Source organism: Sciurus vulgaris, assembly GCF_902686455.1.
Source record: "Sciurus vulgaris genome assembly, chromosome: 6".
Taxonomy (NCBI): domain Eukaryota; kingdom Metazoa; phylum Chordata; class Mammalia; order Rodentia; family Sciuridae; genus Sciurus; species Sciurus vulgaris.
In genome coordinates, this window is record NC_136466.1 from 121,233,028 (window position 1) to 121,377,206 (window position 144,179).

Below are 144,179 nucleotides of genomic sequence, written 5' to 3' on the forward strand. Positions count from 1 at the left end.
GCCAATCAAAACTGTCAGACTCGGTGGCGCGGTGCCTTCTGGGACCCGTCGCTCCCAAGTCGAGGCTTTCTTCCAGCTGCTGACTACAATTTCCGGCGGCCCCTGGGCTCCACGCTCTGCTCCCTTCTGGGGGAGGAGCCCAGGGCGTACGGGGGCGGAGCGCGGGCCTTGCCCCTCCCGCACGTCGTGCGGGCTGGTGACTGGCAGCGGCTCTCACGTGGCGCGGGAACGCCAGCTATCTGGCTTTGGTACTCGTTGATTTGGTGGGCCTGGAGGCTTGCTTTCTACAGAGATGCCGAAGGTCAAGTCGCGGGCCAGCGGCCGCCGCCGCGAACGACAAGAACAGCTCCGAGAGCTAAAGAGTGCCGGAGGTGTGGACAGCGGGGAGGAAACTGGGTTCCGGTTCGGTCTTCCGGCGGGACCAACCCTGGCGCGGAACGAGGCCCAGACCCGGGCAAACGGCGGGTCGCCACCTGTGCTCCCGCTAGCGCGGAGGTCAGAGGCTCCTGGAGTGCGAGCCGAGAGCCCAGCGCGTCGCCTCAGTCAAGGGCCGCGGGGGGGATGGACTTAAAGCAGTATGTCAGTCCTGGCTGGGGGTGGGACGTTCGGTGTCCTCCTTGGAACAGAAATCTAACCCCCAACCCATCCTGCTTTCTTCTCTAGGACGGCCTGATAGCTAATCTTGGTTGGGAAATTAAGGCTTTTCGTGTTTTTTACAGGACTCATGTTCAACAAGGGGATTGGGCAGCACATTTTGAAAAATCCTCTCATTGTTAACAGCATTATTGAAAAGGTGGGTGTGGTAGAGGAAAGGGAGAGACTTGTTTGTTGTATTCTTAATTTTATTCTTACCATCCTTAAGTGGAGAGAGGATATAAAATACATGCCTGGCAAATATTTGTTGAAAGAATTTTTAAAAATGGTCTAGGATTCACAGACTGGGTCGGAATTGAGAAATATTGTTTCAACTATGCCATGATTCTTGGTCAGGTTCATCATACACAGCCCATTCCCATTTTAACTTGTTGATAACAGAGTTGGTAACAGGAGGCTATCATTTCCAAAAGTAGAAAGCAGAAAGACAATATGGAAAGAACTGCTATTCCTGCTTTTCTGACTCCTAAAGATTAGAAGTATTCCTGTGATTAGGAGCGGTCTTAGCTTTTCATTTGCACCTAATGTATTAATTTTGTGAACCACACTTATAAAGAAATCTCATAAAAATTAAGTCAGAGTAAGATCTCTTAATACTTACAAAGATATTCAAGTGTAAGCCATCTATTCAGATGTACTAAAGGAGCTAAAGTGGTTGTGCTTGCTTTTAGGCCGCCTTAAGACCAACTGATGTGGTGCTGGAAGTTGGACCTGGAACTGGCAACATGACTGTAAAGTTGTTAGAAAAGGCAAAAAAGGTAAAAATGGAATTTAATATTTTGGTATCACAAATGACTGTAGCAAGCTCAGCTGGTATACAAACGTCAATCTATCTTAATTGCTGTTCTTTTAATAGTGCTTGATCCCTTACTAGGAATTTTATCTTATAAAGTATGAGATATATTAGGAGCACTGACATACTAGCTGGGCATGGTGGTACACTCCCATAATCCCAGCAATTTAGGGAGACTGAGGCACTAGGACCACAAGTTCAAGGGCAGCCTAAGCAAATTAGTGAGACCCTATCTCAAAATAAAGGGCTGGGGGAAGTGGTTCAGTGGTTAAGTGCCCTGTGGGATGCCATTCTTATTTAGCAGAATTAGACTAGGTTGAGCCATTAACACGGAGACTTGTCTTCTAGGAACTGTCTGGAAGCAAGTGGCACTGCGTGGGAGTGGTTCCCTGTCTCCTTCTGGAATTATCCCTTAGGAGGATCCACTAACTCCACCCTATCTTGTCTATCATAGGAGAAGCTCCTCCTAGTCCTTGCCCCCTTTACCTGTGTGTCTATAAATAAAAGACAGTTGAGCTACTCCAGGGTTGAATGTTGTAAAGAGGCCAGATCTGGTATGGCCAGACCCATCACACCCCCCCGCCTCATAAAAAGAGTATTGACTCTCGTGTGTTTATTGAGTAGATAAGTTTTTTGGGTAATAGATAGAAAAATCGCCAACATCCTTCTCTGGCAGTCAACTCTTTCCTCCTCCATGCTGGACATGGCAGAGAGGATCTGACAGTGCCCCTTAACCACTTAAAAAAAAAGGAAAAAAAAAGAAAACTGACACACTAAGTATTTTGACAGGGAATTTAATATAGGGAACTGATTATGGTTGTTAGAGAACTAAAAGAACAAAATGGGAACGCTAAACCCAAAAATAATTACAAAGAGCAGTTAACCATGTTTAGGCCTAGAGAAACAAAGCAAAGAAATTGGAATTATTGGAGAAGACCTGCAAAGCTAAAGTTCAGGCTGCTGAGATTGAGGTATCACCTGGTCAGTCCTAGTCCATCTTTGTGTTTTGACTGATCCACCTTCCAGTTAAATGGAATCATTGTTGGGTCCTCAGTGGAAGCAAGCAACACATTTTAAAGGCCTTATCTAAAGAGAGTTTGATGAGGGGCTGGAGTTGTGGCCAGCGGTAGAGTGCTTGCCTAACGTGTGATATACTGGGTTTGATTCTCAGCATCACGTATAAACAAATAAAAACTAAAAGTCCATCAACAACTAAAAAAATAGTTAATAAAAAAATAGAGTTTGATGAAAAGACTCTTTAGAGATGTATGGGAATGGGGTTCAAGGAATCAATAAGCATTAATGCCACATCAGGAAGCAGTTACCATCAAAAGGCCGGTTAAAGGTGAGAGTCCAAGGAGAGTGTGATTTATTGAAGAGAGGTCACAGCAGAATATAGCTCCTACTGAAACTTCTGCAAGGCATGGAATAGGCATTAGGAAATAAATACCCAATCTCTCCATTATAGGTGACCCATATTGGTGCTTTTATTTATTTATTTTTCGGTGCTGGGGACAAAACCCAGAATCTCTGCGTACTAGGTAAATGCTCCACCACTGCGCCACACTCCAGCTGCTGCCTTTCACTGCTAATCCCAATTAGAAGCCAAAGGGTAAGAAAGCTGGACAGCATTATTTATGTGGCACAGCAAAGGCAGAGAATGGATCTGGGAACCAGAGATAAGCAGCACATGTTCTAAGCTGTAGACATGGTCTTGTTGGAAGTCAATGAAACCTTAGCAGATATTGCAGTAAAATCTCAAATAGAGATTTGTGTGCTATCCATTTTCACTTGAAAGAAGTTATTTATGCCACATGTTCTGGATCTCAGTAGATGAAAGTAATAAAATACTAGTAGTTTTGTAAGCTCTGATCTAAAAACACTAAATACACATATTGTATATTTTTATCAACTGCTTAGTTACAAAGCATAGAGACAGAGCCAACAGAACAATTCTGTTGATTACTTTGGGAGAACTCTCACATAATCTTACCTACTTTTCTGGGCGGTGCTTTTTGTTTGTTGTTTGAAGTGGTAGAATGTAATTGAAAGAATGTGGTTAGAAATTGGAAGAAAGTTAAAATCATATAAGAGTTACTGGTTGGATAATAAGATACTTCATAATGAACCTAATGAAAATTTTTTGTTAATTTAGGTAATTGCCTGTGAACTTGACCCAAGGCTAGTAGCAGAACTTCACAAAAGAGTTCAGGGCACGTGAGTATACACAGTAGAATTAAAGTGCATTTCAGTCTCATGAAACAACATTCGTCTAAATTTATTTTCATATTATTAGACCTCTGGCCAGCAAACTTCAAGTTATGGTGGGCGATGTGTTAAAAACGGACTTGCCATTCTTTGATACTTGTGTGGCAAATTTGCCGTATCAGGTATGTCCTCAAGTTGTCAGAAACATCTTACTAAGTGTTTCTCTTGAGTGTCTTTCCTGAGACTAACTAGTAATTCTCTTACAGATCTCTTCTCCTTTTGTCTTCAAGCTACTGCTGCACCGACCTTTTTTCAGGTTTGTGATAAAAAACCAGAGTTACTGCCAAATTTTAGAAAGATGGACAGTTTAGGCCAGGAACACAAGACAGTTAAAAATAAAAGTCCAGTAAATTGAAAAACTACTGGAGAATTTTTATAGAAAATATTGATTTATATGGAGGCCTTTCTCTTTTTCAGTTGCCCAGAATTATTTGTTAGAGGGTGGCAGGGAGTGGAATGCCTTTCTCTATTTTCTAATCCTCTGCCATTAACCAAGAGCATACTATTTTATTACATTTTGTCTTGATAATTGCAGTGGCTTCCTAACTGGTTTCTAGTAGAGTCAATCCAGTGGCTTTCGAATTGCAAGTCAAATACCCCCTAATGGTTATAAAATAAATTCAATGAGACATGACCATCTTCCTTTCTTTTTAACATGGAATAGAATATATCAGAAGGCCTTGTATATGGTCCAGGTGATATAGTTTCATGAAACTTTGGTTTGAGGTATATAAACAGATATACATACAGATACTTTTGCCAAGGCAAATATATTTCTTAGTGTGACTCACTGACAAAAAATTAGAAGTCAAAGTGCAGCTTTGAAAATGATTTTCTTAGCCTCCCAAAGTTTCCCTGTTGCTTGAAGAAAAATCCACATTGTTTAAATTGTTAAAACTAGGGGAACACAATGTCACAACCTGCCTTTCCAGCCTCAACTCTTTCTTAAAAGAGTGTTAGTTGCCACACAAATATAATTCTGCTAAGTCAGTTTTGTGTATTTATGTGTAATACTGAGAATTGAACCCTGGGTGCTTTACTACTGAACTATATACCCAGGCCTTATTATTTTTTAAGACAGGGTCTCAATAAGTTGCCAAGGCTCGCCTGAACTTGAGATCCCCCTGCTTTAGCCTCCTGAGTAGATCGGATTACAAGCATGCATCACTGTGCCCAACAACAGTCAGTTTTGTTTATTATTTTTGTATAAAGGATTATGGACTGGTACAGGCCTCGAATACCTGCTCACCTGATGATTGAGGGCAAGCCATCTTCCTTGAGGTTAGGGGTATAACCCTTATAAAACATAACGAAGCCAGTAGTCTTCATTTTGTGGTAACAAAACTAAGGCTGAAAGTTTTCTACCTTCTAACCAGCTGAACTGATCATCATTAACTACTGATACTGCTTTGCTATTTCCTTGCCCCCAAAATTCATTGTAGTCAGAGTACATTTATAGTTGAAAGTGATGATTTCCTTATTCCTTTGTTTTCTTTTCAGATGTGCTATACTTATGTTTCAAAGAGAATTTGCTCTCCGACTGGTTGCAAAACCCGGGGATAAATTATACTGCAGACTATCAATTAATACACAGCTATTAGCACGTGTGGACCATCTAATGAAAGTAAGTATATTTTATTACTGAAATAGGCTAGTGTAACTCATCTTTGAGCATCTAGCTGTACTTTCTATGAGGATAGCATTTTTGATTACTAACTAAAAGTTGCTTTTGAGAGGACTAAATGTTTTATGATTAACAGGTTGGAAAGAATAACTTCAGACCACCACCCAAGGTGGAATCCAGTGTTGTAAGGATAGAACCCAAGAATCCACCACCACCTATCAATTTTCAGGTGAGGTTGAAATTCTCAGTCATTCACTAAACAAAAGAACTCCAACTTGGAAATGTATGTCTATAGTAGCAGAAAAAATACTAACGTAAATGGACAGGAAAATGTGAATTATGACAATTTTGTGATGATGGAGTACATAGTATAAGTTGATAGGAAGAAAACAAACATGGAATGTTTGTAAAAGACAAAACAGATACAGTAAAATTACATTTCACTCTTAGCTTTGAAAATCTTGTCTATTTGAGTAACTTATAAACAAGGTAAAATGAAAATAGTTTTGAGTAATATGGGCAACAGTCTGTAATGAAAATTCTTTTTTTATGATTTAAAAAAAATTTAGACCACTTGATGTCAAATCTTACTAGTCACATTAGAGAATATAATTGTCTAATGAACTCATTGTAAATGGTTTGTCCATAACTCCTTTAAGGTTTGGATGCATTGCACAGTCTGTATCCTAAATCATGTCTGCTTCAAATCTCATTTTTTTTGGTAATGGGGAGCTAACCTAGGGGTGCTTTACCACTGAAGTACATCCCTAATCCTTTTTATTTTTATTTTTTTTAATTTGAGATGAGGTGTCACTAAATTGATGACGGTCTGTGTTGCTGAGGCTGATCTCAAATTTGTGACCCTCCTTCCTCAGACTCCCGAGTTGCTGGGATTGCAGGTGTGTGCCACTGAACCTAGCTGAATCTTATTTTTGAATGCAGTACAATTCTTTGTTCAAGTATGGATTTCGTGTATGCACAATATTGGGGATTGAACCAAGGGTTGCTCTACCATTGAGCTATATCCTCACCCCTTTATATTTTTTGATTCAGGGTCTTGCTAAGTTGCCGAGGCTAGCCTTGAATTTGCAATCCTCCTCCTTCAGAGTCCCTAGTCCTTGTGGAGCCAGGTGTGGTGATGTATGCTTGTAATCCTAGCAACTCAGGAAGTTGAAGTGTGAGGATCACAAGTCCAAGACCAACCTAGTCACGTGTAGGACTGTTACATTTTTTTTCCTCAATTAAAAAATAAAATATATTCAACGAAGTGCACAAAAATGCAAAAATCAAGCATACATCTTTCTTTAGCATACCATTTTCATCACTCAAGGTTTCTTCCAGTTTTATATGTCAAAAAAACACCACCCTAGCAGGCAGTGGCAAGGAATTTGGTGTTTTAAATATCCATTTTCTGTTTCAGGAATGGGATGGCCTAGTAAGGATCACGTTTGTAAGGAAAAACAAGACACTGTCTGCTGCATTTAAGTAAGTATATTAACTGATTTCTAATATATGAAGGGCCATTGCTCCAGACACCAACCTAGACTCTGATAATTTTCCTGAACAGTCAGCCGGAAACATAGATTATTCACATCCAGACACTTTTAAGTATGTATTCTTTAGGAGGCAGAAGACTATCATGAAAATTCCTAGAGTTGGGAGTCAGATCAGGGTTATGGCAAAATGGGGGGAAAAAATCTGACCACCTATCTGCCTAGCTTTTTTTTTTTTTTCTTTGCTGGAAAAATGTAACAAGCTGGGTACAATGACTCTTGTGTAATCCCAGTTACTCGGGAGGCTGAGGCCATATTATAAGTTGGAGATCAGTCTGGGCAAAGCAAGACCTTGTCTCAAGATTTGAAAGAATAAAAAAGGGTTGGGGATATAGCTTAGTGGTAGAGCGACCCTTGGGAGTCCATTCCAATACGAAAGAGAAAAGGTGGTAAAGGTGGTAATGATGGACCCCTTTGACACTTCAGGAGGATTTGTGCTATTTTATTAATTCAGAAAAATGGAATACAACTTGAGGCCTAAAGGTAAAAGAGAAGCGGGAGTCAGCTTTATAGGGTTTAGAGATTTAAAAATGCATTGTACAGCCGGGCACAGTGGTGGATGCCTGTAATCTCAGCAAGGTGCAAGGCTGAGGCAGAAGGCTCACAAGTTTGAGGCCAGCCTCAACAACTTAGCAGACCCTGTCTCAAAATGAAAAATAAAAAGGGCCGGGGATGTGGCTCAGTGATAAAGCACCTCTGGGTACAATCTTTAGTTCCCAGAACAAGCAAACAAAAAAATAACCCCACATTGTGTAGAATTTGATTGTATCTTGTCCATTTAAAAAAAAAATTAAGAGATGTTTATCAGGCCTCTAGTTTTTAAATATAGTTAATATCTGCATCATAAAAATTTAAATATTCAATATATTTTCAAAATTCCTTAATTTCAGCAAATAGAACATAGATTTAATCTTACCTGAACAGAAATTATGTATAAAACCTGATTTGGAAGTAATATTGATACCACATCTTTATACTATAGATCAAGTGCAGTACAACAGCTGTTAGAAAAAAACTACCGAATTCACTGTTCAGTCCATAATATTGTAAGTAGAAATTGTTTCTATTTGTTTTAAAGTATCCTACTTTTTGAACATTATGAGATTTATTTTGTACATACTGGTGATCCTTAGAAAACAATATATGATGTATGACCACTTTAATTTTCACTTGAATTCTGACTGGTCAGTACTGCTTTGTATTTTATGGAATAGATCAATTACTCTACCCTGTCCTTTGTAACTACTAACATTTGTTTTTAACTATGATAAGAATTACATATTGTGGCCCATGCCTGTAATCCCAAAAACTCTGGAGGCTGAGGCAGAAGGATTACAAGTTCAAAGCCAGCCTCAGCAATTTAGTGAGGCCCTAGGCAACTCAGTAAGACCTCTAAATAAAATACAAAAGAAAGACTGGGGTGTGGGGCTGAGGCTCAGTGGTAGAGCACTTGCCTTGTCCCTCTGAGGCACTAGGTTCGATCCTTAGCACTACATAAAAGTAAACAAGTGAAACAAGGGCATTCTGACCCAACCCAACTACAAAAACAAATTTAAAAAATAAAAAAATAGGGCTGGGATGTGCTTCAGTGGTTAAGCATCCCTGGGTTCAATACTGGGTACCAAAAAAATAAAAAAAATTAAAATGGGGATGTGACTCAGTGGTAAAGCACCTCTGGTTTCAATCCCCTGTACCAAAAAAAAAAAAAAAATCAGATTTAGCCCAGTTATAATTTTCTCAATGCTGTAGATGTGTAACTTGCTTATCTTAAAATAATTATGTACAAATTATTTACAATTTATTATCCTCTGAATTGTGGTCATTTGGTGCTCATATAGCAATCACATTTATTTTTGGTACTGGGGCTTAAACCCAGGGGTACTAGACAACTGAAACCATATCCTTGCCCTTTTTATATTTTGAGACAGAGATTTGCTAAACTATTTAGGGCCTCACTTAATTTCTGAGGCTGGCCTCGAAACTGCAATTCTCCCCAGCCCCTAGGTGTGCAATTACAAATTTACTGTTTTCTTTGTAGCTATTTTTAATATCCAGAAATTGAAATAATTACAGTATAGGCTATAAAGCAGAATTTTTTGTTGTGAACCCCATACCTCTTAACATGTTCACAAGTTCCCTTAAAACAAGAGTCAGGGCTGCCCTCTTCACCTGGAGGTAGCCCCCATCCCTTTTTCCTGATATAAAGTGTGCAGTGTGTCACATGCATATTCATGTATGAAGATATGATGTTTGCTTTTAGGTCTTTCAGTTTAATTAAAGCCGACAGATAAAGGAATCTTAGTTATTATGGCTCAGATCCTCTGTGGTTTAATGCACCATAATGTCTCCATTCTCTCTCTATTATGGGTATATCATTAAACATCAGCTTACATAAATTATTAAACTGGATTAAGAACAATCTTTTGAGTAGATGATGTGAATCAAGCATGAAACATTTAATATTCTAAATTATCAGAGAGGTCATCTCACAAAAATTAGCTGGTTAGGTGAAATTGTGGCAAGAAAATGTGAGAATTTTGAAAGGAGTAACAGCTGCTTTAAATATAATTTCTAGCTTTATTTATGGAATCTGAAATTATTAACTGTTTCACAATTTTAAAGATGAGAAGGGCAGTATACATGATACCCATTCAAGGTATTCTGTGTCAGGTAGTAAAAACAATCAGCTGCTTAATTAGAGATCCATGTCTTATCCTGTCAGGCTTTCCAAGCTATCATAAACAGATGTATTAAAGGAGACTGTTTTAAGACTTACTGAATGAGGAGGAAAAAAAAAGAACCAAGGGAACTTCATTAAAGATATGTTGTTCATTTATTCTGAATCTTATTTTAATAGATAATACCAGAAGATTTCAGCATAGCAGATAAAATACAGCAAATCCTAACCAGCACAGGTTTTAGTGACAAACGGGCCCGTTCCATGGACATAGATGACTTTATCAGGTAATTACAGTTTTATTTGCCTGTGTTTACATTTTACTGTGGTACCTTCAGAGTAGAGATTTAAAGGCTTTTAAGTGGTATAAGGTGCTACCTGGGAGAGTTATTGCATAGCACTTCCATGGTATGGAATAGTATTTGGTGTAAGAAAATGGAGGCTAGTTAGCTACAGCAGAATGAACTGTTTTGTTTTGTTTTAATGAACAGTAGTAAAGAACAGTCCCAGCCAGAAGATTGCCTCTATGTTAATATGTGTTGTAGTGTGTGTGTGTTCTTCCCTCCTGCCCCACTCCCCAACTCTCATGCATGGTCTGTCTTAACAGGTTGTCCCTTCAAAGCCCATAATGTAGAGAAGAATCATAACACATGTAACTGGATCTTTACTGGGAATAGCTATCATTAAGTAGATCTTACCAAACATGAAATATCTATTATAAACTGGTTATCCTTTTAGTATTATTTTTTTTTAAGTTGTCAATGGAACATTAATTTTTACTTATTTATATGTGATGCTGAGAATCAAACCCAGTGCCTCACACATGCTAGCCAAGTGCTCTATCACTGAGCTACAACCCCAGCCCTAGTATTAGTTGTCTTATAGCCTGAAGGAAGTTTATACATCTTGAGTAAGAGTGTCAAAATTACTCAGGCAATTAGGACTGAAATTTGCTTTTCTTTGAACTAAAGCAAGTAAGTCCCATGAAAATAAGGCTTCAGTTAATTACCTAGGTAAAATAACCTGTCCTCATTGTTTTTACTCATTAACACTAGTAATTTTTAGAAGTTCTTGGCTATTTAGCCAGTTCACTTTTAAAGCATCAAGGCTTTAGAGGATGAATAAAAAAAATTGTTATAAATCATTGTTTCAACTTCTTAGGCCTGAGAGAACCAAAAAAAAAAAAAAAAAAAAAAATCTAAAATGATTTGTCAGGTTTAATATAATTTAAGGCAAGGATGCTATTAACAAAAAAGAGGTACCAACATACGTGGTTTTAACCAAGTTATAACTTATAAATTCTGTTGGAGAATAAGGGTTTTTTAATAATGTTTGGAGTTGAATGGGTGCGTTAAGTAGGCTGACATCTGCATGTTATTATTAGAGTTGTGGTACAAACCTGTACACTATTACAGTGTCACAAATTAGCTTTTTAATATTGCATTTTGTTTTTTTAGATTGCTACATGGATTCAATGCAGAAGGTATCCATTTTTCCTAGCTATTTGGAAAAAAATTTTGTCACAATCAAGAAAAAATGGATTACATATTTCTAATATTTGAGAAAATAAATTCTGCTTTTCCTCCACGGGAACATTATTTGCTTGACTATTTCTGATTTAATATTAATCTGTACTGTTTGTTATTTTGTATTTTTAGGGTGGTCAGTTTTAAGTACCCAGAGATTTTTGGTTTGTTTTGAATATATTACATATGGCAGGGTTCAATCTGTACACAGTAATCTTCCAAGTTCAAGAGCCGCAGATACGCACAACTTTAAACTTATTTCTAACAGTTTGTTGTACAAAGATGTTTCTTTTCTACTTACTGTGTTATATACTGTAAGGCCCTCTTTAGGCCATCAGCTCTGTCCCTCAAGTAAAGTTAAAGTGTGCTCAACTAGTCACATATTCCCTATACCATTTCTTACTCATGTGCAATAAAATAGTTGTTTCTTAAAGTGTTATTTTGCTTCTTTCTTTTCCCTGTTTACTCTACACAGTTTCTTCTATTGTTGCCTACCTCTTCAGCTACCCTGTTGCAGCATAGGCTACCTGATGGTTCTGGGTAAGACTCAGTCTGTTGCTATCATACAGTGCCAGGATGTTCTGAGTATGACTCCTTACCTATAAAATGAGGAAGATAAGCTAGAATGAAATTAACTATAAAATTATATGATTTTTCTTGGAGAAATAATCACAGAATTAATAAAATTTCAGAATTTTGTAAATCAAAAATAGGTCTTAAAATATCAACTGTCAACTCCATAAAAACCAGTCTTTTCCCCACAACTACAGGTTCCTGGCATAAATGAAACTATGTAATGAAAAATTTCTGTACTTTTTCATATACCTGGTTGTTTATGTTTAAACTATGTAAAAATTATCCAATTGAGAATTCCAATAGTCATATACAAGTTTTATTAGCTATTCAATTCAAATCAATATAGTATTAAATATATTCTAATGAATTAAGAAAATTAGTAAAAATAATTGATATTTAGCTTTCTGTATAACTACAACTTAATAGGAGTGTTTCCAATTAACTTGCAAAGGTACACTAGAATAAAAGATAAATTGTTTACCTAAACAGATTTTTCTGAAGTCTGGCTTAAAAGTCATATTGTAAATGTTACTAGTTAAAATAATATATATTAACAGCAATATCAGCTTTCAAGTCTGAGAAAATACTAAAACATGTTTAATTCAAAACAAAAAAAAAATGAAGTTACTTAGCTGTACAAGCCAATTTTACTAAACATTAAAATCTTAAGCATGGATTTTTTTTTAATCTCACAAACTATTTACTTTGCAAAGTTCACTTTTGTCCTAACTTTGTCCTTATAAGATTTAATTCACCTTTCTTCTTAGGTTGTTTCCCCCTCTAACCCTATGAACTGTTTAGTTTTAGTCTCTTTTCTGGCCTTCAGTTTCCACTATCTGAAGATGAAGGATTGTATTATTGCTACCTCCCAAGTTCTTTGCTGGTACTAAATTTTTGAAATACCTTGACTACCACTGAGATTGAAACTATCATAGTATAAGGCAGCAGAATCATCTATAAAAAGACCCTCCAAAGAATGGTACCCATGCAATGCAAATAATATCAAAGCTAATCTGTTTTGCTTACAGTGCTCAAGCTTACGTCTTTATTGCCCTTTGTAGATTGGTCAGCCTCAAAAACTGCTTTTTATACAGCCCCTGCAAGTCAACAGTTCTCCATTCTTCCTCTTTGAAATAAACAGAAATAGAATACATCTTAACCAATGCAAGAAAACCTGAGTCCCTTCCAAAACAAAGGTCATTGTATTGAAGTAAATTATCTCTAAACTCATACCATAGATTTAATTTATTAATAAGCATATTGTGAAAAATCTACATTTGTTTTAGAGTTCACGTTTACAGAGCTTTTCATGGTATTAGGATTTCTCACAGCTACCCTCACAGTATCATCAACAGTGAAATAGAGAATCTGGCTCATGATTCTTATCATAGCTTCCCTTTGGCTCATGGGTGAGCTAGTGGTTCCCTAGAGTAAATCAAAATAAGATATCCTTGGGAAATTTTCTGTTATTCATCTACTCTTGGACTCTATCCTGGGAACACAGGGAAAACTCCTAGAGAGAAATCTTTGACAAATTATTTACATGGAAAAAAAGGCCAGTTTTCTTAGAGTAGCAATCTGCAAAAATAAGTGCTGCCATTTAAAGAGTAGCATACCTTACCACCAATCTATTGGTGAGAATTTTATTATTCCTACCAAATAATGGTAAACGTCACATATTAAGTATGGGATGGAACTTCAGTTAGATCTGCCTTTTAAGGCAATGTCAACTCTCTCAGCTTAATTCTTTTTCAAGGGAGTTACGTACTGTCTACACTTGGCTTAAACTAACTACTATTATGGACTACTTTCAATGTACATATAACTGTTCATGCATCAGAAGCCAATTTCCTTTAACAGTACATTTAAAGGCATATTTTGGGGTGCTAATAAACACTTCAACTTAAGAAATGATATTGGTAGTGATCAAATTGCACTATTACTCTTGTTAATACCACACTGGCACACACACTGCATATATATGTATCATCCTAAGATAAAACTCTTCTCAGAATTTCATTACTTTTTATTATACACCAACTAGTTTATATTTTAGTTTTTTTTTTTTTTTTACAAAGAAAATGCTAAGAAAATTAAAATCACATGTTATGGTTTTAAAATCATAATTCCAGATTTCTTTACATATAGGATGGAATGGTCCAGCAGCTATGTCCACTGTCACAGACTTTAGTTCCGTTCAATGATATGGCACATCCTGCAAAATTAACTAGTCACACACAAAAAATGTCTCAAAACACAGTAGAAATGTACACACAATAAAGGTAATTTACAATGACAAATAAGGAATGTAATTTATCATGGCTGTGCTTCAGAAATTTAGGGTCAATAGCCTTTATCAAGGCACAGAGCAGGAAAAGGTGAGCACAGCTCTCTAGAAGTAGGCAAGGTATGTACAATCACTGATGAGGTATGCATGCACGCAAAGGATTTAAAACTGCTCAATCTCGCTATGAAAATTGAACTGAGTTAACAGGAAATGCTGTGGCTTCTCCCTACTATTCACCTCTGGATCAAGTTCACAATCTTACTTCATCATATAGAAAATAAATTGGCAAGGATCTCCAAAAGTAAATCACTATTTGGGTAAAAGAAACAAAATGCTTCACTAATTCCAACTCTTCCTTGTGCCTCCTGGATTAGAAGCATTTTGTACACTTTTGAGTTTCACAAAATTGAAATGTCATTCAGGTGAAGGACAAGACATTTTCCACAGACACTTAAAATTTCAAACTTTCAAATGGCCCTTACAGCTGAACCATTTTATGTTACAGTAAGTAGTGAGGGTTCTGGGGATCCTTTAGCAGCGAATACCAATTTAAAGGGCACGGGGTCTCTTGGGGTTAATTTGCTTGCTGGCTTGTTCTTCTTCTTGTAGAGCTGCTCGAAAAGATTTCACTTTATCTTGGAAAAAGAAAAGAACAAAGGAATAAGTACTGCATTACATGCAATAATAGCATACAACTATATGGGTCCTATCAAGATTAGCTCTTATTTCATAACATTAATTCAGTATTTTCCCTTCTGTTCCCTCAGAACAAAATATAATGCTCAACTATTTTTTTTTAAGTTGATGATGGGCATTTATTTATTTAGATGTGGAGATGAGAATTGAACCCAGTGCCTCAAATGTGCCAGGCAAGTGCCCTACCACTGACTAGAACCCCAGCCCTCAACTGTTTTATTACAAATTCCTGGAGGTGAGTTTGTATCTATAAGTACTGCTTCTCTGTACAACACAATTTAAAATAACCTGCTTTTAAAAATTTCATACCCAATTTGCTGCTGAAAACTAGGAATTTCAATCTGATTTCATGTTGAACTCTACATACACACAACAAATGCCCATTCATACATAAGCAAGAGCCAGTCTAGCACAATCACAAGTAATATTTGAAATTATACAGATAAGCTATTTTAAAAGTCAAAAAGATATGTCATATACAGAAATTACATACTTCCCTTCATGAGGAAGGTAAAAAAGGATAGTTATCCTATACCTTTCCCTTTCTTTAAAAAGAAGTTTCTCAAAAAAGAAACAAGATGGCACAGAAAGATAGACAGGCAGTTATTGAACACATCTAATATAAGACTAATTCTGACAAGCACTAGCCTACCAAACTAAGTATCTGAAAAGGATATTTAACTTGCAAGTTTGTTAAAATGTATATTTCCTTAATAATCATAAGATGTCTTTATTGTCTCAAAGGACTGAAAAAAATGAGTAGAGAACTTGAAATGACATGACACTTTGTTTTATTTAGAAAAAAAGAGACTGGTTGGTTAGTCTTTATACCTCTGGAAAGAGGGTATAAAATGGTGCCCATAACTTACACTTCAATATTGTCCTATTGCAATATGAAATTCTGCAACTAGTGTATGTACCCCAATACCAAGCAGATTTCATACCAAACACTAAAATGGAAAAAGTATTACCCCGCAGCTCAGTTAAAATGTCTATTTTTTGCTCAAGTATCGCTTCAAGTTGTGTAGCATATGAATCTACATCATAATCTACTTCTTCAGTCATCTCTAGGAGAGCCTTTTCATCTTCTAACCATCGAATTGATTCCTAAAAATAATAAATTACAATTTTAATAATCCTTTTCAAAAACAGATACCAATTTAGAAATTTTCTTAATTAAAAACATGCTTAATAGATAAGATCTCTATTCACAGACAGTAAAATTACAAAATATTTTCTTCAAACACAAACACAAACACAAACATGATTGGTTAAATAAAATGACTTCATTCCTCAACTTTTATTCTACCTTGAATGGATTTTAGAGAAAGAATGGACACATTAACATCAGTGACCAAAGTAAATTTTAAAACCTCAACAGGTATTCCTCAAAGAAAGAAAGAATAGGCATAATAAAGCTACTGAACAATTTGACGATGGCTATGGCAGGCCTATAACTTTTAAGTCATCTGGAATTAACATTCAGTTGGACCCTGTTAGGTTTGTTCCCTCTGAAACTCATGTTGGAGTTTAAACCACGTAGTGACATTATTAAGGGGGTAAACTATGGTATTTAGAGGCAGGGCCTGTGGGAGGTGGTGAGGATTAAGCCATCAAGGTGGAGCTGTTATGGTTGAATATCGGTGGCTTTAAAAGGGAGAGAGACCAGAACATACTACAAGTGAATATACCCCGGGTCTCATATGATGCCCTGTGCTACTTTTAGGCCATCAACAGATGCAGACCCCTCAACCATGGACCAAAACTGAGCCTTTTTATAACTTACCCAGTCCATGATAGTATAATAATAGCAACAGAAAATGGATTCCAGGTTGGGCCAAAATATAACCCTGGTTCTTCAAAATCATTTAAAAATCTTGTTCAAAATCATGAGAAGCAATGGACAGCCAATTTAGAAAAGTCAAAAAAGGTACTCAATACTAGCTACTTACTATTCATAAATGCTTCTAGGAACACAATAATTTCTGACTATGTGAAACCCATGAGTTTTACTTTCTAGCAGTGTCAGAATTCATACAGATTATAAATGAGTTCAGATGGTTCTAAATTGGAATTTTTTGGACATAAAAATAGGTGTTTTCTATATCAACCAAAAATAAATAAATCAGCAAAAGGAAGAGTACTAGTGTAGCATGAGAACAAGAAAAGAAGGGGAGAGGAAATGGGGGAACAGGACTGAAATCAAATTCCATACACATGTGATTTTGTCAAAGTGAACCCAACTGCTATGTATACGTTCTTATAAAAGGCATTAATTTTTAGGATGTGTACAATCTCAATTCTGCAAATATCAATTCACTTTAATGGCTAATTACAATTAGACTATATCACCAGAATTTTTAAATTGCTATAGATATTTCATGTACAGGTATTTATAGAAAATATGAGTTAGAAAACACTAATATGCTATAATTCTTTTCTTTTCCTTCATCATACATTTAATTTTTATTTAACAAAACACCATTTTCAGAAATGACAGCTGATAGTATGGAAGTACTAATATATGGAATTATAAATAAAATTGGAAAGTCAGAACACGTTTTAAAACAACAAATGTGAGACTTCACCTACAAAAAAAGCAGAGAAAGATGGTCTTCATATAATACCTTGTTCCAAAGGGCAGATAACAATTTTCTTAAATGACTAGTGTCTGTTCTTACACCTATAGAGACTTTTTTTTTTGGTACCAGGGATTGAATCTAGGGGCACTCAACCACTGAGCCACATTCCCAGCCCTTATTATTTTATATTTTGAGACAGGGTCTTGCTAAGTTGCTTAGGGCCTACTAATTGCTAAGGCTTGCTTTGAACTTGCAATCCTCCTACCCAGCCTCCCAAGCAGCTGAGATTACAGGTATGCACCATCACACGTGGGTAGTAAGATTATTATAATAAGAGCTTGACTAGAAACCTAATGGTTTTAATAAATTTACATCCTAACTTGAAATCAAGTGTTCTCTTTCATTTTTGAACCTTTCATCCAGGTGTTTGAATGACCTGGAACTCAGGAATTTTATAAAGAGTTCCTCAACATATGAAAAGAAGAGTTACTGTTCACCTTTTTCTCGGGAAATAAAAGTACTACAAGAAGTGGGAGAAGAGTAAGAAAAGCAAGTCATCAGTATACTTCATAATGATGTCCAAATGATATCTTTACTTCCTCATAAATACCATCACCCAGGATATTTTCCAGTTAAAAACTGAAAGCCAGGCCAGGCGTACTGGCACATGCCTATAATCCCAGTGGCCTGGGAGGCTGAGGCAGGAGGATCAGGAGTTCAAAGCTAGCCTCAGCTAAGTCAAGGAGCTAAGCAACTCAGATTCTGTCTCTAAATAAAATACAAAAGAGGGCTATGGCTCAGTGGTTGAGTACCCCTGAGTTCAATCCCCAGTACCCCCACAAAAAAGGGGAGAAGACAGGCTTGGTGGTGCACACTTGTCCTGGTTACTCAGGAAGTGAGGCAGGATGACCATTGGAGCCCAGGAGTTCAAAGACAGCCTGAGCAACATGGCAAGATCCTGTCTTAAAAATACAAAAATGAGCAGGGTATGGTGGCAAATGCCTGTAATCCCAGTGACTTAGGAGGCTGAAGCAGGAATACTGCAAGTTCAGTATCAGCCTCAGCAACTAGGCAAGGCCCTGTTTCAAAAATAAATTCCCAAGGACCTCCAAAAAAAAAAAAAAAAAAATCCCTATTCAACAACTGGGAGAGAAGGATCATACAATATAAAGTACTTTAAGACTGAATGCAGTGAAACCCGTCACAGACAATTTTGTCTAAGCATCATTTCCATCTCCTAAAAGTACAAACTTCCTTTTCTGCAAATTTTTTTTAAAAATTTGTTTTTTAATTTTTAAGGCAGGGTCTCACTATGTTGCCTACATGCCCAGGCTACATCGAATTTATGATATTCCTACCTCAGCCTACCAAATAGCTGGAACTACAAGCACATGCCACTGTGCCCAGCTTCCATAACCTTTAAAGAGTTTTTCTTACTGCTCCCAAAAGAAAGAAATACTAAAAGAAGTTGAACTCTTCCCCACAAATGGACAATTAACAAAAAGAAAGGGCAAGAAGGGTGGTTAAAAGGAAAGATCTTTTCCCCATGGTGCAGATGAACTTTAGAATCACTGTTCATTATATTAATAAAAAAAAAAAAAAAAAAAAAATACTACGATAGGGAAAAAATTGCCATGCCTTACCAATATAGATGTTATTTTTTCTTAAGGAATGTTATATTCCAAGAATGATGAAAGCTAATATAGCTCAATAGATACTTTGATGAAGAAAGATCCTTTCTTTACCTGGAACACTGCCCTGTGATCTTCTACAACCTGTTCTTCCATTTCTACCATTTGTGAGACAGCTTCATGGAAAGTAAACAATTGTGGAGAAACTTCTTCTTCCTTAAAATAAAGTTTAAAAATTATGACATAAAGGTTATATTTTTAAATGATATTTTTTGTGGTTTTCTTTTTTTTCCTTCTTTTTTTGATGCTAAGTACCTACCAAAGACCTTAACATGCTAAGCACACACTCTACTGCCCAACCCCTAAAAGTAGTTTTTTAATGTCTCTTTACAAAATAACATTTAGAATTTGAGGAAGCTTGAATGATGACAATTACTAAAATATACATAAAATAAAAAGTCACAATTTCTTTCTGTGGGTCAAAATAATATACATAACTCTCAATAAGGCAACTCAAACTTTATCATGAGTAGGGAATAATTTTCCCTGATGCCAGGGTTTACTATAAAATTACCCTAAAAAACACTCTTTTGGAACAGTCAGCTTTTCAAATATAAATCTTTTGCAGATTGTAAATATGTTCAAATATTACTTTACTATTTTCTTTTCTTTCATGCATTAATTCATATACAGACAGTTCCTGACTTAAAGGATGGTTCAGGTTATGATTTTAAGACTTATTAATGGCATAAAAGTAATAAGCACCCAGAAATCATATTGTAAATTCTGAATTTTGATCTTTTCTATAATATGTAGTGCTTTCTTGTGATGCTGATAGCAAGCCACAGGTCCCAGTCAGTTATGATATTATGAGGTTAAACAACTGATACTCTACAGTGTACTGTGTTGCCATGATTTCACCAGGTTAGGTGTGGTAAATGTGTTTTCAACTTGTGATATCAGACATACTGTTAAGTCAAGGACCACCTGTACATGTAGGTCTTTAGTTTCTTTTCTTAAAAGAGATGAGTCAGGCATTGTGGCATATGCTTGTAATCCCAGCTACTCAATGCTGAGGCAAAAATATGACTAGATTGAGGTCAGCCTGGACATCGTAGGGAGACTTTGTTTGAAAAGAAAAAAAAAAAGGGCTGGAGATAAAACTCACTAGTAGAGATCTTGTCTAGCATGGACAAGGCCCTGTTTTTTTTTTTTTTTTTTTTTGCAGTGCTGGGGATTGAACCCAGGGCCTTGTGCTTGCAAGGCAAGCACTCTACCAACTGAGCTACATCCCCAACCCACAAGGCCCTGTTTTCAATCCCCTGTAGCAAAGGGAGAAGAGGGACTGGAAAAACATCATCTTTGGATAATGTAAAGATAATGTCTTTCATCATGTTGACTATCAAATTAGTCTTCTGAAGGACTCAACTCTTAGAAAAAAATTAATTTTCTAATTTTACTGTATAATTGGCTTACCAGTTGTTACAGAAAATTTTTTCCTTTCTTTCTTTTTTTGGGATGAGATAGGATCTTACCATGCTACTCAGACTATCCTCAAATTCCAAAACTCAAATGATCCTCCTGCCTCAGCCTCCTAAGTACCAGGCCTATAGGCATGTATCACCATTCCTGGCAGTTATTACAGAAATTTGAATTGATAGTACACGGTTTTACGTCATCAACAGTAACTATACAAACACATGCACAATATATGCAGTATGCCAGTCTTACATCAATTCAAAATTTATCTGGCTAAGGGTTTTTTCTGAAGCTGCTTTCCCAAGAAACCTTTACTTATTTTTTTCTGAATACTTCCTCCTCAAGCCCAGAATATACTTTCTTTCCTTGGCTTCAAGATACTATGAAAACTATTATTACACATAACCTATGCCACACACTTTTATCTATATAATTTTGTTCTACTTCTGGAATTTTAATGTATTTAATTATACATGCACCTATATTAGTTTTATCTCTAGGCCATGTCTTAGATGCTATCCCATTTTAATTTACCTTGTTAACTTGTTAATACTAAGACGTAGTATTGCAAGAAGAATATGTACACGTGCATTAATAACTAAGGACTAATACTGAACCATCTCAAGGTAAGTTCCCCAGTACTGGCAAAGTTCAAAGAAATGTCCTCCCTGATAGATGGAGGCTATAAAAACTCATGTCATACTTGAAACTCCTGGATTAATTCTTGTCACCTAGCCTACCTGTCCAAATTAAAGTCTGGAAAGACTCAATAGATTAAAGTATAAAAGGCAAACACATGAGAAGTATGCCTAGATTACTCTGGCTATCAGAATTTTTGTGAGATACCATAGCTAGGTACAATGTAGGAACTGCTTTGAGGGCTCTAAGAACAAGTAGTTTATTTCAAAACGCAGGTAGACAAGGAATACAGTGAGGCCAGGATTTTATTTTTAGCTTCTTTCATGTTTCAAAGTTTAGAACTCTTAGTTTAAAACTAGTTTTCTCAACCTTCAAACTACTGAAATTTTTGAGGGGTAGAGTGAGAGCGGCTGGCTATCCTGTCCATTCCATGATGTTTAAAAGCTTCATGGTGGGCTGGGGAGATAGCTCAGTTGGTAGAGTGCTTGCCTGTTCAATCCCCAGCACCGCCAAAAAAAAAAACCAAAAAAACAAAAAAAACAACCCTTCATGGCTTCTACCCACTAGATGCTAATGATATCACTTCAGCTACGACAACCAAAATATCTTTATACATTTTGTCTTGGGGCGTGGGGCCAAATCACCTCTGCTTGAGGACAGCTGCTTCCAGACTTGGTTTGTAACAGAGGGATGTGGAACATGACAACATGAAGTAATATGGAATGAGATAACCGAAAGTAGTATGTCCATCTATTACTCTAGAATATTTTGGACTTAACATCTGTTAGAAAGTATTACAACATAACTAACTACTAGTTTTCTTGTTTTCAAAGAATACTGTACTAAGTGGCAATAAGCTTAATTGACATAAATTGGACTCTGGTGTAAGAAAGATCTAGGTTTCAATTCTGGCCTCCTCACTTATGATCTTGGTCAAGCTGCTTAAACCTCTTAGGAGATCAACTATAAAGTAGGAATAATTACAGCACTTACCACATTGAGTTGTGAAGATTAAATCAGATAACAAGTACAATGTTTAGCAAATGCATATCATGTATGTAGTAAGCAATTAGTAAATGTTACCTTTTAACATTATGAGAAAATGCCATGATAGGATTTTAGTGGAAAAAAGAATGACACAAAACCATGTAAAATATACATTTTAAAATGAAATTAAAAACTAGATAAATAACTTGCATTTCACATGCAGAAAGTAATCCTATCAATATGTTAAAAACAATTATGTGGAAGTATGTTATTATTTGTGCTTTCTTATTTTTTTATGCCCTTCTATCCTTATACAGTGAGCATGCATTTTATTATTTTTTTTGAGTAAATAGAACATTAAAAAAGAGTACAGGGGTATGGTACCCAGGGTCTTGTGCATGCTAGGCAAGCACTCTACCACTGAGCTACATCCCGTACCCTTTTTGGATTTTATTTCAAGATAGTTTTTTTGCCCAGGCTGGCCTTGACTTTTGATCATCCCACTTCAATCTCTCAAGTATCTAGAATTACAGATATGTGTAATTCCCAGTTAGAAAAACAAAATTTTATATTATGAGGCATCATTAAACATTTCAAACATAGAAAAGCAGCCAGGTTAATGGATGATGGCATTTTGCCATGTTTGATTTTTCAAAAAGGTAATGGCTATGTGTCCATAGTTCCTTTATTTTGTTTTTAAGTTTTATTAAAAAGGTACTTATTGTATGGAAAATTCTTAAACTTGTTTCTATCCTATGTTACTAAAAACTTAATACTGGTATAAAATATGGGGTGGGGGGGGAACCGTTTAGCTCAGGGGTCTGGCAAAACAGATAATAGATGTTTTAGATTTGTGAACCATACAGTTACTGCTGCTGTTAAGAAAGCACCCAAGGCAATCCATAAATGAACAAGTACTGCTCTGTTCCAATAACACTTTATTTGTAAAATCAGATGTTTCACTTGCAGGGTAGTTTACTGACCCCTGATGTAGACAAAATTCTATTACTGAAATGAATGAAGATTAGATCAATTACAACGATATTATCTCACTCACATTTTGTTCACAAAGAAGTTTTAGATCATCTCTCTGAGGGGAACTTCCCACACCCCACTGCGTCTCTATGTCATCGATCTGGTTTGGTGGATGGTGCATTACTGGACGGACATCACCAGCTGCAGTTGGATCAACAGTCAATTCTTTCACCCTATAGAGAAAAGGTATCTAATATTAACAAAGACTCATGAATAGGAGCAAGAAAATACCAACCTCTTCAATATAAAGGCAATTCAATTAACACACTAAGATTGATGGTGTCACCTTTATAGGTCAAATTTATATGAAATCTCTGGAAATTCTGAGAGGATGTTTGGTTGTTTTGGTTGTTCAATTCTAGTAGTTTACATAAGCAACTTTTACAATTACTTCAAGTATAAATGCACAGTATTTTAAAGAAATAAATGTGTTGCAATTACATTATATGAGCAGAAAAATGTTTTGAAAGGCATTAAGTTTCACAAATAGGTCATTACTGATAATAGAAAATTTGATACACTGCAGATTTCTGGTAGTTGAAATGCTTGAATTAAAATAGTTAAATATGAAATAATTTTATTTCCAATGTATAAAGATTATCAGATTTGTATCATTTTTAAAAATGTTTGCTTCTCATACTTAAATTTGCACATCTGGGAAAGGGTATATCTTCTAATAGGAACCTGTCATTTCCTTGCAGACAAGGAAATTTATAAGATCACAAAGAATACAGGTAAATTCTTCCTTTGTAATTAAGACAATCTATCTTTTAAGGGTAAATATGCAAAAGTGACATCATCCTTGAAAAAATGAGGGCAAATAGGAAGCCTGAATTCTAAACCAACATTTCAAAGCAAATAAATTCAACAGGACATAAAAATGCAGATCATGCAGTACAACCAGCACCTGCCAAACGAAATGAAAATGAAAAATAATATGGTTCAGGACAAAAGAAGCAAATGAAATGTTTATATATAGAAAAATTAAAAAAAAAACTATTAAAAATAAACATCTTATGTATAGAATGAAGTAGACCTGGTAATTGAAGGAGAAAAGTCGTCATACTCATAAGAAGGAGAGAGATCAGGGCGACTGCCACTACCCTGTGAGAAGGGAATGTCTGATGGACTAATTCCAAACTCCTTTACTCTGCAGCACCAAAACAGCAATAAATTAAAAGAAAATGCTCTTGTAAACACAGCAATGTACATTTCAAGTTTTCATTTCAGTTTTATTTAGAAAAGATTATCAACATTGCTCTAACAATGTGTTTAGAGTATCAATGTTAACTTTTTGAACTTCTTAGTCCTACTGATCCCTTACTCAAAAGACCTAACTAAAATTCTCCCTTTACTTTTCTAATAATACTTGACATTTATCTACACACCACCAAATTTTTTTTTTTTTTTTTTTTTTTTTTTTTTTTTTTTTTTTTTTTAGGGGGGAGGGCTACTAGGGATTGAACCCAGGGCCTTGTGCATGCTAGGCAAGTGCTCTACCTCTGAGCTACATCCCCAGCTCCAGGACACTACCTAAATCCTAAAATATCCTTTATTTAAACTACATGATCACTCATTCTTATGTTGTTAGTAGCATGAATATTTTGTTTATTAGTATTAATAAGTTCCTACTGCTTTTGTAGACTTTCTCAAAAAGGACACAAGAGTTAAAATTAAGTCCTAATGCCTAAAGTCATTTATCGTCACAAAATAACTTCTGCTTCTACATCTAGAATGGTATTAGCTATGAAACATTATTCATTTAACTGAAAAAACTGTTTTGTGGTTCTTGATTCAGATGAAGAATCCTAATGGAATTTAAGTTGTTTTTGCTAATGTTTGGATTCCACCCCAAGATATCTCCTTATGTATGTGCAAATATTCCAAAATTCAAAAAATTCCAAAATCTGATATACTATTGATCTCAAAACTGTTCAGGTAAGGGGTATTCAACCTATATAGCACCTTCATATTAGGGGGAATCCTTGGCAGTCTAACATTTTAAAACATAAAGGATTTTTGTTTTAATTCTATAACATGGCAAGAACCTACCACACTAAGGTGCTCCCCACCTCTCCATGAACAATTTTTCAATAAGCAGCATTTAAAATTAATGATAAAAATCCTATATGCTAAAAAAATTAATTATAAAAAATTATTTCATTGCACAGTAAGTTTACAGCTAGGAGTTAATTCAAACTATAAAAGGCATTAAATTTTGAAATAAAGTTCTATTAATATTTTTAAAGTAGCTACTGTATTTTAATACCTTTTTACAAGAGATTAATAGGTTTATAATTTCCAATGTTTATTACTACCATTTAGAATTTCTTTAACTGAAACAAAACATAAAAGAACAAAATGCATGATCCAGACACAGATTCTATGTCACTCAAGGACATACTCATAGGTAGTAATATATATGTATGTATGTATGTATTTGTTTTTAATTTATTTGTCAGTACTGGGAATTGAACCCAGTCGGTTTTTATTTTTGATACAGGATCTTACTAAATTGCTGAGGCTGGCTTTGTAATTATAATCCTGTTGCCTTGGCTGAGTCTCTGAGATTATAGGCCTTTGCCATCCCTCATGGCTTAAAATTATTTTTAAAAGAAGAAAAGCCAGGCAGTGAGCTATGCCTATGATCCCAGTGACTGGGGAGACTGAGATAAGAGGATTGCAATTTGAGACCAGCCTTGTAAACTAAGTGAGGCCTCTCCAAAATAAAAAGGGCTGGGAATGTAGCTCAATGGTACAGCATTCCTGGGTTCAATCTCTAGTACCAAAAATAAATAAATAAATAAAACTAAAGAGAGAAAAAGGCAAAGAAAGAAAGAAAAAAAAAAAAAAAGTTGGGCATAATAGAGGATCTTAAGTATGAGCCCAGTTAAGGGTAACCTACAAAGATCCAATCGCCAAAAACAGGTAAAAAGAAATATGAGAAAATTATTCCAAGAAGTCTGGACAATGATTATCTATGGTGAGAAATCAATAAGTTCAGCAAGTTACTTAAGAGTTTTTGTAATCAGAAGGAATGAATACATGGAGAATGTTTTAAGGGGTTGGTGATATTCTAATTCCTAATATAATGCCAAAATTTTCATCTTACAAGTATTCATTATTTTATTCATTAATGTTTTAGGTAGTTTTTATGCACATGTATTTCATATTTTAAGAAAAGATTGAAAATAAAATTTCCATTATGAGTAAAACAAACAAGACATATTTTAGTCAAGCAAAATTAAGACAATCTTCACATTAGAAAGAGTTCATAAAGAGGAATTTTATCTCTACATTAAAATCATAAATGTAACGGTGGTGACAGAAATTTAAAACTATGTAATCAGTCATTTTAAAAAAGAGCAACGGGGGATCCACAGAATAAATATGCCTATTCATGTCTCAGCAGCATTTCATGACTCCAAGAAATAAACTGCTTTAACAGACTATGATGCATTTGTCCTTCTGTAATGACTCAGTTGTTTATTAAAGTTGGACACATTACTGACACAAATAATAAAATATAAATCATACAAAACACCACAAAGACTATCACTTGTTACTCAAACTATATATTCCTTATATATAACATGTACTATCATCAGGAATAATTTTCAGCCTATGGTAAAATAAAGAAATAAAGACTGTTCCTGTAGCTTTCACTTACTTTGCAGTCTCAAGAAGAAAAACTTGCATGATTTAAGTGTAGTAAAATATGAAATATAACTTTTTGAAATGGAAAAACAATCATGTTGTAGTACAGAAAGGTCAATTTTACTAAAGATATCAGCTGCTTCTCTAACTACACAACACCTTTCTACTCATTTTTAGAACTTGAAAAACTGAATCTAAATATTATCACCTTGAAGAATAAATGGCCAGGCAAAAAGTGGCACACATCTGCAGTTTCGGCAATGTGGGGGACTGAGGCAGTAGGATCACAAATTCAAAGCCAGCCTCAGCAATTTTGTGAGGCCGTAAGCAACTTGTCTTAAAATAAAAAACAAAACGGGATGGGGATGTAGAATTCAATGGTAAAGTGCCCCAGCTTAAATCCTCAGTACCAAAAAAATACAAAACAAGAATAAATCTCTAAACATTTTTTTTAAGAACAATGTATTATAATCTGCCCTACAATAAGATCATATTCACACTTCTCTATTTTAGAATTAGAATTCAAATTTCAGAGTACAGAACCATCTCATACCTATTTGCGTATCTTAATGTATTAAGAGTATTTTCACAGGATGCCATTCCTGGAGATATTGTGGCAATCTACGCAGGGGGGAAAAAGGCAAAGATAAAATGTCAAAAATAATCAAGACAATTATTCTGAAAAATAGCTCATTTACATCTAATCTTAAATGGTTATTTAAAAATGTGCTTGCTATCTTATACCCATAATCACATAATAATTATAAAGTACAGTTAAAATATAAACAATTCTCTGAAGGCACTAGGAAATAATCAAAATCCAGCAGAAAATGAAGGTAAACAAAAGAAACAATACTAAGTGACTGCTCCCTCCCATTTTTTGTAATAGCATTTTGCCACAGGATAAGCCCTGCTGCTGTCACATAGGATAACCAAAACCTAACAAAGTATTCATTCATGATATACATGAGATAACTCAGATGATAGAATTAATACAGTACATTCTATCAGACTGGCAGGGACACATCTTAAATATCAACTATATCTAGGATTCAAATGATTGCAACTAATGTATATTAAAATTTTCCATAGATATTGTAGAGTTATTCCTTCAGGATAAAATGAAACAACAAAAATAAACTTACCATGCAGGTACGAGAGTTTTCACCTATGAATGAATCTCTTAACACCTGAGTGAGTTTACTTGCTCGGAAAGGAGTATGAGGTTTATTTCTACCTAAGGCTCTGATGCACTCCTGAAAATTAAGAAAGCAAGTCTCACAAATTAGACTTTCTTATAAAAAGTGATCTTAAGTAACATATTTTATGATAAGCCATATTTAAGGTCTGATGAGCTCTGAAAATTCTAACAGTTTCACAGTACTGCAAAAATGCTCCCATGAATGCTAACTCAAGAAAAAGACCAAAAACAAACAAACAAAAAAAGCCACAAAACTTACTTTATTGTAATTTCAAAAAATACTTTTGGAAACAATGACTAGTGTTTAAATGTGACAGGAAATAGGAAAACTATAAAATGTTAAAATTTTAAAGTGGCATTATGTAAGAAAAAAATACGGAAACACTTTACTGTAAATCTTTCCAACCTCTGCTTTTCTAGTGAAGGAAAAGATATAATTCTGGTCAGACTTTCTGAAAACCATTACAAATTTTTTTCTGAGAAACTTATTTCTTAACTCAAGTCTATGGTTCCTTGCCCTTCTCAAGAAAAAATATAAGAGGTGAAGGCCTTTTAGAATTTATCTAGGCAGCCTCAGAATTGAATTGGTGTGCCAACTCACATACCCTTTTATCCCACCTAAAAACAATGAATCATGTGTATAAGGAAAAAATTCTAAATACAATAAAATCTATAACTGCAAGCATAACAACCAAAATTTGAAAACATGTTTTTATTGGAAAAAGTAAGTACTATTATTTGGCAACTCAGTAAACAAAGTTAAAAAGTAATGGGCTTTTCATAATTAAATGTATTTAACTTACCTTGAGTGCTAAAAGGCTTTTATTAATTTCAGCACCTTCAAGCCTAGTTTGTCTGTCTGCACTGGAAGTATCAGCTCCTCTTTCATTTCCAGCCAAATCAATGAGAGAAAACTTGCCGTGTAGTTTTCCTTTCCTTCGAAGAATAATCTGAAACACTGCATGGCTCCGAGATGAATGTGCATTTGCCGAAGTTTGACCAGACGTTCTATCGTGTGATTAAAGACATGTTGACACATTAAAATTTCAATTTACATGTTAACATGACATTTTCATTTTAAAAAAGCAGCAACAATCTATTTAGCCAGATTTTATAATTTAAATACAGAAATGATACTGTTAAAAATTAAATGTCACCAAATTGATACAACTTTACCCAGTTTTTCTTAATTATAGTATGGTATTAATTTCATAGATAGCACTTAAGTCTCCATGTAACAAAAGTTTTTAAGAACAATGATTTTTACTTCAAACATGCAACGGATAACCTCCCTACTTTGTGTTTATGCGATAGATAGCTAAAACTGAAGTTTCCCTTTCTTAATGTATTTACCTGCAACTGTTGCCTATATCAATGAGTTTCAGTACATCTTCAACACATTTGACCTCCCGTTCCTGTAATCCCACCACTTGAACCTGCTGTTTTCCATCTTCTAGAACTCGTAATTTTGTTTTCCTATTTAGCAAGTCAAATACCTATGAAAAATCATATCCATTTTAGAAAACTAGCTTTAAAATAAAAAGAAGCAGTACTACAACAACAAATCGCTCAGAGAGGAAAATAATAACTATTATTAGAAAATATTGCTTAACATATTGAGAGATTCAAAAGACATTTTAAAAACCTCAAGACAAATTCTAACATATTCCAAATACATATAAAGTTTGTGATGGTAGTTCCAAAGCAACATAAATGTGCTCAATGACACTGAATGGCAAATTAAATTGGTTATAACGTATTTTCAATTTTAAAACATAAAAATTTTTTTAAAAAGTTCCTACATACCTTTCCACTATAAATTTCAAAAAAGGTTGCATATACTTGAAGTTCTAGCTTCTTATAGTTTGGCTTCTTTAGCATTAAAAAGACATCTCGAGCTATCAAGAATTTCATGAACAGAAAATTGTTAAGACACAATTTAAATGTTCTATTTGTAGAGGAATCAGTTAATCTTTACCTAGGATGATAGCATCAATACTAAAAATGAAAACTAAACCAAATATTAATTTGATAAAAAAATACTGTAACAGAAGTGACTCTCCACATTCTATAAGAGAATGCTACTACTTACAAATAACATAAAATTATATATAGTTGGTCAAAAAAAGTCATTCTTATAACTGTACCAAACAGAAGATTTTTCTAATTCAATCATTCAACAATTTACACCAATCTCCTACAATGTGCCAGATTACAACAAAAATATAATCAGTATTTTTGTAACCAATTGTTTAAATCTTATGGCAGTTTTCAATCTGACAACCTATTGGCATAATGTACATTAAGCATAGCATTAGAGTTGCTGGACCGTATTTTAAAGCTTTCTTTAAAAACCACCTGAATAACATCCAAGTATTACAAATTACACACAAAAAGGGCACTTACCTGCTAATGCATAAATTCCTTTAGAACAATCTTGGTTCTTTCCTGAAAAGTCACCACCCATAGTCTATTTTGAAAAGGAAATAAATAATAATAGATATTATTCAGGAATAAATCTTAAGAATTTGGACTATAGAATTAAGTTATAAGGAAAAGAAATGTAGTACTGCACTGGGATTAAATTTTAACAAATTACTTACATGAGTTTTTCCACTTCCAGTCTGCCCATAAGCAAAGCATGTAGCCATTCCCCTTTCAAATATAGTTTCTACTAGTGGTCTAGCAGTAAACCTTAAAAATAAAAAGCATCAGTTAAGAGTGTGTCACAAATACTTAAGCAAATAATTAAAAATAGTACTAAACAATATAAAGCATATGGCAAGATTTTAAACAACTCTCTTAAAAATTTTTAAAAACCATGTCAGAATTCCTCAAAGCTTATTTATTTATTTATTTATTTTGTACCAGGGATTGAACTCAGAGGCACTTAACCACTGAGCCACATCCTCAACCCTTTTTTGCATTTTACTTAGAGACAGGGTCTCACTGAGTTGCTTAGGGCCTCACTAATTTGCTCAGGCTGACTTTGAATTGCGATCCTCCTGCCTCAGCCTTCCAAGTCACTGGGATTACAAGCATGCACCACTGTGCCCAGTTTCAAAGCTTTTAATGTATAATATCAAGCAATAATTCCAAAATAAACAATGGTGGCAGTAATAAAGCACATATAATGAAAATAAAAAATAATCAGTTACAAGTTTAACACAAACAATATAAAGAGTGATGGTCTTAATAGAGAAGGGCTAATAGGAGAAAAAAAATGCAAAAACATTATCTTTAGACCTTCTAAGGTAGGTAGAAAAACAATGATTACCTTTAATCTGGGCAAGTAATTTATTCAGGGGGTAAAGAAATATAAAAAACTTATAGGACACTGAGTTCTGAGCTAACAGTTTTGAATCAGGACAATAATATCTAAATACATGCCTCAGATTGTTTCTCAAACATATTGCTAAAATCCACTGTTAAGAGTTAAATAAAAAGGTAGGGAAGCTGGAGATGTAACTCAGTTGGAAGCATCACCTAGCATGTGTGAGATCCTATGTTTGATCCCTAGCACCACACACACACAAAAAAATAACAAATATAAAACAATACAATGGTGAAGGATAAATACTTCCTCACTGAACAGAATTCTAAAAAGCATGTCAGAAAATAAATCTACAAGTGAAACACTTTGTATAGCTCTGCTAAAACTTTTCAAGACAAAATTGGAAAGGTACAAAATAAAAGGGAAAAGTTCTGTTCAAAGAGAACTAGAAATGAATCTGAAGAGTGATCAGACCAAAAACAAAACAAACAAAAATTCCTCAATCCATAAAAGCACGAGAGGGAGGATAAGTACTGATAATGTCAAGAAGCATAAATACAATGTGAAATACAGAATGTTTACGAAGTCTATCATACACAGAAACATGTTTATAATAATTGCTTGAAAACTATTATAAAAGACAAACAGCTTGGGTTGGGGTTGTGACTCAGTGGTAGGCCCTTGCCTAGCATGTGTGAAGCACTGGGTTCAATCCTCAGCACCACATAAAAATAAATGAAAATAAAGGTATTGCATCCATCTACAACTAAAAAAATTAATTAATAAAAAAATTTTTTTAAGTCCAACAGGCTTAAATTTTATGAGGTAGAGGTAGGAAAGGAAATGAGGAAAGAATTATACTTGCAGAAAGCTAAAAAACAATTTGCTATTACAATTCCATTTTTAAACATATTCTTCCCAATATATCTAGCATTAACATGTTCTTTAACCTTCTTCATTTTAGAACTGAACTCCCAGTTTTCTGGCTTAAGATCAATGAAACTGGTCTTAACCATATTTCATATGTAGTGACACTTTCAATTCTAAAGATTCCCATTAACTCTGCTTTCTAAGTGCCAAGAAAAGATGGTGAATTCAAGCAACTGCAAAGCAATTCTATATAGAATAGCGAGAGTGCTAAAACTGATGTTACAGTTATCTACCGGTTTCAAAACTGATAAAGGTCTACATTTAAATGAGGGACATTCGTGTATATAACTTTGAATTGTTTATAAGTTGAACACACAAACTCATATTAAAACCATATCCCCCCAAAAAAACTACCCACAAGTTTTAAGATGATAATATTAAGCAAATGTTGAGTAGTAGATTTACAGAATGTTTTTACCCTAAGTGGCAATATGTGCTAAATAAAGACTTAAATTCTGATTACTGTATAACAACAGGTATTTCAAATTTATTTCCTACTGCAGGGATTAAAATGTAAAAATTAAAGGTTCTCTTCATACTACATTTCATTCTTAAAGATTATATTAATGTCTTCCAGAAATTTCTTCTGTGTGTATGTGGGGGGTGGGGGGGGGGATAATACAGTAAGTTTATTAGCAGTTGGCAAGGAAAAATATATTTGGGCGAAAGCATTAAAGAGAACAAGCATTAGTACCCGTAAAGTTTATTACATATTCTTTTTTTACACTCAGAATGAAAAAACACATTACAGTTCTATAGTTTCAGGGTGGTGGTGAACACACGTACCGCATAGGAACAAGATTCTGATTCAAAACAAATTTACCTACCTGTAAACCATTTCATTAGGAGCTGAGTCATCAAAGGCATAATCAAAACGAAATGTTTGGTTTTCTAGGTACCTTGTTAAATCTACTTTTTGTTTGGGTTCATGTACCATCACAACATCTTTACTGGGGATTGTGATTACATCAAGATCTTTCATCTGAGTTTCTAGAAGATGAAAATCAATGCCCATTAATTTTAATAGCATTTAAATTAACATACCTAAGTAGCAAGATTTTTGTGGCAGAAAGGGGGCCATACTGAACACAGGGGCACTCTACCATTGAGTTCCATCCTTTTTATTGTATTTTGAGACAGTCTCACTATATTGCCCAGGCTGGCCTCACACTTGTGATCCTTCTGAGTCAAACCTCCTGAGTCCCTGGCACTGCAACCAGCTTAAGTAGTAAGAATTTAGATAAAAGAGTAAAATTTGTAAAAATTTTAAAAATATTCCATAAAATGCCATTCAGTAACTCAATAATTCAAGACTAGTTCAACAACAGATTAAAAGAATCAAGATATCTGTGAAGCAAGAACCAGAAATGGTTTTGGGTTTTTTTTTTTGTACCTGGGATTGAATCCAAAGGTTCAATCCTCAATTCTCGTTATTATTTTATTTTTTAAGACAGGATCTTATTAAGTTGCCTAGGGCCTCACTAAGTTGCTGAGGCTGGCCTCCTGTCTTAGCCTACTTTGTTGAATGGATTATAGGCATGCACCACGGCACCATTTACAGAGAGGTGACAAACCAATAGGTGTAGTCATACAAATCTGCATAATAGTTAACATACAAATGAAATGATTTACATTTAACTCTTCTAAACCAATTTGATTTGCACTATTATTGAACTACATTACAAATAAGACAAATTCAACTTTTATAGAGTTCATTAAGCACCATACCTTTTTTATTGAGTGGTCGTTTTCTTACACAAACACATATTCTATGTTCATCAATCTAGAAATAAAAAATGTTTTGTTTCAGTGATTATCAGTGGTATATAAAATGACGGAAAGTGAAACAATGTAATTTCCTCCAGTAGTTTTATAAATTTATAAGTAGCATAAGAGTAAAAAACAAATTAGCTTTGCATAAATTTTAATAGTTGTCAGGCACAATTATTTCTAAACTTCTGATTGTAATGGAAACTTGCTATTGTCTTTTTTGGTAAATCATTACTTTAATAATTTTGTACTATTCTTAGCATTAAGTTCATGTTGAGAAGGTGCCTTATTCACTTCAAGATGAATTGTATACAACTAAAGTAAAATTTTTATTCTATCAAGTGGCATATTTTCAGGTTGATTACAAGGGAAGATGTCTGCAAAGATTATTATAGGAAAAATGGATTCTCAAAAGAGAGCAAAATAATTTGAACAATTTCATAAATATGACAACTATTATGCACAAATATTTTTTCATAAAACTCATTACATGCCTTCTTTAAATAATAATTAACACAAAGCAGGGATTGAAAGCCAGTAACATTTACTATCATCAGGCCCATTTAGAAAATTGGTCAATTTGCCTGTTCTAAAACATGAGCTCAAGATGCAGGAGGTAAAACACATGAAGGAGTAGCAAGGACTAAAACATATGGGATACAAATGCTGTGAACAATCTGATTAAATCCTATATAATACATAAGCCTAACACAAATGTATTTTTTGTAAGCAACACATTCTATATATGCTAGGTCAGATGGATTATTTTTCATATTACTCATAAAATTATTTTCTGTGCAACAAATTCTCACTCCCCAACAGGAAAGGAGTAGTAAGACTACAGAAATTTTTTTGGGGGGTACTAGGGACTGAACTCAGGGGTACTTTACCACTGAGCCACATCCCCAGCCCTATTTTGTATTTTATTTAGAGACAGGGTCTCATTGAGTTGCTTAGCACCTCACCATTGCTGAGGCTGGCTTTGAACTCGCAATCCTCCTGTCTCAGCCTCCTGAGCTGCTGGGATTAAGGTGTGCGCCACCACGCCCGGCTACAGGATTTTTGGTCCACTACAGCCCCTCAACAACCATCATTTACTATTAAAGTCAGAATAATGTTTATTTAAAATAACAAATAATAAAATGGAATGATGGTGGACTCTACAGTCCAAGCCAAAGAGAAAATAAGCTTGTAAGTGAAACCAACATACAAGTGATGGTCAGAAGGAAACTGATTCTTCTTATGTCACTACCTCAACTATTGCTCTGCCTTCCAAAGACAGGCTTCTCTTTGAAAAAGGACATATCTATGGGCAGCACCACTAGTACTTAAAATTATGGGAGATGAACAGAAAAGTAGATTTTTTAAATTTTCTTCTTAAAATATGAGAATATGAGCCCCCATAAGGAAAAACCATTTAGCTAAATATAATATGAACTTAGCAGTTATCAATACACTTTTTTTATTGATAGCACAAACAGTCCCACAACAATAGTTTAAAACAAAAGAATCTTACAGGATCGGCTGTTGTTAATGGTCTATAATCCAAACTTCCTCTAAAGTCTCTGATCATACACATAATTTCATAATTTGGATTTGTAGCATCAACATCCTATCAGAAGACAAATAATTTGCCATTTATTATAATAATGCTGTATTTGTTAAATATATGTTACATGGTTTAAAAATTTCAATTAAGAGTATCATTTGTCATAACTAAGACCAAACTTAAACCACAAATGTGATCTATGATAGTTTCAGAGTTCAGGTTTATTACATTCCGATCACTTCCATAGTAAAAATACAATTCTATTAGTAAGCATACATCCTTTTAACTCCAAAGAATCCTCCTTAAAATCACTTTTAGCTATATGCCAAAAATCATGTTATATACTTAATCCTACAAATTGGAGAAAAAAAATAGCACTCAATAAAAAAACAATGACAAAGACTTTAAAGTTGAAATACTAGAAAAATTCATACTTAGATTCAAATTCTTCTTCTAAAAGATTCAAATTCTAAGTGATTCATCTAGTATTTCAGCAAAGTGGAATATGAATTCATTTAGATTCATGTCCTATATTTGTTGACTCTAAGAATAATTTTTTAAAAACTCTAAGACATTATAAAATAGCTGAAAAGCAACAGGACATAAACTTAAAAAGAATCAAAAGCTAAGATAATTTTTTTTAAACAAATCATCAAATGCTACCCATGATTTACCTTTTTGCTTCAAAATGGCAAAAGTTCAGACTTTTACAAACAGCAAGTCTACAGCCACTCTTCACCATGAATAATAAATGACTGAATATTCTAAGTCAGATTTTTTTTTTCACATATCATATTCAGATTTGCTTTGAATGTAAATTTTGGAACTGTTATTGAAACCCACTTTCATTTAACCTTCTAGGAAAATAATACCAACTATGTCAACTGCGAAAAAGAATGTGAAGTTAAAAATTAAACGAACAGAGAAATACAAACGTATTATGAAGTATACAAAGAAAACACCAGGTGGCATCTCTGCTAAGTATCAGTAACTATCTGTTTTGCATATTTATTTCAAAATTCAACTAGATATTCTCAGGTAATTTTCAGGCATAAGGCGATTTATTCAAGTTGAATATTGTACTGGGTTCTCAATTTTACAACACAATATATGAACTGACAATCTAATACCATTTGAAAATACTACTAAATAAACAACCTGGTGTTTTTACTGTAGGAAACAAATTCTTAAGACTACAATAGATATAAACAAACACAATAGAAGAGTTACAGGTTTAACAACAAAATTTCTAACACAAAGACCTATAATGGGATAAAAGACCAGTTTCCTCCATTGCTATTAAAAAGTTTTAGTACTGTTTGAAGGACAAAAAGGACACAAGTAGAGACTCATTCTCAATACTTACTATAAATTGAAACACCAAGTTTAACCCATTTCACTATGCCATAGAGAACTTAACCATGGAAAATCAATAATGAAATTTATAGTACAATCATGTACCTTCCTTGGTTATTTTTTCAAATGTATTTGTAGATTTTCTTAAAATCAAAAGACCATTAGTTGTCAATGTAACATACACATTAGAATTCAGCAGAATAAAAATCTGTTATGGCAATTTATTATCACAAAAGCTTGTATTATTCCTTAATATCAGTTTAAGGAACATTCTAAATATTTAAAATGAACAACTCTATTATTTTTTCACAAGTCAATCACTTTCACTGATATAGTTTAATCTTTGGCTGGAAACAAAATATGTTTCTGTTACAAACCTGGGCTCTTTTTTCTCTAAGTTCTTGCTGTTGCAATCTCCTTTTTTCTCGTTTTTCTTGTAGTTTTTCCACTTCTTTCACACAATTAGATTTTCTACGTGCTGAAAGAAAAAGATGAGCTGCAGAAGTATAGTTTTCTTTTTAGAATACTGTACTTACAGAAAATTATGAATAATCTCATCACATAGAAAAAATATACATAATGACAAGGCATGCAATGCCAATAACACCTATGAGAGTTTTAATTATGAGCTGCTTTAACAAAGCTAGGAACAGGACAAAATACAAAACAGAGTCAAGAAAAATGACTCAAACATATTGATACATGTCATCTCTTGGTTAAAAATCACAGATCTTTCAATTGGAAGTACTGAAAAGCATAAGACTTTCTCCTTCAAGGCCTTGACACGTTATCATTCAGCCAGAATTGTATATTCAAAGCAACTGAAGAAACTGTTATAATCTCACTTATAAAATTTTTTTCTACAAAATATACATTTAAAAATCCCATTAACAGACTAAAGTTGTAAAAGAAAAAATTCAATTTCTAGAGTTGTAAAATGAAATCTGCAATTAAGCTTATAAATAGACTTTACCATTTGGGAACTTTTAAGAATGACCAAGAGAGAAAACATGTATGCCAAAAATGACTGATCCTTGATACTGATTTACATACAAGGAGGTCCAAATTCCTTTTTTGCAGCTTGAACTGGAGATATATCTGAAACACTACCATTCTGTTGTGCAGAGGAAGACTGTTCAGGAAGTTGACTAGGCCGTGCACGTGCAGAACCAACCACTATAAGTAAAAGAAATTTTAAATTCAGAACAAAAAATTATTAAAAGCTAACTTTAGTAAAATAAACACACAAAACAAACAAACAAACAAAAACCCTGATTCTTAAATGTTGTATTTAGCAAATTATTTAAGTTTTCTACTTATGGGTATAAACAATATAAAACAATGACTTATGTTCAATAAACTGACACTGCTAAAAAAAAAAATTTCAAATTAATAATGTGCAGAGCAGCTTCCACCAATGTAATTTTAGTTATAAAATTCAATCTGAATAATTTACATAAAAACCAAAGGCAAATTTGATTTTTTAATAATTGTTTTGAAAGTATGTGCAAACCTCTCCATGTCAACATTTCAGACTACAAAGGAACTTCCCTTAAATATGTGTACAAAATATAAATTTTAAACGTTTTATTGAATTAAAAAGTAAAAAGGAACACTAAATTAAGTACAAGTAGCACATTTTACAAAGAAATATAAATTTTCACAAAACTCAAAGGATCATGTTTAAAAAAAGGACTTTCCCCTCTACCTCTCTTCTGATACTCTCTCTTCTGATACTCTGGCCCATGCTATCCCAGTATGCACATATACAGTAACTATCACAAATAGTCATTCAAAACTGCTGAACAGTAGAAATGAAATTAATTATGCTTTTCATTTCCTGTCTGAGAGCATATGAAAGACTTAAATTTAACTACAATTTATGCCTGCTTAGATTTTTCTTCCACTAACTCCCATGCTAACTATTATACTTTGTAGAAACCTCTTAGCCAGTAATTAACATAAACATTTTAATCATCAAAATCAGCTGACTCCTTCCCCATTCCTTCTTTCTAATAATGTTCTCCTCAATTTTGCAAAATTATTATTTTTTGATATATTTTTAGATATCAATGGACCTTTATTTTATTTATGTATTTATATGCGGTGCTGAGAATCCAATCCACTGCCTCATGCTAGTGCATGCTAGGCAAGCACTCTACCACTGAGCTATAACTCCAGCCCAAATTTGTAAAATTATTGAAATGACTACAAAATCATATATTTCATGGGGTTTTTATTCATTACATCCTTTAAATCTTATTAAAAATATTACTGACATTATTATATTAGGAAATTGGAAAGAACCAACTTTAAAATTAGACATGTATATGTGTGAGACCCTAGGTTCAATCCCAGCACCAAGAAGAAAGGGGGGTGGGAGACAAAAACAAACCCTATGCAAACTTTAAATGAATAATATCAAGGTAATATTTGCTTTTTATTTACCTTGTCAAGTCCTTACTAAATGGTCAATAGGCAGGATTAAGAGACAAAATTTTACTTTACCTCTATTATCTCTTGGAGGAGGGTCATTCTTAATAGATGCCACAGTTCGTCGATTCTATAAAAAAAGATGTTCATTGTATTTTCTCTTCACTTCTCAGATATAGATTAAGATCTCAGCTTCTTTTAACAGAATCAAACTATGCAAACAGTAATGTAAAACTAAATGGAGAAAAACTATAATGAATTCTTATGATTATCAATATTCAAGTTCCCATATATGAAATATTCCCTTCCATCAACACTCCCAAATTATTAGGGAATTAACATGAGCAAGGCACTGCTCTTAGGACTTTATATATGTATTAATTCACTTGATTTTACACAACCCTATAAAGTCATTATTATTGCTCTTCCCATCTTATAGACATGGAAACTGAGGTAGAGAGGTTAGGTAACATTGTTATAATGTTATCTTGCCAAAACTATGTGGAGGTTGAGTATCCCTTATCCTAAAACTTGAGACAGAAGTGTTTCAAATTTCTTCACATTTCTGAATATCTACTTCTACATAAAGAAATACCTTGGTGAGGGGAACCAAGTCTATACATCAAATTCATTTATATTTCATATACACTTTATATACAATACACATAGATCAAAGTAATTTCATACAATATTTTTGGTAGAAATGCATGTTGACTGTGACTCATCACATAAGATCAGGTATGAAATTTTCCACTTGTGGTGTCATGTTTCCCATGAACTTTCAGATATTTAAGTATTTTGGATTCTGGGAATCAGTAAGTTCAATTTTGGGTATCAGGGACAATTAATAAAACACTAGCTTTAGACAGCTTAGAGCCCCTTGTTAAAATTAAATACTGAAATACTATGAAATATGTTTGTTGATTACCCTTAAAAGGTTTACTTACAAGTTTTGATAACTTCAATACTACATAGATTAAGGGAAAAAAACTTTTGATTCTATTATTTATTGAAGACTTCCTTTAATTTCAAAAAGTATCAAATAATACAACTGTACTCAATCCTGGCTGCATATTCAGATGAGATGGATACTATTTGAAGGACAGCAATGCTAGTTAGGACCTCCTTTAAATAAAACTGAATCTCTGAGAGTAGGGCCCAGAAACTATCTTTAAAAATTTTCCAGATGACGCTAATGGTAAACAAAGGTTGCTAATGATATACCAAGAAAGATCCCTCCAAGATTTAAGTTGAATATGAAAAACAGTTCATTTAGAAGTGGAAACTAATGACCTCTATACAGTGACTTTCAATAAGCTTAAGCTATGACTTATGTTTCATATGCAAAGTTTACAAAGCAGAATGCTTTGTTGCTATTATTGTCTCTACCATACTATACTTGGATGTTTATGTATGTCCTCTCTAAAATATTGAGTTCCTATAGGCTGAAAGCCATGTCACATTTATCTTTGTATTCTGTCCAGTCTAGTACCTGCACAATATAGATAAAGTAATGTGCTTTTAGCTTTTATAAACTGCTAGGAAGATAAACTGCTAGGAAGGATACATCATGGTTTTAAAGTTTATCTTCACAGATAATACACAAGAAGTTTAAGTTATGCTCCTATCATTTCTCATCTTTATTATTTTTGATTCATTGTATACAAATGGAGTAAAACTTTCATTTCTCTGGTTGTATATGAAGTAGAGTCACACCGTTTGTGTAATCATACATGTACAAAGGGTAATGATGTTTGTCTCATTCTATTATCTTTCCTTCCCCCTGCCCCTCCCAATCCCTCATTTCCTTCTACATAATCCACCTTCTTCCATTCTTCCTTTACACACTCCCCCGTTATGTATGATCATCCACTTATCAGAGAAATCAATTGGCCTTTGGTTTTTTGGGATTGGTTTATTTCACTTAGCATGATATTCTCCAACTCCATCCATTTACCTGCAAATGTCATTTTATTCTTCTTTATGGCTGAATAATATTCCATTGTGTATATACACCACAGTTTCTTTATCCATTCATCTATTAAAGGGCACTAAGTTTGGTTCTACAATCTAGCTGAGCTACTATGAACACTGATGTAGATGTGTCACTATAGTATGCTGAGTTTAAGTCCCTTGGGTATAGGCCAAGGACTGGGATAGCTGAGTCAAATGGTGGTTCCATTCCAAGTTTTCTAAGGAATCTCCACACTGCTTTCCAGAGAGTCTGTACCAATTTGCAACCCATCCCCAATGTATGAGTATACCTTTTTCCTCACATCCTTGCCAATACCTATTGTTGCTTGAAACCTTGATAATAGTCATTCTGATTGGGGTGAGAGGGTACTTTTGATTTGCATTTCTCTTATTACTAGAGATGTTGAACATTTTTTCATATATCTGTTGATTGCTTGTAGCTCTTCTGTGAAGTATCTGATCATTTCCTTAGGCCATTTATTGACTGGGCTATTTGTATTATTGGTGTAAAGTTTTTTGAGTTCTTTATAAATTCTGGAGATCAGTGCTCTATATGAAGTGTGTGTGGCAAAGATTTTCTCCCACTCTGTAGGCTCTCTCTTTGCATTGTTGACTGTTTCTTTTGCTAAGAAAAAGTTTTTTAGTTTGAATCTATCCCATTTATTGATTCCTGCTTTTATTTCTTGTGCTTTGGGAATCATGTTAAGGAAGTTTGATCCTAAGTCGACAAGATTTGAATCTACTTTTTCTTCTATTTGGTGCAGGGTCTCTGGTCTAATTCCTAGATCCTTGAACCATTTTGAGTTGAGTTTTGTGCACTGTGAGAGATAGGGGTTTAATTTCATTTTGCTGCATATGGACTTCCAGTTTTCCCAGCACCATTTGTTGAACAGGCTATCTTTTCTCCATTGTATGTTTTTCGCACCTTTGTCTAGTATTTATATATGTTTGTCTCTGTGTCCTCTATTCTGTACCATTGGTCTACCTGTCTACTTTGGTGCCAGTGCCATACCATTTTTGTTATTATTGCTCTGTAGTATAGCTAAAGGTCTGGCATTGTGATACCTCCTTCTATGCTCTTCCTGCTAAGGATTGCTTTTGCTATTCTGGATCTCTTATTCTTCCAAATCAATTTCATGATTGCTTTCTGTATTTCTATGCGGTACATCATTGGGATTTTATTTGGAATTGCATTGAATTTGTACAGCACTTTTGGTAGTATGGCCATTTTGACAATATTAATTCTGCCTATCCAAGAACATGGGAGATCTTTACATCTTCTAAATTTTCTTTAATTTCTTTCTTTAGTGTTCTGTAGTTTTTACTGTAGAAGTCTTTCACCTCTTTTGTTAGATTGATTCCCAAGTATTTTTTTTTAAACTACTGTGAATGGGGTTATCTTCCTTTAATATAAGTAGCAGAATCAACTTCATAAGACTATTAGGGTAGGTATTCATTACTCATAATAAAGTTATTTTTGTCAAAGTCATATGTGTTTATTCATTCAACAAACACAAAAGGTTTTGACTTCTATGTTCTTTGAAGCTATTAGTCTCAGAAAAAATCCTAATTAGGCAAGGAATTTCTTTGCACTTATCTAATGATTATCAGAACTGTGAATTAGACAAATCCAATCCATGAAAGTCTATGTTTTCCATGGATGTGGACGATGGAAGGAACTTTTTTAAAACATATTCACAGTCTACCAACTGCAGACCTGAAGACACACACACATATACATATACTCCCTGTTATAAATTTTCATCACTAACCTTTACGATTTTGTTTACTTTGGCTGAAGATGTTGAAGGTGGAGGTATTTCTGGACTGGGTTCAATTTCTTCATCAGGTACAAGGTCGGGGTTAAGTGAAAAGATGCTTTCCAGATCAATCTGTTTAAAAAACACACACGTTATAAGAAGGTATTTTGACAATTAACCTTTTCTTTTTCAAATGATTTATACACAGTAAACAAATTATTTCAACATGAGTAGCATTGCTTTGCAAACTAGATTGTTTAGAATAATTCATGTTTTAAGTATCTCAAAAAAAACATTTTATTTAAATATTCAATTATATTTTCATAATTTATTTAATATGTACTGATGGCCACTTAGGTTATGTGTAAGTTTTTAACACCATCACCCACATGACCATGTACTCACCACAGCCCCAGCCCTTATTATTTTTGAGACAGGGTCTAAGTTGCTTAGGGTCTTGGCTAAGTTGCTGAGGCTGGCCTCTAACGTGGTTCTCCTGCTTCAGCCTCCAGAGTCTCTGCATATATACTATTGATTATGTGAACTGCTACTAGCATAGTGACCAACAAAACAACATAATTAACTTACAGCAACTTTGAAATTTTGTGAGCTGGGTTACAATAATAAATTTTTATCTAATAATTAACAGGACATGTGCAATCATATAAGATATGTAAGAAAAACCTAGTTTTCTTTGAGTGAAAAAATTTAATCATTTGACAGTTTTTATGAAATGACAAAGAATACATGTGCTATATAAAAATAATATATTTTTGTTTTATTTTACATTCAGGATTTTTTTTAATTTTTTTGGTGGTATTGGACATTAACCCAGGGGCGGTTTACCACTGAGTTACACCCCCAGTCCTTGTGATCCTCCTGCCTCAGCTTCTGGAGTTGCTGGGATTATAGGTATGTGCTACCATACCCAGCTACATTAAGAATCTTGATAGCAGGACTAGAAATAAAATTTAACCCAGTGATCATACCTCTTTCCCTTTCGTATCTCCATTTTCTATCCATTCAACAGTTACACTTTCATTATCTTCGTTTAAAGATGTTACCATTGCTTGGTGTATTCGGCCTAAGCAGGAAAAAAATGTACACTTTTAAAGCAACGAATAATGGTATTCCTAAATGTTGTCATATTATAATGTGCAATTTTACACACACTATTCTGTCTTTCTTACAAGGGAGTTCCACAGACTCTCAGGATTAGGGAAGGGTTTTGTCCACAAGGTCATAAAATCATCTGTTACTTGCTAAATGCAGAACTAGGGATACTGAATGAGAACAAACACTTTATTTTCAGTATATCTGCTAAAGAGTTATGTAGTGACACTGAAGGCCTAGGATTTCATACTGTTAAACAGCTTTAATCATGAGAAAGTTTCCTTACTACGTGTCAAAAATAACTAGGACACAGAAATGCAAAAGTCAATTTTTAATACTATTAAAAAATATTTTCACTTAAAAAACACATCGTACACTGTGCAACACTGTATATGCAATTTCACTGTGATGAAATTTTTAAATAGAGAAAGGGAATTTGAGTCAAAAAAGGCTGGGAAATACTAATCTAAAATGTCCTCTTCTACACGTTGCCTCTCTAAATCTATCCTCCTTACTTTTCCTACAGTCTTTCCATATATAGAAACAGGATATTATAAATGCACTCAATTTGTTTTCCCCAACTTAACAGTTTGAGCATCTTACCTATTAATAAGTACAGAAAAATAAATCCTTGGGGTCTCTAGAATTTACCTTAAAATAATTTGTATCTCTTTAAATATCTAAAAACAAATAAGACATCATTGTATTATATTAAGGAATATGATATCTTAAAAGATAATGTTGGCATTGTAAAAACATGATTAAGTAGTATGTATGACATTTCTGTCAATCACTACCTTTTTCTATATGTTTATATAAAAATATGCAGAATAAATAATCTTGTAATAATTCAAATATTAAGGATGTAACCACAATTAATACACTGATGCTACTTTTCAAGTACAATTGAGTGGTTATCTCTTCATGATTATATATGTATAAACAGACCTATTAATTCAAACATCTGCCTAGTATTATATAAAACAAATGAATTAGAATTTAACTTTAAGATTAATAATGCTTAGCACTTAAGATATAGAGGAATGGGTCTTATTGTTGGAATGTAAATGAAGGTGATTTGGAAATGTTTAACTTAGTAAGGAAAGTTAAATTCCCTATCTTTTTCTTGTAGTACTATAATTTCTCCCAACCTGTTTCCAAATATTCTGTCCTTCAATCTGTTCTCCACACATCAAACAAAACATTCTTGGTTAAAAACTAATTCATATTATATTATTCCTTTGCTCAGAACCTTCTAATAGTTCCCCAACTCAGAGTAAAAAAATCAATGGCTTTTTTTTTTTTTTTTTTTTTTTTTTTTGCGGTGCTGGGGATCAAACCCAGAGCCTTGTGCTTACAAGGCAAGCACTCTACTGACTGAGCTATCTCCCCAGCCCATCAATGGCTTTTTCATGATCTATACAAAAGCCCTACATAACCTAATACCTCATAAGTTGTGACCCCATTCATCTCCTTAGAGTAATTCTGGGGCAGGGGGACCCATCTTGGGTGAAAGACTTAAAAGTGAAAAGCAAGAGAGTAAATGGTGCCACATACTGAGGTAAATGGACATTACAAGAAGAAAGTATTAGAGATAGAGGGAGATGATAAACCACAAAATTATTGGGAGGAATCAAAAGGAAGACACTTAAAAAGAAATCAAATAATTCTTATTACAATTTGATTTGGAGAGAAGAAATTAGGTAAATAACCAAAAGTGGTTATGTGTCAGTTATAGCCCCTGAGAACTGAGACAAGAGCACAAGAGGAAGAAGAAAAAAGATTAGGCACAGAAAACTTTCAGACCATGATGCAGATCTGAAACCTATGAAAGCAAAGGTAAGAAGCAGCAAGACTGAGTAGAAAAATCCTCAGACCTAGATGTAGATCCATCAAAGTCTTGGGAGCCTTGCAGCAAAGACTGCCCACTATGAGTCCTGTACAGGACTTAAATCAACATGCCAAATTACCCATACCAAGCTCTGTTGCTGGCGAGAGACTTCCAAGACTTCAATCCAAAAGATAAGGATCCTGAAGCTACTAACAAGTGCATGCTAGCAGTTACTTATTCTCTCCAGAACTAAAGGAAAAGTTCTTTAGAACTTTGAGATACGTCCATGCAGTGCATCTACACAGTTGCAAAAAGATATGAGTCGGAAAGAAAATGAGTTTAACTGATAGTAAAAATTAAAAGTGGACCCAGAGAGCCCTAAGAAGCCATGCAGAGGAAAACCTCATCACTATCACAATCTAGGAGGAGCTACCATTGCTCTATCAAGCCCTGCATCACCATCTCCACTGTATGAATAGTGGGGCTGAGACTCAGTAGGTAACATCATTAGCAGGAACAATATTACTGCAACAAAAGTATCAGGAAAAATGAAAAGGATTTAATAGAAGACATTAATACGGTTTCATCACAGAAAGGAAGTTCCTGAGTCCAAGGAAGATGTGTTTGAATACCAGACTACTCTAAAGCAGGAATGGAGAGGTTATAGTGGAGGTTTTTGAAGAAAAAAGTATGCAGATGGGCCTGTGTGCAATTAGCAAGAGAATTATCACAATACTGAGAATGGAGTAAAATGTGCACATTCTGAAAAGCAAGACTAATAATATCTTTCCTACTGTTGAGCATCTACTACAGTATTCCAACCTTCAAAAGAAGGAATAATTTGGTGTATTAATAACTACAGGGTAAAAAAGCAGATTATTAGAGCATAATATGTATTAAGACTATATGTCATAATTTCAGATACTTTAACCTCCAAAGACAACATAGCATGATTGAAAACAAGAGGATAAAGAAAATCAAGGAGAAGCACCCAGCATTCACTGTTTCCTTGATATGAGAACATCTATCACTTCAACTGTCAAAGCAGACACCCAGAAAGTTAACAAAGTCAAAAAGAATTTGATTTACCAGTTATGACTCAACTCTGCAGACTATGCAGGACAGAAGAAAGAACATGTTGCCTCATCCAATTTACTTATCCAATAAGAACAAATAAATACAAAATTCCACTAATAAGAAATGAATAAAATGGCTGGAACCAAATGGAGTCTTAGGTGTTGCTTTTTGACAGGTGATCAGATAACTATAAATATCAGAACTACTCGTATAACATGGGACTTTAATTTTCACCAAATGTCTCTAAAAAAAATGTTGTTTAAAAATAACTCAACTGGGCTGGGGTTGTAGTTCAATGCCTAGCATATGTGAGGCACTGGGTTCGATCCCCAGAACCACATAAGTAAATAAAGGTATTGTGTCCATCTGCAACTAAAAATATTTTTAAAAACCCCCAACTTTTCTCAATACAACTAAAGGTTTTAAATTGTTTTATAGATGGTTTTCAGTTGAGATACACAGGTATCTTTTTTAAAAAAAATATTTTTAGTTGTAGATGGACATAACACCTTTATTTTATTTATTTATATGTGGTGCTGAGGATTGCACCCAGTGCCTCACACCTACTAGGCAAGCCTCTACCACTGGGCTACAACCCCAAACTACAAGTATCTTTTTAATTGTAATAAAAATGTATAATTTATTTTTTAAAGTCAAAAGCTAGAACCTGTTAGCAAAAATATTAAATAATAAAGAAGATTTTAAGGTATTTTACAGGAAAATATCACAATGTAGTAACAATATGTAAGCGAAACAGGAAAGTATGGAGGCAGGATGACTGGGAAAATGATAGGACCATAGGTATTATGAGATATCCGAAGTCTCAACTGTTAATAGTAGTAACATTCCAGTGTTAGTGAGACTTACTAGGGATATAGAACTATAAGCTCAGAAACAAATCAGGATTGGAAACATCTTTCCCTAGGACCTAGGACAATCTTCCTATGTGGACTTCCCAATACTGTACCTTTCTCTGATCCATTTGAGAAAATTCCTGTATCTTCCCTCTCTATTTTATTATGAATTTTATCATATGCTCCCACAATAAAAAATACAGTAGAGCAAACATCTGTGCTTCCAACACCACTCAGGTTAAGAAACAATAGTTTTGTTGTTCCTGCCCTGCCTGGTCTTTTGAGATGGGGTCTTGCTATCTTGCCCAGGCTGGCCTGGAACCCTTGGACTCAAAGCACTCCTCCTGCCTCAGTCTCCTGAGTAACTGGGACTATAGGTGCATGCCATGGTGCCCAAAGGAAAACCTCATGTTTCCTTCTCCCTAACTGAATCTCCCTCTCTTCTTTTTCCCCTGACATTTGAGATTAAATCATAATCTGGCATTACTTTTTTTTAAATTTTAATGTTTTACCACTTATAACACACACAAAAATCTAAACACTTAAAACTATGTCTAAACAGTATCTAAATGGATTAACAGTCTTTTAAGACTTACTTCTTTTGCTCAACACTATTTTCTGAGACTCACATTGTATATGTAGTATGTATGGTAAGCTCTTTTGCACTGCAATAGCATATTTCATTGCACAAATATGCCAAGGCTTGCTTCTCAGACGATTTGACTAAGTACTCCCAGCATCCCAGCTGTGGCTCAATGTCCCTCAGTGCAACTTGGGCCACTACTCTGGAGGACACAGGCCATGAGCCTTGAAGGTATCTATATATGGTGCTAATTCTACAGATATACAGAATGCAAGCACTATAATGGCAGCCTCCACCTAGATTTCAAGGGATGTATCAAACTGCCTGAGAACCCAGCTAGAGTCATGCCACAAGGAAAGAGGTACCGAAGAGTCTCCTAAAGTTGTTGGAGTGGGACGGCTGCCAGGACCCCAGGTCAGTAGAGCAACCAGCAGAATGCAACACCTGGGAAAGCTGCAGGTACCAGCACACAACTCCAATCTGAGAGAGCAGTCATGTGAGTTGAGCCCAGCAAATTCAGGAAGACAGGGACTTCTGAGGCCTTGAGGTCCAACCCTCACCCCAGTATGTCCAGGAAGAAGTATATGGAGTAAAAGATTATTTTGAAGCTTCAATCTTTAATGTCAACCCTGCTGGTTTTAAACTTGCTGGAGGCAGGTTACTCCTTTTCTTCTTCTCTATAAATCTCCCTCTGGAATGAGAATTTTTACTCTATAACTGTTTCATCATTCTGTTTTGGTCATAGGTAACTTGTCTTGATTTTACATGTACAGGGCTAGAAGAAGTGATTTTGAGACCACTGAAATTGAATGACTGTATTTTATATGTGAGAAGGACCATTGTTTTGAGAGGCCAGGATTGAATGCTATGAGGGAATATGGTTTTAGCCACTGAAACTCATGTTGAGGCTTAATTCCTCAAAGCAGAGCATTCGGAGGTAGGGGCCTAGTGGGAGGGTCAGGTCATGGAGGTGGGACCCTCATGGAATAGATTAATGCCAGCTTTTGGGAGGAAGTTCTCACTCTCCCAGGAGTTACCACTAGAGTGGTAATTATGAAGCAATAGTTCAGTTTCCTTAGCCTTCTTGCATCTACGTGCCCTTGATTTTCTACCATGCATATTGAAGCAGCATGAGGACCTTACCAGAAGTTGTCCAATGTTGGCCTTTTAGCCTCCAAAAATAGAAATATAAGAAAAATAAACCTCTTTTCTGTATAAGTTATCCAGACTTAGTTATTCTGATATACCAGTAGACAACAGACTAAGACAAAGTTTTAATCATATGCACGGAAAACTATTTTTTGACCTGGTGTGTTTCTCCTAAATGTTCAGTCTCTCATGCCTATTGAGCCCCTTGTTTTGCCTAGTGCTGAATGAATCCCAAAATATTATTTAAAAAAAAAAGTTGCAAGAAACAATAGAATGGGAAAAAGGCAATTATAATGGAAAAAAAAGATTTTAATTGCGTATACATCTAATTTGATCTTATTTTTTGCTAGTTGAGCAAACATAACAGCAATTTACTTATATGTACATGAATGACAGTATCAGTTTGGGTTCATGACTAATGCACTCCTATTTTTTCCCCATTTAAAATGAACACAAATAGGAGCCCAATCAGCATCTTTACTTACCTAATTTTTAGAAACAGCTTATTGACCTCAATGGGACATGCCTGTGTATTGTTTAAAAACAGGAACTAACAGGTTTCTGCTGAGAACCAGTAAGATTTTCAAATATATTAAATCACTATAATTCTCAGAAGAAAAAAAAAATCTCCAGGTCTAAGTTCAAACACTTGACTGTTTTAAAAAAACAAAAATGTCATTTCATACAGTTCAACCTAATGCAAAAAGTAAACTTCACCCCTGAGTTAAATGTACAGGTAATTTATAAAAACATCATCTGCTAAATCAAAGAATATATAATAAATTTTTTTTTTTTAAATCACAGACCTTTTTCAAAGTCATTTTAAATTTCATTTATTTTTGAAAATATCTTTATATATGATTTAAGTCTCAGCTTCTTGTTATGGTGAAATTGAAGGAAAAATTCAGATCTCAGCTTTTAAACATGGTAGCAAATATTAAGACAAATAATTTTTTAAAATAAGAAAACTGCTATAGTTGGGCAACTCCTGTAATCCCAGAGGCATGGCAAGGGAGGCTGAGACAAAAGGATCGTGAGTTCAAAGCCAGTCTCAGCAAAAACAAGGTGCTAAGCAACTCAGTGAGATCCTGTCTCTACATAAAATACAAAACAGGGCTAGGGATATGGCTCAGTGGTCCAGTGCCCTGAGTTCAATCTCTGCACAACAAACAAAAAAACTACTATAACTGATCAGAAGAAAATATACTCAAATTCAAGCCACCTCTGTCCCAGTTAACAAAAGTAAAATACATGGATTCCATATTTCAAGACTTTCTAATCTTTAAAGTTAAGATAGTTACTTAAATTGATATCACTGCCATTTAATTTCCCATAAGAATTAATATATGTATTGAGCTGTCATAAACAAGTATTACACATTGACAATTGCCTTTTGGTCTCTGAAAACAGGATCCTATTATATGTTTCCTAGTTCACAGCTGAATTCACAGCAGCTGTGAGGCTAAGAAATGCCAGCAACCAATTAGGCTGGCATAAACCTTGTCTAGCATATAAAGTGTAATTTGGTTGCAAATGTAGGAGACAAGAGCCAAAATAAACCAGCCAAGAATACTAATAAAATTCAGTGCAAGTATTTAAAAACCAGAATACGCAATACCTAACAAATGTACACATTTTATTAAAAGATTACTATTAGAACATTACAACAAATATGAAAAAAATCAATTATTTTCAGATCCAAGATGCTTTTAGACTGCAGCTGTTTCTTACATACCTAGAATCACAAACTCAATGTTTTGTTTTCTTTTTTTCTTATTAGCCTAATCAGAAAGTTGGGGTAGGTTTACATGAGTATACATAAGACAAATCTTCCCCAAAAGTGAACATTTTTACCTTTCTCTTAAGATATTTCTAAAAATTTTCTTTGTTCTCACTTTAAAAATATTAAAATCTTCATAAAAAATTTCAAAACCTATATGTAATGCCTAACAAAACTAAATGATTACTAAAAGTAAAACCTGAATTCCAAAGTTGTTTATCATGATTCATAAGCCCTATAACATTGTTAAAATCTAATGGTTTTGCTTAAAGTATGACAGCTTTTAAAATATGACAAAAACCAAAGATTTATCATTCTTAAATACAACATAAAAAATTTACACATACTCTGGAAAAAAAACAGTCACTGGTGACTTGTGTATATACAGTCAAATAATGAAAATGAACACAAAAATCTAGCGTATATGCCAATAAATTTAAATTAGGTTATCTCATGTATCTATTCTTGATTAAAGTCTTTAATAATCCCTTCTCAGTTTTCAATCACAATACTACTCCATAAATTGAAAGGATTTTGGTATGGACTTTTAAAAAATAAACTAAAGTCTATTATCTTTCTCTCAAGCAGGGAATAAGAAGGAAAACATCCATAAATATATATTCTCAGATCAAAGAAGTAAATTTTATTATTTTATAAAAATTCACAGTAAAATTTTATAATTCACACTTTCAGACCTGGTGCCAGAGGGTGAATAAAATACACATGCCTACTCAAAGTATTTGGAAAACAGATATCTGAAAGAAGTACTTTCTTTCAAGTCAGTCCCTACCAGAACAGAATCCTGATAAACTATCTTAGAACACACTGACCTCAAAACTTTTGCCACTTTATATCACATAACTGATTAGAAACTATCTTAATAGGTTTCTCATTTTTCTTAATTATTACATAAAATATTAACTTCAATTAATTGTATATTTAGTTTTAAGAACCAAGAGCAGTGTAGACTGCAAAATCAAAAATTTAAGTGCTTCTTTCCAAGAAGTGTCATAGCAAAATGTTATGTTAATAAGGCTTTTTTGATATGAGGAGGTCTGTTTCAAGATTGTCTTTTAAAGCAGATATAATTCCTTTCAAGTTATTAAAATGATTCTAAAGAAACATGAGAATAACCTACCTCAAATTTTACAATAAATGATCTAATATAACTGTAAAATGGGGGAACACTCATTGTCAAATAGTGTTTTAAAACAGAAGAACTAAATATAGTAAACGTGCTACAAAAAGCATTATTTTAAAAATGGAGGGCTGGGGAGATAGCTCAGTTGGTAGAATTCTTGCCTCGCAAACACAAGGCCCTGGGTTCAATCCCCAGAATCACAAAAAAAAAAAAAAAAAAAAAAAAAAAAAAAGGAAGACACTGCTAACTACAGAAACATTCATATGTTTTATCTTGGCTTTGCCAAATACCTTAAAGTCATTTATAATTTATTTATATTCTAACAGCAAATATTGATCTTTTCCTAGATGCTACTTATCAGTAAAAGAGGAAAATGAAGGACTTTGATGATTTGTCAGAGATGTTAAACAGCAGAAATGGGTAGCAAATCTAGCAGAACCAAACTCTCAAACTGAAATTCAGGTTTTGCTACCTAATCTATGAAGTGATGAAAAGAATCCTTAATGAGGACTATGTAAGCATTACACCTTCTTCAACAGTTTTGGTGGAACAAGGAGCTATTAGAGGAGACCATAAATGCTTCAGCTGACACTGGGAACAGTGCTGTTGCTGTTTAGTAAACCCCTAGGGAGTGGGACTTCGTCAAACATAGAGACTTTTCTGTTTTGGTTTCTCACACTTATGATATTATTGTTTATAACTATATTAAAAAGCCCTAGCATTTCCTTTCTTAGGATTTAAACACAAAAGATGAAATTTTGTAACTAGGAGGAAGAAAGGGGAATGATGCAGCTTAGATTTTTATGAAGAAAATACAACTTTAAAAATGGAACAAACTTTACTCATACTACATACACACTGAATTTTCAGATTTGAACATCAGTCCAGTGTTTTGTAAAGGGATATAAAAATTTAATACTTCTCGGGCTGGAGTTGTGGCTCAGAGATAGAGCACTTGCCTCGCATGTGTGAGGCACTGGGTTTGATTCTCAACGCCACATATAAATAAATAAAAATAAAGGTTCATCAACAATAAAAGAAAAAATTTTTTTTAAAAATTTAATACTTCTCAGTTCCTCTGGGGTGAGAGGAAAATTTCAGATTTGTTTGGGTTTTTGATTGCTGAACCATGCTACACTCTTAACAATTTGGATAGAATTATCATTTAGCCCACACTGCAGCTCTTTTGAAAAGTTCCATTCTGAACTGGCATAAGGCAATAAGAAAAACATCACAAAGGGGTTATGTTACCATTTAAAAATATAAAATCATTATGGTTTCACAATACTATTTTGTACATTTGGAGTTCAGACAGGAGAGGATCAAAAAATTGTCCAAAATCACTTGTAAAGAGAAATAAAAACAAATTCTAAAGCCATTGTGCTATGGTTTATGATTCTAGTTGAAATAATGAAAACCTAAAATCACAGCACTAAAAACCCACTTCATGAAATTTATTAACTAAAGTTTATTAAATAAATCTCAATACATGTAAATTCAATTAAAAGGATATTCTTCATACTCAATTCCCTTGGGTGATAGAATAGCAGAGTTTTATAGTTGTGGTGCTAAAACAAGTCTTTGCTTATGGTCCAATGTTTTGCAGAACTGTCTTTCACAGAAGTTCTGCTGGATATACTATGCAATGTTATCTAATTGCTCCCTGGCTTAAATTCTTACTCAAAAGGGAATTCCACACCAGTACAGCTGTGCTATTCTATGAACTTTCCATAGCTACAAGTAGATACTGTAGTCTCTTATATTTAAATGTACTCTAACAATAGATAGGGATCTTATGGGAAATTTTAGTCAGTGTAAATTTACTACTTTTTCCAGTACTTTGTCATCACAATTCCTGCTACCCTCCAGCAATGGAATCCTATGATGCCGTAACTTTTGAGCGAAGGTAATTTCTAATCCCAGTGCTGGCCAATTTGAATTAGGACAATTGGTGAGCACTCCGTTAATTTTTTTTTTTTTTTTTTTTTTTTTTTTTTTTTGGGGGTGCTGGGGATCGAACCCAGGGCCTTGTGCTTGCAAGGCAAGCACCCTACCAACTGAGCTATCTCCCCAGCCCCAAGTTTTTTTTTTTTTTTTAATCACTAGAGTAAAATATGGAATTATCAAATTCAGTATGGTCAGAGCAAAGGTACAAAGGAGAATGGAGTCACAGAAGCTCAGTGTGCAGACAAAGGCTAAAATCACAATATAAGTTTTGATCTGCACATATCAAGTCTGAGGTATCTTAAGCTTGTGAACTGTCAACACACAGATCACACATTATTAACAGGGTGATAATGCCCCAAATGGGGTGTTCTTCAGGGGCAGAAGTCTAAGATATTACAATGGTTTATGGCCCACCAAAGGGCCATAGCAAGTAACAGGGTGGGAAAAAAAAAAGTCATAAAGAGCTTTTGGGTGGAGCAATTATGAAAACAGGTTTGCAAAAACACTGATGTAGATGGTATTTGAGGCAATGAAAGTGGATATGAGCACCAAGAAGAGCGCAGGCAGAAGTCCTGGTTTTCAATGTATAAAGAGGTCAGACAGTTCATGAGACAAGCAAAAGAGATCCAGCAATTGCCAGAAAGAAGAACCAGGAGGATAGTCCTAGAAACCAAATGAAGAAGGGATATGAAAGAAAAGAATGTGAATTAACTGCCAAATCCTGCTAATAAATCAAACAAAATAATAGTAATGCCTAAAAGTGAAAGTGGAGTCAAGAGGTATTGCTTTGTTGTTGTTTTTGAAGAGGAGAAATAACTTTCCAATATGTTGACAGAAATGATTCAGTAGAGGGGGGAAAAAACTGATTATGCAGAAAAAACAGACCAATTACAATGGTGACTTCGGGCAGGTAAATGAGGACAGGATCCAGCACACAAGTAGAAGAAATGGGCCTAAAATAGAAACAGCATATCCATAGTAATAAGTAATAAGGAATGTGGAGATATAGGCATAGATGCTGGTAGTTCAGTAGATGTAGTAGGCTTTTTTTTCTGGTTTCTCTATTTCACAGTGGTGAAAAAACAGCACACAGAATAGTCATCTACTAAACCTGAGTGAGTCAAAATATTTCTCCAAGGAATGAAGGATGTTGTGATGTCTATGGGGTTTCTACCTAGAGAAATCAGATATATGTTGTCTTTATTAATAAATATAAGGAATGCAGAAAATATGGAAATACTGATATAATGGCAATGGACTCCATTTTTGGTAACTACAATACTGGCAGGAAATCCATGTGATAACATCCAAAAGGCAGATCGGAACCTCAAAAGAAAGATTAGGTCTGCAGAAGCTTTTATAAAACAATTTTTATTTTTTAAAAACTCAAACTATTATGAAAAATAAAAAATTGCACAACATATGATATACCACCCCTATTCAGCTTCACTAATTTTCAACAAATGACTACTGCCACTCTTCCCATCACTCCGACTGGGTTATTTTGAAACAAATCCCAGATATTATGTCCATTCATCCATATTTACTTCAATATATACAAAATGTTTAGGGTTTTTAAGACTTTTCTTTTTAAAACCCCATTTCTAATGCATTTATTTTTCCCTCTTTTCCACAAATGGTGTTTTTTCTTTTTAGTAAATTAAAACATCACTGACTTGTTCTAAAATAACATTAAAAATCATACAAAACTAAAACATTCATTCACCACAGTTAGAGTTTCCATTTCACAAACACCTTATGATTGGTTTGGGGGTGTACTTATTATGGTCTCTAAAACCTGATACATTGTACCCAAAACAGGAAGGAGGCAACCTTCCCCCACCTTTAACTCTGTTAATAAAAACAGATGACTTCAAGACCAGGATTTAAGTGGAGTCCAAGGTTTCATTCACCCTGCACCAATATTTGTACTTGCTAACAAATGCAAAACTAATTGGTTTTCTATGTTAAAAGATCAAGAATGAACATTAAGATCAAGGAAGAAGATGTGTAAACAGCTTAGGTAATATAGTTTACAAAGAGGGACTATAGAAAGACATAAAAGTAGGTCTCGACTTGGATTATATGGTTTCTAGATGTAACAAAAGCACAGACTAAAGAAAATACACATGCCCATGCACGCCCCCCCACACACACACAAATGGTTAATGAACACATGCCAAGATGCTAAACATCTGTAGTCAATAGGGAAATGAAAATCAAAACCACAATGAAATGCCACTTCATACTTAGTAGTATGGCTACAGTTAATTAAGAGACAAACTGGGGGTGTAGATCAGTGGTAGAATGTGTGTTTAGCATTTGAGACCCTGGGTTCGATCTCTATTATGCCGAAAAAAAAAATTTGGGGGTGAGGGATGTGGAGAAGCTAGAACCCTCAAATAGTATTGACTATTAGTGCGGATATACACTGGTATAGCTACTTCTTTGGAAAACATTATGGCAGGTCTTCAATTATATATCCCAACAGAAGATATGGCCACATAAACATCTGTATGTGACTGCAATTCATGATAGCCAAAAAATCTTGAAACAATTCAAATGTCCATAAATTGATGAATGGGTGAGATGGAATATTATTCAGTCATAAAAAGTAAAACATTGAAACATGCTACAACACAGATAAATTTTAGGAATGAATTATACTAGGTGAAAGAAGCTAACAAGGCTACACATAGTATGGTTTTGGTTTTTTGTTTACTTGGGGGTTCTGCTGGTCTTCTGCAGTGCTAGGTATTGAGTTCAGGATCTACAGTATGGTAAGCAAGCTCTCTTATCACTGAGCTACACTCCAAGTCCTATTTTGTTTATATGTGATGTCCAGATCAGGCAAATTTACAAGAAAGGAAAGTTGATTAGTGATGCCTGAGGCTGGAGTTGAGAATACAGAGTTTTATCTGGGGTGATGAAAACATCTAAAATTGGACAGTGGTAATAGTCATAAAACTGCATGAATACACTAAAAAAAAAGTCACTGAATTGTACATTTGAAACAGCATAAAGTTGCTCAAGTTTTTTATATGTATTTTATATTTTAGTTGTAGTTGGACCCAATACCTTTATTTTATTTATTTATTTATTTTTATGTGGTGTTGAAGATTGAACCCAGTGCCTTGCATATGCTAGGTGAGTGATCTCCACAGCGGGGCCACAAACCCAGGCTGCTTGAGTTTATTAGTTCAAAAATTATACTGCTTATTTTTCAAAAATTTTAATTGAAAAAATCACTTTTTTCTTATAACCAGGCACAGTGTATGATGTTTGTTTTTCTATATTGGCTATCACAGTAAACTGTGAGTTTTAAAAAAACCTAAAACTTGTATGTTTTCCATTATATAGTTGTGCTTCACGAACTTTTTTACAAAACCTGGTGTTATCTCTTATATACCAGTTAAATTTATAAAAACATACAGACATAGTCTGTACTCCATAATCCAAGCTAGTAAATCTCAAAAACGCATATCACTATGTGGACAAGGATAGGAAGACACAAGTTTTTCAGAGATGGGAAGGTAAATTCATACTCTTTGGAAGGCAAATAGGCAAGCTACATCAAAAAACTACACAATTCTGTAACCCAGCAATTCTCCCTCTTGAACGCTATCCTACACATATAATCATATATGTATGTATAAAATGACAATAGCAAGATCATTCAATGCAGTACTGGTTGTACAGAAACTACAAATCAGGCAAATGCAATAAGACTGGTTAATTAAATTTTGGTACAGTTAGTACTAAAATAAAATGCACCTATGAGAAAGAATGAGGCTATTATTTAAGTGCTCAAAAGTTGTCCGAGGGCTGGGGCTGTAGCTCAGTGGTAGAGCACTTGGCTCAACCATGCGAGGCACTGGGTTCAATCCTCAGTACTACCACATAAAAAATAATAAGATATTGTGTCTATCTACAACTAAAAAATATTTAAAAAGAAAAAGGTTGTCCAAGATATCATTAAATGAAAATAAAATTAAGAGCCACATATATACACCATCTATAATGAAAAGATGTATATTTACACCTATGTACGCTACATGCAGATATACATATGCAAACATACATTTACTTGAACATGAAAACAAAAGCTCTTACTAATAAATGAGAAGTTACAGTACTGTCTGCTTCTTAAAAGGAGAAGGGGGGGGGGGGGGGGGGGGGGGTAGGACACAGAATAAAGACTTTCCCGTAAGTATATATGCCCTTTTTGAACTTTCTTGTTAAACCCAAGACTATACTGCTACTCACACAGGTAATTAAGTTTAAAAAGAAAACTTAATGTGTACATTAAGAGTAGTGATACACACCTTGTCGTACTCTAGATGTCTGGAGGATGAAAAACACAAATTAATTCTTTAGAATGTCAAAAACTTCATGAATAGATTAGAGAAAATGCAGTACCATTAGTTCATTTAATCACTGTTTAGCAAAGAGCTAACTTATGAAGTGCGTAGAAGCCCTGTGCTCGGCAATGTGCATATAGCAGAAGCTGAGTCTGACCAGACACATTCACACAGATTATACAATCTCAGATAATACAATCTCATATATATTTTGAGAAAATAGCAGACTCAAGATCATGTAGAGCAGGAAACTCATTATAGACTAGAGAAACTAAGGAAGGATGAAATGTTTAACGAAGGCAAAAAGAAACCACATTTAGCTGGGTTAGCTGGAAGTAGTGGAGTGTTCTAAGAAAGTTCAGTATGTCTGGAGTAGTGTGCCTCAAATAAGTGGTGAGAATGAGACTGGAAAGAAGTCAGATTGTTCAGGATTACTCAGAAACAGTAATTAACCAAAGATGAAAAGTTAAATTAAGAGAACTTCATGACAGGATATGAGATTGAGAGAGTACCAACAATCAAGGAAAACACCTAGTTTCTAAGTTACAATAGGATAGATGAAAGTGATTAGAAATGCTTAAGTAGACCTGAAGACATTTTGGAAAGAATGAATTTAAGGCGTTCAAGAGACACTGAAATGGAGATATTCAGTAATTTATTAGATATACAAACAGTACACATCTGCAGCTACCCTAAGCCAAAAAGAAGCATAAAACTGTGACAAGTACTTCAGGGTTAGGACCAAGCCCTGAGGCATACCAACACTTAGGGAATGGAGAAAGACCCACCTATAAAGATTAGAAAGAAAAGGTTGGAGGAAAAGGAAGAAGACAAATTCTTCTTAACTTTTTATTAGGTGATGCCTCTTAATAGAAACCCCAAAGAGATATAAGATTAAAAGTAATGTATCACTCTTAATAAAACTGAAACTCAAACAGTATGTAAAGAAAATATCTAGGGCCATGTTACAGTCAACTCTCAATATCAACTATAATTGAAAAAAAAAATGTAAAGACACAGCCAATACATTTCAAACAAGTTTATAAAAATAAAGATCAACAAATCTGGACAGGTCCCCAAATCAATTTATTATATCAGCAGATGTTTAACCAGTTGCCATAACCTAACATTTTCCTTACAATATCACTGCTCACCTACTAAGAAGCATCCTTTCACATGACAGCATTTCTTCCTGTCTAAACTTAGTCTAGTGAAGACTAGAATTTATTTTCCAATGAAATTATAAAGCCACACAGCACTTTTTGAGAGCAATAGCTGTTTAATATTTTTTTCTATCTGCCATAGTAAACTTTTTAGGGAAAAGCCTTTTTTCCTTCAAAGACCTCAGATGAAGGGACATGTTAACAGTCATCTAGCAAATACTAGTTGGATTAATTAAAACACCTGAAAGCAAACTATACCCCAGAGAGGAAACTGAAAGCATTACATACTTAATGATATGACTTCCAATGCCTGGAACAGCTATAATATACAAAAGAACTGTAAAAGGAATTAGAGTGTAGAGGACTTTGGAGACAATCTATGTTTCAAACTCACAGTTGCTATTTACTTGGTGTATGGCTTTGGAAAAGTCAATATCCTTACTGTAACAGTTAAAAGTTTTGACCAGTATTTCATCAAGGAGCTATCTGTGGTTAAATTCCCTCACTAATTAGGACCTCTAATTTGTCCTTCTTTCCTAAAAACATTACAGATAAATCATTATATCCACATCTCTTTAGTAGTCCGTGGCAAATTATAGGATTAACACTACTACCAAAACAAACAGAAAACTGGGTTCAATCCCCAGAACCATTAAAAAAAAAAGTTTAATGTTTGTATCCTAATTCACTTCTCATGGCATGAAACAATTAGATTTCATGTGCAAATCTTATAGCAGAAAATCCCTACTGTTTAACTAGAATGGGTAAGTTCCTATTTAAATTCAGCCTTAGTTGATACTTCCATACAGCACTGCTTGGACATTAATCAGAGCATGTGAACTATAAACTCATTAAATCCATGGGCTGAATAAAGAAACGAGCTAAGGTTACCAAGCACATCTGAATCCTTCTCATTGCATTACAGCTCATTTAAAAATTATTATTGTTGGCACACCCTAAATCTCTTATGTGGTCCAAAGGCTACACATGTCAAAAATGAAGAACAAATATTTAATTGCATAGTTGATCTTAACTCTTAAAATATTATAAATTCTTGCAGACACCCTTCCATTTTTTTTAAGTTCACAGCAAAAATGAGTGGCATATACAGATATTTCCCATATTATCTCCTTCCATAGAAATACACACAACCTTCCTTACTGTCAATATCCCACACTAGGTACTTCTGTTACAAATGATGAACCTACATTGACACATCATCATAACCCATGAACCTTAGCTTAAATTGGGGTTCATTCTTGGTGTTGTACCTTCTACGAGTTTTGGCAAGGTTTAATGACACATTGTCATTACAGTATCATACCAATTAATTCCACTGCCTCAAAATCCTCTTTGCTCTGTCTACTCATCCCTTGAGTATACTTTTTTATATATATCTTTATTTATTTTTATGTGACACTAAGGATCGAACTGAGTGCCTCATACATGCAAGGCAAGAGATTTATCACTGACCTACAATCCCAGTCCATTGTCTATCCCTTTTTAAGTCCTAAATTGCAAGTAGCAGTTATGAGACTATAAACACTGAAATAATTGGCTTTCGGAATCTTGAGAATGCAAAAGGGAAGGTAGGTTCGGGAGGAGAAAAAGAAAAAAAACGGGTAAAAAATAAGAGCAGGAAAAAGTTGAGAGCAGCCACTCTTTTGGAGGGAGTGGGGTTGCTGGGGATTAACACAATGCCTACAGCATACTAGCAGGCACTCCACCATTGAGTTACACATCTAGCCCCCAGCTTCAAGAATCAAAATACTTCATCCCCTAAAATAGCTGAAGCCAAATTCTTTAAGTACTATTTTTCCTTTCCATTACATTCCAGAAATTCTCAATCTTAAGGCGAAACAGTTATAACACAAGTAAATTCTTGCTGCGAGTAAACATTTACTGGAACTGCCCTATACCTTAAAGGCACACTTACTTTCCAGATATTAGAGGCAAAAAGAGCCTGAGTTGGATAGTCTTGAAATTACATTGTACACAGGCTCTATGGTCCTCTACACTGTATTCATGAATAGGATTAGCTTGATTAAACAGAACCAAATAGATTTTACAACCTACACTTAGACTCTACCAATGTGAAATCCATTCCTTTCCAACTCATCTGTTCTTTGCCACCACATAACATCAATTTCTTTTGCAGTGTGTTCTGCACTCAGCTGTTCCTAATTATTTGTTCACTCTCCCAGACTGATGCAATCTTCGCCATGCTAGCTCTCATATTCAGTACTACTTTCCCTCTAATCTACCACTAATCACTAGCTAACTCCTATTACCACTCTTAAGAGATTAAGTCCTACAGTAGTTTCCAAGTGTCCTAGAAATTAATTCCAAGATTCTTACCTTACCTTTGTTTACAAGTCTTTAATAAATACCCCAGAGATTACCCTGTACCTTCCTATCTTCTTCATCTTTCACCTCCCCACCTGTTTTAAAGGCCCTTTACCTAACAGCCCTGTTTCTAGCTCAAGAACTTCTACCTCATTGTGTGCCAAAAACAGAATGTCTCCTTCCCCGCAAGACAATCAATCTATTGGTCATCTTCCTCCCACTATTTAAACTTCATTCTTCATAAAGTCTTGTCAGGTTACTTCCTTTAGGAAATACTACTTTTCCTAAAATAATGGATTACAATACTGACTGAAGACTGGAATCAATATGTGTGAGGCTGTTTCTCTTCTATAAAATAGGAAAGATAATGTCTAGCTTCTTTTAAAAAGTAAAATTAATGTATTTAGCAAAATAACTGGCTTTTAAGGGGCACAAATGTTAAATCTCTTCAGTTATCAAGACTAAGAACTGGACTTTTAAACAAATCAAGTAGCAGTGTGGAAAATAAAAGCTGAGTGAGGCTAAGTAGGTAACTGTTGGCTAAGAATTATGATCAAAAGGGAAATTCTGAGTGCATTTAGGAAAATTCACCATATATATGTCCTCTCTTGAATCTGTCTTTCCTTTAAAAATTTTTACACAGGTGAAAAGTGGTTAAAAGACATAACAAAACCAATAAAAACATGAAGGAAAAGTCTTTAAGAGTAATTAAAATAGCTTGGGAGACACCAGATTCTTATAGTCCTTTGGTCATAAGATGCAAGGTGATTATTCCCAAATTACACATAAATACCAGTAGTGTGTAGGGTAGTTATATCTGTTTTTATGTTCCACATCCTTGGTCTCTGTGTCTATAATCATTTCTAACCCAGAATACCTAGAAAGAAACCTGCTCAGGGGAATGGTCTGCCAGAAACTTACAAGAGTAAACTTTGTTCCTTTTGATATCAATGCAGAGGTTAAAGTTATAACTCAAATGGATATTAGAAGCTGGCACAGTGGCACACCTATAATCCTATAATCCTAACTGCTTAGAATGCTGAGGCAGGAGGATCATGAGTTCAAAGCCAGCCTCAGCAACTTAGCAAGGCTCTAAGCAACTCAGTGAAACCCTGTCTCTAAATAAAAATACAAAAAAGGGCTGGGGATGTGGCTCAGTGGTTAAGTGCCTCTGAGTTCAATCCCTGGTACAAAAAAAAAAAAATTAAAAAAGGATATTAGAGGGTATAAAATAGGCTGATGGTGACAAATAATGCTAATTTCATCTGACTGACAGAAGTTATCAGAACTATACATTAAGAAGAATTCTGAGGTCAAATATGAGTTCTCAAGAAAGCCCAGCATGAAGAAGATGACCTATAACTTACAAGTCTGACTAAAGAGCCTAAACCTAAGAAGGGAAGTGGTAATGATGTACCCATAGAATGGCTTACTTCTATCAATACTAATCAAATTATGTTTAGATCATTTATTCCTTTGTGAGAGCAGAAACTATTTTTGCCTTATTCTTTTTTGGTATCACCAACATCTCTCAGAATGTCTGATATGTAGGCATTAAGCTGTTAATAAAAGTGTATTTAATGAAACCTTCAAAAAAAAAAAAAAAAAACAAATATGAGACCACATTACTTTGATATGCCATAATCATTTAAGGTCTACACTCCAAAACACCCACACCTAGTAAATAGCCTTCTACTGGGAGTTTTATTATACTGCATAAAGAGAAAAACAGGTAGCACCAAAAATGAGAAAGGCCTAAGGCAAGATCATATTTGGAAGCAGGCCTTTTAAAAAGAATGCCTACTTACTCATTTTTCTATGGGAAGATGGCAAAATGTTAACAGTTAACCAACAATGAGATGATTCCCCATTTCCTTTTATGTTGTTTTCATTAGATGAGATCCTAATACCCATGAACATCAATTTATTTAGCATTCTAGATTAATTACATGGCACAGCAACTATATGTAATCAAGCATAAAACATTTAGTATGGTGAAATTCTAAGGACTATTTTCACTTATGCATTATAAAGATTGAGTAACCCTCATTTGAAATGCTTGGGATCAAAAATGTTTCAGATTTTGGAACATGTGCAAATACATGAGGAGATATACTGGAGATAAGATTCAAGTCTAAAAATGAAATTCATTTGTTTCATATACATTTAATATACAGAGCCTGCAGGCCAATTTATACAATATTTTTTATGTGCCTGAATTTTAACTGTGATACAAGACCAGGTGTGGAATTTCCACTTGTTGCACTGCATTATGGTAGGTACTCAAAAAGTTTCAAATTTCAAAGCATTTTAGATTTAAAAAGTTTCAGATTAGAGATGCTAAACCTATCATACAAATATTACTTTAATTAAAAAAGCTGATGTATGATGGAAGGACAACCAAACCTGTATTTGCTCCCCAAGTAAAACAGAGGAATAAAATTTAGTTTTATTCAGGGTTTTCAGCTAAGAATGATGATCTATTTTTAAGCTTGATAATGGTGATTTCAAAATAAACAAATTACCTTAAATATTATTTTAGGTTACAGAGGTTACAAAATCAAAAGCAGGTACCTGAAACTAAGAATTGTTTGCAAAAGATTAATGTTAATGACACATGTACTTGTGACTAGAAAGGGTCTGAATCCCCCATTGTTCTGAATCTTCCACACTCACAACCTTTCTCTATAGAAGCAGATACATGCTTAGCTGGTTCTTTGCTCTTTTCACTTTTCTTTCCTTTAATTATCACAAAGAACAAATTGATATGTAGCCTTTCCCTACAAATCTGTCATAAGAACCAAGTGGCTAGACAATGAATTCTGGTTTTCTGTGGCACTTTTAACAAGCAACAAGTCACTGCCTATTGAAAAAGGTTTTAAAACCGTAAGACTGCTAAATCTTGACCTTTATAGTTAATAAAATGTCAGAATTGAATATGATTTCACCGATTTGGTAAATTTAAGCTGTTATAAATTGGTAGTTGTCTAAGCTTGTTTGGTAATTGTGGAAAAAATTCACTACAGGGGCTTATGTATCTCAAAAAGAAAATTAACATTTTAGTATATTACTTCAGACCATCATCAGCAAACATTCACCAGTCCTGGAAAGAGCTACAAGTGAAAAGATTTAGGCTTTGGCCCAGGCTACATCCCTAAGGAGGCATGTGAGCAAACAATACAACCTCATATTCTACACCTGTAAACAATAAATGTACTACCTTCCTACCCTGCTTACTTCACAGGGTTCCTGTGTGGATACAACAGATCACATATTTGGAAGCACCTGGAAAACTATGCCCAACAAATATGTACCTGGAACCATTTTCACCCTCTTCATCAAGCAAAAGGGAATTATTACTCCACAAATTTCCCTATCCTATTCTACCCCCATATCGGCCACATAACTAAAAAAAAAACAAGTGTACTGCTATGTGGTCCATTTTTTATTACCTGAATTCAGAGTCTATTCTTCAGAAGCCTATAAAATGACATGTCAAGATGAGCTGACAGAATAATAAATGTGGAAAAGCACATCGAGAATTAGTCCATTTAATATTTCCCCTAAAGATCTCTTGCCCTAAACTATAAAATTCCCAATGGGTCCTTTGATATCTTCAATTTCCTCTGGATTTCGGATGCTTTAATTAAGATACTTTTTCAACATTTCATTGAGACAAAAAATATTTTTCTCCCTCAATTTTGGGTTTTGGTGACATTCGAGTAACTACACTATCTCAGAGACCATTACAGTGGTCCCTGGTACCTTTTCCATTGAGTGAGAAGCAATTTCCCACTTTTAATAAGGCTGTATATGGTTCCAAAATAACAGAATTCTTCCTTTACTGTCATAGTTCAATAACCTGCCTTCTATACTATGCAAGATAGGTTACCGACTGCCACTGACAAGTTGTATGAATCTAGATAAATCCCTTATGATGACCTGGGACTCAGTTTCCATATTTATAAAAATGAGAACTAGATAATCTACAAGAATTTTTCTGGCTACGGGATCATAAGATTCCCTTCAGATCACATAATATCAATACTGTGACTAAGAGACCCCAGAGAATAATGTCATCTTAACTGCAATTTGCAAATAATTCAACAATTTCTCATCACACCTCCAGTCCGTAAAGGGTAGTCATTGCTACTGTAGAACTGATGTTCTAACAGTGCAGCTTTTTAAAAAAACTAGCTATACAACTATAAGACTGTAGTTAGAGTTACTGGGTTCTTAAAAAAGGGCCTGAATGAGAAAGATAATAACAAGACACATTCAAGAAAAACACTTGAGTGTCCAATTCCAGAAACAGTACAATTTCATACAAGGTTATTGCTTGTGTCCAGAAACAATATGAGGAGTCAAAGCCAAACTCCTGCCACTTCTAACCTTACAGTACCAGAAAAAGAAGACTGCTCTTAGCAGTTCACTCCATTTCAATCAACTCTGGGGATCCTGAACTGAGAGGACATCAGGGAGGAAGCAGGGCACAGTAGGAGATGGCAGTAGAGAATGAGCATAAATATAAGGGTTTTACTTCCTGGTGAGATTTCATCTGGATAATTAAAATGTTTGAAAACCAAAAATCCAATAATGAACAATTCACTCAACTCTGCTCTGTTGGGCACATTTCAGGGAAGGGGGAAGGGAGGGATGGCACACAGATGAGTTGAATTTAAGAGTCTATTAGTTAAATATTTTAATGCTGCAACATTCTAGCTCTAGTTGAAATGGGTGTGTGTAGCCTGACATCCCTCCATTGCATTCTCTTACACCACACCTTTTCCCTAATGCAGTTTAAAAACATCATAATAAGAGTTACGTACTCAAAATAGTAATACTTAAAGGAAATATGTTGCCTCATGAATGATAAAGGGTGACTAAGGAACTCAAAGCTGACCAGTCATCTGGTTTTAATAATCAGTGAAGACTTTTGAGATTAGTATTTTCACAGGGCCTCTAAAGATAGGAATAAGCCCATTGTGATTTACCCTTTTGCCTTTGGAATGTATCACTATACAAGCATCACTGATGGGAAAAGCCTGGTCCTGAAACAGGGACAAGGATCACCATTAGCATGCATGAAGGAAAACATCAAGCCGCCAGTTAATAGCAGTCTGAAGGAGCTCTTCTAGTGATTTCCGCTGTCTCAGACGTTACTCTAGTGTTCATCCAGCTGCAAAGTTTACTTTTGTTATGATAACCACTAGCATTTTACCCAATACGTATCTGTTACAGAAGTAGTAGGAAGCAAAAGTTTCTCTAAAGTGAAAAAGGGAAAGCTTGAGAGGAGTGTCTCAGATGGCCAATTACCACTGTGAAACACTACCATTTAGTGCAATTATTCCCTTCTTTAAAAGTTCTCTATCTTTTGCCTTCCATCAATTCCATCATGCATCCAGGACTCTTAATTATGTACACCAATAGGTTAGGATAATATATAGTAATGATTTCCATTATTTCTTCCAAGAAACTACTTCTGAAATGTGGTTTTAGGTTTCCAGCACTGATATAAGAACATGTGTCTGGGAATTTCTGGTATGTGTTGAAGGTAAAGGCTGAAAGAATATTAGAAGCCTATATCCCCCAAATAACCAAAACTGCTTAAAATCCAACACATTTAAATAAAAGATGTTAGTTCAGAAAAAAAGAGAAGCCTCTTGAATGTCATATACAATTTTTGATAACATTTCATAGCACCTATGATCAAAGAGCTTAAAACACTGTAAAGAACTTAAATTTTATTGCACCCTGAGTTTTAAATGTAAATCCCACTTGCAGTGGCATACAGTGAATCCAAATTGAAATAAAATGATATTAACAGGACTCTTTCAAGAAAGTAATGTTAAGAGAAAATAGAAAAGAAACCCAAATCCTAGTAGACATCTCTTTCCCACTAGTGTTACTGGTAACTTCTAAAGCTCTAAGTGGTATAATTTCCTCATATTTAGGATGATGCTTCTAGTTCTTAACCACAAATTACCTCAAATACAATGAAGAAAAATAAATCGGTAGCTACACAGTGTCTTTCAACACATCATAACGATAACATGAAAATCAATATAGCTTCACATAACTTGGTCAAACTTGGTAGAAACCAAGAGGCTGTGTGGATGTGATAGCCATGTTACTGACTACGCTAAAGAATAATAAGAAAGTAAAAAATAAAAGGCATGATTATAATAGACATGGAGTCAAGAACACTTCACAATGCTAGATATTATACATCTTTGGTTCTCTCAATACATGTATTGGAAGAAATTAATTTTCCCTATTTCCCTCTGTGCATTTTCTCCACCATATTATAAATGATTTCCAAGTCTGGCTGATGTATCACATTCCGCACCCCAAGCTAGTGACATAAAACACTTCCCCAAGAGGAACCTGCAGAAACATACACAAGCCTAAGGCTCTTAAAAAAAAAAAAATTAAGCATGTGTCTTCACCTCGCCTCACACTTTTCTCAGTTACCTCTCCCGAGGGTGTGAAAATATCAACATCCGGTCGCCCACCCCCACCTTCTCCGTAGTGCCACGAGTTGACTATGTCCATCCCCTCTCCTTCCCTTTCAGTACCACCACCTTGGAGAAGCTTATCGAATATTTCTTCCCACTGCTCCCCACCCCTATTCATGGCTGAGCGCGGCATTCTCTACATCCTTCCAAGGAGGGGATGAGCAAACACAGGCATGCGTGGGAACGAAAGTCAAAGAGGCCAACAACCAGACAGCAGCTTCAGGCCACCGGCTCGCTCCCCACCCAGGCTCCGACCGGTAGTCAGTTCCCTAAATACTGAAATCTCTGGTCTTCACGCTCCCCACCCCCACCCGAGCAGCTAAGAGGCCGGTAAAACCGAACGGCCGGGGTACGCGCGAGGCAGGGTCATCCCTAACGAAGCCCGCTCCGGGCCGAGCTGGTGTCCCCGGGGAGGATGGAGACCCGGGGGTGCAGAGGTCCCGGCCGGGGCCCTCCACGGCGTCCCCCAGCTCCCGGGAGGCGCGGCCTCCCTCCGCGGCCCGGCCCCCTGCACTGCAGCGGCGCCCGGGCGGACCCCGCACCGGCCTCACCCGCACACACGCCACACACAAAAGCGCCGCGGCCACCGCCTTCCCGCCCCCACAGCCCCGCGGAGCAATCAATGAGGCGGCCGGCGCCCGCGTTCCCTTCGAGCACGCCAGGCGTGGGGCCGGGTCGACGGGGCCAGCGGCGCGGCTCACCATCGCTCCGCTTGATCTCCACGTAAATCCCTATCTGGATCTTGCCGAAGTTGGCCGTTGCCATCACCTCATCTGGAGCAGCGGCAGCGGACCGAGGGAGGGGGACCGGAGGGCGGAAAAGGCGGGGAGGGGGCGGGGTAGGTGCGGGAGGGGGAGCGGTTGCCCGCGGCCGCGCCGGGCCGGGCGACAGCGTGAACGCGAGCGGCGCCGCGAGGAGCAGCGGCGGGGAAGCAGGCGGAGGTCCTGGGCCTGCAGGCCGGCGGCAGGAGGCGCACGCAGGGGCGTCGGGGTGAAGCGAGGGCCGGGGCCGTGAGGCGGCGCGGGGAAGAGTGGGAGGGCCCACGCCGCCCGCCCGGGAGTCGACGCTGGGGAGGCGGGGCGCCGCGCGCCTGCGCAGATGCACGGCCGGCGTCTCTTCCTTTCCAGATCCCCTTCGCGCACCGCCCTAAGACTGCCCCGCCCAGCTCCGCAGCGGGCTGGCGGCAGCCGCGGCTTGGCAGGCCCCGGCAGCGTAGCGCGCGCGGCCCTGCCCACGAGGAGTCGGCGTCGCGTTTGATTTCAGCGCGCGGCCTAGAAGACGCGGGAAGCGGCGTGCGGTGCCTTCTGGCGCGCTAGCTTCAAGGAACTGGCGCTGTTGCTGGAATGGATTAGGGGGGCCTCGTGGTTTCTGGGCTTTCGGAGTGCAGTGCGGGGCTGAGCAGTGAATTTAGGGACCCGCCATTGACAGTACTTGGGTGTTTCATCTGCAGGTGTCACCCCACTTGCCATTTATACGTGACTGGCCCAAGTTGCTCCCTAAAGGCACACCTGGTTCAGGTTTCCCATCTGGTTGGAAAGAGACGCCTTTCAGGTGTCACCCACCTGGAGTCGGAATGAGAACCTGATTCGCTGTGGTGGTGCCTCATGGCTCATCCCCACTCAGAAGTCCTGCGCTGGGGCTGCCTTAACAGTTGTGGCTGTGCTGTTTCTGCTGTAGAGGTCAAGACTTATTTGCCCTGGCCGGTAACACTAGTAACTATGACTCAAGGAGAGGATACAAACAGAAGATTGACTAAAGAATGTGTCTTTTTTGCTGTGTCTAGACTAGTCTGACTACATCGCAGTGTGGCGAGCAAGACTGTCCGTGCAGAGCAGGAAGGCCATGTAGACAGAGACCATGAAAACTGTACAGCACCATGGAAAAGCCTCCAAGTAGGAAGTTGCTTATAGTATTGGGACTTGATATGGAGGAAGTACTCTTTACATGACCTACTTTCCTTAATCTTTGTTAATCTTCCTGTACTGATTAAAAACAAACATTTTTAAAATTCGGGAATTGGAGACTGGGTATGCATATGTAAGGCATATGTGCACATGAGTTTGCTTAGAGTTTCCAACCTAATATAAGTAATCAATTCAAGTAGATGCTTTAAAAATTGTTAAAAGACTCTGGCACCATCTGTATCTTAAATATACTGAAAGTCTGTTTGTCAAAAACAGCCTTTTAAATCTATGCTAAAGTAGGCATAATTTCTATTAAAAAAATGGCTAGACAATGTCGGGGGAAAAAACTTGCAGCTTTTCTCTTCAGAAATGACATCACACCTCAGGCCCTCAGTTTCAAAATAAGTTTTACTAAGGATTCCCTTGTTTTGTTTCTTTCTTCCTATAATCTTAAGAATTTTATCTGAACTCTTTGAGCTGCTATCTAGTAGAATTCGTTTTATGATGTCTGTGTGATTGAGGTATATATTTATTTGCTTGCACATTCTTTAAAGAATGCAAAGAAATAAAGCTATGCAGCTCTTAAAATTTAAATTGCTTCATAAAATATTATGTTTTATTATGGTTGCTGACACATACATTGCACCCTGTGGTTTATATAATTAAAAAGCCTTAACCTTTAATCCATATTCAAAGATATTTTTAAAATATTTACATCATCTTGCTCCATAAAAATGTGAGACAAAAACCTTTACCTTACAAGTCATACCCAAAAGACTTAAGTTTTTCATAGACATTTAGCAAAACTTGCTTTACAGACTATGTATGAAAGTGCCCTTCTGAAGAGTAGCTGTTAAATATGCAATGCAGCTATTTCCATCAACATTCTGGATCAAGGATTTTAATTCTGACTCAGGCATTACCAGGAAATATAATGCTAACTAGAATTAACTATTGTTACTAAGCTTCTGAACTAAAAACTACCAACAATTAATTACTAAGATATATAACCCTACTAAGAACTCCTGTTCTAGTTAGGATTATATAGAAGGCACTCAGACATTTGTTCAATGAATTTTCTTCTTCACCTGCATAGTATCTCATTTATCTCTTTGATCAACTTAGAATAATAACTTCCATTTTCTCAATCACAAACTTTTTGTGAAAACTAATGAAATAAAATATGATAATGCTTTGATGTTTGATAGTGCTTTTATTCCTAAATTAAGAAAAAAAGCAAAAGCACCATCCTTTAAAAGAGAAAGAAACCCCATTGCTCTACTATAATACTCAAATCATCAATTAGGAGTCTATGTCCAATAATAGAAAATTAAATATACATTATCAATTTGGCTCCATCCCTTACCACCTCACATTAAGAGAATAGCAAGAGTTTTACAGATTGGTCTATATTCTTTCCCCACTTTGGCCATCTTGCCTAAAGATCATTGCCATCAGGTCATATACTCTTAAGAGTAGCTGCCATTGACCTATCAATTCTGAGTTCATAAACAATTTTTTAAAATCATAGTTATTATAATACAACCAAACTGATTTCCTTATGCCTAAATTTTTAAAAGATTCTCTGCTGTGGGGTTATTAGTACATACGCTTTAAGGAATAACTACAAGGAGAAGTTTGTTTAGTGAATGAAGGTTAAGGCTGAAGATGACACTTAACCATAACCTACTTCTTTATGAAAGGACAGACACACAATTTAGCTCCACTTCTAGCCCAGATGGTACATATTTATCTATATATCAGGTAACTTAAAATTTTCCATTCATTTTTTTCATTCATAATCTATTCCAAATTACTTTTGCAAAGTTTATGGATGTGGAATTGAGTGTAAAAAATAAAAATGTATGATTAGAAACTTTGTTTTTATTGTCCACATTCTGCCCTGGAATTTTTTTTTTTTTTTAATGAATCGGTTATTCTAGTTCCCATTGGGTTTACTCAGATTTTAATTCTAATTAAAATGGTGTAATCTCACTGTAATTTTTTTCAACTCTTAAATATATTAAGAACATGTAAGATACAAATCCAAATTTTACCCTCTAAAATATTTCCTCTTCTTCTCCACTGGATTCCTATCCACCATATATAAACATTCAGACTCCTTTCTATTGGGGGGGGGGGAATCTTCTCTTGATTCTCCTCCTTCTATTTAAATTCCATTCTATTTTTGCTTTCCTCTGCTGCCATGTTCTAAAATGAGTGCTGACTTAGTGCATTGTGTTGTTAAACAAAATACCTGAGACTGGATAATTTATAAGGAAATGTTTTTCTTATAGTTTTGGAGGCCAAGTAATCCAACAGCATGGTGCCAGCATCTGGCAAGGACCTGGGTGCTACATCATAACAATGGAAGAGTAAGCATGTGAGCATGTACTAGACACAGAAAGAGGAAATTAGGCCTAACCCATTCCTTTTATGAGGAACTCCCTCCTGCCATAACAACCTACTCCCACAAAAATGGCATTAATTCATTCATTAGGGCTGCCCTCATGACCTAATCACTTTAAGCTCCTACTAGTACTATTACAATGGCAATTAAATTTCAACAGGAGTTTTTGAGGGGGCAAACAATAGCTAGTACTCTAAATACTCACTGCCTTGATTTACCATCTCCCAGTCCTTTCCTAACCCCCCAAATCTGGATTTAGTCCTCTACCAAATTGTATTTTTCAAAATCGGTAATTACCTTCTAGATACCACATTCAGTGGAAACTGACAGTTTTGTTTGTTTGCAGAATGGCCTTCTTATTTTCTCCCCAATGCTACCTTAACCTTTCATGCATCTCAGTTTTTGCATCTTCCCCCAGCAACTGGAATAATACATGTTTGTCTTTTCCTCTCTGTTCATTTAAAGCCTTCCCACTTGGCAAGACACAGCTGAAGTCTCCTTTCTGTTTGGAATGTTCTCTACCCTATCCAATCTATAATGCCTATCCTGTATGTGATTTTCACTCAATGATCATCAGAACTTCCTAAGACAGCTTTTAAAACAAATACAGAAGAGCCGGGCACATGGACACATGCCTGTAATTTCAGAGATTGTGGAGGCTGAGGTAGGAGGTTAACAAGTTTAACACTAGGTCTCAGCAATTTAGCAAGGCCCAAGCAATTTTGTGAGAACCTGTCTCAAAATTAAAAATAAAATGAGGCTGGGGATGTAACTCAATGGTAAAGTGCCCTGAGTTCAATCCCCAATACCAACAAAACAAAACAAAAAAGAAATACAGAGGCACAAATTCTATCTCAGATCTACTGTTTTAAAATCTCAGGGAAAGCCAGATGTGGTGGTACAAGCCTGTAATCATAGCAACTCAGGGAACTGAGGCAGGAGGATTACAAATCTGAGGACAGCCTCAGTAATTGCGGCCCTAAACAACTTGGTAAGACTCTGTCTCAAGAAAAGAAAAAAAAAATCGATCTGGAAATATGGCTCAGTGGTAAAGCCCCTCTGGGTTCAATCTTCAGTATCAAAAAACAAAAACAAAACAACTCAGGAAGTAGGATTAAAGTGGTCCATTTTTTTAAAAATGCATCAGAAAATCGGGCATTTACCTGGTTGAGAACTATTGATTCTGTCTACGTTGTCATAATTCAATATTTTTGGTACATTTGCTGCTTAGGGACTGGGCACTGGATTGACATTATTTGGTTATTTTCCTATTCCACCTTCCTTATTTTGATTCTTTCATTTATACTTCTTGATAGGTACACAAAGCTTTTAAGGTTCTTATGGAACTTACTTAAATATTGTCTACATTGAGATGTTCCTAATTTTTACACTTATTGTTTGCATTAGTTTTAACTAGCATGACTAATTCCTTTCAAGTACAGGAAATATAATGGTTTCCCCTGATATCAAATTTTCAGTAATTTGATGAATGAAGACTCAATTAACAGAAATTTTTCTTTTAACCATTCATAGTAATGTATCTAAACAACGCTTTAAATAGCCTTATAATAGTTCTGATTAATTCAGGAGCTTAATAAACTGGATTGGAGAGTTGTCATGGAATATATCAGTGACATAATACAGAATGATTTCTCTCTTTTAAAATATATAATTGACAAAGTTTATAGATATTCAAGGTATACAGTGGAATAATTTGCTATACACATCCATTGTGTAATGATTATCATAAAAATCTATTAAGATATCCACCATTACCTGTTTTAGTCAGCTTTTCTGCCGCTATGACCAAAAGACCTAACAAAAACAATTCTAGAGGAGAAAAAGTTTATTTTGGGTCTCGCTCCATAGATGGCTAACTCCATTCCTCAGGGCCTGCAATGAGGCAGAACATATGGCAGAAGTGCATGACAGAGGAAAGCAGCTGGGAACATGCCACCAGGAAACAAGAGAGAGGCTTCTTCTCTCACCAAGGACAAATGTATACCCCAAAGGCATGGCTCCAATGACCCACCTCCTCCAGCCATACCCTACCCGCCCACAGTTACCACCAATTTCATTGCTATCAGGGGATTAATATACTGATTAGGTTAAGACTTTTATAACCCAATCATTTCATCTCTAACCTTCTTGCATTGTCTCACACGTGAGACAATGGTTCATTCTAAACCATAACACTACTCATGCTGTATATTCAATCCATAGAACTCATCCATCTTATAACTGAAAGTTTGCACCCTTTGCCATTGATGTGTACCTATTGACTTTATTACTTATGGCTGTTTTGGTGTGTTTTACAATCCACACATATAATTTTTTTGTTTGTTTGTACTGGAAATTGAACTCAGGGACACTCAACCACTTCCTATTTTGTATTTTATTTAGAGACAGGGTCTCACTGAGTTGCTTAGCACCTTGCCATTGCTGAGGCTGGCTTTGAACTCTTGATCTTCCTGCCTCTGTCTTCCTAGCCACTGGGATTACAGGTGTGCACCACTGCACCCAGCCCACCAGTATAATTTTTAATAACTGTCTAATATTCCATGTATTTCTAAATTTGTTTTTTCTTTTCCAGTGCAGGGGATCAAACCCAGAGCTTTGTTCATGCTATGCAAGTGCTCTACGACTGATCTACGTTCCCAGTTCCCTCTTTTTTTCTTACTTTCACTGTACTGTTGGATTATCTTCACTTTTATATTAAAATAAAATTATTAGGAAAATCTCTGTGTAACTTTTTTCTTGTGAACTTATTCCATTAAGTCAAAAGGCTATGAAACTACTCACTTAAAAATACAAAAGAGCTAATATCATTTCCTTCTTAAAGCCAATCCCTAGCTTCCTACAGTAAAATCTAAATTGTTTATAGAACTATACGAGATCTAGCTCTGGCTTCCTCTCTAGCCTCATCTGGGACTGCTCTCCTGCTAACTTGGCTCCAGACTCAGAACATCTTTCCATTCCCTAAAGTGTCAAGCTTTTCCTCAATCAGTATTGGTGTTCAACTTTTCATATATTTGATTCATCTTTCAGGTCTTCATGAAAAACTACTTCCTAAAAATTTCCTTCCCTTACCCTCTTCTTCACCCTCAGTTTGCACTCTAGCATATCATTCTGCCACTTAGCACCACCTGCCTTATCTTGCTCAGTTAGTTGTGCTTTGCTTGTCTGTCTCCTCTCTGTCACCTCAAGAAAGCTCCTGAAGGTAGAAACTTTGTCTAACATTCTTTTTTTATTGGATATGTTTATTTTTTATTGTTTCTTCTATTTAGTTACACATGACAGCAGAATGCATTTTGATTCATTGTACATAAATGGAGTACAACTTTCCATGTCTCTGGTTGTACACAATGTGGAGTCACACAATTCCTGCAATCATACATATGAACTACATATGAACGTAGGGTAATAATGTTTGTCTCTTTCCATCTTCACTGTGCATCTGGCACATGGCACAGTACCTGGAACATGAAAGCTAAGCAATTTTTTTTTGTACTAGTTATTGAACACAGGTTCACTTAACTGCTGAGCCACATCCCCAACCCTTTTTATTTTTTTATTTTGAGACATGGTCTTGTTAAGTTACTTAGAGCCTTGCTAAGTTGCTGAGGCTAGCTTTGAACTTGAGCTCCTCCTGCCTCAGCCTCCCAAGTTGCTGGAATTACAGGCATGTGCCACCACCCCTGGCTTCAGCAGATATTTTTGAATAAATGAAGGAAAAGTTTGATAACTTGTTAGATGTTGCCAAGTTTATGGCTTTGTTTTAATGGTCTTTCCTTCCCCCAAATGACTCACACAATATTTCACATTCCCACCTTTTTAAGACTCAAACATCTCTAGTGAATATAGATTACTACCTATATCTGCTACTAGAATAAATGTTTATAAAAACTTAGAGGCAGAACAGTATAAAAGATGAAAAGGAAAGCACTTTTTGCTCTTTAATTTCCACTCCCTGGAAGTAGCCACTAAGTACCATATTAATCCAATTAATTCTCAAACTTCATTGTGTACAATATTCATCTGGGTTGATTCTTATGCAGATTCATGGGTTCTGTCACTAGATATTGTGATTCAATAGTTCTAGTTTGAAGTCAGGGAATAAATATTTTTAACATGCACTCCAGGTCATTTTGATACAAACTGTTAGGTTATGATGATTTGAAAAATATTTTAAAAATTCCATTAAATAAATATAATTTTAACTGTGTAATTTATATTTTAAAGAAATCATACTGTGTTTACTCTTCTAAAACTTTCTTTAAAATATGTTTTGTAGGGGCTGGGGTTGTTGCTCAGTGGCAGAGCACTTGCCTAGCATGTGTGAGGTCCTGGATTTGATTCTCAACACTACATAAAAATAAATTAATAAAGGTCCATCAACATCTAAAAAAATATATATTTTTAAAAAGTTTTTAAAAATGTTTTGTAGCTCTTTTCATGCCATTGTTCATTGATCTATCTCCATTTTGATATCTGCTATTGTTCTGTGTGTGTAGGTAATAAGGAAATACATTACACAAATGTTTATAGGATGGATATTTGGATTGTTTGCATTTTATTTTTTGCTGTTGTCAACAATGTTGAAGACATATATTTTATGCAGTGAATATTTGTGAACAGTTATTGTGAATATTTCTTTAGGATAACTTCCTAGAAGTGGCATCAAGGAGTCAAAAGAAAGCACATTTATAACTTAGTAAAATTTAGTTTTTTAAAATGTGGTTTTGACACTATTTTGATATTTTGATGTTACACATCAATTATATTTCACAGTATTTAAGCAGAATATAGCATCATCACTTTTTATTATCAATCCACATCCTGCCATACCCTCTCTCACTTTTGTGGAATCTGTACTTCTGTTATGGTTTAGATATGATTTGTCCCTTCAAGATTCATGTGCTGAAAGCTTGGGCCCCAGTGTAGCAGAATTGAGGTGGTGGAAACTTTTCAAGAGGTAGAACCTAGTGAGTGATGATTAGATCTTGGGGCACCATCCTGGGAAGGAATTAATACATGTCTTTAGAGAGTGGGTTAGGTCTTGTGTGACTGGATTAATTCTCATGAGAGTGGATTGTTGTAAAGCAAGACCATTTCACATGCTTGACTCCTTTAAATGTGGCCATTTCCCTTTCTACTTCTTTCTTTCTTTCTTTTTGCAGTGCTAGGCATTGAACCCAGGGCCTCCTGTCATGCTGTGCAAAAAGTTACCACTGAGGTCCATTCCCAGACTAAAGCCGTTTTCTTTTATTTTTTTTCTTTTTCTATCTTTCTTCTTTTTTTTTTTTTTTTTTTTTTTTTTTGTGGTGCTAGCTATTAAACCCAGGGCCTTTTTCATGCGAGGAGGCAAGCACGCTACCAAATGAGCTACATCCCCAGACCTAAACCCTTTTTTCTTTATGAAGCACCCAGACTCAGTTATTTTGTTTTAGCAACACAAAACACTAAGACAATTTCTAAGTTCTTCTTCTTGGCACACTGCTTTGTTCTGACTTCAAGTTCATATAAAACCTTGTCTCAGGATTTTCTCCAGATTCTTACTCTAAATTCATAGTACCATTTTCTGCAACTACCCAGGGCTAGTTGTTTCCCTGCCTGCACCTGTACTCATCAACTCTGTAAATCCACACCCTCTCCTGGATCCCCATAATCCAATTCCACCCACATCCTTGTCACCTACTCTAACACACATGGAACAAACAATGCAAAGAATATGTAATTAAATGCTAATTATGTGGTACAGACTTTAAGTAGAGAGTAGAAGAAAGTCAATGAGAAGTAGAACAGTCAAAGAAGATTTCCTGGTGCTAAATTCTTTTAATGCTTTTTATATTTTGTTTAAGAGTAGTGAAGAAGTTCAATTTGAAAAAAAAAAAAAAAAAGAGTGCCTATACCCATGCTTCTGTTGGGTCATATAAGATGACTGGAGTCTAAATAGAAAGCAGAAAAGAAAGCAAATACAACAAGGAAAAACAGAAGCAGGATGTTTTTATGTAGTCACTTTGATGTGACAATTTTGATGCCAGCTAGCACTACCTAGTTATGATGTAAAAATTATCATTTCCTTTTTAACTAAAGAAATGTGTGAAACCAGATATCCATGACCTGTATTCCACCCTAATACTTACTCCAAATATGGTAGACTTCCATTTTCTACTTGTTACTTTCATATTACTTGACCTTTGAGTTAGTACGTATTATTATAATCATGATTTTTTTTCTCCTCAGAAGTGTAGGATAATGAATGTGGATCAGTTTACAAGAGGAAGATGGGACAGACATATACAATGAGCAATGTAAACATTGAAGGTAGCTAGAAAATAATCTTTAGGTGGGATATAATTATGGCAGGCCTCAAAAGCCATGGAGAGATGCCCTTGATAGGGCATCAGTAGGGAGCTCCTCATAGAACAGGCCTGACATGAGTCATGGAGCAGCAGCAGGAGGTGAGAGAAGGAGCATAGGCCTTGAGGTTTGACTGACCTGGTTTTCAGTACCAGTTTTGCTGCTTCTTATGTTATGTGGCCTTGGGCAAGTTACTGGCTTTTCTGAGTCTCAATTTGCTCATATATAAAATGGGAATAATATCCATGTCAGAGTTTTTGTAATGATTAAATGAAATGAGGTAAGAGTTATAAAAACACTTGGTATGAATTAGGTCCTTAAAAAAAAGGTCATCTTAATTCTGTAGGAAATATTAGTACGGAAGTATTTTGCCAAGTAGATCCAGTTCTGCCTCAGGATGGTCAGAAAAGAGGAGGCTTGTGAGAAATTCAGGCATGAAATCATTGAAATTTAGATTGGTGGAATGGCAGGGAATAAGAGAAAGGACAAAAGAGAGACGGAAACTGAGTACATATGAAATATAGAAGAGAAAGAATAGTAGTAGATACATGCAGTCTTCTGATTCTTATAAATTGAGAAGATTGTCATTAGTAATGTTGGAATTTTACTGGTATGTGATCACACAAAGTAGGAAGTAGTCTGTGTTGCCATCACTGTGAAATGTAGTTTAGAAAACAAGAAGCAGGCAAGATGGAAGAAAAAATATATAGAAAACATAATTTAGAAAAGAATATTAAAGATACAAAATCAGATGATAATACTTTTTTGGAAACTTTATTATGATTATTAACACCAAGTGATGGTAACATGAGATTTTACAATCATATTTAATACCTTTAAGAAGCAGTTACCTACCAGTAACAAAAGTTAAAATGTATCTTCACCAAAAACCTCTTTGAGAGTTCCCATTCATAGACTGCAAGAAAAAAACCCAGATTATTTGAAGCTATATTTCACTTTATATTTTATCCTGATAGAAAGCTCAAGTCAGCCACTTTGGATTTAGTATTATAGTGAACATTTGTTGTTGCCATTTCTATAATTCTTTCTATCTTCCTAACTGTACCTTGAATTTCTCTATCATGTGGTTTAGGTAGGTTTAACCCTTTTTTGCTCTAAAGGTAGGCCTTGATAAACCATTAGTGAATTTTAGGAACTATGGCTGTAACTCACAGGTAGAGCACCAGCCTAGTACACTCAACGCCCTAGGTTTGATCCCCTCATCACGAAACAACAACAATAGCAACAAAAACACAACAATCACTGAATTTTATCCTCCCCATCCCAAAGATCACTTCATAGATAGAAATGTGCTCCACTCCAGGCCAATAAGACACAAGAGCCTCAGGTTGGTTTGAGTTGTTGGGGAAGCAGACTCTCTTTCCTCTAGAAAAGGACCTGGAAGAAAATAACTCTACAATTGTTGGCAAGCATCTTGTTACCATAAGATGAGGGCCTGGTGAAAGTGGAATCAACATTGAAGAAGGAGAGGCAAAATGGAGGAAAGAAACTAAGTGCTTGCCCTGAATTTTGAGCTCCTCAGCATAATGAGAGTTTATCTAAAGTCAGGTCTATCTTCAATTTCTCTGCAACTCTGCAATTTCTCTGAATTTCTATGTAAATTCACTTCAGTGAATTCACTTTTTTCCTGCTACCTGCAACCAAAAAAACCTCAACTAATACAGGTGCAAAGGGGATGTCAGTATTGCCCTGATCTTTGCTAGACATTGCCAATACCATGTGTCATACATGATAAATGAATCTCAGGTTAAGGTTTGAAGTTTTTTGTGTATTCAAGGGTTTTATGTCAGAAGCCGTAGTTCTGAGGTATAAATTTCGATAGGGATGTGTAATCTTGAGTTAAGTTAGCCTCAAGACTATTTTCTGAAATCTCCTATCAAGCTTCATTTTATTGTTTAAGCGAGTACTTGGAAAGTTGGTGCTAAAGATGTAAAGTAAGTTAGGTGAGCCATTTCAACTTATTTTCTAATCTCTTGATGAGTCATATTTGTGTTACATTTAGAAATGTAAAAAGTGTGGTATTTAAGCTTTCATTTTGAAATCAACTCAGTTTTATATAATCTCAACTATCGTATGAAGACATAAGATGCTATCTGAGGGCTGGGGATGTGGCTCAGTGATGGAGTGCTTGCCTGGCATGCTTGAGGCCCTGGGTTCAATAACCAGCACCACAAAAACAACAACAAAAAAGATTACATTTGAAACAAATCATCAAGTAAACATATGTCCTTAATATTAAACTTGAAAATCTGGGAACTCTTTTCCAAGAAGTGATTTTTCTGAGGGTATAGAAACATTTATCTATAAGTCATGTTAGTGCTAAAGAGAAGGTAGCAAGAGTGGCCCCAGGCCTTGAAGCATTTATCAGCGTTGTCTTTGAGGGGCTAGACAGTGCTGTGGCTGGAAGGGTAGTAGCTGAGAAAATGGATGAAGACTATCTACAGAAAATAAATCACAAATAAACCACCAGATGATCTCAGAGAACCCAGGAAGGGTTAGTTTATGATTTTGAAATAACACATAAATGTGACAAAGTCAGATAAGTTCAAAAATAAGAAATTGGGGCTAGGGTTGTAGCTCAGTGGCAGAGTGCTTGTCTGGCACGTGTGAGGCCCTGGGTTCAATGCCTAGTGCCACATTTTTAAAAACTAAATAAACAAAGGTATTATGTCCATCTACAACTAAAATATTTTTTCAAAAAAGAAAGAAATGAATCCTGCATGCTACGGTTTGAATGCTTTCACCAAAGTTCAGGTGTTAGAAACTTAATCTCCAAATTCATATATTGACAGTATTGAGAGGTGGGGCCTTTGGGAGGCAGCTAGGGTTAGATGAGGCCATGAAGGTAAGGACCCCATGATGGGATGAGTGGCCTTTATGAGAAGAGAAGAGAAACCTGAACTTGTGTGCTTGCTATACCACTACCCTCAGTCACATTATAGGGTAGTAAAAGGGTCCTTACCAGATGACAGTCCCTTGCTAATGACAGCCCCTTGCTCAGCCTCCAGAACTATTCTGTTACAGCAGCAGAAAACAGACTAAGACTCTGTAGCAGTTATGGGAGGAAGGAGCAATGGCATGGTCAATGCTGCTGAGACTACATATGGCATGTCTATCAGTAACTGTCTGAAATTAAAAGAAGTACAAAAAAAGACTTTTGAGAAATAATTTGTATACATGCAGACTACTAGCTACACTAAGGAATTACCCTTATTCTTTCGGTATGGTAATGATATTGTGGTTCTGTTTTCTGAAAAAAAAAAAAAAAAACAAAAACAAAAAACCTATTTGTTAATGATACAAAAAGACTCAACAATAATAACAACAAACAACAAAACCAAAGAAACCCTCTGGCTATTCTCAAATCTTTAATAAAGGTGTAATTTTTAGTTCTTATAAGTTGAAGGATTATAAAATAGTGTCATAAGTCATGAGTAATGGAAGATTTGAATATCATAAGAGTTATGGTTTGGATGTGAGCTGTCCCCCAAAAACTCACATGTGAGACAATGCAGGAAGGTTCAGAGGAGAAATGATTGGGTTGTAAGAGTCTTCACCCAATCAGTGAATTAATCCCTGATGGGATTAATTGAAGTGGTAGGATGTGGCTGGAGGAGGTGGGAATTGGGCCATGGCTATGGGGTATATATTTTGTATCTGGAGAGTGGAGTCTCTCTCTGTTTCCTGATGATGCAAGCTGCTCCCTTCTGCCCCACTCTTCCGCTATGATGTTCTTCTGCCTCACCTCGAGCCCTGAGGAATGGAGATGGCCTTCTATGAACTAATACTTCTGAATGGACTAATACCTTCTATGGACTAAGCCCTCAAATAAACTTTTTCTTTAAAATTGTTCTGGTCAGATCTTTTAGTCATAGCAGTGAAAAAGCTGACTAAAACAATAAGTATTTTATAAATAGGTAGTAGGGACTACTAGTGCTCATCAGTCTTATTTGATTTAGTGTGGCCATATGACTGAATTCTTGTCAAAGGAATATTAGTAAAATTGATGAATGCCCATATAGACCATCAAAACTCCCAGGCACTTTTCTCATATCCCCTGTCATCTGTCAGCTGAAGGACAGGACTCTTAGAAAAGGGTGAACAAAAGCTGAAGGAATCTGAACTCCTGAATGACCGTGTGGAGCTAAGCCCCTATCACACTGTCTCTATCCTCATTAGACTGCAATACAGTTTGGGGTAGGTAAGAAGCAATTTTTATTGGGTTAAGTCACTAAGATCTTGGGAAGCTGATCTACCACAATTAATATCCAAGTTGCCATCACAATTTTAGATTTTTTTTTAGTGCTACAGATAGAACCCAGGACTCATGCATGCTAGGCAAGTGCTCTACTACTGACCTACACCCTCAGCCCTTTTTATTTTTATTTTGAGATAGGTCTCACTATGTTATCAACGCTGGTCTTGAACTCACAAACCTCCTACCTCAAAAATTTTAGATATTTATATATTTATTTATTTTTGGTACTGGGGATTGAACCCAGGGGCACTGAACCACTGAGCCACAACCCCAGCCCTTTTTAAAATACTTTATTTAGAGACAGTCTTGCTAAGTTGCTGAGGGTCTCATTAAATTGCTGAGGTTGGCTTTGAACTGGTGATCCTTCTCCTTCTGCCTCTCGAGTAGCTGGGATTACAGGTATACACCAGTACACCCAAATCTAGATTTTTAAATGGTAACAATGTGGTGGTTTGAGTGTGAATTAAAGAATTCTTACAGGTCAAGTTTCCTAGGAAGAAGACTCCAAATAGAGATGAGAATGCAGGAAATTTACTGGAAACTGGATTTGAGAGCAACACTGTGAAAGAATAAAAACATCAGGACTGCGCAGAAGGAAAAGTTGAACTGATAGGCAGTGACAACAAAGGCTTTCCCCAATTTCAAGGGTAGCTCTAGAACTAGAATATTCTTTCAAAGTTGTGAGTTGAGAAGGGATCAATTGTACTCCTCCACATGGGCCAGGTTTTGGATATGAGTATTCCTGGAGAGAGAAATTGATCTTGGATAATGTGAGAAATTCCTGAAGGGGAACTCAGCCACAAGCCCTTAGTAGCCAACTCTGTTAGAAGCAGGGAAATGGTCTTAAAGATGACTCTGGACAATAAAATACAAATCCATTTCAAGAATACTCCAGAAACTGGTTTGTGAGTGGTGATATGCTTTTATAAATAGGCCAAAGAGCTATTTATTTTTCATGAAAGACTGTCTACTCAGACTAAGATATAAAAAAGTTTGTATTATATACCAGAGGATTTGGGAAAATAATATCAAGACACAAGAAAATGGTAGACAGAAACAGCAAGAGAATCTCTTTGAGATCTGAACTGAGGGAGAGATCCAGTTGAAGATAACTGCCTGAAGTAAAATATAGCTTTCAAGGTTTACCCTTCAATGACTTTCTGATTATCCATTTGATGATAATAATCAAGTTTCATTGAAAATCAGTTGGAGGCCAATAAAAAGCCACATGATCAAAATGGGTTCGCTGAGTTTTTTCTAATTTGATTCATACTAATACGTTTTAAAGAAGATAATCTTTCTCTTAATGAATCTTTATTATCTGCTGTAGAACAATATCTTGAAAGGAAAAAAATGTTGCCCAAAGATAAACTCCAGTTGGAGTTTAAGTCTAATGTTTTAAAATGACATTCTGAACTCTGGTCGGTTCACTGAGTCTGAATGAGTAAAGAGCAGATTAATTGAGGGCAACATGGCTCCAATGGTAACAAAGAAACTCAGTGACGGGTTGTCTGCCTTTTTCCTTGAAGTTATTAACATTTCAAAAAATTAAAATAATAATATCACTAATATCTATATTCCCACCACCTCTTCCTAATAACTAATAATTAGTTAATAAATAGCGATAAATATTTTATTTATAGTCAACCTGATGGATTTTTCTACTTGCAAATATTTTAGAATTTCTAAAATAAAAAATGTTTGACTTGAATGACACTTAATTATAATCTCATAATTGCTTTTCTAATTTATATATAATGATGTTTCCAAAGAATTTAACAACAAACAGTTAAAAAAAAAAAAAAAAAAAAAAGACTTACACTGGAGAAAAAAGCCCCCTGAGAATTCAGTGCTGCAAAAAATAAATCCTCAGGCAACTCTATAGGTGCTCCATTGATCTAGTTCATGTTTTTATTGGAGTGCAGACTTCAAAGGAAACTTCCTGAAACCTCACAAATGCTGACCTCTTTCAGAAGTTGGTAACATGAAGCAAAACAAAGCTTCCAACAACTCAGTTGCAATGAATTGTACTCGAGAACAGATAGTTCCTGTTAGAAGTAACCATACCCTATGATGTAACCCAGCAAGCTGTCCTGGATCACCACACTTGAGAATTTCAGGTTTCCTCTCCAAAAATGCCTATTCTAGGTAAAAATCACTCTTTTCAATGGATCAAAACAGAAATGGATCTTCATCAAAACAGAAATCACAGGCCTCCTAAGAAACAAGGCATCTTAATACATAGAGGGCTGTATGAAAATGTCAATGAATATAGGGAGTGATTTAGAGTACTCCATAAAAATACATGAGCAATCTTCTTATCAGATAACAGAATGTAGAATACCCAGTGAATCTGCTGTCAAAGAATTCTTCCTAAGTCATGTTTGGAATTGAGGACCCTGATAAAAGTAAACATCTATGAAATTCTTTGAAAATTATTCACTTCTTTATTTATTCAACAAATACTTCCTGAATACCTGCTATGTGCCAGGCACTGTTGAAGGTGTATGTGATGCATCAGTGCCCAAAGCAACGATTCTTGTCCTCATGGATCTTATATCCTAATGAGGAGAAAGAAACCAAATGTAAATACAGTAAATGAGTACGTTATGGAGCAGATTAAAGAGTGATAGGCTTATGGGGGAAAAGAAAAGAGAAAATGGAATAGATGAAGAAGATCAAAAATATTGATGGGCTGATAGTCTGCAGGTATTCAATAAGGAGTCAGGGCAAGGCTCATTGAGAAAGGGGGTTTAGAACAAAGACCAGAAGGATGCAGAGGAAGTCAGTTCTCTAACCATCTGGGCAAAGAGCACTATAGCCTGAGCAATCAGCCACATGAAATCCTGTCTGGCTGGTTCAAGAAACAGTAGGAACAGGCAGAGGGGAACTCCAACCATGATGCAGGCCTCATAATAGTCATAGTCAACCACACAAGAAACTGGAGCTAAAATGACCCCTCAGAATTATCTTGAGCTAGGTCAAAATGGCCAGGCCTTTATTTTCCCACATTTATGTGCTACCATACAAGGATCACCCTAAAATGGTTGTGGCCTTAAGCAAGGTAGTCCTCTGCAGCTGAAGGGGAAGAGAACTATGGGGATGTCTACTGACATCACTCCCATGAGCTTTGATTGAAGTGAAAGGTGAAGCTACATTTCAGCACCAATCCCTATAGCCTCCCTATTTCCATGTTCACCTGTGGTCTAGAATTCCGCATTCCAATCAGCTGGAAGAAGTTACAGAAGGAATCTGGGTTATCTTTGGGTTATATGTACTGTCTTTTCTCAGTTTAGTGCTAGAATCTAATCACATTGACATACCAAGCTTCAAAACAAAAACAAAAACAAAAACCCAAAACAAAAACGAAAAAAAAACCCACAAAAAAACTAGGCTGTGTAGTCTTTATTCTTGATGGTCTAGAACCAGCACGGAAACAAAAGGGATGCTGAAGAAAAGCTAGTAATTTCTGCTATTATTATAGCCGTCATGTGAATAGGGAAGAGAGTGTGGATTCACCATATGGAAAAATGTGTAAAATGCAATCCTTTTAACTCATTCAGAATTTTGTGCTTTGGGGCAATAGGACATGAAAAGGTGACAAAAAAAAAATCTCTTGAAGGGCTTCTAGGAAAGGAAGTTTCGGGGGAGAAGAGTGACAGCAATTTTACAGATGTGGAGTTGAACCTGTAAAGTTTGGAATTTAATAGGATCACATAACCTATCCATAGTTGGTATGGCTTGGGGTGAGTCAGTTGCCATTTATGTGGCATACATCACTGTAGAACTGCTCTCTTGTGGAAGCTCTCCCTTAGCTTGACTCTTCAGATATGTCAGTCTTCTTTATTGGCTCTTCTTTCCATTCTTGACCCTTCAATATTAGTATGCTCCTTTACCTTTGTTGAGTCCTATAACTCTGAAATATGGTCACCTTCACACCCTGAACATCACCAATATATTGAACAGAATGAACCTGATGGGGTATAAACATTAAAGATTTAATTTTTCTCCCATCTCTGTCCTCTGTGTTGTATCAGCTCTTCCTTCTAGGTAGGTCCTTTATGTGTTAAGTAGATCCCAGAGCTTGTTCAATGCTTTCAGTTATTAAAAAAAAAAAAAAAAAAAAAGGCCAGTAGAATTGAGTTTTCACTTTCCCACCTTCCAAATCAGCCTTTAATTATCCCTCCTTTCCCCCTTCTTATTCAGGAGGTTGCAGGTTGCTAGAGGGAAAGGTAGGGATTGCCTTTTGTATCTGTCTCCCTCTGACTCTGCCTGTTCCTGTCTTCTGCCAAGGTGACAGGTGATGACCTGTGCCTTACGGATGGTGAAGGAGATTTTCTCTGGGTACATCTCAGAGTCACACTGTCTCCTTTAGAGTTAAGTACCTCTTTTGGTTTTACTTCCAACATCTCTGGAAGGACAATCACCTCTTTTAGATAGTAACTGCCTGGACAGCTTCATAGCTTCTGCTTTGTCCTCTGGCCCCCTTAATAATCTATTTCCTGCACATAATCTCACACATTCACAGCATTTACATTCCATTGGATCTTAGATCTCAAAGGAAGAGGAAAGAATGGGTTAAACCATACAGACCTCAATTCTTTCCTTCAAATTTACCTTCACATGAGGATGAAAGTGAGAACTCAAGTGTTTTACTCTAATAGAGTCCCATACCATGCAAACATCAGGTATATAGAAAAAATGTTCCTGACTCACGTTCTACATGTAACTACTATGCATCTCTACTTAAAAATGATACACACATATTGAAAATAAAATTTAACTTATTAAACTCAAATAATTTTTAATAATTTCCTAATTCAGAATTTTTTCCCATGTTTATTTTCTACCTATCATCTATGTAATTATTCAAATAAGAGTTTAGGGAATTACGTTGGATCTTCCTTGATTTTCCTGGTATCCCAATCACCAAGATATCTACCTCTTATATTTTACTTCCCTCTATAATCTTGTTGCTATCTCTGCTGCTTTATTTGAGGCTGTCACTATTTGCATTATTACAATAACTTCCTAATAATTTTCTCTACATCCAGGTTTACCTACCTCAAACCTATCTTTGCCATACTTCATCTTAAATGATCTTTTGGAAATCCAGATTTCATCAAGTGATGGTTCTGCTTAAAACCCTCCAGCAGCTCATCATCATACTATGATGTTTATCAAAGTCGGTTCTTACATCACCTTTGATCAGAATCATTTGAATGGCATATTAAAAATACAAATATCTGAGCCCTACTGCAGACTCAATGAAGAGGTAGATGTCTGTTATTAATAATTTTCCTGTTCATATCCTGACTGTGCCTATGCGATACTTCTTGGCACACTACATTTTAATTATTCACTTATAAATGTTCCTCTTCTACTAGATTGTGAGATTTCTTCCTTCATCTTTGAGTCCACCTCACAAAGACTTTGTTTGGCACAAAGTAAACAATCAAAAATATGTAGACTTAACCACACTAAATAAACTAAGGCTTTAGAGGATATGAATAAAGTTCTTAAAGTTTCAGAGATATAGTAGGGTGAACACAAAATGAACATCAAATCTCAGATTAGAAGGCATTGTTTGACACTTGAAAGACATGTCCTTTAGATTAAATAATTAAAAATTTGTTTCCTCAAGAGATAGAGCAGACTAAAATATAAATTATTTATTAAAGATTATGTAAATAAAATTTATTAAATAAGTTGATATTAATTAGGACTTTTATTTTGGGGTGGAAGGAACAGAAGCCCTATTCAAAACTAACTTAAAAATAAAAAGGGTGTATTTATTGGAAAATGAATGGAGTAATGAATGGAATCCAAGAGATACTAGAAAAGGAACCATAAAAACAAATCCCAAAATTCTCCTTTTGATCCTCTTAGCTCTGCCCCTCTCTATACATCAGGTTTACAGCTTTCCTGTTTGCAACCCACATTACAGTAGGAACAGTTCCTGAGTTAGCATTTATTGTCTAGCTACCTAGACAGAGATGATCTGTTTCTCAGTTTCTATTTTAAAATTCCTGAGAAAGGGAGTGATAGACCTGTTTGAGGTCAGATACCCACCCTCAAACAGATTAATCATGACTTGGGGCAGTGTCACATTATAGAATATTGCAAAACCTCTCACAGACCTACAGATTGGGCAATGGGGTGAAGCAATTCCTGAAAAATAGTTGCTGGGTAGACAAAACAATAGGTGTGTGTTTGATGAAGGTTTAGATAAGAGATGACAAATTCATAATAAAACATGAAGGTTGTTCAAGGTCTAACAGCAGTCTCTGGAGTTTGACATAGAAAATTGCAAGGTATTCTTGGTTTTACTATAAGAAATGATTGGTTGGAATCCTTATCTGAGACAGGGTGGCATTTCTTGTGTTCTAATCATTTTATTCCATTGTCCCAGCTAAAGTAGAAGCACTGTTTTCATTGTTACTTTTAATAAAAAGGCTTTAATTATGATTTAAATTTATTTGCTGCCATGTTGGGGAAGGTTTCAGAAGAGATAAACTATGGATTATAGTTTCGACTACAGTGTTTAGCTCTAAATGAGGATTCGGATGGTTTCATAACACCTACCTCCTTCTAAGATCTTGATGACAATCTTAGTGGATTTGCTAATAACTGACTACAGCATCTGGGTGTTAAGAGCCTTTGTTTAAACTCAAATTTTTTGATACTACCTACTTTTTTATTTGTTTCACAAATAGAAAAATTCTCTCTAAAAAGTGTAAAGACTTTCATTACAAATGTTGTTTTTATGTTAAAATAGAAAACAAAAAATCCTGAGTGTCAAAGTGTGGAAGAATATGTTTCTGACCTAAATTTTAAAAGGAAGAGAAACTGTGATCACAGTGAAATTATCTCTGTAAATCTTACCATCAAGTGAGTGGATTCTAATCAGTAGAAACCGTGTGTGGTGGGGTGGGGATCAGAAGAAGCAAAGAATGTATAGATCCCCTTTTCAATGTCCCCAGATCCAAACATTGCATTTCATTATTCCTGATATACTACTCTGTTTTTTAGACAGAAGCAAGGAAATGTGACCCCTCTACCATCAGTGTTCACTGCCCATTTGTGTTGGTATGGATTGAGGGAAGAGGAAACATATACCAAGCTTCCCTGCTCCTGGTGGGTCAGCTTGCTTATTTTTCTTCCCTGGGCTTCCATGTTTCCTGGCTCTGGTCCTGTTCACATTTCTGGGACCACAATTTATGCCACTAGCTTTTTCCATGGAGGTCTGACCTTCATCTTCAGTCTTGTCATTCATTCATTTGGTTTCTACTGTGAGGTTCACATTTTGACATATGATCTTTTCAAGCAGCCTCATCAATAATAGAATTCATATTCCATTATAATTATGATTCTATTTCTTTTAAATAATAAATGATCAACTCATAAAGGTGATGTTTTTAAATTTTTTTTAGTTGTCAGTGAAATTTATTTTATGTATATGTGGTGCTGAGAATTGAACCCAGTACCTCACACATGCTAGGCAAGCATTCTACCACTGAGTTACAACCCCAGCCCAAAAGTGAGTTTTATGAATTTTGGGAGTTTTAAAATATTTCTATCTTCTTTTTCATTTCAGATATTTTATTATCAAGATGTCACATGTTTATGAAAATCTGTGTGTTCTCTCTGTGAATGTAATTTTTAAAAAATGAATGATAGACAAAGTAAATGTGCTCTAAGCTTCTGGGTAATTATTCCATTCAGTGTATGCAGTTTACATGAGAAAACTTATAAAGCTTTTGTCAGTCATACAGAGTGACAGAAAGCCTAATGAGGCAGGACCATTAAGATTCCATAAGACTTTGCACAAAGAGGGGGAGACACAGTCCCCAACAAAACCCAAATTCACTTGTTTGGACCTGCCTGGTATTAGTCATTTGTCAGCCTGATTATATAGTAATCAGAAACTTAACAGTAAGAAATTACACAGTGCTAAGAAATCTTTGAAATGAATTTGTCCCTAAATTTATGGTTTTCGTTTTGTCATTATTTTTGTAGCTTTTCTGTTGTGGTTTAAATTAATACTTTAATATGTTCTACATTTCCTTTGTAAATCTCTTCCCCTAAATTCATCCTGAATATTTTTAAAGTTAGGAGTTTATAGACAGAGCAAAGTAAGTTCTAATAAACATTTGTTAAATGAACGAATATAAATAGAATAGAACAATGGAGCCTTGTATCTAAGGGTTCACAACTTTTTTGTGTTTCTGGATCTCTTTAGTAGTCTAATGATGCCTATGAACATTTCTTACAGTAATACTTTCAATGCATAAAATAAAATATATAAGGTTACAAAGAAAATTAAATATATTGAAGCAAGCTATCAAAAATACTTTTTTGAAAATGAAGGTGTAGGCCAAGAATGGTGGTGCACATCTGTAATCCCAGTAGCTCAGGAAGCTGAGGCAGTAGGATTGTGAGTTCAAAGCCAGCCTCAGCAAAAGTGAGGTGGTAAGCAACTCAGTGAGATCCTGTCTCTAAATAAAATACAAAATAGGGCTGGGGATGTGGCTCAGTGGTCGAGTGCCTCTGAGTTCAATCCCCGGTAACCCCCAAAACCCAAAATAACAGAAAAAAAAATCCCAAAAATGAAGGTACAGTAATTCATAGACTTCTTTATCAACTCTTTAAATAAAATTATCCAATATCATGTCTCAGAATCACCGTAACTTTGAAGCAGTGATGAATGTGATGATATTCTGAGATATCTGTAACAACTGTAATGTGATATGAAAGCATCGGAAATTTCTATTGGTGACCATGTCTGTGCTAAGGTTGCCGTCTTTTCCTTGATATTGCCAGCATCGGCGCCATAATCCTGGGCCTGTGCCTTTTCTTATCTGAGCTGTAAAGCAAGCAACTCTACTTATATACAAAGTGTCTCAAAGTCTCTGATGAAAGTTGGCCCTTCAGACTTTTGTTTTTCACTTTTTTATTTCTGCAAGCAACTCTCAAAAGATCCTCTATTTCCACCCTCTCCAGAGGGCTTCACACAAGCCAAGGAATTCTTATCACCACCTACCCTACCAAATTAACAAAATGTTAAAGATACAATTCTGATTTTGTCTTTCACCCTGTGTGATTTCCATTCCTTGGTATCATCCTATTTATTTGAGATTTTTTTTTCAACCATCCTGATTTTGCAATTGGTATAAATTCTGTCTCCTTGTGCTCGCTGATGTCAGAGCTCAGGCGCTATGCTGCCATATATACATCAGCTGTCACCCAGTGGGTTGGAATGATGGTTTCAGTTGCTCCTGGACTCACCAGGCAGCCACCTACATCTTAATGTCAAACATACAGGGTTTGGCAGGTTGCCACTACATTTTAGGATGGAGCTCTTGATAAATCCCTTTCTCTATAACTTGACCTCACTTTAAATATTATAGATATTCTCAGGTCAGTCCTGGGCAGCCTCCCTTTCTCTCCACAGTCTTCAACAAATCCCAGCTTGGTTACTCTGTGTCCTTCATCCCACCCTCTTTGAAGAACTCAATCCTACTCTTACAATAACTCTTTCTGTTGTTCATCATGAATGGACACTGTGGACACATGAATGGACACAATGGACATCATGAATGGTTAATTTTATGTGTCACTTTGACTTGTCTATGATATGCAATTGTTTCATCAAACACCAGTCTATACCACTGTGGAGGCATTTTTAGTGTGATTAAAATTTAAATCAAAAGACTTTGAGTAAAACAGATTACTTTCCATAATTGAGTGGGCCTCACCCAATCATTAAAAACCTTAAGAGAAAAGATTAAGGTCTCCCAAGGAAGAAGAAATTCTGCCAGCAGAAGCTTGGATCTCAGGACTGCAACACTGATTTTTCCTGGGTCATTGGCCTGTTGATCCATTCCACAGATTTTGGACCAACTTCTACAATCTTAAGAGCCATTTCCTTCAACTCTCTTAGGGAGAATCCTTCTTTATCTTTTCCAGCTTCTAGGGATCATTGGCATCCCTTGACTCTCTTGACTTGTGGGCCCCATCACTCTAGTCTTTGTCCCCATCTTAACACTGCTTCTCTGTGTCTATGCCAAATACCCCTTTGCATTTCTCTTACAAGAACACTTTGATGGCATTTAGAGCCCACCTGGAAAAATCAGGGTAACCTTATGTCACGGTAACATTTAGAGCCTGGGGATTAGGAAATGGAATTTTCAGGCTACCACAGTAGCTCCTTTTAACATCCAAATCCTTCAACTTTTCTTAGTCGCAACAGCAGTTTCTAATAAAAGTTCTATCTGAAAAATGGAGTTCTTCGAAGTAGTTCAATATAGCATAGAAAATGTACATTCCACAATCTGGGGATTGAAAAATACACCAAGCCCAGGCTGTGACATTCATTTACTTAGCAGGATTCTTTGCAGATTCAAAGATATAGGGAAGAGATTCTGTAGGAAATCGACCTTGTTTAAAGGGAATGTTTTCATTCCATTAGGAATCTTTGTTAGGAAATTTAACATCATTCATTGGTTAGATTTTCCCAGGTATTTTCTCCTGGAAGAGTAATCAATGAGGGAGAATCAGTGTCATTCCTTTTGGTTTCAATCCTTGCAATCGATATTTTTAAAACTGAGACATAAACTTTCTGCTCAGTGGGATCACTGATGAATTTGAATATTAATATGTTACACTTATTGGTGACACTTCCTAGTGGAAAGCACCAGCTATATCAATACATATAGGAATACTCAGTAAGAGTTATGGCTTTGTCAGACTCAGAAAATCAAGGGACAAATGTTTTCTCTCATATGTGGATGCTAAAGTAAAATAAGGGAAAGAAGTGGTGGTGGGGATCAGATATCACAAAGAGAGAGGGAAGCTCGGTAGAGTAAAAGCAGGAGAATAAGAGGGATGGAGGAGGAAGAAAGGGATTGGGAAAGAAATATGGAATGAATCTCATAGAATCATGTTATATAGTCATATAAATGTACCAAAGGGAATATCTCCTTTATGTATATGTAGAAAGTACCAATCAAAGATAAATAGATAAAGGTGTGAAAGGAAGATCAGTAGAATAGAGGAGAGAGAAAAGGGGGGTAGGGAGGAGGTGAGGAAAGGGGAGGGGGATTGGGGATTGAAATCAAATTCCTTGTATGTATAATTATGTCAGAAGGAACCCAGATACTGTGTAAAAATATAATGCTTAAATTAAAAAAAAAAAAAAAGACTTATGGCTTTGGTTTGACTTTAAATGTTTGGAACTTAGGAAAATCTGATTTCTAGATCCCATTTTCATTGACAAATGCCTATGTGGGTAAACTCTCACATCCTTTGCTTGTGTTCATCATCTCCCACTTCATTTAGGGGTGGGGGGGCTATTTTTCTGTCTGCATTTTTTTCCTAGTGGATCGCCTTGGTTTTATTACAGGGTATTGCTTAGGAAATTGCTTAGGTAAAATTCTCTCTGAGAGTAGAAGCAATGGCACTTTAGGAAATATTACTGGTGAGTAGCTGCTCTGCCTGTGTGCCTTCATTGGCTGCTATTTTGAGTTCATACTATCAGCAGGAACCAGAAGTGTGATTCTTTCTTGACCCTCAATTTTAGCAGAAAATGTACACTGAAAAAAGCATATGAATAGGGGAAATAGGATTAGAAAATACCAGTAGTGACAAGATAATCAACGTGCTTGACTAAAGATATTTTACTATTTTAAAATATGAGTCTTTATTTTAATGCTACAATGAAATTGCACTCTCAAACGTTTTTTGGCTTAGTGAGACAGATAGTAGTCTATGTTGCACAAGAATTCCTCAGAACTCCACATAAAATATTATGTGTAAGAAATTATAATATCCTTATGTTAAGCCATGTGACTTCAAATTTTTTTAAAGAATGAGATGAACCATACTTTTCCTTCTTGGATTGAATTTCTATTCAAGATAATATTTTCTTACAGTGTAACTCATTTTTATGAATTTTAAAACATTGAAAATCTTTGAAATAAGTAAAGAAATGCTTTTTTGTTCTTTTATTAAAACAATTTCATGCACCAAAATTCCTTTGAATTTGCTTTCTTTTTCTTTAGTTTAACTCAGAATGTAATGTGAACACTGAAGCACTAAAAAGAGTTGCTTGTATATTTACACATTCAGAGTTTCAATCAAAATAAACTTATGAAAAAAGATTACAGTATTCCAAGTTTGCTTACCAAGAAAAAAATTTATACATTTCAAATTCGTTATTTGTTAGTTATTACAGAAGTCCTCTGAAGCTAAATGCCTTGTGAATCTATTTCAAATCTTATCTAATCTACCTACCTATCTACCTACCTAATGTTAGATGTATTGACAGGCTCTTTTCTCACTGTTTATCAGCAATTCAATTTTGTGCTTACAGTTAAGCTCCCCAAGTGCCTGCTGAAGGACAAATACTGTCATTTTAGGTTAATGTTCAAGGTGGAGTTCAGGGATTTGAAATAGGGATAGTTTCAGGGGGATCAACATGCTCAGATGATAAATTGAAAAAAATAATTATGGAAAGCTTTCACATTAAAGTTTAATGTTTATTATAAGACTGAATAACATGATTATTGTCCTAGTTATTCCTCTGACATCAAAATATGCCTAGGAATCAACAAACTCAATCATACAGTAGAAAGAGTGTATGATTGGAATCAGACAGGCTTGGATTTGAACTCAAGATCTGTCCCTTTTTTCCCCACATCTTGGTAATTTAATCAATATTTGTGTGCCTGTTTCTCCATCTTTAAACAGATTATCATCTTTTGTAAATTAAGTAAAAAAATGTATGTAAAATACATACACATACACATACTAGAGTACCTGGTGTACTTTATAAATATTAATATTTTCCTACCTTTTAAAGATTTGAATCAAATTCAAGTAACTTTAGATATATTCTACTAAAGCAAAAAGTCCTTGTGTACATTATCAAAGTTGATAAAATAAATACACATTCCTAAAAGATATATGTTTTAGTGTATTAGCAATTTGTGTGTGTGTGTGTGTGTATTCTATGTATATTTATTCAGAATTATAGGACTCCAGCTTCACATGACTACAGCTATCTTGTCTGTAACCCCCATTTTGCCCACCAGGTGACCCTGGCACACATTCTGAACCCTATAGGACAAAGTCATTAAGATCATCAACCAAGAGACTGGGGATACAGCTCAGTTGGTAGAGCACATGCACAAGGCCCTGGGTTTGATACCCAGCACTACACACACAAAAAAAGATAAACATATGAGTATGGCGTACGCTGAAGTCTGAGTGACAGGCTGATTAGCAATTAAGCTGGAGTCTCTAAACTTTTTTCTTTAATCATAATGTAATTATTTATAATGTAAATAAAAATGACTAAGACATAATAATGATAATAGACACTTATTGAATACTGTATGTAGGCCTTACATCTGGTTAAATGCACGATCTCATTCAGTCCTTACAACAATCTCATGAGGCAAGTACTATTATCTCCATTTTAGAAAAGTCCAGTAATTTGCCCAAGGTCACACAATTGGTAAGTGGCAAGGGTGGGACTTGAACACAGATCAGCATGACTTTGAGATGTACATCAGAACTAAGATGTGGCAGTGGAAATAGGAGGGGATGAACAAAGAAAGATGAAGAGATAATATAGTTAGGCACAGTGGCACACAGCTGTAATTCTAGCTACTCTGGAGGCCAAGGCAGGAGGGTCACAAGTTCCAGGTCAGACTGAGCAATTTAGCAAAATAAAATTTAAAAGAAAGGGTCAGGGATACAGCTCGGTGGTAAAGTGATTGTCTAGCTAGAATGTACAAGGCCTTAGGTTTAAAAGGAAAAAAAAAAAAAACCACAGATTAGATATATTCGGACAGTTTGGATGGAGGCCTGAAAGAAAATGTAGAGTCACGTCAAGTGAGCATGTTATTGGTGGCGTCCTCCTAGGTAGAACAGTTTAGCTGTAAGTAAAAAAGCCCTTATGAATTAACTTAAGTGCCTCCCAATCCCACTGCACAAAGAATTTATTGTAAGACTCAGGTGACCCATAGAATTGCCAGGAATCTAGCTGTTGCAGGAACACAGGAAATATTTTCTCTATCTTCTCTGAACATCTGTTTCACTCATCTATGTGAAGATGGGCTTCTTTAGCTTCCAACGCACATGGAAGGACTAATTCATAGCTGGTCTTCGCCTTTCAAATTTGCATATTTTGAGCTCAACTATGAAGAGAGACAGTCTCTCTTTCTCTTTAATTTCAAATTCCCAGTTCAGAGAATCAGACTGACCCAGAGAATCAAGTGCCCCCAGTCCAAGCAACTGTTGCCAGAGATGCAGGTTTATATAACACAAACTTAAGCTTCTGAGAAACACTCCAAGTGAGGGAATGATCCCTAGAGATTCCTCCTAGGGGGTCTAGGCACAAAGTCCTATATGGCAGCCATTGTGTCATTCATTTAGGGGAAATGTCTAGAGTTCTGGGCAGGGGAGGTATCAAGGAGTCAGTGACTGAGGGCCTTTACTTTGGAAATGTCTACCCTATTTATGGAAAAAATCTTGAGGTTTTAATGATGAGTTGGAAATAATTTCACATTTCAAGGTTTTCTATCATCCTCCTAATGTCTGTTGTGGACATCATCAGTATCAACGTTTCATATACTACACGTCATGCCTTTCACCTCTTAAATTTCCCTTGACTAGAGAGGGTTTTAGGTTCAGGCAATAGGGTGCTCTCACCCAAAGGCTAGTTTTTTGGGAAACTTTGGTGTGGCAGCTGCAAAAACTTGCTATTTTAGAGTTGTAAATTCTTTTTACCTTCTAAGAGTTGAGACAAACTTGCTTCTGGGACAGACGTTTCCTTTATTTTGGAAAAAGCCCCACTACAAAGCAAATTAAATTCTTTCCTATTGTGCTTGGTGTTGTGGGGGGACTTAATGCAGAAGAGTAACTCAGGAACAGATGCATCCAATGGAGCAGCTCTAGTAAAATAAAATGAATACAGCTTTTAGGGAACCTATATCTCCTCTACTGATATTTCACTTGGAAATGGGACTTAGACCTCTAACTCTCTTCCAATCTACCACTCCCCATAGGGCGAGGAGTCCTCAGGACCATGGAGCATGCCTACATGAAGCCTATTTTCCCTCTTCTTGCCCACGTTCTGGATATCAAGAACTCTGTCTAAACATCCCTGAACTTACTCCTAGGGTCTGCATAGCCCTCTTTACCAAGTCTGATTTCCTGAGAAGAGCCCTAGGTGGTGGGCAGAGGCGGGGTAGAGAGAGGGATATGAATGGAGCTTCAATGAGCAATGTGGAGTGAACACAAGTAAGGCTCCTTGAGGAAGGATGGAGCTGAATGAAGGGGAAGCAGGGCAGACCAGGGCTCTCTTGCCCTGGGCACTGCTAATGTTATGGGTGAGGCCTTCCTCAGAGAAGTAGTTCTCTAACATCAGTGTGTAGAAGAATTACTGGAAGGGTTTGTTTAAAACATGAATCTCCTGGGCCCTGCTACCCGAGATTCTCAGACAATGGGGTCTGACATAGTGTGCCAAAGTCAGTATTTTAATAAGTGCTCCAGGGACTGTACACTGGAAAATATTTCTTTTGAAATTTTAATTTTGTTTTCAATTTGAACTTAGAAACCTGGTACTTATTTACTTGTTCTTGCAGAGGTAGTATGTATGTGTATATGTGTATATGTCTGAGAATTTTCCCTTTGGATGCCAGAAGTGGAGCCCTCCAAAACTGTAGGACATATACTTAGGGTCAACATTTTATTTTTCGTTTGGGAAGTTCCCTGGGGAAGCTTCAGTGTGGCATGGCCTGGTATAGGTAGCCCTGAGGTTGTGGAGTTAAAAATTGGAATATATGGGTTGTAGGACATAAGCCAGTGGTGGACAATGTGATTTTGATGTCTTTTGAAGACTATGACATAGGAACAGTACCCCTGTGAAGAGAATGGATTATCTGGGGAAGTGGTCAGTACTATAGCAGAAAATAAGGGCCTGGGAAGTGAGTTCTAGGATGGGGTAAAAGGAAAATCTTCCTTTGAACTTGACACCTTATCCAGGAATCAAAGTTGTGGAAATACTCGGATCATTATTGGAAGTAGCAGTGAGCTGCCCTCTAATCACGAAACAGGCCTTTTCTGAAGGTTGGACCCCATGATCTCTAGCCACCACTTCTAAAGGCAGTGTAAAAAATGCAGGATTGTTTTCCCTTCTCATCCAACCTAAATATGGGCAACGAGGTAGTGGCAAGGAAGAATCTGGTGTCCTTTTTTTCTAGAGGCTGGAGTGGTAGTAGGGAAGGTCCTCTGAGTCCCAAGACTGTCAATCTCAAGAGGCCGTAATCACTGAGGTGGTGTCATGGTGGGAAGAGAAAGAGGATAGATATATTGTGTGTTCCAGAGCACACTGGAGATAGTATTTGATAAACCTGGATGTAACTGGGGGACACTTGAAGAGAGCTAGTTTCTAGCAATTGAGTTGAGGTAACTTGTGCCTTTGGAAAATGGCCTGACATTATTTAATAATCAAAGGTAGGGGTCAGGGGCTATTGGGACACATTCATGGTTGTTTTGAAGGTTTCTTGGCATTTTTAATCCTCTGACTACATTTTGATGGGGAAAATGTTTTGTGCTGCTTCTGTGTGGAACTCTGAACAGAATAATTCATTGCTGTACTTCTTGGAGAGCCAGCCTGACATCATGGTGACTTTTCTAAGAATGAAAAGGGACTGTTCCAGTGATGCACTTTGCTGTGGAAATAGTATGGTTGGGAATTCATTGCCAGGTATAGAGATGCTACACAAAATAAGGAGGGTTTGGAGGTTGTCAGGAAAAAGTGCAAATTAACTATAAAATGGAGTTTGATGGAAAAAATAAAAATGAAATGGGGCGAGGGGAGGTGAAGTCTGAGTACCAATAATAGATTTACATTTTCATGCTTAACCAGGACTTAATGAAATAGTCTACAGTTAATCAAAAGGAAATTAATACCTAAGAGCCTTGAAAGTCCCCAGCATTTTCAGAGAGGAGATATTTTGGGAAATTCACAAGATCATAAAAAATGAAAACTTATGTGGTTGTTGAAGCTAGAAGGACATAGCTTCAGAAACTCAGGAGATGAGATGAAACCTGACCTTGTCTGGGGCTCACCCCAGTATTTACTGGTTTAGTCTTAGAAGAGGCACCCAGGCTGAATTCTCTATGACAAATAGCCTGGGCCATGATCTTAAGGGATTACTTTTATCCCTGTGCGTGGGTAAAAACTTTGTAACCCCAGAAAAACACAGAAACAATGAACTGATAAATCCAAAACCTACAGTTTAATATTCTTAGGTTAAATTTTAGAGTAAGTTTAATAACAGCATATGATCAGTTACTTTTCTGTGTTTTGTTTGTATTTTAGCATAAGAGGATTTGAGCTTCCTAATTTAAAGATATGGTTTATTAAATTCATAAAATTGCTTAAGAGAAAGATTTTATTTTTTTATATTAACTTTTCAGGTGATAGAAGTGTTTGTCATTGTACTTTGGGAGTCTGGGATAATCTGATTAAGTGTACAAATATCTAAAAACATGAGATTTTGGGCTGTCAAATGAAAGAGATATTTGAGCATTAATCAAAAAAGTATGAATAATTGCTCTTATTTGATATAAAACTGAGGAAAATACATTTTAAAAGTTACATTTTAATACATTGTATATTAATAAAATAAGTAATTAAAATATGCTTTTCTATACATAAAAGTCCTATCAGAGGGGCTGGGGTTGTGGCTCAGTGGTAGAGCGCTCACCTGGCATGTGTGAGGCACTGGGTTTGATCTTCAGCATCAAATGAAAATAAATAAATAAATAAAATAAACGTATTGTGTCCATTTACAACTAAAATAAAAGTCCCATTAGATAAAATCTCACTTGAATCTCCCATATCTTACTGCTGAAAACAGAGATAGGAGTAGTTTTAACTCATGGAGTTATGAGATTTAAGTGCAAATAGTGTTTGGCATATACTAGGATCCAATAAATGAATATTATTATAATGCTATGAATTTTAAAATGAAAAATCCCTCATGTACAGTAAAATAGCCACACCTCTCTGCTGGGGCACTGAAAAGAGTTCTGGGTAAGTGACTCAGCTGGAGGGCCATAAATAACTTCGGTTCATAGTAACTGAGGCTTCCCTTGATTCTAAACTGTTATCTGGATCTTGAACACCAACATATGATTTAAAAATATTTTTTACTTGAATTGTTTTAAACCATCTACCAACCCCATTACATTAACCTAGCACTTAGAAAAGCACAGATGTATGGCTCTGTATGGATGTTTGCCCTGGTAGTCAGGGGGTTACCAGAAGCAAACTGGCTAAACGTGAATAAAAAAAGATTGAATTCACAAGAAGGATAAAGATTACTTCTGTATTCAGCGGATGACAACAGTTTGGTTAAAGCATGTGATTGCTACAGTCAGTTGTGTGAAGAAGTCCTGTATGGAAACAGTGTTGACATTGAAGTTGAATTCTGTTTTGAATTAATAAGAGAATTGGACAACATGTATTCATGGTTCGTCCTCTTTCTATACAAGAGAAATAGAGGGAGTGAGCTGAGGGAAACTCCAATATTCTACCCACATGCCACATTCTACCTACATCAGAAAATCTTTTTGTGCTGCCAAATGGTGGGAGGGAGCTAGTGTGTTATCAGATATTAAACACCAAATGAAACTTGCCATTTGTGCAATGGTGAATACAGCAACAAAATTCAGGTAGAAATCTTATTAATCCTGAAGAAAGTCAGAGAGTAGTTAGCATAAATCCATGGTTAAAAGACCCATGGAATTTGGGAATCACCAACTCTTCTGTTAATTGACTGTTGCTTTTTGTTTTAAATTAATAGTCCATATGCTGCTACAAAATCATTAAATTATATGACACTTCACTCCTTCCAAGTCCCCTACCTACTTCTAATACTTCTTCTCAACAAGACCCATTTGGTTTTGCTTTTCATAAAGATTCCCAAGGAAGAGATTTTATGACTTCCCTTGTTATTGCTTCCATAGCTGTCAGCCCATATCACCAGGAAATCTTTCCTTCTGTCTCTTAGGAAACTCCCTTAAAATTAATGAGTAACTAAATCATGCTCCTGAGTGGGAGGGAAAGATAATGGAATATGAGTCTGCTGAAGCAAAGGTGAATGGAGCCTCAGTTCATTATATGACATCTGAGGTTCCAGAAGGGGTGAGGCAACTTCTACAGGTAAATCCCAGAGAGGAGATTTGTGTCTGGCCTATTCTCTTTGTTTTAAGGAAAGCAAAATGAAACTAAACCTGACAGTACTACTGTAAAACACTGAAGAATCTCAGTTTACTTCTGAAAGCTTTTGGAATTTGGAAACAATAATGTATATATTGTTTATATAGTAAGTAAAGAGATTTAAAATATTTATTCTCTTATTTTAAGGATTTTATATATAATATAAATTTGTATATATTCATAAATATTCAGCTTTTAGTGATCACTTAAACATTCTAACATACGGTTGAAAATAGAATGGTTTATTAAAAAGTCAGGTTGCTGATTCAGGGTGGGGGCTGATGGGAAATGGTTCTTTAAGAAATAGCTGAGGTGATCTAGTGCCATCATATGTCATGACCATTAAAGGCAAGGACAATACATTTCCAGATGGAAGCAACTCAAGAAAGAGAAAAATGATATGCTCAGAGATTTAAAAAAAAAAAATCAAGTTAAATTTAGATTAGATGACTCCTGGCAACTTGATTAGTTGCAAAGAAACATTAACCAGTTATTTAAACACTAGAGAAAAGGTTTCTAAACTGGGTCTTGGGAATGATAAAATGGGCCAGACCAAGAAAATTTGTAGCCAGAAATCTGTGTAAGTAAAGAACTGTAGAACAAGGCTGAAAGTTGGGTATTTGAACAACATTAATCCACTCAGAGTTTGAGGTAGAAAAAGGTAAGATCCAACTATCATCAGCACTTTCCAGTACATTCCCTAAATGTGGTTTCCTATCCTAGTAGAAGCAATCAAGACAATACATTGCTGACAAACCCAACTGGCAGAAAATCAGATTGAGGCAAAGAAGAGCAGGTAAGGCAACCACTGGTCATAGGAAGCTTCAGAGCTTCATGTCAGGTGTCAAGGGTTGATGAGTGGAACATGGGCCAGATGTCAGCCCCTATCAACTGGCACCTACATGTAGGACACACCACCCACAAATGTCCACAGTGGCCCTGCAGATTCAGAGTTTCTGGGGTCAGGTCTTGAAATCTGTATTTTATTCTTTAAAATGAAAATGGGTGGGTGGAAGCAAAAGTACTCTCTGCTGATTGAAATAAAAATCAAATAAGGAACCAGTGAAAGTCCCTTTTTCTTTATTCCCTCCCCAGCTTCCCTAGAATTAACCACTCCTTTCAGATTTACTTTGTGCCCATAAAAATATATCCATATTATCTACATGGATGTCTCATATGGGGTAAAGAATTATTAAGTAACATTCACAAAAAGGAGTCTTTCCCTAGTTGGAACTCAGATATTTGATGGTGATAATGAAGAAATTGATTTCGAAGAGATAGAACTTGAAAGGGGTCTGAGAGGTTTTCTATCAGTCAGGGTCTCTGCAGCAGCAAACAGATGGCAACACTCAGGCTGGGTCACTGAGAAGAGCTTCATTAAGGGGCTGTTTACAAAGGGGTGAGAAGACTTTAAATGCTGAAGTGCCCCAGAGCCGATTTTAACTGGGAGTTAGTACTCCCCTAGGCCTCATGGGGCAGGGGGTGGGGCTGCTACAGGAACCCAGTCAGAGGGTTCCCCTACCAGGAACTGTGCCACCAACTCAGCCTGGAGGTCACAGAAAAGAGCTTGACCTCACTCTCTTCCCTTCCCTCTGCCTCTGGTCAAGCCTCCCCACTGACTCATCCCAATTGGAAGCAGAGGGAAAAGGATCCTGGTGATACTGTCCATCTAGGTCAACCTTGCAGACCACAGAGAAGCCTCAAGAATATTCAGCACAATGTGCTCCTCAAAGTGTGTGTCTTAGGAGGCAGGAGGAGGGATACAAAAACACCAGAGCTCTGTATACAAAGGAAAAGAGGTTGGTATTTAGAGAGGGCAGAAGGGCCTTGAATTCTGTCACGGTGCTATTACTCTTGGTAAGGGTAATGACAGGAAGAGACAGGAAGAGACAGGGAGGGAGGGAGGAAGAGAGGGAGGGAGGAGCAGGAAGAGGAGGAGGAGGAGGAGGAGGAGGAGGAGAGAGGCCAAAACATTAATAGAGTTAATATCCAGAAAATGGGACCATAAATGATTTTTATTGATTTTGTGCTTCTTAGTATTTTCCAAACTTTCAATTATAAACATGCATTATCTTGCAGTAGTTCAGGTTTGGAAGTAGGTCCTTTTCCTTTCTTTATTTACATTCTCATTTGGTGATCTCATTCATCCCTGTTGATTTAAATATTATTCATATGCTGAAAAACCCTGCATTTATATTTCTAGTCAACACTTCTCTCCGGACCTCCAGACTTACATGACCAACTGCTCCCTTGAACTCACCCCTTGGTTGTTTAACTGACATCTGAGCAACAACAGGTCTAAAATAGAGGTCTTGTTTTACTCTCTCCCCTGCCAATCACCTAACTTCTTTCTTAGGACTGTGGTTTATAAACATTTTGCCTGGTTAATTCACAGGTTACACAATTTAAAAGGTATAAGAGGTTAACTATTATAAAATATGTTCTACCCCCAATTTTGTTTCCCTGTCCATTGAGTTCTCCTCCCACAAATACACCGTGTGTTTCTTATCTTCTTTGCTTAAATAAACGTGTAAATATGCATCCTTTTCACTTTACATAAAAGTTAACATCTTTTATCCACTACTTAGTGTCTTGCAATCTTGCAATTTTCTATCTCTCTTTTGCTGTGCCAGAGATAAAATCCAGGGCCTCATGCATGCTAGGCAAGTGCTCTACCACTGACCTTTATCTCCAGTCTACACTTTTCTCTTAATGACCAATCTTGGACATATTTCTAATATATGTAGATCTGTTTATTCTTTTTAATGACTGCATAGCATTCTGTTATGTGGACAGGGCTAATTTTCTTTAGAAGACCCTATTCTGAAACTAGTCTATTCACAAGACAGTTATATTAAGTTATGAAAATTATAACCTTTTTGACTCATCAATATATTATGGACATTCTTCAGTATTAGTATGCTCAGAACTACCACTTTCTTTTTAATCACAGTCTTCATGTTTATAATATGAATGGGTCATAATTCATCCAATCATTCCTTGCTAATGAACATCTAAGTTTTCTCCTGGTTTTTGCTTTCATCAATGATGCTATGATGGGCATTCACCATACTTTGTTATTCTCCAGGGACATGGCTGGCCTACATTTCCCAGGCTGCTTTCCAGGTAAAGAGGGCTTTGTGATCAAGTTTCACCAAAGAAACTTGGATGAAAGTGATACTTGTCACTTCTAGTCCTAATCCATGAAAGTGTCTGGTACCATCCTCCATATGTTCATTCCTTCCCCACTTTCCTACTTAATAGAGGGGACTCCAAGGACCTACAGAAAGATGGAGTGACAAGACAGATCTCTGAGTGACTTTGTGAACAGATACCCCAGGCTTTCTTGCATTGATGGTCTCAGCATAAAGCACACATGTATTACATTAAGCTACTGAGATTTAAAAAAAATTTTTTTAGTTGTAGAGGGGACACAATCCTTTTATCTTATTTATTTAGTTTCATGTGGTGCTGAGGATCGAACCCAGTGCCTCACACATGCTAGGCAAGTGTTCTACCACTGAGCTACAGCTGCAGCCCCAGCTACTAAGATTTTTGAAACTACTTTTTTACATCCGCTAAACTCTACAAGCATTTTTGTCATATCTATGAGTATCTTTGTAGGATAAGTTCTGAAAACTGGAATCACTCAGACTAAATGGCCTAAATGTTTTAAATTTGACATTTCTTGTCAATTTTTTCTCCAAAAAGAATACTTTAATTTGCACTCCCTCCAATAGTACATGAACATAGTCAAGAAGTAGAAAATATCCTTTGCATTTATTTTACAAGAATAATTTTTTATTAAAAATAGTGATAAAGGTGAATTTGAAAAATTGAAACTTACACAGAATTAAATCTTTAAATGACAAACGTCAAAACTGCTATTGCCTACATTGTTGGTTTCCGGTTTTGGTATCTGCGTTTTGTTTGACATCTCTCTAGGTGTTTCTGAAGCCAAGTTTGGAAACCACTCATCTGATGTATTGTGGACTCCAAGTGGCTAAATGCTGTAAGTTCAAAGAGGGTCACGGAATCCATGTAAACCAGTGGGAGAAAAAATTTCCAGCTTGGACTCTATCCAGATGTTGTACTTCTATCCATCTTGCCTCTAGAAAGGCTTCAGAGCTCATCCAATCGTCAGAGCTCAGGCAGAATAGTGAGGCTGTGGCAGAGAGCCCTCAGAAAACCATGAGCTTGAGTTGAGCAAATATTAACAATTCCAGGGTAAGAGATCTCTGGTAGCAGATATTTGTACTAATTTCCTCATAGAAAGCAAAACGTTTCCTTAGAAATCAGTTGGTGAGGACTTTGAATTTGTTAAAAATTCAGATTTAAAAAAATAACAGCAAGAAATGAGCAAAAATCAGAAATTCAGTATTCTCTACAATTGACATTGAACCCTGCAATTCAAGAAGGAATCACTTGGGCTGGGGAGATATGGGCTGGGGAGATAGCTCAGTTGGTATGGTGCTCGCTCTCGCAAGCACAAGGCCCTGGGTTCGATCCTCAGCACCGCAAAAAAAAAAAAAAAAAAAAAAAAAAAAAAAAAAAAAAAAAAAAAAAAAAAAAAAAAAAAAGAAGGAATCACTTCGGCAGAATAAAATGAGTCAGCAAGAATTATCCACTAAATAAAGGGAAATATTAGACCACACAGACACATTGAGAATGGTGCCGTAGCATGGGCTGACTTTTCACATAATCCTGTAGTTATCTTTGATAAAATCCCAAGTTCATTCTTGTACATATGATCGTAGAGGACAGGATCACATGCAATCCTGAGAACTGTGGGTTCTTGCACTCAGATTGGGCATTCTAGATCAACCACACACCCTCCTACAGGGTGTGTCTATAAGATTTGCTCCTGACTGAAGGTGTTAGGTTTCCATGAGTTTAGCATTGGGAAAGTCTGGTGGCAATGGTAACTTCCAGCCATAGGCAGGTTGAGATTCACAGGCATGAAATTAACTTGTCAGTGTTGGGTTCTGGGATACCCGAAGAATCTGTTATTGTAGAAGAAAAAGTGACAGCATTATAATCATTGAAGAACAAATGGAAAGGCCAATTGGACATTAAACCACTGACCTGAGCTTCCTTATGAAACTGAGCCATAAAATGGAAACTTCCCTGCTCTTAAAAACTGCTCCAACTGTTTTTCGGACGCAGGCACAGAATTCCAGGGCCTGACCTGACCTTGAGAGCTTGGTAGAACAAAAGACTCATGAGAGGAACCTGAAGAACAAGAATAGGGCCCCATGGATCTAGAGTAGCAAGGTCAGGACTTGACCTGACCTTGAAAGCCTGCTGGAACCAAAAGACTTTGATGAAAGAAAACTGAAGAACAAGAATAGTGTCTCATGGGCCTAGATTAGCAGTGGGAGTGCCATCAACAATTGCAGGACAGACCAGTGTAATGGAGAGACTATGAAGTTCCCAATTACAAAGTAGCCACAGTTCCACTTCATCTGGCATACCTATATGAATTATTCCACCAAAACTCCTGTTTACAACCAATCAGCTATTTCCCCTTACTTGGCCACTTACATTCCTTGGCTACTGGCCAATGGGGAGACAGATTTTGAGTGTGCCATCTGTTTCTCTGTGGATACACCTATAATAAAGCTGCTGTTTCTTTTTGCAAACAAAAACAAAACATGACCTAAGAACATGGTACCATAGCATTGGCTTTTACACATAGGGCAGCAAGCCCTTACTTAGTATCGCTTAGTTCCTTATGTTAACAACAGTATTGGACCCAGAGGCTGTAGATGGCAGGGACACAAGGCCTGTTGCTGTAGACCTAGTGTCTTATCATTTGTGTGTATCATTGCATTCATTCATTTATTCAACAAATATTTACTGAATTCTTGTGATGTGTTGGTTACTGTGCAATAGAGAATCCAATGGTGGACAAAGCAAATCAGATCTTTGCATTCAGGGAACTTATAGTCTGTCCAGGAATGATGATCAAATTAATGGCACATGGACACCAACAGAAAACCACCAGCCACTATGCCACAAGAATGTGCACAATTAATTTTTAGCTCTTTGTTCAGCTACATTTATTAATTTTTTGTTATAAGTAAATGATCATTTTTCCATAAATATTGGTGTAGTACTTTCTGGAAGACTGGGAGAAAAACAGGGTTTTGATTTTCAATCATGAAATAGTTGAGTATAACTATGTAGAGACTGAAGAAGATGAACATTCATTCTGTCTTCCTCTTTTATTATGAAACTGCTATTTCTGCAGGTAATCCATCTTCTGTGGCACTGTTATGTGCTTCATGGTAATTTTGTTTCCACTGCTACTGATTGGTTCACAAATGACTATGTGATTCTGTTTTGGCCACTGAGAGTTGGGAAAATATAGGTTGGAATGTTTCTGAGACAGGTTTACTTCTTTAAAAAACCCCACAGAAAGTCTTGCTGTAATTGTATATGGCAGCCATCTTGCAACCACGAAGGAGCCAACCTGAAGAGAACATTGCAGAGAACAGCAAAGCAGAAAGCTGGGAAGTACCTGCATCCTTGATGAGTTGCCCAATCATTGACTGCAGCAACCCTGGAGCTGCCTGTCTGTGAACTTCTTCCCATGTGAGATCATAAATGTCTGTAGTTCAAGGCAGTCCAGTCAAGCTTTCTGTTATGTGCAGTTAAAGGTCAACTACCTGGTACTTGCTCCAAGCGAGTCACTACAAATCACACATAGGAGAGACCCGAGATAGTAAACACATGGTTCCAAGAAAACAAATGAAGATTTGAAATATGTCACAGAATTGTAAACAGTAGTAAAAAGGACTCGCATTGTTTGCTAGAGAAAATTTTAAGAGATTTCCATAACTTCTGGGAATTCTAAAGGCGTGTGTGTGTGTGTGTGTGTGTGTGTGTGAGAGAGAGAGAGAGAGAGAGAGAGAGAGAGAGAGAGAGAGAGAGAGAGAGAGAGAGAGAGATTCTTGATTTAATCTGATGGAGAGCTCTTTGCACTTTTGCTTTATCAGCAAATGAATGCTTCAAGGTTGCTGTAGGTGAAACTTCCTAGAAAGGGACACTAGATGAAGGAATGAAGGTTGCTAATACTTGTCAAGTGTTACAAGGCCCTGGGCACACACTAGGGCCTTAACATACATTAATCATTCTTCAAAACAGCCCTATGAAGTAAATAGCTTCCCTACTTTACCAAAAAAGATATTATGGCTGAGAGTTTAAATAATTTGCTCAAAGTCACAAGTAAATAGTAAAAACTGAAGCCTGAGGCCCAGGACTGTGTAAATCTAAATCCCACATACTTGAGCCTTATGCTTGACAGGACATTTCAGCTACTTTCCAAAGTCTTCCAATGGTAGTTCTCCTTCGTGGGCCCAGCAATGTCTGTTCAGGTTCCCTTATTAGTTATGCAAATTACAAAGCTGGCTGCACAATAAAGGAGAGAAGGCCAATTTTGGCACTAATTTTAGGGCAAACCACAGATGTCTTTGATGTTTTCATTGTACATGAGAACAGAGCCAGTGATCCGACAGCTGCTGGCAGCCCTCATCAAATATGCAGAATATTAAGGCAGCTTTATCTCAGTGCCTAATTACAACTGGCAAAGGGAAATTTGTTTTGCAAAGGAGGAGATGTCAAATGGCATAAATGCAATATATAACCAAATATGATTGCCTTACTCTATTTTCTCGGGGCTGTTCAATTATGGAACAGTTTTTTGTAAAAGTGGTATTAAATGATGGTCCATTCAGCTTAGGTGACTAACACTTTGTTTTAAGTAAAATCAGAACAGCTCAACCACTTCATTGCCTTATACCTCAATATATTTTTCTCTTCTTCAGATGTAAAATATATCTAGTACTTAATTCCAAAAGCAAAGGTATTTACAACATTCTTATCTAGTCCAGATTTTACACCCACATAACCATTGTGACAGGACCATAATTTGAGGTCTTTTTACTGTTGAGAATTGTTTCATATTTATGACAGAAAAATGCTTAGAATGCCGATATGGGGCAAAGAACTGTGGTTGGATACTTCAACAACCAGTAATCATGGCTGAATGAGGCTCTGCCATTGCAACCTCACACAGCTTTCGGCATTTTGGACAATGGCTGCCAGCCACATGAGGTTGAAACAGGATATGCCTCCAGGTCTCCTTCAAGGAGGGACCTGTTGTTGTAGGAGAGCACTCCAGCTCTTGGCTTCCTCCGGGTCGTCCCCGATTGTGGACAGCCACCTCCTGTTGTCATGCCCTACTAGGCACAGGACACAGTGGTGCCTGAGAGAGATGGGGTGCAGAGGCCCAGACATTTCAGCCTGCTATGGCCCATTCTGATGGATGGTTCTCATTCTAGAATGTTTCTCCTTCCTTTCAGTATTGATCTCTCACAAACATCCTACACCTCACATTCCATCTTGGCATTTCTTGGCCTCTTCTAGAAAACCCAACCTGTGATACCACATCAAGCACTTAACTTATAAAGTTGTTCTGCCTTTTAAAGGGATAATATTTTAGCCATCATCTGAGAATAATATATATGTGATGTATTACATACATAATATATATAATTATGTAATACATATAATATATATTAAATTCAATGATGACTTTGATGTTAAATTGCCACATTAAAATTTATAATTTACTTGTACACCAGAAGTAGTTCATTTCTCCAGGTTCTGAAATGTATTGCTAAAATAAGATGTTTTTTCCCCTCTCCTGTTTTATCTTTCTCAGCTTTGATATAGCATCTGACAATATAAGAAACCCTTCTCACTTTGAACTCTTTTCCCTATTCCATTTCACAGAAAAAATAGACTCTCTTTTTCTTTTTACCTTTCTGGTTGCTCTTTTCTAATCTGTGCTTGGTGAATGCTTTATGATAGTGAACCCCAATATTCTGACTTTGACCTTTGCTTTTTGCCTTTACTCATTTTTCATAGATGACCTTATCACATATGTTATAGTTTAGGTCTGGAGTGCCCTGCAAAGGCCAATGTGTTAAAGGCCTATGTCACCATTGGGAGGTGGTGGACTCTTTCAGCAGTGGGGCCTAGTGGAGGGTCATTGGGTATGTGCCTTTAAAAAGGATAGTAGGACTTCTCTCCTCATCTTCTTCTCTCCTTGCTTCCTGACCACTATGAGGTACAAAAAAAAAAAAAAAAAAAAAAAAAAAAAAAAAAAAAAAAAAAGCCTTCTCTATCACAAGCTCCCACTGTGATGTACTGTGACACCTTGGGCCCAAAGCAACAGAGCCAGTGAACAATGGACTGAAACTATGAGCCAAAATAAATTATTCCTCCTTAAAATTTATTTATCTCAGGTCTTCAGTGCAGTAATGGAACACAACATGATTCCACCTTTACTTATGTGCTAGCTATGCCAGTTTTCAAGTTTATAGTTCAGACCTTGCTGCTGAGGTCCAGAGCCATAAAATTTCTCAAAACAAGAATATCCCAAATAAATGTTTTATCCCTGTACATTCCCAAAGACACCCAAATGGAAATAACCACCAATGGCCACCACCTGTCTATCCTCCAGTGGTTCTGTATCCAAGAATGATACCACTATTCATCCTGTAGTCTTAGTTTAAAATCCAAAAGATATCTTGGATTTCTTCTTCTAACTAATGTGCCATATCCAAGCAGTCTCAAGACTATAGATTCTCTTTTCTAAATAGCTTGAGCCATCTCATCTTTCTTTCCATGTCTCTTATTCCTTTTTCTATGGGTGGGTGGCTTGGGGTCTCTAATATCATCTCATCACTCTCCTAAATCTCATCATTTTCCACCATCTGATCATGCTATGTCACTGCCTGAAATCTTCCATGATTGCTAGCTTAGGATGCATGGTCCTTAACAATACTGACCTTGTCTATCTAGTCTCTTTGTCAATCACTCTTCAATCTCCAATATCTACTCTGTGTCCTGGTCAAAAGCACACCAGGCATAGCCATGCTCCAAATTCCTTAGCAAGATACTGTTGTTCTCCCTGCCTTCTACATGAAGATTCTTTCTCTTCATCCTCATTTTCTCTTCAACTAGCATTTGCCTATCCTTCAAAATTCAGCTTCTGCTGAGACTACTTTCAGAAAGTTCTTCCCAGACCCTCTACCTTCCCTGGCACCTAAGCATACATCTATCAAGTCATTGATCCTGTAACAAAGGGACTTGTTCTCTCAAGCTGATCTACATAGCTCCTTGAGAGCTCCTTACTGGAGTTTGTACCACGCTATCCTGCATGGTGCCTGTTGGATAGCAGGCTTCATAATGTGTTTGTGAAATAAATGGAAATGAAGTATAAAAATGTCACCACTGTCCAATGAACCATTATAATAGATTATGACAATGCACATGCACATTTTGTCATCTTGCCATGTAGATCCTTTGCAAAAATCTTTTGTAAAAAATTTTTTATCAACATTGTATATTATACATGTACACACATTAACAATATCTACATTGGCTTTTACTTTAAAAATTATATATAAATTATATGTGATAGAAAGTTAGTTTCACATAATTTTATAACATATAGTATTTATTACATATAATGTATAATAATTTCTATAAATTACATGATATAAAAAGGATATATAATTATTTTATGTAATTCAATATATTTATTATATATTTTATTTTCTATAGCTACAGAAGGTATTGGTGCTATTAAAGTATTCACATAAATTATAAATACTATATTTCATATGTAATATAAAATTATTTTAATACATTTTTAAAAGGAAAAACCATTGTCGATGTTGCTAATGAGGACTTTTGAGTAGGTGTAGTGTTTTTCATGAGTAGCTGACATAGTTTCTGCCTCTGCAAATTGTCAACATATGGGTAAATAACAATCTGCTGACTTTGAAAAATTAGTTATAATCCATTTCACATAATGCATGCAATGCACAGCAGGCAGTGGCCCATAATTGAAGGATTAGTTTTGGGCCTTGGGGTGGTTTTTAAAATTCACAGGCTGATAGAATGTTACACCCCATATGGGCCCAGAATATTCTCATCAGGGAGTTTCCAGTACTGACTTCCCTCCTACAGAATACTACATGTTCCGTATACAGGAGAAAGAGAACTTCCCCCATCCATCAGCTCAGCAGCTGGAGTTCTTCCCTGGTGATAGGTAGGCAGGAGACTGAAGTGCCTCATAAGAGTTTGAAAGGACTTGTAAAACCTCTTAGGTCATTTCTATTTTTTCTGCTATTCAAGGCGTACTTCAGCTTTTTCTTGTCTCATGCCTGAAACTTGCATTCTGCTAAAATTGCTCCATGTGCACTGCTTCTTGTAGATTTTAATGGCTTGCCAGCATGAAATAAGAGGCTGCCCACGTGATTGTCAGCTCATATTTCTTCCCTGTGTTTTTCTCTCTTTACTTCCACCTGTCTGCTTTAATTTGTACCATTTCCTGCATACTAGTAAGTCTGTACCTGCTTTTTATCTCTAGTTATTGCTTCCCTCTCCTGTTCGTCTTGTTCTTGAAGGACTCTTTCTGAATCTCTCAAGAGGGACCTTTTCAATCCCATCTCCTTGTATTCTAATACTAACTGGCACAGACTTGTTGGAAGAAGGAAAGAAGCAACTCTGGCTGCCCCAGTCTACAAGATACTTTCTGCTCCTTGGAAGGGGTGAAAGTGTTTTTATGAACTAGTCTCATGGGTGTGAAATGCTTGAACAAAGTCGTCATTTGACTGGCCTGAAGTCACACACTGGGGTTCCTAGCCACCTGCTTCCTCTAGCAATAGAAGGATCAGAAACACTTCCTCATCAAATAATTTTGAATCCCATAGAAGTTGGGAAGCAATGGATCTGGGGGGTCACTTTGTTGGGAGTGGCAAGGTTTTAGAGTATTTGTTAATTGTCAAACCCATTGTTTAAGAGGCAAAAACCCCTCCACATACATACATTTAAAAAACGGTTTCTATGTTACTTATTAGGTTTTATGCTATTATTAGTGAGAATGTTTGAATTTGCAAGTAAACCTTTTAAATCACCTCTCAGAAAACTTTGTAAACTGAAGATAAAACTTTTTTTAAAGAATAAAAAAGAGCAGATATGCACAACGATTTATAGCTATATCATTTGATTTTTGAAAAAGAATAACTGGCTAAAATTTCAATTCACTTGCTTTCCTTAAGAACCCAGAGCTGAGCAATGGAAAGAAATGGCAAGGCTCATGCTGGGGTGTGAGGAATAGATAGGGGGATCTGACTAGGGATGATATTTGTTGAAGAAAATTTACAAAATGGGCCAAGCGCATGTGGATTATGTGACTTCATTTAGTTGAAGAAGGAGCACTAAGTAACTCAGTTGATCTCAGATATCTTCTTCCTCAGGAGAAATGACCTCTCTTTTCTTGGAATGGCTGTAGCACTAAAGTCTATCCCACCCTTTGGCACTTAACCTCTCCTGTAATATTATCTCTTCTAGAAATGTTTTTGTTTCTTCATTGTAAGTACTCTCTGTGTGTCTGACTAGGATGTCCATTCACTCGAGATTGCCTGGGACAATTCTGATTTAAGTTTGTCACAGTGGTGTAACCCTTTGTAGTTCCCCCATCTCTCTTCGAAGTGTCCTAGTTTAGATGATAAATTGTAATGTAACTCTAGTCTTATCCCAACTGTACTGAAAGCTCCTGTACCCCAGTGGAAAACATCAAATTATACTGGGATTTTGAAGACACCGTAATAAAAGGACTATTTACAGAAGTGTGGGCATGGTTAAGGGCATAGCAGAAGGAAGGTGATTATCTTCAGCAAAATAAGCCAGGCTCAGAAAGTCAAGGGTCCTGTGTTCTCTTTTCTGTGGAAAAGTTGGGAAAAAAACACTTTTAAAAAGAAACTTCGTTAAAATAAAAAGGAGACCAGTAGAGTTGAAGGACGAGACAAGGGAAGGAGAAAGGGAGGGAAAAGGGAGGAACTGGGGAGTGAAATTGATTCAATTAAGTTACGTGCATGTATGACTATGTCACAATGACTATGTCACTGTTATGTATAATCAAAATGCACCAATGATAAAAAAACAAAATTGAAAGAAAGAAAGATAAGGATGCTGAGGCACCAGGCTTGAAAGGGGACAGGAAGAAATGATGGCATGGGAACCCAGTTGAGAGGCAGAACCCCAGAAGAGGGGCCACTGTAGAGAACCCAACATCTTGAGAAGATTCAAACAACATAGAGCTGACCAAGCAAGGGAAGAAACTCCCAACCATTTTGTCCTTCCACTCATTGATCTGTCTGTGCCCAAATGCAAGCCAGAAGGCAAAGAAGCCCTGCTGATAAAGTTGGAAGATTAGTTGTTACCCTGGAAGAAAGAGCAGGGAAAGGCAGAGAATAGGAGGGGTGGGGGTATTATGATAGGGAAATGCATGCAAAATACTGCAGGAAAGCACAATGCAGGACTTGACAGCTGTTCCAGGAATGTGCTCTCTACATTGGGAAATAAGAAATATGCATAAGAAAGTTTTAATTACAAGACTGAAGGTAAATAACAATTGAATATGAAAATAGAAGAGTTGCTTAAGCAGCAAGGTATGGTGGTGCATACCTGTAATCACAGCTGCTCAGGAGGCTGAGGCAAGAGGATCACAAGTTTGAGACCAGCCTCAGCAACTCAAAATAAAAAAATAAAAAGTACTGGGGATGTAGCTCAGTGGTAAGCCAGCCCTAGGTTTTATCCCCTGTTCTGCAAAGAAAAAAAAAAAAAAAAAAGAGTTGCTTAGCAACTCAATATATAGTGATTGTTAGATTAATGTTATAGACTCCAGCTGTTTAAAGAGTTCAAAGGATGAAAGACACAATGGACTGGAGCAGTTTGAAGGGCGTAAGGAAGAGGTGAGGTTTACAGTGACAGTGAAACTAGAGCGATCTACATGGGCAAGAAGGAGAGGTGGGACTTCTTCAGGGGAAATGGAGTGGACAAGAGCATAGGCGCCAGCTTCCCCAATGGAGGGTGGGGCCTGGGCTGAGATTTTCTGAAATCTCCAGAAGGGTCTAAAGAGAAGTGAAGTGAGTTGTAAGAGGCATGAGAACTTGGTATATGTCAGACATTATTTTGAGATCTGCTGATTCCAAGTAAAATTAGACATGATTCTTTCCCTTGAGGAAAGGAATGGGAAAGGTAGCCAAGGAAGCAAGTCATTATTTTTCCCAGTGATTATTGAGGTATGCACACGACACACAAGCACATTTCAGTGAGACTCAGGTGAAGGGTGGGGCACTTAAGGAAGACTTCCTGGAGAAGGTAACCATCTGGGTTCTGAAGTGTGAGCAGGGGCTTTATAATTGGGTTTCCTCTTATTTTTGTCTATTTGTTGCATTCTACAGAAGGAAGTAAGATGGCTGATTTAAACACCCAGAGCAGAATAAAAATAAAAGTAAATTAGATCATGGGGTGAACTTGTTTGCCCTTTGAGTGTATTTTTGCTTTTGATCTTAGAAAAGCTTCATAAGGTTGCTGTTTCATTATCATTTTATAAATGAGGGCTTGGAGGTTAAGGTACTTGCCCAGAGCACATGGTCTTGACAGGCAGTCGTACAGAATAGAGCCAGGTTGGTCTAACTCCAGAGCCTGCGATTTTTTTAATTGTGTGCACTGGAGCAAGAAATGTCTTGGGTTTGCCTTTCCTGCATGAAGCTCATGGCCTGAAGATGCTTCTCAGGATAGTACAGGGTAGGGTCCATTTTGAAGGACTGAAGAGGGAGTCAGAGAAAGGAACCAGAAGAGTGTTTCAGGCAGCAGAATCAGTGTGTTCAAAGAAAGAGGGGTGTGAGAGAGCATGTGTGTTGGGAGGGTTGTAACTGGCTCATTATGATGGGTAGTGTTAAGAGCTGTGATGAGAGATGGGACTGGAGAGGTGGGCAAAGGCCAAGCTGAAGCTTTGCATATGCCTTCTCTGAAAGTGGTGAAAGCTAAGGAAGGAGTTAGAGCAGAGAGCAACTGAGAATGCTCGAACCTCCCCTTGGACAGCAAGTGTGAGCAAGTCTGGGCCAGGACAAGGCTGGAGGCCGGGGGGCCAGTTAGAGCGCTTGCTGCAGTCCTGGGGCAGGAGATGGCAGGAATGGGAAAGATGAGGTTTAAATGTGGGGAACTATTATGGAGAAGCGCTAGACAGAGGTAGACACCTGGCTTAGGGGGTAAAGGTGACAAGTATTTGGGTAGACAGCTAGGTGATACCATTCATGAGACCGGGGATGCTGGGGAAGAGCCAGTTTGGGACTTAGGGGTGAAGAGTTCAGAGGATAATTGCCATGGGTGACCAAGAAAATAAGCTTGGCTTTTATACCTTCCAATTCTAATTCCTTAGTTTATTGTGGTCTTAGAAAAAACTTAGCCCCAGAGAAAATATTGGTTGTCAATAAGAATTAAGTGTATTTTTTATTTTGAAAAGTTATTGTTTTTATTATAAAAGTATACATGCAAAAATTTTGGAAAATACAGACAAGCCATTCACCTCACCCTCCAAAATTGTTACCCAAACATAATCTTACCATGACTTGTAACATATTGGTATACATACTTTAAGGTTTTTTTGTCTAAGCATATATACATATACATGTGTATGTGTTCTAAAAACTTGGATAATATTCTCATGATTAAATACATCATGTACATCTTTCAACAGCATTAATAATAATTATTTTTTTGTGTTACTTGGCATTGAACCCAGGGATACTCTACCAATGAGCTATATTCCTAGCCCTTTATTTTTGTCATTTTGAAATAGGGTCTTACTAAGTTGCCAAGGCTGGCTTTGAACTTGGAATCCTCCTGCCTCGGCCTCCCAAGTAATGGGATTACAGGTATGCACCACCATGCCCAGCTCATCAATAATTCTATAAGATCATTTTGGAGACTGTATGGCATTCCACTTATGGATATGCTGTATTCTATTGAACTGTGTTCCTATTGTAGACATTTGGGCCTTTTTCAAAGTGTAGCTATTATAAATAATAGTGGCATAAAGTAATGTAAATTTTAATAAACTTTTGACTTTTTCATAGTGTGATTTAGATTATGAAATGAAGTCTGAGCATGCTTTGTTTTTATAACGTAGTTGTACAAAGAACTGATGTTTTTAAAGTGGTCTGAAAGAATATACGTAATGTTCTAATTCTCGGTATGAGAACAAATTGGTATACATGTATATTGGAGGAAAATAATTATAAAGGAAATTGATATGGCTATTTAAAAGGAAGCATGAAAACTGTCTGCGAATTGAGTCACTATTTTCAGCAAGGACAGAGATTGCATTTCCTAATGGGATTCCTTTGCTTTAGTGACTTTTAATGTCTCTCCAAGGAGCATTAAAAAATGTTATCAATGCTCCAAAATGATCTAGGAATTGATCAACCTCAATTGCAGTTAAATTCAACTTCCTTTTGACTGTGTACAAGGAATCTTTGCATATATCTTGTAATTTTTTTTCTTAATTTAGAAGCAACCATTGGGATAGGAAATGTATTATAAACTATCTTTTTTTGAGTCATCATTGCCATCTTCCTTGCGGTTCTTACTGACCATGTTGTCTGCTAGCATCTACCCTCTCTGCCTTCGTCTTGTTTCTAATGGTCAAACATCTGAAATTCCTCTTTCCCAAAGAAGATGCTATACTTGGAAGAGGTGACAAGATGTTTCTGTCTTGACTGAGTTAGACTTTTGATACAAGCAGAAAGGGGATCATAAGAGGCCAGTGATAAAATGTGGGTCTCTGACCAGACAGTAGAATGCAAGGACTCCCCCCAAATGCTTGGGAAGTCACCAGTGGCTGTGAACACCAAGGCACCCAGGTTGGATGTAGACACATTTCATCAGTCTTAAAATCCCTTTTCTGTTGCAAATATTTCCTGTTCTAAAATAAAACAAATAGAAAATATAATCTAACCTCACACATAATTTAAAAACATGGTAGCTTAAGTGTAACATAAAGGAGAAAGTAAGGACAGTAATTTATAACAAATGTATTTTAATCAGATACTTGAACTCACCAATAGAATCACAGTGAACGTGACAGCTGTGAATGAAGAATGATCCTGGAATGTTCTATTAATGACTCGAATACCATAAGTCACATCACCATTGGTAATGTAATTTTCCAAAATGATGAATCCCTCTGGGTTAAATTATGAGTAAGATAGTGTCCAATTTTCCTTGTATGTATATGGTAGTTGCATTCCTAAATAATTTCATTCATTTAAGACCATTATTTTGTGTCCTGTGTGTAAATTAGATTCTGGGTTCACATTATTTTAAACAGGTTTTTCACCTACATGAATGACATTCAAAATTTGTTCTAACATAAGACAGCATGATTGACCCACATGTTATAAGACATCTGTATTCCCATGACTCTGGCCAGTTTACCCCATTTGTTGTTAGAGCCAAAAATACCCACAAAAATCACAAAATGTTCCCCTATGAGTGCTTATTTCCTCCACCCCAATCACAGTACTACCCCAGCAGATCTTGACTTTCGTTGGCCTAGAAGGATTTGCCTTTGAAGTAGAGGGAGGTCAAACTGTTATTTCATAATTAAAAAAAAAAAAAACAAAAACTAAAAATCATGCTCAAGTATATTCATGAAATAAAATTTACCATTTAAACCATTTTTAAGAGTGTAGTTTGACAGCACATTAAACATTCATAGTGTTGTGTGTCCAATATCATCATTCATCTCCAGAACATTTTCATCTTCCCCTCCTGTTTCCTTCCTCGTCTTCTTAGGTCTTTTCTTTGACACCTATTTTGGGCATCAGTCTGTTTCTCAATTCTAATTAGACCATATTTGCGACTTTAGCATTTTGTCCCTGGTCAAGTTGGTGATGCTCTGCTCCCTGCATGCTTTGTTTTTATAATGTAGTTGTACAAAGAACTGATGTTTTAAAAGGGCTCTGAGAGAATATACATGATGTTATAATTCTCTGGTATGAGAACAAACTGGAATACATGTATGTTGGAGGAAAAGAATTATAAAGGAAATTGATATGGCTGCTTGAAAGGAAGCATGAAAACTATCTGTGAATTGAGGTCTAGACCTCTTTCTCCAATCATGTGGCAACCACACATCACACCACCACTCAGCAGCCCAGCCTGCCATAGCTCTGTTGCTGTGGCCAGGGATGAGTAACTCCTTCTCATTCTCCATTCCACAAAGTTCACTTTTCCTTGGGCACATCGTTTTATACTCATTTGGTCTTTGCAGACCTTCTCATATTTAACCTGTTTCCTGCTTTGTCTACAACTGTCTGAAATCATATACTGTTGGGTGAATATTTTTTTAGGGAGGCAACTTGACAGGTTGGAAAAAGCATTGGACCTGGAATCAGAAGTTGATGAATGTCATGCAAGTTCTGTCATGTACAAGCTGGATGACCAACTGCAAGTTATCCTTGATCTGAGGATCATTTGAAAAAAAACAAGAGAGCTGGTCACTAGATAATCACCAGCTTTAAAAAACAAGCACATAAATTAACGATTATAAAAGATAATATCTAGTTACCTTTTAAAGTTTTTGTGTCAAATACAAGTGAAAATTATAAAAGTATAAAGTCTACCAAACTTCTGTTACTACAATAAAGATACTTATTATTGCTTTTTAATGATAAAATATACAATTAGGCACACTATTAATTGGTATTCCAAAAACATACAAGTGGTTAACATAATCTGCAAACCCAGGTATGGTTTGCTTTATTTAGTAGAGATGTCACAGTCAGTAAATATTTGTTAAACGAATGTGGAAAAGTTATGCAAATCCTTGATTTGGGAGTATTTAAGAGATACTATCTCTCAGATAATCAGCCACTGACTAAGCTCCAAAGTCCATGCAGAGGTCCTGGAGCATGGGCAGATGTGATAAGTTGATTTATGCCTGCTGCTGTCAAAACATGGCTTGTTTCTATTGTCCTTTAGGAACACTATTCTAAAAGTCAGCCTGACAATGATGTTTTTCAATGAAAAGAGAAGCTATGACCCAAAGGAGCTGCGTTAAGAGATCTGAGGAGTCAGATATTATCAGATGCTCTGTTCCCATTTACAGAACCCTTCAAATATTTCAGAAGTCATGGTCCCAGTTAGTGCTATCCTGAACCACACCGGAGGCAGAAGTAAAAAGAATGTGTGCTATATACTATAGAGTTGATTACATGGTTTCATGTATTTTAAAAAAATGGTTATTGGATTTAGTGAAAATATTTTTGATAAGTGTACTTCTGTCAAAACTTGGAAGATGAATTTAGAATAAATTCTGTTTTCAGTATAAATAAAATATTTAAACATAAAAGTATATGTTTTAATATACCTAATTTTCAATTGTTTAATATTTTAACTACCTTAATATTCTAGAAAAATCACGTGTATAAAATATTTTTACATAGCTGATATTATAATTAAACATTTAAAACACATAGAAAGTGTGCATGGGATGAACACTTTTCCCTTTACCTTTAATTTTACTGTGGCATGGTATGGCACAATCAGATCTCGTTTTTAACTAAAATATTATTTAGCTCATCATGGATTTTTACATTAATTTGTACTTTTAAAAATACTGTAATAAAATGTTACTTACGGGGCTGGGGAGATAGCTCAGTCGGTAGAGTGCTTGCTTTGTAAGCACAGGGCCCTGGGTTCGTATCCCCAGCACCAAAAAAAAAAAAAAAAAAAAAAAAAAATGTTACTCACTTACTGGGGCTGGGGTTGTAGCTCAGTGGTAGGGCACTTGCCTAGCACGTGTGAGGCACTGGGTTTGATCTCAGCATCACGCATAAATAAATAAAATAAAGGTCAATTGACAACTAAAAACAAAATGTTACTTGCCTTGATTACTGAGCTTTTTGTGGCCCCACGTCCTTCATGATTAAATATGTTTCACCTGCCTGGCCCTGGGCTCAACCCTCAATCCCAACAAATTGTCATTCAAAAACAGCTGGAGGGTCTGGGGCTGTAGCTCAGTGGTAGAGCACTTACCTAGCATGTGTGAGGCACTGGGTTCAATCCTTAGCACTGCATAAAAACAAACAAAATAAAGGCGTGCTGTCCATATGCAGCGACACAATTTTTTTTAAATAAAAAATAAAAAACAACTAGAGGGCCTGGCCTGGCAAGGTGGCGCATGTTTGTAATCCCAGTGGCTCAGGAGACTTTGAAGCAGGAGGAGTATTGAAAGTTCAAGGCCAGCCATAGCAGTTTGGTGAGGACCTAAGCAACCCTGTCTCAAAATAAATAAATAAATTAATTAGTTGATAAAGAGCTGGGGATGTGACTCAGTGGTTGGACATCCCTGAGTTCAATCCCTGGTACCAAACACAAACAAACAAACTAAAAACACAGACAACTAGAGGAATGAAAGTTGTGCTCGTACCAGAGGAAGCATTCAAATCTAACTAATTCCTTATAGTCTGAATGCTGGAAGCAACATGTCATGGGACCGGGGGCAGAACAAGAGCTTTGGGGTTAGACAGATTTGGAACCAAATTCTGATTTACCTCCTTAGCAGTTTGGGCACTTATTAGCCCAAGCTGAACCTGTTTTCATATTTGTGAAAGGGATAATTTTGTAGTGAGACTTCAATGGGAGAGCTTATGTAAAGCATCTATCTTTGGCAAATGTTATCTGTCTTCTCTGTTTTAGAGATAGTAAATTGATTCACAGATATTGAGTTACTCCCCAAAGTGCCAGCATTAGAATTTGTGCCACTATTAGGCTTCGAACCCAAGATATAGTGAATGTAAGCCCTGAGCTGTCTTCATGAAATCGCACTAATTAATTCTAGCTGCAGTAGGGTTCCATATTTCTAGCAATAAAATTTCTAGACTGCTCAAGGGAACTTGGATTAGCATCTCTGGAACACAGGTGGAATGTGTAGCCCCCTCAACCCCACCAAAACACAAATAGCAACACAGCCATTAGTTTCATCTCTTTCTGACTTTATAAATATTTATAACAAGGAATGGGATTCCCAAAAGATTTGGAGAGAGCCAGGGAACTTGAATAATATGCTTTTCAAGATAGGAGATAGTTTTTAGCTAGGAATCAGATATGTTTATAAATTGTATACATTTTGTTAAATTCCTTATAATTTAGATTTTATCTCATTGTAGAGGCTGACTCTAGAATACACTTAGGTTTGTTTAGTAATAGCTAAACCATTTGTAACTTTCTTAGGAGTGATTAGCTAGACTTAGAATAAAACTGCATGTAAATTTTTGAGACATCCTTATGATAAGAAATAGTTTATAATAAACAACCTACATGTCTAATAATAAAACAAAGCTTATATATATTATGGCATGCCATAGAATACTATGCTGTCATTAAAGATGTTTTCATTGTCTATGGGAAAAGAGCTCATGATAAAACATAAAATAAAAAAACTGGTTCATAAAATTGCATAATAGGACTCTTTAAAAAAATTTACATGTATAGAGAAAATAACTAAGTAAATATAACAAAAAATTAAGTGGCTAGTGGCAGCATGATAGGTGATTTTTAATTTTTAAACATTCTTTCATGGATTTTTCTCAAATTGTCTATAATGAACAAGTGTTATTTTCTATAGTTAAAAATTTTAAACCCTATTTTCTATGGTGAACTTTAAGTGGGTATCCAAAATAGACCTGCCCAATTTTATTCTGGAGAAATAAATTTAGCAATTAAAACACTCTCAATATATGTTTAAATAGTAATGCTAACCTTTTGATAAGGGAAATTTTGAGTTCCTTGTCCCCCATGTAGCCATAGTTCATGTTGTTAAAAAATACTTCATTTCTGGTGCCAAAAGGTTGTCACAGTTTTTACAAATTTGTTCTTATGTGCATTCATCTATGGAATAGAAAAAGAAGGTAGGAGCAAAAGTATTTAATGGAATGCTATATGTAGGGGGAAAATTGGTTGACCTTATAACCTGAAAAAGAAAAATAATACATCTGCCATTCACAGCAACAGTAATTAATAATTACAGTAATTGTTTCTTAGCTGTGATATCAAAGACATTTGATGTGTAACAATGCATGCTCGTTCCTGGTCTTTTTCCTAATACCCTTCAGCTTCTTGTGACTGTTATGCAGTCCTTCTGCTGAGATGTCTGAATCTTAATCCTCTTACATTAAGCTGTCTCCTTATCACTAGAAGGCAAGCAGATGTGGGCATAACTGTTCCATGTCACTTCCTTCCTGTGACTGGCTTTCTCCATCTATATGACCGCCCCATCTTGTTGGTGAAAGGGATGAATCATTTTTTTTAGCGAGACTTGAGTGTGATAGTGCACAAACAGCCATGATCATCTGGAACTCTGCTGCTGCCCCCACCTCTGTTGATTTGTCCTGCAAGTGGGGACTTCACACAGACCAGGTCATGTCCTTGTTTTTAACTCTGGTAAAGAAAAGTTGAGATGTGAATATTGGAGACTTGCTGTTGGCTGCTGTAGGTTGAATTGTGTTTTCCCCAAAAGATAAATTGAAGTCCTAACCCTTAGGAACTCAGAATGTGACCTTATTTGGTTCTTTACAGAGGTAATCAAGTTAACATGAGGTCATTAGGGCAGGCCCTATTCAATATGACTGCTGTCCTTAAAAAAAAAGTGGAAATTTGGACAAAGACAGACACACAGAGAAGGAAGACAATGTGAAGACACATAGGAGAAGATGGAATGATACAAACCTGCCCACCAAGGATTGATGACAAACACCAGAAGGTGGAGTAGAGAGGGTAGGTTCTCCCCTAGAGTACCCGACAGGGGCTTTGTTGTTATCTTGATTTCAGATTTTCACCACCCAGAACTGTGAGAAAATACATTTCTGTTGTTTAAGTCACCTGGTTTGTGGTGTTGTTATGGTGTCCCTAGAAAAAAACCCATGGGTGTTTCCCTGGTGTGGAGAAGAGTAGTGGGAGTGGGCAGTTTTTGCAGGGAGCAGAGCTGCGGAAGAGCCAGAGAGTCTTTGTGGCTGTTTACTCTTGGTTTTGATTCTTTTCTAGCCTTAAGTGGGTGGCTGTCCTTTCTGAATTTTGGTCATTCCAAACTAGTTGGATTTCCTTTTTAGGAAACAGAGGGGAGTCTAAGTTAACTGGGTTGGGTTTCTGGCACTTGGAATGACAACATATCTGGTGAAGACGTATGAGTGTCCAAGCAGCCCAGGAACACGACATCTTCTAACACAGATGATAACAGCTTCTTCAGGTGTTGCACTTACTGAAAGCCGAGGCACTCCTTTTCTCACACTATCAAACATGAACATATTTAATTTCCTTACAAATAATAGGAAAAATTCACTTGCAGAAATATGGCTTTATTACATGGATAAAAGCAGGTCTTGCACATTGGAGCTTTTACTATATTTGCTATTTGTTCATTTATGTTGTCTTTTTACTTTCATTCTTAGGTGTCAAAACTTAAGAAAATGGCAGAGTGCTTCCATAGAGAAAAAATTGAGGGAGAAATGATTTTTTTTTTCAGGACTGGGGATTGAACCCAGGGGCTCTTTACCACTGAGTTACATTTTCCACCCTTTTTCTTATTTAAAAAAAATTTATTTATTAATTTTCTTTTTTTTTTTTTTTTTTTTTTTGAAACAGGGTCTTGCTAAGTTACCCAGGCTGGCCTTAAACTCAAGATTCTCCTACCTCAGACTCCCTAGTCTCTGGGAGAAAGGAACTTCCCAGTAGCTGGTGGGGGGAATACATTTTATTTCAATGATGAAACATGAACTATGTGCCAGGCATTGAGCTGGGTGTTAGGTTACAATTGTGACAAGAATATGTATCAATGTCTTCAAGGAGTGGGGGAAAGAAAGAAGTAAACATGGAGTTGACAGGCTGGGGATGTAGCTCAGTGGTAGAGCACTTATCTAGTATGCATGAGGCCCTGGATTCCATCCCCAACAAAGCAAAAACAGAGCAAAAACAAAACAGACCTAAATCAGGGAGCTGAAAATAGTGGCTTATGTGCTTTGTTTGGAGTGCTATGTGAAACTGTGAGAGGGCTCCACAATCAGTGTGGTGGGAAAGGGAAATTTCTTTGAAAAATGTGACATCTAAACTGAGACCTGAAGGCCCACATATTTTCCAGGTGCAGGGATGAGGGTTTAGGGAGAGGAAGGGACAGACATTCTAAACTGAGGCAAAAGCATGTTGAAAAAACCTGGAGGCAAGAGAGGACCTGGGATATCAAGTAACCCACAAAAGCTAGATTGTATAATGGAAGGGATGAGGTCATAGTGATAAGCTGGGGATAGATAAAGAAAAACCTTTTATGCCCTACCATAGGGCTTAGCTTTGAACATCTGGCAGTGGACATGTGTTTTAAGCAGGAGAATAAGAAAGATCAGATTTGAGCCTTTGAAATTTGCAGCATGTTTGAAAATGCTAAGAATTTCAGTTCAGAAGAATGTGACGTAATGTTGGTTTGAGATGGTCGTGGCCTTCTGCACCAAGGTAGTGGCAGTAGAAATGGAGGGAGTGGATTGATTCAAGAGAAGTTAAGAGGTGGAATCCATAGGCCCTGCTTATGAATGTCAGTGAGGGAAAGAAAGTCAAAGACGATATTCGGGTATTTGCCTTAGGTATTTTACTGGATGGAGGTGCTGTTCACTGAGGTCTGGATACTGAAAAATGGTTTTGGAAAGAAGGGGGAGATGCTTAGGTCGTGGCTGAATGTGAAGGGCCTGTAGGACAAGCAGTGGAGATGTCCATCAGGGAGTTGGATATATAGCATTGATGCTGAATGGAGGGATGTGGCAATTTGGAAGCTGGCTGAAGATACTTAGTATTTGAAATTGTGGGTGAGATTACTCAGGAGGAATGGATGAAATTACCAAGGGAGAATAAATAGGCATCTCTCAATATCTATGGGTTCTAGGACCCTCTTTGGATACTGAAATCCGTGGATGCTCAAGCACCTTGTATAAAATGGAACTATATTTGTATATAAACTATGCACATCCTCTTGCATACTTTAAATCATCTCTAGATTACTTATATGACTTAATGCAATGTAAATAGTTGTACTGTATTATTTAGGAAATAATGACAAGAAAAAGGCATGTGTGTGTTCAGAACAGATGTATTTTTTCCCTTGAAACAAAAACATTTAATTTTTTTCAATATTTCAAACCAGGCATGTTGCTTCAATTTATTTATTTATGTATTTATTTATTTCCCCACATTTTTATTTATTATTATTCTTTTTTATTATTCATTTATTTTTCCATATTTGGTGCATTATAGTTGTACATATTGATGGGATTTATTGTTACATATTCATTTATGCATACAATATAACAATATAATTTGTCCAATGTGACTCCTCAGCACTTCCCCTCCTTCCCCACCCCTACCCCTTAGTCCCTTTCCTCTACAAATCTCCCTTTGATGTTTAGGAGATACACCCTAAAACACCTTTGTTTTCCTTTTTCCTGTCCAGTTTCCACATATGAGAGAAAATATAGGCCCCTTAACCTTCTGAGTTTAACTTATTTTACTTAACATGCTAGTCTCTAGTTCCATTCATTTTCCTGCAAATGCCATAATTTCATTTTTCTTTATTGCTGAATAAAATCCATTGTGAATATATACCACATTTTCTTTATCCATTCATCCATTGTGGACACCTAGGCTGGTTCATAGTTTGTCTATTGTGAATTGTGCTGCTATGAACGTGGGTATGCATGTATCACTGTAGTAAGATGACTTTAATTCTTCAGGATAAATACCAGGGAATGGCATAACTAAGTATATGGTGGTTCCATACCTAGGCTTTTGGGGAACCTGAATACTGATTTCCATAGTTGTTGTACTAAGTTACAGTCTCACTGACAGTGTAAAGTGTTCCTTTTTCTCCACATCCTCTCCAGCATTTATTATTTGTATTCCTAATGACAGTCTTTCTGACTGATATGAGATGAAATCTCAGTGCAGTTTTGATTTGCATCTCCCTAATTAATAATGATGTTGAACATTTTTTAGTGTATTACTGGCCATTTGTATTTCTTCTTTTGAGAACTCAGATACAATCCTTTTTCAAATATTTTCAATCTACAGATGGTTGAGTCTGTGGATATGGAACCCACAGATATGAAGGGCCAACTGGGTTATGTAAAAAAATGAAAATATGAGAAAAAAAATCTCTGGGAAATGCAACCTTTAAAGATCATTCTTGGTAGCTGCCCTAAGTAAACAGCCTGACATCTGGAACTTTCTACTAAGACTCAGGCCTCCATGGATGATGACATCCCTACAGGATTGTCACACACCCTTTGAATGAAGCATGTATTACAACAGTAATGGAAAATTTACAAATGAGAGAGAGAGAAAAAAAAAAAAAAGCCCTCTCTGTAAGGTTCCATATGCAGTCCGATCCACACCAAAGATGGCCCCTCAGTGGCTTCTTCTTCCCATAAGTCTCAGCTTCCCGCCACCTATTTTCCCGCGGGCGGCAAGCCGGACCAATCAGAAACCCACACGTCACTTTCTCCCTTAACCCGGAAGCCCCAAGAGTATATATGTAAGCCTCATCTTGTAATAAAATGGACTTCTCCGGTGACTTGCCAACCGTCTCCATCTTTACTCTCTGTGCTCCACCCCTGAACCTCTGGCTCCACCCATCTTCTTTCCCACAGTCAGCTAGGTTTCTCCAAGGGGCTCTCAAATGCTGTCACTCCTGGAGTGTGGAGGGGTACTAGATCTAATCTTTGGCTTTTATTTCAGTCCAAAGGTGACAATTGCTGTCAGGCTTGAAGCAAACACATGCTGAGGCTTGTTTGAGGGGTCACTGACATATTAGGTTGACAAAGAGCCGTAGATCTTCCTAATCCTGGGCTCAAAGTATATGAGATCAATTGTAGAACAAATATTAATATTTCACATCCCTGCTAGCAGTCTGAAAACTTTTCTAATTTTAGGCCTCCTTCGACTTATTTCCTGGGCTTGTTTTTCAAGGCAGAGCCTAAACCTGTTTTTGAGAAAAGATGGAATTAAAAATCAGCAAAGAGTTGCTTATGCCATACAGAAAGTTCCTGCTCAGAAAGTGAAGTTCTTTCCCTCAGGGACTGCAGAACTCCTTGTAATTACTGCTGTTCTCAGATCACGAGCTGTCTTTGCAGTATCTTTGCTTTCTTGGTGAGGGAAGTTGGTAGCTATTGTTTAAAAACAATAATTAATTTTTAGATATTGAATTTAAATGTTTTGGGGTATACTAGTAAATGTTTTCTGGTGTGTGATTGCCCTAAAATGAATGTAAAAATGCTATGATTTTGAATTGGAAAACAGAATATGCAGTTAAACTAGCAAAGACAGCAAATATAGTCATTCAGTAATCAGTTGAAACCAAATGAAGTTTCCTGTGATATTGTTCCCCCAAACCCATTTCTTAGTTCTGGGAGTCCAAATTTTCCTGTCTTAGCTGGTTAGTGGTCTGCTTTATCAAGATTAGCATTTTGGGGGCTGGGGTTGTAGCTCAGTGATAGAGTACTTGCCAGCATGTATGAGGCACTGGGTTTGAGTCTCAGCACTGCATATGTAAATAAATAAAGGTCCATTGACAACTAAAAAAAAAAAAAAAAAAAAAAAAATTAGCTTTTTTTTGGGGGCAGTTACCGGGGATTGAACTCAGGGACACTCAACCACTGAGCCACATCCCCAATCCTATTTTGTACTTTATTTAGAGTCAGGGTCTCACTGCGTTGCTGAGGGCCTCACTTTTGCTGAGGCTGGCCTTGAACTCACCATTTTCCTGCCTCAGCCTTCCGAGCCACTGGGATTACAGGCATATGCCACCATGTCTGACTAAAATTAGCATTTTTTAAAGCACACTTTTTCCCTCTGAACAATATAGGCAACTCTCTATTCCATCCTGATCAATTAATCTGACACTGCTTTGTATATACAAATTAGTAAACGCTCTAATTCTCATTTTTGTTCTCAATTATCAGATTTTGGTGGAATCCTTTCAAAAAATACCTGATATAACTCAGTTAGCACTGACTTTTCCGATTGTGTGAAAATGTCATCTCAGAGATCAACAGACTTCTGGTCACTAAGTTTTTTTGGAAGCTGAATCATAACATGCTCAGTGACAGTGTTTATTTTTCTGGGAACAATGTAAAAATAAAGATTATATTCCTTAATCAGGGGTATTTGGTCAAATACCCAACAATATCATTCAAGAAAGACATGAAAATACAAGGTTCTAAACCAATAATAAAAACTGCCAAACTCTTTTCTAGTTTCTGTGAAATGGACTAACCTGTATTGTGGCTCTGATTACACCAGGGACTTCAATGACTAATAAAATGTACTCATAGTACTACATGAAAACATGACTCCACTGTGGCATAAATTTGCTCTAAAACTAACATATTTGTGATAATAAAAATTAAGCATTTAACTAACAACAATTTTGCTTCTTTCTCAGAATTTAGAAAAGCTTTTTGTAGCATTTTAGAAGGCTCAGATTTCTTTAAAACATCTGTCTAGGGAAATTTGAACTAATTTCTCTTTTATTTCCCTCTCATAAAAATTCCCATTAGCAAGTGAACGCATTCAAAACCATTCCATTGATCTTGTAACTTGGTTGTATAAAAATATCCTTGGGCTTTTCCTTTTTGTCTTACAGGCTGAAAGCACTGCAGTGTGGAGTCTCAACAGTGCACAGGAATGAAGGGAAGTAGGACATCAGGGACAGCCCTACCTGGAGAGGGACCCCTTGTCTATCACCCTAGCAGCACAGCAATCCTAGGGAAAGGTTTGGCTTCATCTTTTTGTTCTGACCTCTTTCAAGGAACACGTTGTAAAACGTGATGACTGCAAGGAACTTATTTAAAACTATAGTGGAATTTAAAGAATGATCATAAAATTCTCATTTTATGGCAAAACCCACAGTTTGTCACTCTTCTCCAAACACCAAACAATTCCTGCAAAGCAAACTACTCATCCAAAATTCACCTCACTCATTTTTATGTTTCTTTCAACACTTTTGGGTTAAATCAGTTCAATGTCATGTTGAGGATATAAACACTCAGTCATTTTTGGAGCAGTTGATCAGTTCAGCCCTTCAGCCCTCCCGAGACTGTCTTTTCTATGGACATGTATGTATGTTTGTTTGTTTGTGTGTGTTTGTGTGTTGCTGGTGATCAAGCCCAGGGCTTTGCATCTGGTACACAAGCATTCTGTCACTAAGCTACAACCCCAGTTCATTCCTCCATGGACATTCTAGCAAGTTATAGGAGAGTTTAACTTTCTCTCTTTCCTCATCACTCCTCCTATCAGGTTGTCTGTTCTCCTAATCCAATCCTGGAGAGAAATTTGATCCCTATGATGACTACAATATATTGATACTTACTATATGCCAGATCCAATGCTAAATTTATGATATGTATTACTGCATTAGTGGCTATGTGATTAAAAGATTCTCAGTCTCATTTTCTGATTGAGCCAACAAAGGTTCAACGAGTTTCATTAACGTGCTCTAGATTGTATATCTAGTAAGTGGTGAGACTGAGATGCTAACTCAACTCTATCTCACATGAAGTCCATGTTCCTGATCATTGTGCAAAATGATCTTCCAATTTGTTCTTTTGAGGCATGCTTGGCTTCTGGGATGTCTCTCTCCTGTGGCGATTTAAGAATGGGATCTAGCCTAATAGTCTCCGCTATGTTCAAACTTAATACTCACTCACCACCAGTTTAATTGGATGCCTCTTTGTGCAAGAAAATTCACTTTGAAACCAGAGTTCTCCAGGGAAACCAAAGTCTCCTTAGAAACAGTGTTCGAATCTGGATTGCTATGGAAGAAACTTAAAAAGCCCTGGTCTCTTCCACTTCTATTCTTGGATGGGTTTTGGCCTCTATCTGGTTCAGAAATTCTTCATCCTCATTTAGACTCCTAGGGAGTGGCAGCCCAGCCTCATTCTGCTCATAGCAGACTCCCTCCTGGCGCTGCTCCCTCACAGGGCTAGCACCAAGAATGGACAGCTGCAGAGCCCACTCTGCGTAGGGGCATGCATGTCCCCAGACAGGATGTGCTCTCATCCTCTGCGGCAAACCTAATTGCTGCTTTCCTACTTCAGCTACATTCTATAGCTAAACCTTGTGGGTGTGACTAAGACATTCTGTGCCCTGAAATTGGAAGTGATTTTGAAAAGTGACCTCAACTCTTAGCTTCCACAGTCATTTAGTTATATGTAGCAAAGATAGCTTTCTCATGATCCATTTTCCCTTCCTTTTGTGTGCAAACCTATGTATCCTATTAGTTTTCAATGTCACTTAAATTTCAAGTACCATTCATTAAGGATGTCGATCTTAAATATGTAGATGCTTCTGTCTACATATTCAGAGCGTGAGTGGGAGGGAGGCAAGAGATGTCAAATGTACAACTTATTCTTCATTTCCTTGCATCAAACTTTGTTCTCTCATCTGATTTTCTTTTCAGACACCTGCTTCTCTTTATTTTCTGGCCTGTGATAGTATTACCTAAAAATATAGAGCTACCTTCTATGAGCTTCTTGGTTGAGAGTTCTTTTAATACCTAATCAATGATAACAGAACTTAACATGGAATGGTAGGGGAACCACGAACATAGAACAGAGGTAAATACATCTACACATGAAGAGCATGCCCTCCTTACCTGTGGACAGGTGAGAAAGCTGCTGATATAAGATCATTTCCTTGAAAGGGACTTTCAGAGTCATGTCAAGTTGGCTATAATTTCCACCTTTAGTTACTTCCTTGTTTAAAGTCAGTGTTTCCTATGTTGATATTCAAAGACATTTTAATAAGCAAACCATGCAAAACGCTCAAGTAAATTTTGGGGAATGTTGGAGTTAAATGCAGCTGAGTAGTTTTCTTGGTGACAGGGTTTGGGAATGTGCATTAGAGCTGTTCACAAAGGGCTCTGTCACGTGCAGTACATCCCAGTTACTTGACCACAGAACTTTTTCTTTTTTGTCATCATAAGTCTATAAATAGCTCCTAGTACAGAATTCTGACAATCACAGTGCAGGGAACACTGAAGGTCTTTGTCTAAAGCTTTGAAGGTTCTTGTGAAAAGTGCATGTATTATCCAGGAGGGAGTTCAACTGACCACCATTCTCCAAGAATAAGTTGACTGAAATTAGCCGGCTCATTTCACATGGCAAGGACTGAGAATAGCTTCTGGCTTCCTCTACCTTCAATTTGAATCCCTGCTTGGTCAAATTGTTTGTTATGTGATTATGGCTAATATTTTACCCCACTGGTCTTTTTTTCTGCCTCTGTAATTTATAAACCCTACTGTGTTATGGTGGGCATTAGAGATATTTGTAAGGATGCAGCAATGGCCACTCCCTCATTGCCCAGTCCCCTGAGCGAACACTTTAAGAAGCTTTGTCTATTTCAGACATTCTCTGGCTTAAAGGGAAGAAAGATTTTCCAAACTAACTGTCCTTAATCTTGACCTCAATCTTCTCATAGCCTTTTTGCCTTTGAATAATGTAACCTTAACTAAACAGTCACTAAATATTGGGCAGGGTGACAGTGGGGTGGCAGAGAATTACAAGGAGAAATGCTGAAGAATATTTTGTATTAACATTTCCTGGGCAATTTTTTTAAAATTTATTTTTATTGTAAACACATGGACACATGTTGTTTCTGTTTGTACATGGAGTAACCCCTGGGCAATTTTAAAAGGGGAGTCATGGTGCAAAGGCAGCATCTCTGTGGCATGGCTGGGATTTGGTAGAAACCAGTCCACAGTGAAGGTGGGAGGTCTTGATAGCCTTGAAAGCAGGAAGACAGGCAATTAAGTATGAACCTGGGTCTCCTCTCTGTGATGCAGAACACACTTAGCAAACTTCAGAATGAAGTTTCAAAATTAAGTTAAAATCACTTAGGTATTCTGACTCATATTTGGCAAGCTCTTTGAAGTTTAAAAGATGTTTTCACATATCTTGTCCAAACTGTTTTTTTAAAGGATTTATTTTCTAGGGAAGTTTTATGTTTACAGAAAAATTGCCTAGAAAGTATAGAAGCTTCCATATGCCCAACTTCTCCCTTCCCCAGTTTCTCTTATTAACATCTCCTATAAATATGCTATATTTTTTACAACTGAGGAACCAAATTTGAGACATTATTATTAGATAAAATCCATAGTCTGCATTGGGTTTACTTCATGTTGTACAGTTTTATGGACATTGACAGATGTAAAAGGTCATGTATCTACCATTACAATACCATGTAGAATAGTTTCACTACCCTAGAAACATTTTGTGCTCCATCTTTTCATTCCTGAACCCCTGGCCACCACTTACTCTTTTTCAGACTCTGTAGTTTTCCTTTTCCAGACTGTCATGTCATTGGTCAAACTGATTTTAATCTTCATGACAACCCTGTAGCTACTGGGCAAGTCTTATTACTCTCATGGTAGAAGAGATAAATTCAGTGAGCTGAATCCCACAGATTGAGGGTATCTGAGCCAGGACTAGACCCTGCTAAAAGCATGGCACTTGCCAATCCCAGAAAGGGGCAAATTGTTGAAGATATAGACTGTTACATGCACAGTAGCTAGAAGGAGGAAGATTGCACACTTTCAAAGGCAACTGGATACATGACATTGGTTAGTGAGGTTCAGAGATGACTTCAGAGATGAAGGGTTTAGCGCCCCGTAATTAAGAAGAAAGGCCAGTCCCTGCAGTCTGACTCAGAGGGCTTACTGACTCATCCTATTTGTCCTCTCTGCTGCTATTTATGGGCTTCCCAGTTGCTGATATTTGTTTGTTAAATGCTCACACAACCAGTCTTGCCTAAAGCAGTATAGCTCATGGGGTGTTGAGAATAGGGTGACAGGTGGTGTGGGAGAGTCATTTTTAAGAATATGCAGTGGCTGATTCTTTTTTAAAGCATACCATGCTTAAAATACAAGTGTTCTGAGAGAAAATAAAAGCCAGACCCTTTAATAAATACTAACGACTTTCTGGGAGTGCTGGCTGTGTAGAGGCTGAGGTCAGTACTACTGAAGTCGTTAACAGCTCAGGAAATGAGGGGAATGAGAAGTGGAGACAATTAAAGAAAAAGCCAAAAGGTAGTCACGCCACTCAAGCAACTTTGGTTCTGTTTATTATTAGAAAGAGATAACAATGACAATACCTTCATAAACTGTGCTTATCTGAATCTAGGTAGTAGACATGTTGCTCACTCAAAAACAGGGATTAAAGAAAGAATAAGGAAGGCACTATTTACAAAGATGTGGGCAAGGTTACGGGAAATAGCCTATAGCCAGCAACTGTAGGGAGCCATTACTACCCTCAGGCCTACAGGTGCAAGGGAAGGGGACAGCCATAAGAACCTAGAAAGGGCTTGTTCAGCAGAAGCCTGCCTGATTTAACTGGGTTCTTTGGTGGAGGGAAGCAGCCACTGCCAACCCACAGGTAGGGAGCTGAGCAATAAATAACTCTCTTTTCTCTCATTCTCATAGCTCATGCTGATGCCCCCAATTGGCCAAACCCCAAACAAGACCAACACCAAGGGAACCCATATGATGCAATCCATGAAGGTCAGTGTCCCGGGACCCTGAGTTGACAGGGCAGACAAAGTTGCAGCATGACTCTGGAAAACCACACACCAAACATTATCAACCATAAGAAAGAGGATGATGTTAATGCTCCAGGATTAGACAGGATCAGAATATTTTCATAGAATCTACTCTCTTAAGTCTTTATTAGTATTAAATTTGTTACTAATTAATTAAAATATGAAGGTGAAACATATCAAATATACTGTTCTAACCTTTTAACAAAAGCACATTTCTCCCCAAATCCCTATTGAAAATCACTCCTAAGAGGCAAGACGAAGGTAGACTTGCAAATGTTGACTGTATAGTCATGTGTACTCTTAATGGTGGGGATACATCCTTAGGTGGTTTCATCATCGTGCGTATATCATAGAGTGTACTTACACAAACTGTAGCAGAATGTCTAAGTGATGAAATCTGATGGGACAACTACAGTAATCCCAATGTGTATGTGGTTCATCGTTGACTGAATGAACCAATGTGAGGCAATACATGACTGAGAACCTGAGGGAAAACTTGAATAAACCCTCTAGCTCCATTTGCTTTCAACTGACTTTCAAAATCACAAAATTTGGAAGTCATATGTATGAGCGATATATTATTATTATCCTGCTGGTTTTGCTGTAGATAACACTTCTGAGGGGTGGGTCATGATGATAATAACAGTTGCCTAGGTTACTTTTCAGACTTGAAGGTCATTTTACCTGAAACCAAAGACTTTTCACTTGGCCCTGTGAGACATCTGTCCCATGGGTGACCTTTGGACAGCAGAGGGTCAAAAGCTCCACCCTCATATCATGCTAATGTCACCATTTTCTGAACATGTGTCTTATGAAGACCTATGAAGATTGATCACACATGCACAGATCACTGATTGTGTCCTCTGATCATCTTTCCCATGCCTTAAGTCACCCTGCTTTGTTTTAAAAAAATCTTTACTTATTTATTTTTATGTGGTGCAGAGGATCAAACCCAGAACCTTGCATGTGCAAGACAAGCACTCTACCACTGAGCTATAGCCCCAGCCCTCACCCTGCTTTTTATCCCATAAATCTTCCTATATCCTATCTTCAGTGAGGAATGAGTTTGAGACTTATTCTCCCATCTCCACACTTGACTGCCTTGTTAATAAACTTTGTTTTTTCTAAAACCCAATGATTGGCATACGATGCAGTCAGCAAAATCAGCCTGGTTTGGTAACAACTGTATATGGAAAGATTAGGATACAGAAACTGCATAAGGAAAGTTATTGAATAATTGAAATAATAGTGTCTCTGTTTGCTCCTAGATTTGGTATTTTAATATTTCCTCAGTTTGCACCTATATTTAGCTAAGTTTATTCATTAATTCATTCAACAGACACATACTGTGCTTCTATGTTGTGATTATAAAGTGGTCTACAATAGTCTGCCTTTTTCTAGTAAAGCCAGGCCCTCCCTTTCCCAACCACCATTGGTAAGACTCACGACAGGTGGTGAGGAAAAGTCTTTCTGAGGAGGTGACCTATAGGTAGATATCTAAAAGAAGTGAGGAAGGAACCAATCCCAAAGACCTGGGAAAGGGCTGAGCAACAGCTTGCTCAAAGGCCTTGAGGTTTGCTTGAAGAATAGCTAAGGCAGAGGACCAAGGACGCTAGGAGAGCTGATTAAAACCTTCTCACAGGGCCTTGTGGGACACTGCAAGAAATCTGGATTTCAGTTTTAGGGTGATGGGTAGTAATTAGAAGGCTTTGAGCAGGGCAGTGAGTTGGCAGAATTTATCTTTTTAAAAGATCACTATAGATGCTGTGTGGAGAATTGATTCCAGGGGAATAGAAGCAGGGAAATTTGTTAGGCGATTGCAGTGGTCCAGCTAAGAATGTCAATGAAGAGTGATTGGGCATGGGTACACTTTATTTGATTATTCATACTCTTCTTATAATCAGGGACTATTTAGTTTTCTAAAGAAAGAATTCTTTTGTGGAGGAAGTTCAGAGAAATTACACTGGTTAAAAAGATTTGTTGTTGATGTCTAACTTAACCCATCTCAAATTTGCTCGAAGACTTATTTAAAAGGCTGATTTACCCAATCCCTTACTCAGAAGATTCTAATTCTTCAAGGCCTAGAACTCTGTATTTTGGAACTCAGACTGAGAATTACCATTTAAGTCATTAGCAGCACCCCTAGGGGTAGCTATTTGAAAGCGCCGATGTAACAAAGTTCAACGTACATTAAGTATTGTACTTTGAATTCTTCATATGTAAATTTGTTATATGCAATGTAGCAATCTTTCACAACTCTAATAGATCTGGTTAAATACAGCTAGCTTTAAGGGAATAGCCAAATGGGGTGGAAACTCCTTTTCCAGTGATTATCTGGAGAGAACTCTCAGAAGTATTAAGGAAAAAAAAAAAAAAAAAAAAAAAAAAAAAAAAAAAAAAAAAAAAATTGAAACTTTATAAGTAGTAATTAATGGGCTATTACAATGTTAGAGAGCAGTAATAGCTTTAAGCCCACAGCCCAGCTGATTATTATGGTGTTTTAAGACTAGAGTAATTACAACTGTGCAGATAAAATAAAAAGATGGTGCCTCTTTCAAAAAATTTATCAAACCCAATGCTGACTTAGGCAGCAAAGCTTACACCAGCTCTGGCAGAACAGCAGTACAATCTCTTTTAACCATTGCTCTAACTAGGCTAGAGCAAGCTCTTGTTAGACTTTCATTAGTTTGTCATTTGGGGTTGGAAATGCTTCCTTTAGATCCCTAAGCCAGACTGGCCCACCTATAACACCACTACTGTCTGTTTGCTTTCATGCCTTCCTCCCCTGAACTTTCCAGAAAGCAGAATGGAGGGCATCCTAGACTTCGAGAGCCCGGGTTGTGCAAGGGGTAGGTATTCCAAGGCGGCATCTACAATCAGGTTGGCTGGAAGAAACTTCTAGCTGTGTAGTTGATTCATTGGTTTGTTTGCTTGTTTCCATCATTGTCAGATTCTCCAGGAGCATTTGTCCTACATGTTAACACCTGTTTTCTCCGGTTTGCAAAGGCTCATATTTGAACTGGAAGATCATCTATTCCACACTTATATCTAGAACACTGAGATATAAGTAGAATGGTAGCTCCAAGGTTACGTAAAGTGGCAACTGTTCAGCTGCAACTGAAGCCCAGGACCACTCATTGTGGCCTCTGGGCCATCTACTTTCAGTGACCATCCAGCACCTCGACACCTACTTCTTCCTGTTTTTCCCTTCATCCCTACAAATGCCCCCAATCCACCACCACCACCAGCGCGCGCACACACACACACACACACACACACACACACACACACACACACACACTTAGTCGCTCTTTGTTTTCCTCTTTTTGCAAACCCTATTTCTCCTGCCTATCTTGACAAGCTGGCTAAAATATGAAAGAATAGGAAAACAAGACTTAAAAAGACTTTTATTTTAAAATAAACCCAAATGAAACCTCAGCTGTCCAAATGTCACCAACTAAATTATGCAGTGTTTATTTGTGTTACTGCACCTTGATTTATTTTTATGGGTTAAGCCTCTGACAGGATTTTAAAAAAAGGCTTATTTGTTACAATTCAAAGGAGAAAGGACTGAGGGGAGGAAATAGAAAACAAAAGGAAAGGTGAGTCGAAAGATCACATAACTAATTAAGGGAACTCGAAATACAAATCTGGACATGCCCACATGTATTTTTCCACTTAGAGACAATTCCAACCCCAAGCCATGCGCTGTCTTATTTTCTTAAGACTGACTTGCCCTTGCTTGAACTGCCCCTGAAGTAGAAGTTAGCCTGCCCTCTAGTGGTGCCCGAGGACACGCACTTGCAGTCTGGTGCCCGGTGTGAAGCTTTGGTAGTCCAGGGACAGATAATTGGAAAACTCACTGGCAGAAGGAACCCTCGGCTGCTCTCCAGTACAAACGGTAGGTGGAGACACACACTGAAACACTGCGACATCGTCAACCTGATTTCCTTTGGCTCTTAGAAGATTGTTAGGCTCCGGAATTATTGAAAATCATTTTAAGGTTTACTGAAAATAACTATAAGATTTGGTCTTGTGACCAAACCTTTCATATTTCCTACTTGTTCTTAATTCTTGAAAATGTTAACATATGAAGCTTTTAAAAATATACAGTTGCTAAAATCATTAGCTCTGTACACCATTTATTCATATTAAATATGTAGGGTGTGTAGAGATTTAATGGGGGTACAAAGGTTAGCGAGTTAGATTCTGCTCTTTAAACCTGCCGTCTGATTGGTGAAGAGACTATATAGGAACATAATTACAGTTCACAGCAGCAATATAAACAAAGATGGATTTTAAATATCTATGTATATACATAAAGCAACAGTGCCAGGTATGTCTACATCTTATTTAATATTTATCACAACTTCATAATTTATCCTCTTTACATAGGAGGAAAAAGAGGTTCTGAAAGATTAAGTAACATGCCCTAGTTCAGAAAGCAAAAATATAGCAAAACTGAAATTTTAATTGTTTTTTAAGCTTTACTTTATATATATATTTTTTGTTTTTATGTGGTGCTGAGGCTCAAACCCAGTGCCCCACATATGCTTGGCAAGTGCTCCAACCACTGAGCAACAACCCAGCCCTCAACTTTTTTGATTTCACCTTTATTTCAATTGACATTGACAGGTTTTACTGAGAGTCTGCCATGTACCAGGTTCTGTGCTATGTGCTGGATGTGCCAGGATGAAGATGCTATTACTGCGGCATCTTTAGTGATAGCATTAGGATTACCACTGTGTAGAGGACTGTACTATGAAGAAATAATTATATCACCATAGGTGCAATAATGAAGTATGTACAATCTGCCTTCAGAGCAAAGCAGCAAAGGCTGTTCTCTGTATGTTTATTGTCACACTGTCACGTGACCCTGATAATTGACCATGATTGAACTGGTCAGGAATCTGTAACATGGCAAAAGGTGATAATCTTTAGGTTTACCATTGGGCTCTGTGGAAGCCCTAATGTATGAGTTCTGCCCAGCAGGGGCAGTGACTCACTGATGCAACCGATGATATTTCATAGGCAGCTCCCAGTGTTAGAAACTTTAATTCTATAGAACCAGAGTAGAACTAGAATGAAAGAAACATGGGGGGTAACAGTTGAAATAATAAGAAGCAAAAGCAGAGAGTTAGAGAAGGAGAGAAATGGATTGTGAGCATGGCATTGTCAAAGTAATTAGGGACCAAAGGTCCCTCTTCTAGTGAAAGCTACTGTTACTTCCTTAGTGGCATCCCAAGGTGCCTCCAGGCTGGCCTGTGTAGCTGATTAGCAGGTGCCTGTGCTTTCTCTTGGCCTTGCATGTTTTCATAAGCAGCTAGGTCACCTGAGGTTGCCTGACACTGGTCACCTGTTTCTCAGTGCGGGAAGAGTCCAACTGAGGTGTGCTGAGGAGAGATTGAGAAAGAGTGGCTCGAGGCGTGGACTCAATGATGGCTTTCCCCTGAGGCGAAGCCTAAGCAGAGTTTAAGGGTGCAAGTTGGAGAATACCAGGAAGTCAAAGGTGTGGAAGGGGCTCCCTTAAGTGCACGTTCCTGAACATGAACCAGCATAAAACTCGAATTTCCAAGTTTTCCTTCCACAGTAACGGCACCAGAAATTCTGTCTTCAAGAGCCCTGGCATTGACAGTGGGGAATGGGAAAGGGGCACTTTCTCTTTTATGGAGGTGCTGAGTTCAGAAGGGTAGTGGTTCTGACGGTGAGGTGTAGCTTGAAATATTGGCATGTTCTTTTCAACTGGAGATATCTTTTCTTTTAAGGGCAGTCAGGGCATAGTGAAAAATGACAGGATATATACAATAAATCTCTTGGGATGTCATTGTCCTAGATGATCAGGGTCAGGGGGAAACAGTTTTTAAATTGTATGATCTTAAAAAGTCTTTTCATTAATGTGTCAGTATAATTCAGTTTTTCTGTGTTGCTCCCCCCCCCCCCCACACACATGTATAAAAGTCAGAACTTCCTGGAATCCCAGCATGGAATCATACTCAAAGAAATATGAACTTTCCTTTCAATGGTAATTAAGATATTATTTCTTTATGAAAAAACCCTTGATCTAGTATGAAATGGTATGCAAAAATTGCGTGTATTTTAGAGATAAAACACAAGGCTTCAGAAAAATTTCTACTGTAAGTTATGGCCTCTAGTTTTAGCTGGATTCATTTTTCTCTACATCCAAGAGAATGTCAGGAAAAAGTTGGAGAATTACTCTCTTATGCTCCTGTCTCAACTTCTCTGCATTGACCAAGTTCTCCCCATTGAAGATTGAAGATTCACATACAGTCATGGGCCATTTAGCAACAGGGACATGCTCTGAGGAACGTGGTGCTCGGTGACTTTGTCATTGTGTGAACATCACAGAATGCACTTACACGAACCTAGGTGGTATAGATCAATCTCTCCATGATGTCAGGAGACATGGAAACCTGAGATGTATGAGGATGCTGTAGGCACCACACAACCATGTTTTATAGTAAACTTTTTTTATAAGCAGGAGAAATACACTGTAGAATAACAATTGAAAGTATAAGATGGTAGAAGAAGAATGAAATTGTGGCATTTGCCAGTAAATGGATGGAACTGGAGACCATCCTGCTAAGTGAAATAAATCAGTCCCCCCAAACCACAGGCCAAATGTTCTTTTTGATCTGTGGATGCTAACACACAATAAGGAGGGGAAGGAAGAATAGAAGTTCAGTGGATTAGATAAAGGGGAATGAAGGGAAGGAGAAGATGGGGATTGGAATGGAAAAGGCAGTGGAATGAATTGGATATAACTTTCCTATTGTTCATATATGAATACATGACCAGTAAATTCCACAACATGTACAACCACAAGAATGGGATCCTAATTAGAATAAGTTATACTCCATGTATGTATAATATATCAAAGTACACTCTACTGTCATGTTTATCTTAAAAGAATAATAAAAGAAAAAAAGTCTAGTATGGTACATAAACCAGTAACCGCCATTTATCATCATAAAGTGCTGTGTACTGCTTATAGTTGTGTGTGCTATACTTCTATCTGACTGGCAGCGACATAGGAATGCTTATACCAACATCACCGCAAACATGTACATAATACTTTGTGCTACAACATCACACCAACTACTGTCACTAGGTGATTGGAATTTTTCAGCTGTACTATCATCTCATGGAACTGTAGGTAAATATGGTCCATCCTTGGATGAAATGTTCTGTTCTAATGTGGCCCACGACTGTAGTTTGATTTTTTAAAAATATTTTGTGGTAAAAAGGCATATAGCACAAAATTTACCATCTTAACCACTTTTTAGTGTATAATTCAGTGTTGTACTGTAGATCTCCAGAACTTTTTCATCTTACAAAACTGAAATTCTATACTCATTTTAAAACTCCCTACTTCCCCTTCCAGCCACTCTCTGATGACCACCGTTCTACTTCCTGTTTTCCTAAATATGATTACTTTAGATACTGCATATAGTGAAATCACACAGCACTTGTCCTTTTGTAAATGGCTTATTTCATTTAGCATAATGCCATCCAATTCATTCATGCTGTAGCAAGCATCAGGATTTTCTTCTTACTAAGACTGAATAACATTTCA

The 144,179-nt window shown here is 36.5% G+C and overlaps 2 protein-coding genes across 5 annotated transcripts; one reads left to right on the forward strand and one right to left on the reverse strand.

Moving 5' to 3' along the window:
* The first annotated feature begins 201 nt into the window (after positions 1-201).
* DIMT1 (DIM1 rRNA methyltransferase and ribosome maturation factor) lies at positions 202-11,534 on the forward strand. The gene is made up of 12 exons (XM_079144442.1): positions 202-371; positions 720-793; positions 1,326-1,412; positions 3,603-3,664; positions 3,744-3,837; positions 3,922-3,971; positions 5,216-5,339; positions 5,476-5,568; positions 6,760-6,824; positions 7,875-7,938; positions 9,750-9,856; positions 11,027-11,534. The coding sequence occupies exons 1-12, from the start codon at positions 293-295 to the stop codon at positions 11,067-11,069; spliced, it is 942 nt and encodes a 313-aa protein (XP_079000568.1). The 5' UTR covers positions 202-292; the 3' UTR covers positions 11,070-11,534.
* A 1,352-nt stretch (positions 11,535-12,886) lies between these two features.
* Positions 12,887-69,708, reverse strand: KIF2A (kinesin family member 2A). 4 transcript variants are annotated; one of them, XM_079144435.1, is made up of 21 exons: positions 69,476-69,708; positions 43,901-43,995; positions 42,924-43,043; positions 39,253-39,307; positions 37,798-37,920; positions 37,122-37,222; positions 35,356-35,451; positions 33,798-33,852; positions 32,897-33,059; positions 30,469-30,559; positions 30,272-30,335; positions 29,672-29,763; positions 29,219-29,361; positions 28,669-28,873; positions 27,810-27,920; positions 27,218-27,285; positions 24,044-24,157; positions 23,030-23,180; positions 18,982-19,083; positions 15,626-15,761; positions 12,887-14,593 (listed from the first exon to the last, which is right to left on the reverse strand). In XM_079144435.1, exons 1-21 carry the CDS (start codon positions 69,537-69,539, stop codon positions 14,508-14,510), a joined length of 2,235 nt encoding a protein of 744 aa, XP_079000561.1. In that variant the 5' UTR covers positions 69,540-69,708; the 3' UTR covers positions 12,887-14,507. The 4 variants fall into 4 exon arrangements, with proteins under 4 accessions (XP_079000561.1, XP_079000562.1, XP_079000559.1 ...); XM_079144436.1 differs by having other exon boundaries at positions 37,855-37,920; positions 69,476-69,707; XM_079144433.1 differs by lacking the exon at positions 24,044-24,157 and having other exon boundaries at positions 37,855-37,920; positions 69,476-69,634.
* Between the last annotated feature and the right edge of the window lie 74,471 nt (positions 69,709-144,179).

Bases quoted from the DNA above. Each gene is read 5' to 3' on its own strand.
- DIMT1 (XM_079144442.1), top strand. From the start codon at position 293: ATGCCGAAGGTCAAGTCGCGGGCCAGCGGCCGCCGCCGCGAACGACAA. The intron at 5,569-6,759 runs GTGAGGTTGAAA...TTTCTGTTTCAG, and splicing joins CACCACCTATCAATTTTCAG to GAATGGGATGGCCTAGTAAG. The intron at 7,939-9,749 runs GTAAGTAGAAAT...TTATTTTAATAG, and splicing joins ACTGTTCAGTCCATAATATT to ATAATACCAGAAGATTTCAG.
- KIF2A (XM_079144435.1), bottom strand. From the start codon at position 69,539: ATGGCAACGGCCAACTTCGGCAAGATCCAGATAGGGATTTACGTGGAG. The intron at 30,336-30,468 runs GTAAGTAATTTG...TTTTCAAAATAG, and splicing joins CTGGAAGTGGAAAAACTCAT to ACTATGGGTGGTGACTTTTC. The intron at 29,764-30,271 runs GTAAGTGCCCTT...AATTCTTGATAG, and splicing joins AGGAATTTATGCATTAGCAG to CTCGAGATGTCTTTTTAATG.